At 35.1% G+C, this 121,896-nt stretch overlaps 6 protein-coding genes and 1 long non-coding RNA gene across 8 annotated transcripts; 3 read left to right on the top strand and 4 right to left on the bottom strand.

Moving 5' to 3' along the window:
• Positions 1 to 458: 458 nt before the first annotated feature.
• On the bottom strand, positions 459 to 13,415 carry LOC123656031. The gene is made up of 15 exons (XM_045591753.1): positions 13,412 to 13,415; positions 11,046 to 11,321; positions 10,359 to 10,509; positions 9,600 to 9,766; positions 8,492 to 8,586; positions 8,098 to 8,272; positions 7,610 to 7,820; positions 7,045 to 7,191; positions 5,794 to 5,963; positions 4,694 to 4,791; positions 4,292 to 4,432; positions 4,116 to 4,214; positions 3,299 to 3,407; positions 1,472 to 1,598; positions 459 to 681 (listed from the first exon to the last, which is right to left on the bottom strand). Exons 1-15 carry the CDS (start codon positions 13,413 to 13,415, stop codon positions 549 to 551), a joined length of 2,103 nt encoding a protein of 700 aa, XP_045447709.1. The 3' UTR covers positions 459 to 548.
• Positions 13,416 to 15,022: 1,607 nt separating this feature from the next.
• LOC123655621 lies at positions 15,023 to 18,859 on the top strand. The gene is made up of 2 exons (XR_006743434.1): positions 15,023 to 15,296; positions 18,679 to 18,859. It is a non-coding gene; the product is annotated as an uncharacterized LOC123655621 (long non-coding RNA).
• Positions 18,860 to 29,099: 10,240 nt separating this feature from the next.
• Positions 29,100 to 38,097, bottom strand: LOC123656030 (leucine-rich repeat-containing protein 40-like). Its single transcript, XM_045591752.1, has 11 exons — positions 37,929 to 38,097; positions 37,672 to 37,856; positions 37,122 to 37,325; positions 36,688 to 36,811; positions 36,438 to 36,607; positions 35,599 to 35,741; positions 34,788 to 34,973; positions 33,413 to 33,556; positions 32,953 to 33,141; positions 32,327 to 32,518; positions 29,100 to 29,427 (listed from the first exon to the last, which is right to left on the bottom strand). The coding sequence occupies exons 1-11, from the start codon at positions 38,095 to 38,097 to the stop codon at positions 29,322 to 29,324; spliced, it is 1,812 nt and encodes a 603-aa protein (XP_045447708.1). The 3' UTR covers positions 29,100 to 29,321.
• A 3,967-nt stretch (positions 38,098 to 42,064) lies between these two features.
• On the top strand, positions 42,065 to 43,212 carry LOC123655686 (thyrostimulin beta-5 subunit). Of its 2 annotated transcripts, XM_045591441.1 has the most exons (4): positions 42,087 to 42,300; positions 42,436 to 42,568; positions 42,707 to 42,865; positions 43,016 to 43,212. In XM_045591441.1, the coding sequence occupies exons 2-4, from the start codon at positions 42,536 to 42,538 to the stop codon at positions 43,109 to 43,111; spliced, it is 288 nt and encodes a 95-aa protein (XP_045447397.1). In that variant the 5' UTR covers positions 42,087 to 42,300; positions 42,436 to 42,535; the 3' UTR covers positions 43,112 to 43,212. The 2 variants fall into 2 exon arrangements, with proteins under 2 accessions (XP_045447396.1, XP_045447397.1); XM_045591440.1 differs by having other exon boundaries at positions 42,065 to 42,568.
• Positions 43,213 to 44,890: 1,678 nt separating this feature from the next.
• LOC123656029 lies at positions 44,891 to 51,783 on the top strand. Its single transcript, XM_045591750.1, has 2 exons — positions 44,891 to 45,234; positions 50,656 to 51,783. The coding sequence occupies exons 1-2, from the start codon at positions 44,891 to 44,893 to the stop codon at positions 51,761 to 51,763; spliced, it is 1,452 nt and encodes a 483-aa protein (XP_045447706.1). The 3' UTR covers positions 51,764 to 51,783.
• On the bottom strand, positions 51,778 to 64,407 carry LOC123655741 (formin-2). Its single transcript, XM_045591495.1, has 11 exons — positions 63,567 to 64,407; positions 63,031 to 63,192; positions 57,628 to 57,803; positions 56,328 to 57,440; positions 55,343 to 55,988; positions 54,870 to 55,261; positions 54,557 to 54,766; positions 54,337 to 54,477; positions 53,650 to 53,833; positions 52,752 to 53,088; positions 51,778 to 52,647 (listed from the first exon to the last, which is right to left on the bottom strand). Exons 1-11 carry the CDS (start codon positions 64,405 to 64,407, stop codon positions 52,539 to 52,541), a joined length of 4,311 nt encoding a protein of 1,436 aa, XP_045447451.1. The 3' UTR covers positions 51,778 to 52,538.
• A 6,880-nt stretch (positions 64,408 to 71,287) lies between these two features.
• Positions 71,288 to 91,581, bottom strand: LOC123656028 (hemicentin-1-like). Its single transcript, XM_045591749.1, has 16 exons — positions 91,551 to 91,581; positions 90,022 to 90,208; positions 86,011 to 86,271; positions 85,106 to 85,302; positions 80,095 to 81,249; positions 79,344 to 79,900; positions 77,550 to 77,576; positions 77,297 to 77,491; positions 76,092 to 76,349; positions 75,838 to 76,044; positions 75,584 to 75,790; positions 75,330 to 75,536; positions 75,177 to 75,282; positions 73,457 to 73,840; positions 71,975 to 72,131; positions 71,288 to 71,582 (listed from the first exon to the last, which is right to left on the bottom strand). Exons 1-16 carry the CDS (start codon positions 91,579 to 91,581, stop codon positions 71,288 to 71,290), a joined length of 4,431 nt encoding a protein of 1,476 aa, XP_045447705.1.
• Positions 91,582 to 121,896: the final 30,315 nt, after the last annotated feature.

Below are 121,896 nucleotides of genomic sequence, written 5' to 3'. Positions count from 1 at the left end.
TGATGATATGCGGTTCAATAAATGTGTTTATTGATCATTGACAGAACTTCACATATTTTGCAATTTGATACCTATTCCTTTTTATTTATTGAATTAAAAGATCAGTTTCGACAATATTTTTATTAATATTTAATTAACAATTAGATACATTATGTTTTGAAATGTGATGTCACAAAAATTTGGACCCCTAACCCTTAAAGGTGACGTAATTTATGGATCGCCCCTTACAATACAAACGTAACTTTATTACAAAGTTAGGTTTAACTTTATTTTTAACAACAAGAAGCCTATGGCTCATCTGATGGTAAGCGATTACCGTTGATTATAGACGCCTGCAATACCAGAAGCATCGCAAGCGCGTTACCGACCCTACCCCCGACCCAAGAGCTCTGGTAACCTTACTCACCACAGGAACACAACACTGCTTGAAAGCAGTACTATTTAGCTGTGATCTTCTGTAAGGTCGAGGTACTTCCCCAGTCGGGCTGCTCCAGATTTTGAGCAGGATATTTCCTGCTGTGCCCTACCCCAGTTAAGCCCTTTAATAACTACGATGCGTGTATAATATCTATGTTTTGATCAGGCCAGTGTACGCGTCGATGAGTGGATCCCGTGTCAAAGCCAATATTATCGAATGAATGATAATCTTTCTGCATATTCATCTCCGCTAAATTTCTATATCTGAAAAAAGAAAACTTTCGTTAAATATCGTTGAATAATATTTTATAAATTAATACTTTATTATTTAGAGTAGTAATTAAAAATGTGTGTTTACTCATACGTATTTATCAAAGACAATGATTAGTTTCTTATTATCTGGATCCTATAAAGATATACGAGTATAATAAGATCTATATATAGATATAGATATTTGTAACTATTTGTATGTATTTATAGTAGTATGTATTTATACACATACAAATAGTTACAAATATCTCCCGTCTAGAAAATAGAAGAAATAAATAAAATATCACATTCCAAGATAATTGATCATCCGTAAACATTCTGTTATTATTCAAATTTATAATCCCTACATTTTAATTGAATAAAAGCTATTATGCGACAAATGTGCTGTGTGGCTACGGCACTAAAGAATTTAGCCACCCCCTCTCTTCCCGTGGGTGTCGTAAGAGGCGACTAAGGGATAACAAGTTTCCACAACCACCTTGGAACTTAAGAAGCCGACCGATGGCGGGATAACCATCCAACTGCTGGCTTTGAAATACACAGGCCGAAGACGGGCAGCAGCGTCTTCGGTGCGACAAAGCCAGTACTGCGGTCACCAACCCGCCTGCCCAGCGTGGTGACTATGGGCAAAACACATGAGTTCACGTTATTTGTGGCGTAAACTTGTGGAGGCCTATGTCCAGCAGTGGACTGTATAGGCTGTAATGATGATGCGACAAATAAGGACAATATTTTAGAATATTTTTAACAATTATTAAGTAGCCTTTGTAAGAGATGTAACAACCTCTTGACGAGCACGCAGCAGCCCAGCAGCAGCAGCACCTGCACGGCGAGCCAGGCCAGCAACAGCGCCACCAGCAGCAGCTCGTGCACACACACCATCGCACTGTCGTGCGCGAGTGCGTCTTCCGCTGTACGTACAGAATCAGATTCGAAAATCAAAGTTTAATGACTGCACGCGCACCATCGCGCTGTCGTGCACCGACTCGCCTTACGCTGCGGGTTCAGAACCAGTAACCAGTGGTGTCATACAAGTAAGCGGCACTTCAAAGTAGCTAAAACTTTAATGTCATTAGACTATCATGTTTGGGTAGATAATCGTCGAATTGTTGTTTGTGACTTTTGTTAACTTTGTTCTTAGTTTTCGAAATTCGTGCAATCCGTGTCTATTGAGTGGTCGTGTCATTACCCTGGTGGTGTTACCGAGGTCATGATGATGATGTAATGAAATTTACCATGTCATAATGATAGAGGACGTCAAAAAGCTAAATATAGATTTACATGATCGTCGTGGAGAACTATTGAATTGTGAAGATTAGATGTAAAAAAGAAAAAAGGTTATACGAGTATGTACATCATATAAAGCTGCACTAAACGTTACACTGCACTACACGCTCTCCCTAACGCTTACAGGGTACACCCTTTCAGCAGAGAGTGGGAAGAGCGTATATTTAGTAATAAGGAAATAGGTACCGCGCCAGATATTAATATCTATTTTAATCTACCGGTTTGCGTCGTGAGCGTAGCTGCGTACCGCCTGAAGGGATAACAAAAAAATACAGATTAAAAAAATTTCTCTATAAACTTGTCTGAGTTTGGGTCAGTACGACGAGAACATCAAGATGAAACGTCTGAATAGCATAAAAATCTGACTCCAGTTTTTCTAATAAATGATTTTTTTACTAATCTGATCGATTGCCCTAGATGTTCGACACAATATAAAGGGCGTAAGTCAGTGGCGTAGCGAAGGAGGGACAAGGGAGGGCAAATCGTCCGCAAAACAAAAAATTGCTGGACATATTATATCGTTTTCGAATTGGCTAAAAAAGTAGTATTGTGCCCCGGGCGCGAGTTAAGCTCGTTAAGTCACTGGCTCAAGTATGATTGAAGTATTTCACCACCCATTATGTTATTCTGACGCCCTCGAGTCACTCCTAAAATCCCCGGTATGGGTTCCCTATCATAATCGTACGTTATTGCATAACTTACGCTTTGAATATTTTAGCGTTTAAACGGAGCGTTGTACTGGCCTCTAGTGTCAAAATTATGTTGTTGTCAGTGCAAGTGTAAAAAATTCGTTTCTTTTACTAAAGACACTTTTGTTAACAGTCCTTTCTTCATGGTGTTCATTCGGCTTTTATAGTACCGTCGAAATATTGCTACTACAAAATAACCAGCAACGAACGTGGTAAATATGTCGCCCTACTTATTATTATATTTATTACTTAGAAACAGATTTTTTATACCTAAATTTAAGTATAAAAAATTAGTTTCTAAAGTTTTCAAATTTCATCAATTCATTAACTTGCAATGTTTGAAAGTAATAGTCCTTGTGGGTCTCCCTACCGTGCCTTGGAGAGCACGTTAAGCCGTCGGTCCCGGTTGTTATCACGTACACCTGATAGCGATCGTTACTGATAGTAGGGAATATATCCGCCAACCCGCATTGGAGCAGCGTGGTGGATTAAGCTCTGATCCTTTCCCAACATGGGAAAAGACGCCTATGCCCAGTAGTGGGATGACATAGTAAGATATTACAGGCTGAAGCGTTTGTAAGTAGAAAATCTTTTTTCAAAGTGAATTAGTTTCTTGCAGAGGAGGAGCGACTCACGCGGCGCGGAGCGCAGGTCGGCGCGCACGAGCGTGTCGGCGGGCGGCGCGCGCGCGCCCACGCGCAGCTCCAGCTGCAGCGGCCCGCGCCCCGCCGCGCCCGCCGCCCACTGGCGAACACACGGCTTTTAAGTCTCGCAACACACACGCGAGCAACTTGATGCTTGTGTTTTATATAGGTAGCAGTCGGCTGATGCCAGCTGAACGATTTCTATGTATTTTTTTTTTAATATGCATAGAAATAATAGATATATAAATACAAATATTACGACCAGACTCAGGCGGAAATTGAACCTGTAAGCCGCGGAACAGAAAGCACTACAAACTGCGCCAACGGGTTAGTCACCACTGCCGACGTACAGCATCAAACTTAACATACAAACTAGCTGTGCCCGCGGTGTCCTAAATTAGCCTTCCTAATTAAATGGGCTTTCCAACGCAAAAAGAATGTTTCAATTCGAACCAAAAGTTCCTGTGATTAGCGTGGCATACAAACAAACAAACTCTTTAGCTTTATATTATTAATATAGATACCAAATATTGAAATTACGAAACTAGGTGACTTGTGCGAAACTGCACAAGTCACCTAGTTTACATTACCTGCGTCACATTTATGAAAATATGAGTGAATATTTTGAATGAGTGGAATATTTTTATTACCTCCTCCAGTTAACTCTTACCAATTAACCTCCCTTATGCCTTTTCCACTTTACGGAGCCTTGGCGAAAACATCCGTGTAACTTAGACACTAGTAGTCGTAGAAGTCATTTATACAAATAAATGAATGACTTTTTTTACTATTTTAAATTATAATTTACCTCTTGCCTGCCGGTCTCAGAAACCAGAGCGTCTATCGTGTCCAACGTTTCATTAGTACCTCGTGCATTTCGCAACTGTTCAATTTTACCACAGTTTACCTAAAAAATTATGACTTGAATAAACTGCAGTCAAAAGCAACAATTCAATATCAATAAAATAAATATAAGATACATACCGCTGGACATTTTTCATCGCAAAATTTGACCATGACAGAGAATCGTACCACTTGAGAAGTAGGAAAACGAAACGCTTTGAACTGCGCTGATAGGCGCTGGGTTCCTCCAATATAAGACCTTGTAAATGACGGGAAATCAACCTGAAAGTAAACATAAATGTAATGTAATATAATGAAACGCACAGTTAAAAAACTCATATTAAATATTAATATATTTAGATAATACAATATATAAAAGTTAAAATCCTCTCATTGAAATAATAACAATATTTTTAGATCAAAAGTTTTGGTTAAAGAAGTAAATAAAATAATGTCCTTATAAATAAAACAGGTAATTTTTACTGACAATGTTTTCGTAGTAAAGTATTAGAATTCATAATAATTATAAAAGCTTTATATTACCTGCCCTGTTGGACACCCATTGTTATCTAGTAATAAAACGGAGCTATCGCCAAGTCTCGAAGATGCCACCAAATGATAAGCCTCGATTTCTTTTTCATCTATGGGACGTTAGAGAAGACTATCAATAGTAGTAAGTAATTATTCTCACAAAATTAACTTGTATAGCCACATTCATTCGTTGTGTTTTGGGAAATTTTTAAGTATTAAATAAATAAAGCATTAATTTTTCAATAATTAATCAGTGAGCTGTAAGTTACAGTTCAAGTTTACTAGTCTCATTTAACTTTTTTTCATTTTTATATAAAAAAGAAAAACTTATGCTGTGTGGTTACGACAGTAAAGAATATAGGCACCTCTCTCTTTCCGTGGGTGCCCTAAGAGGTGGTTAAGGGATAACACAGTTCCACTACCACCTTGGAACTTATAAAGCCGACCGATTGCGAGATAACTATCCAACTGCTGGCTTTGAAATACACAGGCCGAAGACGGGCAGCAGCGTCTTCGGTGCGACAAAGCCAGCCCTGCGGTCACCAACCCACTTGCCCAGCGTGGTGACAGGCGCCTGCAACACCAGTAGTATCGCAAGCGCGTTGTCAACCCTACGCCTAATCCGCCTGCCCAAGAGCTCTGGTTACCTTACTCACCACATAAAAACAACACTGCTTGAAATCATTGCTATTTAGCTGTGATCTTCTGTGAGGTCGAAATAATTGTCCAGTCGGGCTGCTCCAGATTTTAATTAGTGATATTTCATATTGTGCCCTGCCTTAGTTAAACGCCTAGCATTTTTATGTACAAAGAAATTTGCTCAACTTTGAGACTCACTCATTTTCAGCGTGAATAGTACTCTTAGTACACTGTGTGAAAATAAAATAATTTGTCTGCAGTCTGTAATGTTACTTAACTCGAAATATCAAAATTCTCTTTTTCAAAACAGTAGTATAAGGCAGAGTTTCCTTGCGGTTGTTCTTTAGCTTTTGGTAAGAATCGAACCAGTAGTTCGAAGCAGCAAAAAGATGTAAGCATTTTCGGCATAAAAAGAATTTATTGCGTATGGGATTTTTAAATTTTAAATATAATAGTTAAGTGAAAGTTTCGACCTGTGGTTTCGATTCGAAGCTCGAGAGGCTCTCCGAGCGCCACGGCGCCGTCGCCCGCGCGCGCTCGCACCGTGGACAGCGCCACGCGCGCGCCCCCGCCGAACACGGCGCTCGCGCCCAGGTGGGCGTCGTCCTCCTCCAGCGACGACTCGCTGGCCAGCGATGGCCGTCTATTGGTTAAAATGCCGGCTTATTAATTATTAAGATATATCAATTTCAAGTAATATCGATTCAGCCTACAACATCGCACAACAGTGCGACAGGGCCAGAGGCCTCTTTCTCCATGTAGGAACTTAATCCATCACGCTGCTCCACTGCGGGTGGGAGGATAGTTAAAATAGTATAAATGTTGATAATAAAGCATAATTATTGTACTTATCATTAGCTGTTACTTGAAGCTATGCTAGCGTAAGTCATATTTCGATCCTTTAATTTAGTAACGTTTAAAAGCACTAAAAGACGACGCGTTGGCGCAGCGTCCATAACGCTGGTTGTTTGCGCAGGTCGCGGGCTCGATCCCCGCACATAACAATAATTAGTACTGGCCATAATTATAGATGTTTGTCGTCATCTGGGCGTTTGTGCTTGTGTAATATATTGTGTATGTGTGTCTTCAAAGACATCCTGGGGATTAAATTAAACCCAAAAGTTTCTTCTTATACTTTATTACAATATTTACAATTATTTTGATGCGAGCTAATGGTATCTTTGACACAACGTTTTAGTGAGAGATAATGTAGGTATGTTTAAATATAAATCTAAAAATAGCACGGTGTTCGTCTCCTGTCAAAGATTTTCATTGTAATATGAAACTTTGAATAGTTACGGGTTTCTGTAAAGAGCTCACTATAGACGGCGCCACGGTTCGCTTAAACCGAAAATTAAAAAATTATCATATCGAAAATTTCGCTCGAGCGGGTGCATCGTTCCATAGCTTAATTGGCTAGAGCGCCGACACGGCAAGTCGGAGACGCGGGTTCGAACCCCGCTGGAGCGGTCAATTTTTGATATGATATTCAAAAATGTTTATAAATCTAAAGTATGCGAATTGAAGCAACCGAAGCGACGAATTACTCGCCGGCGCTGTAAATCGGAACAATGTGTGTTCCCGGAACCCGACATAGGAGATAATCCTTCTGGGGGCCATTGAGTGTGAAGCGTTGTTTATTTATATAAAAGTGCTGTAACTTCCGAACGACCGAGAAAGTGCCAAAAAATTATCGTTTAAGGAAAATTCCGATGATATTTTACCCCGTGTCCTTGACAGCGACGGTGGTGTCGACCTTGGTGTACCCCTTGGCGCCGGCGCCGGGGGAGCAGCCAACACGCACCCAGCGGTCGCCCGCCGTCTGGATGATGGGGTTGCTCTGGATCATCAGCATCACGTATGCCATTGTTCTGTACATATTCAAAAATGTGATTAACGCACATTTACGAAATTTAGACGAATTAATATGAACAAAAATTATTTATAATAGGTTTTACCGAACAAAAGTTTATGAGATACAGTACTTTTTCATTATCAAACTCCACTTTACCTGTCAACTTATGTGAAAGCTGTACCTACTTGAAAGCTAGTGAAAAAAGTCGTAAGTGCAAATACAGCTTTGCAATAATACTGCTGTCTGCTGGTGTTGTTTTCCTGTGGTAAGTAAGGTAGCCCGAGCTCTTGCAGAGGATCGGGGTTCGGTCGGCAACGCGGTGTCAATGCTCCTGGTTTTCCAGGCGTCCATAAGCTACCGTAACCGCTTACGGGTACGGGTGCTTACGGGTATGTGGGCCGTACGCTTGTTTGCTGACCTATAAAAAAACATACCTATTGACAACTCCATTAGGCCCTTTGGTGATGGCATAAGCGAAGTTAACATCGCAGTCTCCGTGCAGCGGTAGTGCGAGGCGCACGGGCGCGGCTCCGAGGGCGCGCGCCCCGCATCGCTCGCCGCGCCCGGGCACGTACACGCGGCCGCGGAATACGCCGCGCGGCCGGTACGTCACTACTAGGTGCGATGCTTCGCACTCTACGCTTACTGAAATAACACGCTACTATGTGAAGGCAATATAGACAAATTCAAAACCCTCTGTTAGGATGTTATTCTTTGAGTATTATATGGTTTATAGCTGTAAGTAAAACAATTATCACAACATTTCTTTAACTTATTATCCAAAATAATATAATAGTGAAATCTGTGAAATTTTTTGTATGTAAATGTAGTAAGCCTTATTAAATAAACATGCGTAAAAATTAAAAGGAATAAGGAACTGCTGCGTTTACTAAAATGCCAGTAACAGTAATAAGTAACTTACTATTGAGACAAGTGACACGGCGGTAGTATGTAGCACCGGAGATACGGCGCAGCAACCAGGAGCCGCTGGTGACGAGGTCCTCGCTGTGCAGGTCGCAGAGACCGCGCGATGACGTCGCGGTCCATGTGAAACCACGACATACAAATCGCTTTTCCCGTTCACAAGCGAATTTACACTAAAAATATAACGCAGTTTTTTTATTTAGTTTATAAAATAAAGCTTGCCTAGCTCATCGGCAGAATTTCCTTGTTAAGTATGTACAAACAAAATTTTATGCTACTTAAATTAGTCTTGTATTCAAAAAAATCCTAGTACCGAATATAACCCTTCTTTTTGTTCTAGAAATAGCTGCTATAGCTATAAACAAATGCCTAACAGTTAAAACATTAAGTACCTCATCTTTCGTATAATTCTTCGCAGTCAAATCTACGTGCTTTATTGTTTGGTTGTAGTATTCTTCATAAGAACATCTGTCAATTTTTTTCGGATCTGAAATAGAAATTGGTATTCTTTTAAATTACTGGTCGTTTTAAATAGTATTAGTAGTTAGTTAAGCACAATATATTGATAAAAAAAAAGCAAAGCAATGCAATGTCTTGATATGCACACTAAAATGTTATAACAAAATGGTGTTAATGTAATTGATAATCTAATTTATCGGTGAATCTAGTAAATAATAAATGAAATCATATGAGATGCAGAAAAATTTCATCAACCATTTTCCTAACAATCAACGACGCGTTGATCACAGCACTGGCTTGTGGCTGTTACGTTGGCGGTTGTGGGTTCGATCACTGCACATGAAAAACATTTGTATTGGCCATACAGATATTTGCCGTGGTCTGGGTGTTTGTGGAGTCCTTGTGGTCTCCCCACCGTGCCTTGGAGAACACGTTAAGCCGTCAGTCCCGGTTGTTATCATGTAGACCTGATAGCGATCGTTACTCATAGTAGGAATTATATATGCGCTGACCCGCATTGGAGCAGCGGTATGAATCTCCTCTGATCCTTCTTCTACATGGGAAGAAAGACATATGCCCAACAGAGGGATATTACAGGCTGAAGCGTTAAAAATCGTATACCTAAAGATCCCATTATGAGCGGGATTGATATTAGTTCATCCCAAAGATAATGACATATGCACAATTATTGTCCCGATTAAAAAATAAGTACCTACGTACGTACGGATAGTACGTAAGGATTGGGGACTAGGATGTAACTCAATGTTCAAGACGAAAGTCTTACCTAAACTTCTTTAGAATATATTTAAAAAATGAAAGCTAATAAAATATTTTATTTTAATATCGCTGAACCCATAGTGTTAAATTTTTTAATAAGTTAATGCCTAATGTAATCATCGCAATAGTAAACAATAAGAATCAAATCCCTAAGAAATAAAAGTTAGAGGAGTTAATTAAAATCCATCCAGAAAAATTTGGTGATGTTATGACAGAACGGCAGATATCCACCATCTTATATAAATAAGAGATTACGGTACTCACAGTCATGTCCACATTGGTTTTCAATGTAGATCGTGTAATAGTTAGACACCCGGTATGACTCGGGTTCGGTAAACTTATTTTCTCCGTTTAGAATACAATTTCCGACCGCCGAATCAGACAAAGTGAACGCATCAGACGCGCTGTCTGGATACACCCACTGTGATGACCTGAAGATAGTATGTTATTATCTTATAATCAAATATTTTTATAAGCCATACATACTTGTTTTAGTATATGTAGGTATACACAATTGTAAGGATGTCACTTTGTGGATTGGACAGTTCGTTTTAACCTAAACACGATGAATCAGGCTGTTAAGATCCTTGTACATTAGTTGAGTTCAGCATAGTCAAAAGAAAATAGTGTAGTTACATCCATTCGTCTCATCAAAAAGTCAATAAGACTATGAAAACACGACCACTTCCTTTTGTAACATTCTATTGTCACATCTTCTGGCCATCGCGCTAGCGATCGCAGGTTCTATAAGGGGCCGTCTATAAAACACGTAGTGGAAAATCCGCTGCAGATTTGAAAGTGATATACCTATTACTTAGCATAATGAACGATCCTTTATAGGCATTTTCCGGGGTATCATAAACATACAAAATTCACAAATACAAATAGGTATACTCTCTCAAAAATAATCTAACCGTTTGTTAACATTTATAAAACGTTCCTCATCATACCATAAGATTATTCGTCATAATTATAACTATGTCGAAATTTAAATTTTAGGTTAAAAATTGCTCATTAAAATACCGGTAAATTTTTTCGTTTGTAGAAAAAATGACGTTATAGCATTCCTGGACGGTTGTATTCGTAATAACTTTTATATATGGTCCATCAGAGTTCAAGTAGTACCCCGGCGTGCTCTCTAAGACCCACCAGCTGTTATTGCAGTTACCTGGTACTGTAAATACGATAATTAAATTTATAACAAAAACACATGACAATAATGAAGGAATGAGTGAGTGAATTCAAGGGAAATACTCTGTAGGTTTTGATTCCCTTGCGAGTGTCGAAAATTTGCAGCATAAACAGCTGTATCTTTTGATTGCGTTAGCTTAGAAGTTTAAGTTTTTCACAGCTCCAAGGGACAGTAGACCTGAATATTTGATACAAAATTTCATCTTGATACCTACACACGTGCCTGAGAAAAAGAGTTAAGACCCAGGTCTTGACAGACAGACGGACAACAAAGTGATCCTATAAGGGTTCCATTTTTTCCTTTTGCGGTATGGAACCCTAAAAAGAAAGTAATTAATCTATTTTACAACAATCAATAATGACAATAAGAATATATGCTAAATATGTAAATTATAAATACAGTGAAATGAGTAAAATTTTAACTATCGCAAATTATTTATTTAATATTTACCCTTTTTTAAAAACATCATATAATACTTACTATGATTTATAAGAGACATAAGACTAAAAGCAGCTTACATTTTATACAAACTTTGTTGAAATAGGCAACTTCGTTATCCGTGCTGAACTGAGTTACACGAGTTTCCGCTATCCCTTGACAGTTGCCCTTCGTGTAAGCAATAATCACCGCAGCACAATCATCGAGTTCTCTACATCGAGCGAGGCAGGCACCAGTCAAAGATTCTTCGTCCCCGCTGGCCGAGTAGACGAACACTGGGGTGATTAGGTCAGGTGTCATCCCCGACCATCTTACAAAGCTCTGCGTTTGAGGCGGTTGACATCGTCGTTCACTATCTGATAACACCGATTTTATTTAAAAAAAAAAAAAAAAAACTAATTAAGTGCATATTTAATGGTGACGTGAATCATAAATAAATATAGAGATAATAATTAGCAATTTTTTGGAGTTTACTCCTTAGCTCTAAACCTACCAAGAGTAGTCAAATGACTCTTTTTTTAAAAGAAAATTAATTTTTAAAGCCACAGTTTTCTTCCAATACGTTACAAATAAAAATAATTATTTTTAAATATTGGGTACTCTCCTAATTACCCGACTGCCAAGGAAGGGTTATGTTTTTCGCGCGTATCTTGTATGTATGTATGTTTGTATGTAATATTCTTTACTACCTCATATTTCCAGAACCACTGAACGGATTTACATAATTGAGGTAGCGTTAGGTTCGTCTTAGCTGCCCAAGTGTTTTTAGATAGGTGACATTACAAAAAAAATCAAACATGGCGGCTGCGCGAAGCCATTGTAGTTTTTGAAAAAAAAATTTTTCTCGAATACTACAATATGGGTATCAAATTGAAGGGTACAATACAAGGATTTTAAAAAGGTATATCATGATTATTATTGCCGTAATACTAATAAAGAAATACAATATTAAAGTTTAAAAAATGTGGACTTTGCTCATTCCCACGCCTATGCCATGCCAAACTCGCCTCCTAGGCGACGATCAACTTCGGGGTGTAGCCTTTCTAATAAAATACAATGGTTAAAAAAAATATACAATTAAAATTACAAATAAAAATTAATAAATGTCACACCAATTTACAATTACATTAATAAAATCAATAACAAATACATAATACCAAATACAAACAAATAATTTTAATAATAATTTCATTATATTAAAACTAATAGTTGTTGACTTAAGCAGTCACCTATTTGCTAAAGGTCAGGCTTACGTTGCTTTAAGCAGAGTGAGATCTTTCTCCGGGCTTGCTATCAGTTCTCTTGACCCTAAAAAATTACTTAATCAACCACATGATGTAAACTGTTTTAATGAATTGAACCGATTACGTAATTTGTCTGACTAAAAAGACATAAATAAAGTAATAATTAAAAAAAAAAAAAAAAAAAAACAAAAAACCCGCCTGCGTGAAGAACAACTAATAGAAAATCAACTGAAAAAGCAGGAACAAGATAAAAATTCAATATGCACACAAAGTCAGCGAAATAAATAGAAACAATATCAAACATTTTGTGCTGTACATTTAAAATATATTAATACGGTAGTCCTTCGAAACTTTATGCAACGTCGTACATAATATGCAGTCGGAGGCATGAAATTGAAGGATAAGTCAAATCATTCTCTCTTTGTCCATGCCTCCGACTGCATATTATGTACGACGTTGCATAAAGTTTCGAAGGACTACCGTATTAATATATTTTAAATGTACAGCACAAAATGTTTGATATTGTTTCTATTTATTTCGCTGACTTTGTGTGCATATTGAATTTTTATCTTGTTCCTGCTTTTTCAGTTGATTTTCTATTAGGTAGTTGTTCTTCACGCAGGCGGGTTTTTTGTTTTTTTTTAATTATTACTTTATTACTATTACGGCTTTACTATTAAACTTGGCTTAGCTACCGTAAGGGATCATTTGACCCCCAATAGAATTTGGGTGTAATCCTTAAAATTTAAATATTTTAGTATGTGACAAGACGAGTTTTATTATTGAAGTTTACTGTGATTGTGTTATTTTATATTTTAGTGGATACATTGCTATTTTATACCTCAATAATTTTTGTTCTGTTTTTCTATTTATAAAGCTATATATTAGCCAAAACAGCTAAACATCAAATTATTTGAAATTATTACAAATATAGAATTATATAAAAAACGAGCGTTCAGAATTATTTAGTGAAGAAGAAATAATTGAAAGTTTATTAAAAACAAATGATTCATGTTGCGTTATAAATGGAAGCAAGTCCTTTGGTGAAGAAAGTGATAACGAGAGCTTTTTGAATAGATCAGAAGAAAAAGACATTTATTCAAATTTGATAGTTAAAAAGAAGAACGATGCATTGAAATTGTAACCGAAGGAAAAAATTGGCAAGTTGTACACACAATCAGGATCTACTTATGGACGGGCACCCATTTTAATTATATATTTAGAGTGATTGCAAGCCTCACAAGATAAACCAAAAGAAATAATATGAAACAGGCTACTGCATTTGAATTTTTGCTAATTCAAGGAAGACGACGTTTCTCGAGTGTCGAGTTTGGAACTAGATGTAATTTTATTCCTTAAGCCTGGGCCACATGTAGCTACTGATGGTTTCCCTAAATAAATTCAGGTGTTGAAAATGTACACTACTGCGCAATCATTTCAGGCTATTGCAGTTTACTGCTGGACATAGGCCTCCACAATTAGAAACCCCGAGTAGAAATTTTTTCGTGTTCCTTAGCAGGACCGGACCGGGCATGCCCGATCTGGACCGGATAAGGTATGTAACGCAGAATATTTGTCTGGACCTGATCAGGATGAGATGAGATTTCCTGATTAAATTACTAATAAGTAGTCTCGCTCATGACAAACATTTGTATTGGCCATACAGGTGTTTGCCGTTGTCTGGGTGTTTGTGCAGTCCTAGTGGGTCTCCCCACCGTGCTTCGGAGAGCACGTTCAACCGTCGGGCCGGGTTGTTATTATGTACACCTGATAGCGATCGTTACTCATACTATGGAATATATCCGTCAACCCGCATTGGAGTAGCGTGGTGGATTAAGCTTCGATCCTTCTCCTACGTGGGGAAAGAAGCCTATGTCCAGTAGTGGGATATTACAGGCTGAAGCGAACCCCTGTTACCAGAAGTAGGTAGATAATAAAAGAAATTAATCAAAATTTGAGATTCGCGTATGCAAAAAAGATGTCACTGAGCGAACTTATCATGCATGGAACACAACAACAAAAATATGTTTAATATTCTTTTTTATAAATGAATGAATATAGTAATACATCAACATAATGAATGAAGTAATGAAGTATGGTACGTTTAGTGTTAAGAAATGAGATAGACGCGGGAGTGAAATCGTGTCTCTTTTAAAAGTAGAATTTGAATAATTGTGTTTACTCGCAAACGAAAAAAAAACGATTTCAATTACATAGGCCATTAATACAACGTAGGTAAACGGAAAAATACAATACGCAAGCGTAAATAGGTGCACATTATCAGGGATAACTCAACAATTACTCATTAGATCTCGATTAAATTTAAATGGGACCACGCATGACACGCACTACCTTTCGACTGAAAAAAGAATCGTGGAAATCCTTCCACCCAGTGAAAAGTTAAGTGATAACCTCCTCCTTTTTTGGAAGACGGTAAAAAATGTTTACTCTGTTTAAAAAAAATTACTAATAGGTATATCTACAACAAATTTTAATTTTAATCAAACAATAAGTAAGTAGATACATTATGAGCAATGAATATTAATATATGCACGAAAATATTTGTAATCATATTTTTAACGTCCATTTTAATATTATAATCGGAAAACTAAGTAAAAAAAAAACAATTAAATTCTGAAATATCACCCTTAATTAACTACCATCAAGTTCATATCACCAAAAATAGGCTATTTTATTCATTTACTTAATGTGCTGAGTTACACTCACACCACCAATAAGTAATTTAATGATGACAAATTCGTAGAAATCGGTTTATCTATTTAAAACTTCCAAGGAAATTTAAAAACGGATCTACATACGAGGCCAGAAACATAAATTACACTCCTTATGATCATCGTGGAAAACGCGAGAGACAAGCCAATAATCATAAATAACAATATATTTTTAAATAAACAGGAAAATCTGCATTTGGATTGATAAAAGTTTTGTTGTATTATTTGATTTGCATTGGGTCACTATACGGTATATAGCAAAGCGAAACCAGTTCGAACGAGATGTGCGCAGTGCCTTGACGAGACTCTTGGTGTCGAGTTGTTCTAATAAAATCGAAAGCTTTATCATCAAATTGTGAGTATTTACCTTACATTAGAAATTTATTAATTCCTGCAGTAAATAAACGCCAGAAACCAAATACATTTTAAAACTACTTTTATTGTTAACGTATTTTGTTATATTGTTTTTTGTCGCTGCTTATTTTGTTTATTTGTAAGTTGTCAATTACTTAGTTGGTGTAAAAGTTACAAAATAGTTATCATCTCTTGTTTTTATACTATACATACTTGTAGAATTTTATTTAGGTATGGTATTTCCGTTTAAACCTAAATTATTTTACGTTATAATCTATTATGTTCGTGGATTGAAATAATAAAAATTTTATCATTAAACAAATCTTACTTTAGAAGCAATTTTCTAGTTTAGTCCATTGTCTGCCATATATCGTAGTTCCGTACATTGTATTCTGTTTTAATTGTTTTAAACATATATTAAATATTTTATAAGTAATATCAGAAGTGACCGATAAACACACACACACACACACACACACACACACACACACACACACACACAACAATTTGGTCTTTAAAAATAAATTAATTACTGGAAACGTAACTAATTTGTAAATGTTACATACAATATCATATAATGTTTGCAATTCAAAGTGTATATAATTATTTGATTGTAAGTACCCAAAACATTAAGTGAATCAAGAATAAAACTTACAAAATTTTCCTTACTTCTTTTACGATTTACTTTCTATTTCATACAAAAAATATTAATTCCAAGACTTTTATGTTATACATAATATATTACTTATTACTGAACTAAATCTATAATACCATATAGGAGAAATTAATAAAAACATTAAATAACTAAACATGTTTTTATAATAGGTCAGGGGAAGACCCCACCCTGACTCTCCCCAGGAGCTCTTATCACAGGGACACAACACTGCTTGGAAGCAGTTATTTAGCTGTGATCTTCTGTAAGGTCGAGGTACTTTCCAATGCGGCTGCTCCAGATTTTGAACAGGAAATTTCCTGCTGTGCCCTACCTCAGTTAAGCCTTTTAATAACTACAATGCGTGTATAATGTCTATTTATTATGTACTAGCGACCCGCTCCAGCTTCGCACGGGTATAAAATATAATTATAGCCAATGTCATTCACTGAAAAAATGACTAAAATCGATCCAGTATTTTTGATTTCTTCATTATTTTCATTCTTCATTGATTTCTTCATTCACGCGTTAACTTTAACTTTGTTTAAAAGCCGGCCGGAACCGCTGCAAACGCTACGTACCGCAATTTTTAAATCTGTAATATCTTCGAAAATGTTCATTTAAATCATATGCTGTAAAGGGCCGTATAGATCTATATTAAATCAACAATGTATTTAAGGTATTTAATTAGATAAAGATTAATGCTGTATTGGTTAAAATCGCTTTGAAAATTAGGCATTATTTGTCGTAAAAAGTAAATGGCAAAAAAATGTTATTGTGGGATATCCATAAGAGATAGACATATACCATAGCAAAGTTTTCTATAGACCTTTTCAATGTGTACAATACTTAGTACATTATTTTGATAAATCTCGTAGGGTTCAGGCTGCGTTTGCAATGTAAGCGAAAAAAATGTAAATATTTATGACATCACATTAGAAACCTCAAAAATAACAGTATTTCTCCACTATTTAATGGATGTTATTATACATATAAACCTTTCCTTTAATCACTCTATCTATTAAAAAAAAACCGCATCAAAATCTGTTGGGTAGTTTTAAAGATTTAAGCATACATAGGGACATAGGGACAGAGAAAGCGACTTTGTTTTGTACTATGTAGTGATGTATAGGGTAACGATTTCATTGAGATAGTTATTTTCAAGTGTTGACTTTACAATTACCTTAACTTTTCCCTTTCCTTACAATACTATATTATTTTAACACTAATGTCTCAAAAAATATTATTTTATTAATTATAAATTATATATTAATGCTGGGCGGCCTAAACGAGTCCTCCTGACGAGTCTGTCTCAGTATATGAACTTGGACAAAACAAAAGTTATGTTTAACAACCAATTATAATACCGAGACCGGTATCGGTCGACGGTACCGTTCTCTAAGTTGTTCAGGATTATGTTGACCTAGGCCATACCATCCAACTAGACCGCAACATCTTCGAGAATGAGGCCGATAGGAGCATTCGGTTGGGCTGGGCGGCGTTTGGCAGGCTTCTTTCGAAGATTTCGCAAAGCTTGAAAACCAAAATTTTCAAGCAATGCGTCCTGCGTGTCTTTACGTACGAAGCCGGGATGTGGACACTGACGAAGAGATTGGATCACAAGTTTAAAGTCGCTCAACGTGCAATGGAACGGACTATGCTTGGGGTTTCTCTCAAAGATAGGATTAGAAATGAGACTATCCACGAGAGAACGAAAGTAAGCGACATAGCCCACAGAATTAGGAAGTCAACCTTCTGTGGCATTGGGCTGGTCACCTGTGTCGCAGGACCGGTGGCCGTTGGAGCAAACGTGTCCTGGAGTGGAGACCGCGTCTTGGCAAACACAGTGTGGGTCATTCTCCGGGCCCGTTGGACCGACGATCTACGTCAGATTGCCGGTGTAGGCTGGATGAGGATTGCAGAAAACCAGATTGTCTGGCGCAAACTTAGGAAAGCCTATCAGCAGTGGACTGCAATAGGCTCAACTGACTGACTGACTGACTAAGTAGTTAAAATTCAATAGAATATAGCCTAATCTTGAATTAGTTATGGATAGTTAATGTTAATAAAAGTTAATATCTTGTAATAAAAGCTTGTTTAGTACATGATTTTACAAGTTTCAAATAATCGTAGAATCCCTAAATATTTGTAGCGTATGAGGAGTGTTGACGACGCGACAGATTGATGCAAACGTTACAGTCACTACCTGTTGCAGTAGCAATCGTAGATTCGATAAATGGCGAATATTTGTATAGGCCATACAGATGTTTTTTGTGGTGGTGTAGAAAAGAGTTGTGTGATGCGCTTTTATTTATAACTAACTGTGTTAACTAGCTGTGCCCGCGACTTCGTCCGCGTGTAATGTTATTTTTCAGTTCGTAGAGTTATAAAATAAATAAATCTATAAAATAAAAGTGTCCTAAGTTATTTCTTATTATATCAGCTATCTGCCAGTAAAAGTCAAGTCAAAATCGGTCCAGTCGTTCCAGAGATTAGCCAGAACAAACAGACAGATAAACAGACAGAGATAAAAATTATAAAAAACGTTATTTTGGTATATGTACCGTGTATACATCCATATGCATTTATAAAAGCGTTTATTTTAATATTACAATCAGACACTCCAATTTTACAATACAATACAATTTTATTTATTTGTATAGATGTATAGATTTAAATGTATTACCCGAAGCGACGTACATAAAATAACATCATTTTACTTTATTTTCAGATGTTTTCTCAGAGTTATCTTCTGTTTGCTGTGCTTATATTGGCATGCCTGCTTTTACTAGTGGACGCCAATGTTATGACTAAAGTTATCGAAGCGACAAAATGCCCTGAAGGCTTTAAGCCCTTGAAAATAGATAATAATGTAATATGTATTAAAAAAAATTAAAATATATTTTCAACGATTTACGTTGTTTAGTCTAAAAATATATTTTTTTAATTTTACTTAGTATAATAATATAAATAGTTTAAAAATATTTGTTATTTTTTTTTTGTTTTCCTATTATGAACGAACTAGATAATAAATAATTGTTTGCTAGCAAACGAAAAATATATAAGCCATCTCCGTGCGCACCAGCGTCTAGCCCTGTAAGGGGTCGAAGTGGTCGCCATGGCCGAAATTCGGTCGGATACATACTAGAAATAACACCAAGGCAAATGTCTAAAAAAGTTCGTTACGCACGGGAATCGAACCTACTAACTCTAGGGCAACAGCCAATTGCTGACAAGTCAACCTCCGCCAACGCGTCGCTTATGTGTCACAAAAAAATTTCGGCCGCTAACCCATTCTTCATATGCCAGAAATGCGGCAATGCTGCGGGAAATGTAAAAATATCACTAATTTATAAAGCTTGGGAAAGGCAGACTCGTCATTTCATAAAAGCTGAAATTTTTTCAGCGCATGCTCCCGACCCCGATAGAAGCAATGTTAAGTTTAATTCACAGTGGCTTTAGCAGATACCGGGTAGCAAAGGAGTTCAAAGTGCAAACTAACTGTTGGACATAGTTTTATTTCTCCATGTACCAGAAGGGTTGAAACTCAGTCCACCACGCTGCTCCACTGCGGATTGGCGGATATACCTATTCCTTACTATGAGTAGGTAACGATCACTATCAGGTGTATGACAGCTTAACGTGCTACACAAGGACAGAACTCCGAACCAGAAAGAATAATTTTTACAAATTCAAATATCCATCCGGGAAACGATCCGAGCTGTGATCGAACGAATCGAACCTATTCTCAATGTTACAAAATGTTTATAAATTCCTGACAACCTTTTTTTCTCTTATCTAATAATTATTTTTCTAATATAGTAATAATAAACGTGCATAATAAACTGGAAGTAAAATTAAATAAGCAATGGAAATTGCAATATAGTTAGCGAAAAAAATGTTAGTTACACTACTATAGAATAACATAGACAACTTCTACAATAGTTAAAAGTTAAACATAATTTGATAAATTTTTAGTAATATCAGACATTAAAACTAAGTATTAAAAGACAATTTTATTAACGTTGATTTGTTATGAATACATCAATAAATATATTTTGAAATAAATATCTAAGTATATAATTTTGTTTTATGAGACGGTCATTAGTATCTACTGAATTGTATTGTTCACGCTGGAGTACCTATATTTATTTCCTTCACTAGTATATTTTATATATATATATATATATTATAATTATTATATCCAATTCTTGTTTTTCACAAATTACAAGTATATATAAAAACAAAACAGAGTTCTCATCAAATTCGTATCGTGACATTATCAGATTAGTTAGCCAGCCTCAACCTAGAACATGACAAAAGAAGCATTGCAATAGAACAATTAGAAGTGCCATCTTGACTGATTTAATTTGCTAACTACGTCGAGTATCGTAGATTTAAAGTTGAATTTTGATTCAATCAAATTTAAAGTACAAAACTACTTTATTGTAAGGAATATAACGTATTAAAATAGGTAAACGATTATAATAAACTGTGATTATAGTCAACTAGCGATACTTTTTTTTTACGTGGGGAAAATCCATCATGGATACCCTCCGGCGCGGGGGCCCCAGAGGGTTATGTCAGAATCCTACTGACTAAAAAGCCACCACGTGGGAGCAGTCGCCCGCCTGGGTGGGGCGAGATGGGGTCGCGCTAGCATTCGCTACCTCGCCCCGGATCTATTAGCGACCCGCCCCAGCTTCGCACGGTTGCAAGAACCATCAGTGTTCCTCTACTATATTATGCATGTATTATACATATAAACCGTCCTCTAGAATCACTCTATTTACTAAAGAAAACAGCATTCAAATCCGTTACGTAGTTTTAAAGATCTAAGCATATAGACAGCGGGAAGCGACTTTGTTTTATACTAAACAAATTGCGTCATCGTTGTCAATCAACTTAGCCGCTAAACTTAGTTTATAGTAAGCATGAAATTGCAGGATAAGTTAAATCATTCTCTCTTTGTACATGTCTCCGACTGCATGTTAGGTATGTAAGTAGGTACCTACGATGTTGCATAAAATTTCAAAAGACTACCATATTGATATTTTTAAATGTACAGTACAGTAGTACAGTATGTTTATATTGTTTCGATTTATTTCGCTGGCTTTGTGTAATTATAAATAAATAAATAGATAAATATCTACACAATACAACACGGTCGTCTGTTCCTAAAGTAAGCAACTTAATGCTTGTGTTATAGGTAACAGCCGACTGGTATATAGCTACATTTTTTTTTCGATAAATATACTTATAAATAATACATATATAAATAATACACATATAAATAATACATAATATAAATAAATATTTTCAATTTTATTTTTTTTTAAATAATACATAATATAAATAAATATTTATATTACACCCAGAGTCGGGGTGGGAATCGAACCCACAACCCTCGGAGCAGAAAGCAGGTACTACAAACTGCACCAACGGGCTAGTCAAAATTATTGAATTTTTATCTTGTTCCAACCTTTTCAGTTGATAATATTGGTTGTTCTTCACGCAGGCGGATTTTTTTATTATTATTTTATTACCTGTGACTTTTTAAACACATGGATATTTCTATATACATACACTAGGACGATTTACTTACTAATTACTGTATTACAGACTAAAAAGACTCAACTAAGAATGGTTTAAGATAATAATAATAATAACCACTTTCAAAAGAAAAATACATATGAATTATACTCGTATGACATGTATGCGTACTATTATAAAAACAATGCGTAGAGAGGACTCATCATTTATAAAGCTATTAAAGGTGGTATAGTTAGGTAATTAGGTTTTTTACTAATGGTTTTAAGAAAACAACGGCGTAGATTAAAAAAAGCAACACAAGGATACAACCATTGTCAATGTATCTATATCTCTGACAAGTTTTCGTAGTACACAAAATATTTTTAATTTATAGGTAAACCTTATGCTATGTGTTAGATTATAATAATGTAGGTATCAATAAAACTTACATGTTGCTAATGTGAATATTGTTACTACCAAGATCAATTCTTTTTGCATAATGATCACACGTCACAAATAACTATTTTCATTAAATATAATAACACATCTTCACACGATCATTAGTTTCTGGATTGTTCGCAAGTTAAGTCACTATTTAATCACATTTAATAAAAAATTTCTTATTGAATAATATATCGCTAATGTTGTCTGCTTTATATATTTCGGACTTCTATCAGCTCTCAACCTTCATACAAACTTAAATACCGGGCTTTTCTATGGAGTTCGAATCAGCTGTGTAAACATTACATACAAAACTGAAGACGACAAATTTATTTTTAGTAAAAATGCTTCACTTGCCACATTTTTGGTTACGAGCTGTCTCGGTGAAGAAGTTTATTTACGTAGGTAGTTATCTTAAGCAAGGTCTTAAATATCGATGAGGACCAAGTACACCTTCCGCGCACTTGCCGTAACTGAAAACAAAATGCAGTCATCAATATGCCGACCCCCGGCCCCACTACGCGACACGACCTTGCAGTTTATTACGGTTTTACAGACAATTCACAATAGAGTGACGAGTCCACGACAAATGATAGTGAAATTGAACGATAATGCGACGATAGTACCTACGCCCAGCGTGTTTCATAACATGCGGGCTCGAGTTATGCGAATATGAACGAGGGGTTGGTAATAGAACTACCATGTCATTATGAATATTACAAAACCATCGATGCAAGTAGTAAAAGGTGGGTAATTTACATAAATTGAGGAGGACCGCGAAAACAGCAGGACGGCAGTTGTGATTGCGTCAAGACTAAATATCCGGCATCTTTTAGGTATAGGGTTTGTAATAATATGCGTTGATATGACAGGAAACAAATAAACACAGTCATATTGGATATCCTTCCTTTTTGAATAAGACTTAGTGTTACGTAAAACATCCTTTAGAGGCATTTTTAATCTATAAATATCGTTTACAAAAAATATACTTTTAGTTATACCTATCTAATGCTATAGGTAATACTTAAGCGATGCTATTAAGCGATAATCATTGACAATTTTATTTTGTTTATTTTATGTATGTATGGTACAAGCGGTCGTCCTGTCTATTATGTTATGACCCATAAAGGCAATCCGTTATGTTAATTCGATTACATTGAAGTATTGTTATGTAAATGTTCGTCCATGGAAGAATGGATACTATTTACGTAAGCAGTCAGACCAAAAAACCTCGTCAAGAGCGAGTATTGCGTGCTCACGCGTACTTGGATCACAAACAAGATTTTCTCACTTTTTGTTATCCGTAACAATATAAGAAAGTACGTTTGTTTTGTGTATAACTGACAAGTAAGTAACTATATACTCTATTGTTTCATGTGAGATCGTAAATATATCTACATCGTTTTATGGTCGCGTGATTAAAAATGGTTTATTATTAAAATGTAAGTCAAGATCTCTCAGATAATACTAATTTCTAAAGTAACTACTAACTCTCAATAAATTTATATAAACAATTTTTTTATATCATATCAAAAATCGACCGTTCCAGCGGGGATCGAACTTGCATCTCCGAATTACCGTGTCGGTGCTTTAGCCAATTAAGCTATGGAACGATGTACCCAATAGACTGAAATTTTTGATATTATGATTTTATATTCGGTCTAAGCGACCGTGGCGCTGTCTATAGTGAGTCCATTACAGCACTTGTAACTATTCAAAGTTTCACATTACAATGAATTCTTTGACAGGAGACGACGCCATGCTATTTTTAATTCGTACGATTTATTTTTGTTTTACCCATGACCGTTCCAGCGGGGATCGAACCTGCATCTCCGACTAACCGTGTCGGTAGCCAATAAACTATGGAACGATGTACCCGCTAGATCGAAATTATTGATATGATGAATTGTTTAGAATTTCCTAATGTGTGGGTAACACAAAAATAAATCGTACGAATTAAATCTATATAAATAAAATGAATCGTTAAGTGTTGCTAAACGCAAAACTAGAAATCGGCTGGACCAATTTTGTCTACTTTTTTATTTGAAATTTTTAATACTCTTTAGAAGGTTCTTCACTTCAGCTTATCGCAGGACATATGCCTCCACAAGTACGCGCCAAACAATATGGCGCGAACTTATGTGTTTTGGCCATAGGCACCACGCTGAGCAGGCGGATTGGTGACTGGAGAGCTGACTTTGTCTCAACGAAGACGCTGCTGCCCATCTTCGGCTTGTATATATATCAAAACCAGCAGGTGTATGTTTATCCCGCCATCGGTCGGCTTTTCAAGTTCCAAGGTGGCAGTGGAACTTTGTTATCTCTCAGTCGCCTCTTACGACACCCAGGGGAAGAGAGGGAGTGGTCATATTCTTTCCTGTCGTAACCACACGGTAAAAGGTTCTTACAAAAGAAAATAGCATGGAAAATTCGAAAATTTCTGAAAACGTAAGGATGATTTAAAATTCACGTGTTTGACAGTTCGGGAAACAAGATGACATCTGTCGAGTCAAAATAAAATTGGAAGTGTCTGTTTGTAATATTAAAATAAACCGCTTTTAATAAATGCACATTGATGTATACGCGGTACATATGTATACCAAAGTAACATTTTTACAATTTTTGTCTGTCTGTCTGTTTGTTCCGGTTAATCTCTGAAACTGATGGATCGATTTTGACGGAACAATAACTTTTTGTTAAATACCACGCAGACGAAGTCGCAGGCGCAGTTAGTCTATAATATGAGTTAATTCGTCTTATACTAGACCGCGACAGATATTTGTAAAGCAGTATAAAATTAGTCTTGGGAGGGAATCGAATCCACACGTTGCTATGAATGAATGCTCGGGTTCTACCTAGCGAACTAGTTTTTTCCACCACATAAATATTTAAAAATAAAACTAAAAATACATTTTTCATTTTTATTGTGCGTTATGAATGTTTAATACAAACGATGCAATCAAAAATGTAAACAAAAAATAACAATGGCAAGTAATAAATATACTTTTAACACACAAAATGGCTAAAGAGCGTGGTTCAGGTACACTAATAAACATTGTAATTCTCAAATACGCTTGTGGATTACGGTAAACTAAGCCTTATCTCAAACTTACTTGCTAAAAAGCTATAAAGTGCATGGCAACAAACTTCATGTTTTGAAGAACAGGATGCTTAGTTTTGAAAGTTTTAGCATACCATTTATGTATTTTGTTGTACAAGTTATACTCATGACCTAAATCCTCGTTTTATTTATATAAGTAAAAATAAATATAAAAAAAAAACATATATATATATATATAATGAGAGGAATGTATTTGTAATGTTTTTCAATTTATTTCGATTTCAGTTACTATAAATAACAGTGTATTTTAAATTTGAACGAACAATTTCTAGTTTCAATTTCAACAACCCAAATAAAATGTATTGGCCGACCAGAAATAACATTAAAATGACTTTTTTGTTTTTAATAAAAGTATATCTTATTACATTTTTTCTTTATACTATATTGAAAAGTGTAAATCAATAGTTGGATGAAATAAACTCTTACTTTGGACGGTTGAATCGAAACATTTTTTACTGGGCATCTTGTATAAATATATATTATCTATAATCATAATACGTATGCACTACATATTAAAAAAAAAAAATTAACAATGTTTATGGCAAGTTCTATTAATATTTTTTTATATTTAAAACAATTGTAGAATATGACATATTTAAACCACTAGTGATGAAAGCAGAATATTTTTGAGAAAATTTGATCAATAAAATTTTCGTTGAAAAGGTAACTTTATACTTTTGAAACATGCTTAACCATTAAACCATATGTAATATTCTTACTTAATTACGTAATATTATTACTTGGTACTTTAATAGTTTTTACAAAGATTACGTCTTATTGTGGTCAACACTCTTGAGAACTTAATTTTATCACTTCCCTATTCGGTACATCACTATTTGTCAGTTAAACCATTATTTTAAGCTGGCATTAGCTCTGACCAATAATTTTGATTTTCGAAATACTCAAAATCTTAAAATCTAAAAGCATGAATTTCTGCAAATATAAGCATTACAAACTGTCAAATATAATTTTATAATAACTACGTATAGTAAGACAAAACCTTTCAAACCATCATTAAAACTAAATTTTAAGCATGATTTTTGTACTTTAAACTCAAAACACTGTTTATATAGCTTTCGTAATAGTAAAAACACAAAATGTGCATTACGCGCTGTTATTTACTTATACTCCATCTTAATAAATTACAAAAAATTTAATAAATTTTTCCAAAAATAATATCAAAGAACTCAATCCGATGTATAAGACCGTAGCATAACTGCTTGTGTATCGACTAACATCATAAAACGTTATAAAAAAAGTAAGTCCATATATACATTTATGCACTTAATAAAATTGTAACCAGTCAATGTCTGTTCATGGGTGATACTAAAGAAAAACGAGCGAGTTCACAAAAACTTTTATTAAATATGTACGGATGTCTGTGTGAGTTCTGGCATCACGCGAAAACTATTATACAAGTCTAATTATCAAGCAAATGTCACATTACGGTCTGTAACAATGGAAAGAGAACTTAATTTTATTATTAAATAGGCGATATTTGGCAATTAGCTAGGTACATATCATTATAATTTATATAAATCGCTTACAACACCTTATAATCATTTGAATTATAGGGTTACAGTGTAAATAACGAATCATATCAATCGTATCTTAATCACAAAAATCATAATTTTATACAATATCAAAAAATATAAGTGCAATAATATATTCAATTTTACAATTATCAACAAAAATAATAACATTTAATAAACGAATAACAGCAACAAAATATCAGCGGTGGTTATCAGGTACCTACAAAAAAAACTTTTGGCTAATCTAGCTTAGACTCAAGCTGGCATGCATTTTATCAAAATGCAAATGACTTTTACAATATACAGTAAACTAAGCTATCTGTAAAATTGAGCCATTTTCATATCAATATTCATCATTTAGAAATTTAGAACAATTACAATGCTATATTTCATAATACTTAACTTTTCGAAACTGTTTTTTTTTTTGTTTCAAAACATACATAGGTATAGTTCGCGTCATGTAAAAAGAACGCTGAAGGAAAATGGAGGGGGTGCGTTTGCGCATGCGTATACTCGCGCACAAAAGTACTATTGTTTTATTTTTTAATTAGGCTTTCACTCGCGGCTTCCTATAATGGTTATTGGTAGATACATTAAAAATAATAAAAATACCGGTGCGAATACTTCGGACTAAATAAGTATAATAATTATCACTTTACAAAATTACATTTTTTTTTTTTCAAACAAAAGCATTAACAAATTTTTTAGTTATTGAAATGTCGTATTCAAAAATATTAATTATCTGTACTCTCGATATTCGTATCTTAATAGTTTTTATGTATTTAAAATGATAAATTGATATATTTTTTTTTAGTTATATAAATAGTAAATGGAGCTTTACTAGTGTCCGTATGCTAATGTATTGTGAAAGTAAGTTATAAATGCGGAAAAAACGTGAATTACGATTGACAGTGGTTTGTTTACCAAATAAGATTGTTTCAAAAAATGGACAGTACGAAAAAGTTTTTCAAGAGTTGGCAGCACTGTAAATCGCCTTTTGCGCATTTTGACAACCAGCGTTCTTTTTACATGACGCGAATTATATATTATAAATAATTTTTCTCACTTCTCTATGTAAAACTATATCGTAATTTAAAACTTTTGTGCGCGATAATAATTTGAGTCGACGTCGAACTGTCAACCGCTGTCAACCAATAGCACACCGGCAAGCATGCGACACGTGATAAACACTCCCGTCCCCCTACCCCTTACCACCAAATAGACCGATAAATCGCTTCTGCGCAGCTTCAAGGCCAGCGTTCTTTTTACATGACGCGAACTATACATTAAATAAATACGGTATATCTGTTACGTCATAAGCTCCACAAAGAAAGCTTATACTCACGATGCAAGTTAATGATATTGTTATATCATAATTGCATAAATGTGATATGATTTTCATAAATTTTTCGATCGAAAAATTATGCAATATATTCTTGACAAATTTTTAATCACGCCTTCACAATACTGATAGTGCATTTGGAGCCTAATATAATTTGTTTTACTATTCTAGTAAAAACTGCTTTTTGTGAGCAATAGTAAATACGAGTTGTATTACAATTACTAACATACAATAAAATGCTATTTTTTTTTTAATAAAAAATTATAGACTTCCCATTGTTCCCTATATTTTATTATTACTTCAAATACAAAGAGAATAAATTTAATGCTAAATACAAATTCTGAGAATAAAAATACTGTTTCAGAAATGTAACGATGAGAAGTATATAACGATGAGAAGTATAGTAGCTGAATTTTATATGTTTAAAGCTAATACATTTCGTAAGCAAAAATGCTTACTTGGCGCGCTTTGTCATAATTATCTGTTAAAACATTTTAATGCGCACCTGAAGACAATTATACATTTTGTAGTAAGAAAATCTTACAGAAGCATCAGAACTAGTCTGCCAGTCTCTGGAAGCATTATTTATAACGATACAATATGTTTAGCTGTAATATTTTGTAGATATGTTCCATTTTCGACAGCTGTATAACTTTAAATTTATATCGACATCGCAATGTCAGTGATAGTAGGCCAAACATGTTCAAATAAATAATATATACATTTTTCTCTTTATTTTAACAGAGTATTTATATGATATATCTACTATGGGCAACACACATAAGTTCACGCATTTTTGGCGCAAACTTGTGGAGGCCTATGTCCAGCAGTGGACTGCAATAGGCTGGAATGATGATGATGATGATGAATGATTATATGATATATATCAATTATATTAAGATAAACTGACGAATCTGAAGTTAACTCAGAAATTTTAAAAACAAACTATAATAGTTCTCTGTAGGATTATTTTTATTATTACGGCAACGGGCCTGCTAATCCTCTGATGTAACTGGCTGCGGGTGTCTATGGTTGCTTACTACTTACCACCAGGTGAGCCAACTGATGAAGTAATAGTTAAAAACTTTATTTAAAATACAAAAGCGGTTTCTGAGACCGACCTTTTTTTAAGGTGACAGCGATGTGTTAAGGAAAATATGGTATATTAATAATTGGTAGAATGATATGTTGACACGTCTATTGTAATAGAAAAAAATCTAGCAACCATGACTTTTACATTAGCGTCATCGATTATTCGAATACATGGCTGTGGCCATTTATGTCTACTGTCCACACCATGGCTTATGAGTAATGATTTTAAATAGTTTTCATGTTTCAATCACTGACATTACGATGTGCACAGCTGCAGCACTGGTATAAAATTTAACTTTTTAAGGATGCTACCGTTAAGATGGCATTCGGTCCCTGAGGTAGGAGAGAATGGAAGCTGTACCTTTAGCGAGTATAGCGTGTCGGGGCTGGCGGAAACAGTTACCCATTAACTCCAAAGATCTGAAAATAAAATTCAAATACAAACCTTTTCTTCGATTACGTTATAATACAAAAAGTATTTAAAAGTAATTTTTAGTCAACATTTAGTCAAAAACTTGTGCACAAGCGCACAGGATGCTGATGCTATCGTATCTGTATTGTACGCTTCAGCCTGTAATATCCCACTACTGGGCATAGGCCTCTTTCCCCATGTAGGAGAAGGATCAGAGCTTAATCCACCACGCTGCTCCAATGCGGGTTGGCGGATATATTCCCTACTATGAGTAACGATCGCTATCAGGTGTACTTGATAACAACCGGGACCGACGGCTTAACGTGCTCTCCGAGGCACGGTGGGGAGACCCACAAGGACCACCTCGTTCACTTACACTCTACACTCTACACGCCACACGTCGTCACATCATCGTCGCATCGTCGAAGGTCGAGCACGGCGAGGCGCACTCCGCTCTATCGTACACTTACACTCTACACTCTACACGCCACACGCGCACTGCGCACTCACCGCAGCTGCGTGAGCGCGCCGAGCGCGGGCGGCACGGCGCGCAGGCTGTTGTTGCGCAGGTCGAGCACGGCGAGGCGCACTCCGCTCTATCGTACACTTACACTCTACACTCTACACGCCACACGCGCACTGCGCACTCACCGCAGCTGCGTGAGCGCGCCGAGCGCGGGCGGCACGGCGCGCAGGCTGTTGTTGCGCAGGTCGAGCACGGCGAGGCGCACTCCGCTCTATCGTACACTTACACTCTACACTCTACACGCCACACGCGCACTGCGCACTCACCGCAGCTGCGTGAGCGCGCCGAGCGCGGGCGGCACGGCGCGCAGGCTGTTGTTGCGCAGGTCGAGCACGGCGAGGCGCACTCCGCTCTATCGTACACTTACACTCTACACTCTACACGCCACACGCGCACTGCGCACTCACCGCAGCTGCGTGAGCGCGCCGAGCGCGGGCGGCACGGCGCGCAGGCTGTTGTTGCGCAGGTCGAGCACGGCGAGGCGCACTCCGCTCTATCGTACACTTACACTCTACACTCTACACGCCACACGCGCACTGCGCACTCACCGCAGCTGCGTGAGCGCGCCGAGCGCGGGCGGCACGGCGCGCAGGCTGTTGTTGCGCAGGTCGAGCACGGCGAGGCGCACTCCGCTCTATCGTACACTTACACTCTACACTCTACACGCCACACGCGCACTGCGCACTCACCGCAGCTGCGTGAGCGCGCCGAGCGCGGGCGGCACGGCGCGCAGGCTGTTGTTGCGCAGGTCGAGCACGGCGAGGCGCACTCCGCTCTATCGTACACTTACACTCTACACTCTACACGCCACACGCGCACTGCGCACTCACCGCAGCTGCGTGAGCGCGCCGAGCGCGGGCGGCACGGCGCGCAGGCTGTTGTTGCGCAGGTCGAGCACGGCGAGGCGCACTCCGCTCTATCGTACACTTACACTCTACACTCTACACGCCACACGCGCACTGCGCACTCACCGCAGCTGCGTGAGCGCGCCGAGCGCGGGCGGCACGGCGCGCAGGCTGTTGTTGCGCAGGTCGAGCACGGCGAGGCGCACTCCGCTCTATCGTACACTTACACTCTACACTCTACACGCCACACGCGCACTGCGCACTCACCGCAGCTGCGTGAGCGCGCCGAGCGCGGGCGGCACGGCGCGCAGGCTGTTGTTGCGCAGGTCGAGCACGGCGAGGCGCACTCCGCTCTATCGTACACTTACACTCTACACTCTACACGCCACACGCGCACTGCGCACTCACCGCAGCTGCGTGAGCGCGCCGAGCGCGGGCGGCACGGCGCGCAGGCTGTTGTTGCGCAGGTCGAGCACGGCGAGGCGCACTCCGCTCTATCGTACACTTACACTCTACACTCTACACGCCACACGCGCACTGCGCACTCACCGCAGCTGCGTGAGCGCGCCGAGCGCGGGCGGCACGGCGCGCAGGCTGTTGTTGCGCAGGTCGAGCACGGCGAGGCGCACTCCGCTCTATCGTACACTTACACTCTACACTCTACACGCCACACGCGCACTGCGCACTCACCGCAGCTGCGTGAGCGCGCCGAGCGCGGGCGGCACGGCGCGCAGGCTGTTGTTGCGCAGGTCGAGCACGGCGAGGCGCACTCCGCTCTATCGTACACTTACACTCTACACTCTACACGCCACACGCGCACTGCGCACTCACCGCAGCTGCGTGAGCGCGCCGAGCGCGGGCGGCACGGCGCGCAGGCTGTTGTTGCGCAGGTCGAGCACGGCGAGGCGCACTCCGCTCTATCGTACACTTACACTCTACACTCTACACGCCACACGCGCACTGCGCACTCACCGCAGCTGCGTGAGCGCGCCGAGCGCGGGCGGCACGGCGCGCAGGCTGTTGTTGCGCAGGTCGAGCACGGCGAGGCGCACTCCGCTCTATCGTACACTTACACTCTACACTCTACACGCCACACGCGCACTGCGCACTCACCGCAGCTGCGTGAGCGCGCCGAGCGCGGGCGGCACGGCGCGCAGGCTGTTGTTGCGCAGGTCGAGCACGGCGAGGCGCACTCCGCTCTATCGTACACTTACACTCTACACTCTACACGCCACACGCGCACTGCGCACTCACCGCAGCTGCGTGAGCGCGCCGAGCGCGGGCGGCACGGCGCGCAGGCTGTTGTTGCGCAGGTCGAGCACGGCGAGGCGCACTCCGCTCTATCGTACACTTACACTCTACACTCTACACGCCACACGCGCACTGCGCACTCACCGCAGCTGCGTGAGCGCGCCGAGCGCGGGCGGCACGGCGCGCAGGCTGTTGTTGCGCAGGTCGAGCACGGCGAGGCGCACTCCGCTCTATCGTACACTTACACTCTACACTCTACACGCCACACGCGCACTGCGCACTCACCGCAGCTGCGTGAGCGCGCCGAGCGCGGGCGGCACGGCGCGCAGGCTGTTGTTGCGCAGGTCGAGCACGGCGAGGCGACGCAGACGCCCGAGCCCGTTTTCTGATGCGTCTATTTCTTCTATTTTGTTTTCCGCCACTAAAAATATTTCTAAGTTCTCCAGTTCGTACACACACACAGGGATTTGTGTAAACCTGGAAAGAATCGAAGTACCAAGTCAAGCAATGCGAGAGCAATAGGATTGTAATTTATAGAGCTTTCTTTTCTGAGAACTATACTTAAACAAAACAAAAATTGTGACTGAGAAATAAACATTGCAAGATTAAATATTACGGTCGAAATTCGACCATAAGTAATTAATATAAAATTAGTGTGTGTAATTTTTTTTAATTATTATATATATTTTATTTGCATAAGTTTAAAAAATAATTAGCATTCTGCACTACTTCTCTATATAAACTATAATAATTATGCGAAATTTCATACTCCTCCATCCGTAAAAAGGGGTACAAAGTTTTTGCTTTATAATTTATATATGAATATAAGGATTTTTATGTAACAGTTTTTGTAAGCAAAAAAGTAGTGTAGTTACAATTAGCATAGACGTAGCAATAAATTTAATACTTACTTATTATTAGAAATGACTAGTTCCCTTAAGTTTTTCAAGGCGCTTATTTCAGCAGGCAAGTCGTTAAGACAATTTTTACCCAAATCTAAATACTGTAAGTGTTTGCAGACACCAATTTCGGGAGGAATGTTTTCGATGTAGTTTGAAGACAGTATCAACTGGGTTAAGTTTTCTTGTACATGATGGAACCTAAAATTACATTAGGTATAACTATTAGGTATAGCTGGACAGCACAAAATATTTACAAATTTAATAATATTGTACTTTTTGCTAGGATTAGGTCTAAGAATCTTGAGGTTTAAATTAATAAGACAAAAACAAAGTATGTACGATTTTTATTTTTGTGTTACCCACAATTAGGAATTCTAAACATTTTTTTGTTAGAAACAATTTTAGTTCTAAACAATTTTTGATATGATATTCAAAAATGTTTAAAAACAAAGTATATCCAAGTCCTCACCCATTTGGAATAGACTTCAGTTTATTCTTAGACACATCAACTATATGAATTTCCGCGTCAGCAGCTGCTATGAAAACATCTTCTGGTACTGTTATGAGTTCTCTTGAAGGCAACAATAACGCTTGGCTTTTTTTCATCGTGTACCTACAGAGTTATAAGTTCTAAATTCAATTACAGTTTTAATTTCAAGTGAACATATCTTGATTAATCACGATAAATAAAAAATATCCCAGTTCCTTTTCACTTAGACTTACACTTACTTACACTTTAGACTTAGAAGATATTATAGTTTTAAAATAATTTTGCAACGAATTAATGATCACAAAAAATTAAAAGGTGTGTTTTTTGCATTAGTATTAAGCCAGGCAAATAAATTCTTACGCATGAAAAACATTTCATAAACAAGGAAATTTTATGAAGATAAACGTTGTCTTTTATAGCATTTAGTTTGGACGCATAATTTAGGAGATAATGTAAAATTAAACATAACGACGCCGCGTCGAGCCGAGTGTGTAAGTCGTGATATTATAAAGTTGAAGAGTTTTATTATTTGTTTGTTTGAATTGAGAATTGTTGTTGAATTAAGATTTTTTTTTGTGTTGGATAGCCCATTTGCCGAGGGAGGCTATTTTTTCCTCAAACTAATACATGTGAAACCGTCAGGCACAGCTAGTTTTTTAACCGACTTCCAAAAAAGGAGGAGGTTCTCAATTCGACTGTATTTTTTTTTTATGTATATTATTTTACATCAGAACTTTTGACCGGGTAGACCGATTTCGACAAATTTTGTTTTAATCGAAAGGTGGTGTGTGCCAATTGGTCTCATTTAAATTTATTTGAGATCTAACAACTACTTTTCGAGTTATATCCAATAATGCGTTTTTACTTGACGCTTTTTTCGTCGACCTACGTTTTATTATACCGCATAACTTTCTACTGGATGTACCGATTTTGATAATTCTTCTTTTGTTGGAAAGGGGATATCCCTAGTTTAGTACCATGATAAGGAAACCAGGATCTGATGATGGGATCCCAGAGAAATCGAGGAAAACTCTTGAAAATCCGCAATAACTTTTTACCGGGTCTACCGATTTTAATCATTTTTAATTTAATCGAAAGCTGATGTTTGTCATGTGGTCACATATAAATTTTATCGAGATCTGATAACTACTTTTTGAGTTATCTTTGATAACGCGTAGTTGCTTGACTATTTTTTCGTCGATCCGCGTTGTATTACTTGACGATGTAATTGAAGTCGGTTTTTTTTTTTCGTTTGCGAGCAAACACAATTATAATAAAAAAAACTAACTTTATTAACTGATCATCCACAATAATTACAAATCGAGCACTTATTAAAATAAAGTGTCAAACTCACTTGTCAGGCCAATTGGCTTCATTGACTCTAGTTTCATTCACAGCTTCCTCAGTCATCCGATCACGTAAATATTTCATCATCCTGTCAGTTCCCCCTCTAATAATGTCCTGTCGCACACACGACAACTTGTTACCCTCCATACTTATACTTTGCAGTTGAGATAGGAGACCTAGGTTTCTTGGTAATCTACAAATTAATTGCCAAATTACTGATAAATAATACTAACTACTAACTTCAATGTAATAATATAGAGGATATTATTACATTGAAGCCTAAGAGATGTTACCTGATCAGGGTGATGATATAAAATTAACGGTTGGGAAACACTTTTAGGAATTACTTTTTAATTTGCTTATAGACGCCTGCGATTTTAGAAGCAGCGCAAACGCGTTGCCGACCATATCACCGATCCTCCCCGGGACCTCAGACTAACTTATTCAGCACAAGAACTCAACACTGCCCGAGAGGAGTGTTATTTAGCTTTGATATTCTGTAAAGTGGATGTACTTCCTCAGTCGGCCTGCTCCAGGTTTTGAGCGAGATATTAATAGAAGGAAGAAGAAAATTCTATTTAATATGAGTTATTGTTTGATTGGTTTAATGGCGTTCAGTTGTGCCAGTGCAGCTGTTCCTTTACATTCTTTGACGTTTTTAGAGACGCGTCCATATATATGCGTATTGACGCATTTAATATGCACATTTTTTTTCTTATCCCAGTCACATAGAACAGTTTATATGTTTGATCTAAGTTAAACCAAAATCTCAAAAATTTTAAAATATATTAATAATAAATATACGTCACATCACTTACTTGTTTAAATTGTTATTTGAAAAATCAAATCTTTTAAGTTTCTGCATAAGTGATATGTTCTCTGGCAATAGTTCTAACTTATTGTCTCTGATGTTAAGCACATTTAAATGTTGCATTTGATCACAGAACTCTTCAGTAATTTCCTAAAATGTATTATATTTTTATACAATGTTGCAATATTATTTGACAAGAACCATCAACAGAATAATAGGTGAGCCCTACTAAAATTTTTAGATGTGACTTGAGCGTGTCTGAATAACATATTGGGGGTAGCCTTGGTGCAAACCTTGTGAAGTACTCCAATTATACTAGAGTAATATACATAATATAAAGTATAGTTGTGTGACTGCACGAAGGGATAGATTTTTTTTACCACCTCGCAAACCACAGCTTAATTTTTTTTCTGTTATCAAAACCACGTAGGGCCCATATACAACTAATATCTGACGCGCCCGAGTACCTATCTTTGTGAGATTGACTAAACACTCTCCCCACCGCTGAAAGAACATACAATACAACCTTTTTTTTACTTTTTAGCATCAAATCTTCACAATCCAATAGGTTTGCGACACTCGAATAAATCCCTATAAATCTATTTGACTTCCACTACCAAAGTGACACATTGAAAAAAATGTGGATTTTTTTTATCTTAGGTGCTAAGTACTAAACCACCTAAAGACAGTAACGACATGCGTCAAGTAAATAATATAAATTTAAGCTCAAAAAAGTATGAACAAAAAAGTTACATAGACTTATTATATTAAGAACAAATTAGTTGTGAAGAAAAAATTTAACAAATTATAATTGCATTTACATAATTTATGGTTTTATTTTATTACCTTGATGAAATTGTTAGCAATATATATTTCTTTCAAAGCTGTACATCCATAGAAGTCTGGAAGCTCCGTAATATCATTGTGGTTAGCATCTAAAATTTCCATTTTCCTTAATTCACCTAATGGAGGCAGTTTCTTCAAACTATTATTGTTTAAGTTCAGCTTTTTCAAATCTTAAATATTAGTGACAAAAGAATAAATAAAGTGATACAAGAAGGTAGAGTACACCTATATATAATTTTATGAAATCTACCTCGAAGATTAACAATGTCAGGTGGTAGCTCTATCAGTTGGTTATGAGACAGGTTGATTTCCACCAAGCGCACCAAGTATCCCATTCCAGGTGGTAATGATGTCAGTTTGTTATGTGATAGGTCCTGAATGTTAAAAACTAATATAAATGATTTTATAAAATAAAATTAATTATAAAAATTACTGCTTAGAAAATATTATATTTATAGTATTATCTTTTTTTTATCCTAATTTTTTTTAAGAAATGAATTACATAATACTTAAATTGTAAATTTTAAATTTAAAAAATGATGGTAATGTTATTTTAAAGTAGTTGTAGTATCTATAGCATAAAAAGGTCATTTATAGTATAATATTTATAAGTCATTTTTTTATAACTAGCATCAAAGTAAGACACTCATTTAGTAAAAAGATGATGGACATAATTTTACTTACCAAAAAAGTTAACATCACTAAATCACCAAAGTCAGGTTCAATTTTTTTAAGCAAATTGTGAGAAATGCTTAACCATCTCAGTTCAGAGAGTTTGTAAAACTCTTTTGGCAATGCTTCAAGTTTATTATGATCTAAGCTCAAATTTGTTAGGTTGTTAAGGTCACCAAACTCTGCTGGAAGCTCAGTCAAAGCATTGTCGTGAAGCTACAATAGTATATAGATTAATAAGCTTATTAAGATAAAAATACAAATGATAATAAATACATTAAAAAAAGAAGCCAAATATATATTGTCCATTCGTATTGTCCATTATATGTTGTCCATTCCTACGGTAAGCAACTTAATGTATATATTATGGGTAATAGCCGAATGTTATAATTCGAATCGACCCTGCAACCCACGGAGCAGAAAGTAGGGCCTCTACAAACTGCACCAATGGTCTAGTCAAAAATGATTAGATGGACATCAAAAACATATTATTGTGCATTATTTAAAAGAATGTCAGAAACTTTAATACTTCATTGGATATAAAAATGTGTTTATAACATACCTTTAACGTAACAAGTTCTGGTAATAATTTAATATCTGGAGATATGCGTCTGATAACATTAGAACTGAGATCCAGCATCTTTAAAGGTTCAGCATTCCACCAATTATTTTGATCACTCCTAGTAAAATCTACCTCTTTTGTTTCATCCAGTACCAACTCATTAATATTCCAGACATTTTCTGGTACTAAAAATAAATTGTGTGGTCAATTTTATTATTTTTATTTGTCGAAAAATTAAATTTATTTATTAAACGAACCTGTACCCAATCCTCGGTTACACAAACTTAGCTGTCCTGTACGCTTAGCAGATTTTATTAAACCGAGAGATAATTCATTTTCATCTGCCTTTTTATCTTGAAGATGAAAAATGGGTTTATTACTAAGCTTCACTCTTGATTTTGTTGGTGTTGTATTTCGACGAGACATTTTAAGAATATAGTAATTTTGTTAAAATGTTAATTCAAATTTTCATTGCAGAAAATATTTTAGACTTTCTATAACCTTTACAAATTTACAAATAGGGACAAAAACTATTAAAGTATTAAACTATATAGATAATGTTGTGAACTTGTGATTATCATTATGTTATTTCTGGACTGTTATGTCACAACCATGTCACAACCAGTCACAACTCACAAACAACAAATGTCATTTGTCAGTCCTGTTCAAAGTAACCACTTGCCAGCTTAAAAATTAAATGGAATAGGCATGGAATAGGCTTTAATTGAATGCAGCTTATGCAGCAATGGCGCCCAACATTAAAAAATACTTCAAACAATGGGATTCTTTAGTTTAATGATAGATTAAGCTATATTGAGCCATCTCATTTCAAAGAAAAACAGTTAATTAAAATGTTAAAACAATTTTGTATTAACATGTCGGTAGACTGTCTTTAAGCTCAGTCACTGTCTTTAAACTCAGTGTCACTTACTTTGAATTACACTTTGGATACAAAATTACAAATATAATTTTTTTTTAATTCCTTACCTTTAAAAAGCACAAAATTTTTAAAAGTATCGTCATCCATTTCCATATTATTCTTTGAATGGGTTTTTGTTGTATTTATTTCATAACAATTCTTTCGGTAAATAACTATAATTTGTACATAAAGTTAATTTTAAAACAATACTAAAACAATCATTAGTGAGCTAAAATTAATGATTTAGTAAGAAAAAAGCTCAAAAACTATTTATGATATATATAACAAATAAAGTGTAAAAAGTTATGTTAAATATGTAGGACTTCATTTTAGTCGTCGTAGGACGTCATTTTAGGTTGTCAATAATCAACGCAGTATTTAAAAAAACAGTATCTGCCAGTATTATATTTACGATCTGTTCCATCTCACTTCTTCTTAAATCTTTCTAAAAAATCATGAAAACTACATTTAAAAATAGATAAATAAGAATAAATAAAATTTTGTCAGATTGCTTCTAAGTTTAATAGGGCTAACTATTAAACCAATTTTTGAAATTCGGTTCCCAGTTTAAGCTACATTATTTTTTAGTTAGTGGAGCTACATTTTATTCCTAAATAATAAGTTTTCAAATAGAAAAAATTACACACTTAAAATCGAGTCAGATAAAATGGCACTACACAGTTTCTTCCATTTACGTTGACGTAATGGTGCTTGATACGTTAATCTATACATATAATAAAATAGTAGGAAAGTCAAAACTGTACATTAAAAATATTTTTAAAAGAATACTTGGGGTGTGATCAACAATCGATCCGAAGCCAAAAATATAGTTTTTAGAATTTTTGTCTGTTTGTCTGTATGTATGTCCGGGATAAACTCAAAAAGTACCGCATGGGTTTCCTTCAAATTTGGCACGAATATTATTAAGAAGTCGGGTCAACATATAGGCTACATATTATCATGCTATCACCTACCGGGAACGAGCAGTGAACCTTTATTTCCTCAACGCATTCTGTAAAAACGTGTAATCTAACGACGCTATAGATGTCCTATAGAAAATTTGATTGCTCATAACCATGACTGTCTTCACGCAAAAAATAAAGCAAATTGTAAATGCCCAACTATAGAGATTACACAAACACAGACATATCTTGGACTTACAATAGATAACAAGTTTAACTGGATTTACCACATTGAACTAGTGTGTGCGAAACTACCGCGATGCTCGGCGACGACGAGTCCTGGAAGGCGATGGTCTCCTTCTGCGAGACAGTAATGTCCCAGAAGGAGAACGACGAGCGGATGAGAGAGGGGGCCGCCGACGAGGCCTCCGTCCGCAGGCGACGAACGGGGGTGTGTAGGAGGCGCTACTTAATGCGTTTCCAGTAACGCCCCTGTGCCCGTGTCGGGCCGGGATGGGAACCCGGTCCTGCTAGACATGGCGTCGTCGGGATTGTTCAGAGGTGAGCCGGACAGTCCCATGGAGGAGAAGTCTGGTCTTTTCGCCGAGGCCAGCCTGTCGCTGGAGGGATCCTGTTGCCTGCAGATCCGGGACCCTCCAATTAAAGCGGCTGAAGGCTCCCGCAGGGGTTTTGGTCGGTAGTGCACCCCCAAGTGCTAAGCCGACATACGGTCTAGGAATGCCTACCCGGGCATTCTGGATATCACCCGTAAATGGGTTACCCTGCGATATCAAAAAAAAAAAAAAAAAAAAAAAAGTGTGTGCGAAACTAAGACAATTTCTTGCAAATATTATAATACTTAAAAATCGTATATCATTCAAATTAAAAATTATGCTTTACCACGCATTAGGAGAATCATATTTATATAATACAGAATTAGTAGTTACGGCCGCACGTATAAAACTTACCTCGATAAAATATATAATCTCCAATTAAGAATATTAAAAACAATAGTGTCACCAAAAATAAAATGTAAATTTTCCAATAACGAATCAGGACACTTTAAGCATTGTAAAATTTTACCAGTACATTCCAAAGTAGATTTTATATTGCTTAAAAAACAATTTTTCAATATATCGTCAAAAAATATTATTGAACATTTTGTATGTACACAGACGATCACTGAGAGACAACTATGTACACAGCGCGCTAACAATATGTATGGTGAGTGTACAACTCCTTATATTGTGCCTCAACTTATTTAACAACCTACCCTTAGATTTATGCAAAAGTATTTCAAATAGAAATATCAAAAATAAATTAAAACAACATTACTTAAATATTTTGAACTACACATTTACTTAAATTGTATTTTATTGTATTGTTGTATTTATTTATAATATTACACATTGTTTTTGTATTGTTTTGTTAAAAGAATTTGAACATTGTCTGTAACTATTATAAATAATGAATGTGTATAATTAGACTAAGATAGCACAGGTTGAAACCTTAGTGGTTTTTTGTTGCTATTTTTTTAATATTTCGTGTATAACTACTTTTATAAACGATAATTTAAAAAAAAAAACACCCGACGAGACAAACACTGAAATAATTCATATATAAATTGTATAAATACACATATATATTATATAATGGCGTGAATCAAACCCGCTACCCGCAGAGCAGAAAGTAGAGCCACTAAAAACTGCGCTTACTAACTGAAAAACTATTCTTCAATAACAGACCCCAAATAATGTGTTTACTTGCAAACAAAGAAAAAAACCGACTTCAATTTTTTTTTATAAAGTTATGTCCACAGGCTTATAATGCCCATGCTTTTGTCATTCCGATTTTTATTTTTGTTAGTGATCGTTTACTTGGTACACTACTGCAGCTTACATTACATTCTTGTCAGATCTCGAATTATATGGTACCACCATAGTTGGTAAGCCACAATATGACTTTTTGTCAGTGGTTATTAGAATTTGGCAAGTGATTTATAATTTAAATTTGCTGTGTGCGTTGCGGCAGTAAATAATATAGCCACTCCCTCTCTTCCCGTGGGTGTCGTAAGAGGCGACTAGGGGATACCATAGTTCCACTACCACCTTGGAACTTAAAAAACCGACCGATGGCGGGATAGCCAACCAACTGCTGGCTTTCAAATGCACGAAAACGGGCAGCAGTGTCTTCGGTGCAACAAAGCCAACCCTGCAGTCACCAATCCGCCTACCCAGCGTGGTGACTATGGGCTACACATGAGTTCGATTATAATAGAATTAAGACCATTGTGCGAAGTATGCCTGAAATAGTATATGACTTGGACACATAGTTTAAGAGTTACGAGGAGATGATCATTGACGTATGTACCACTGGACGGAAACTGTAGTGAAAAGGTTTGAAACCCAGCGAATTGAGAATGGCTTGACTAGTATATAATTTTTAAATTAAAGTTTCCATTTAAAAACACTTTTTGATTATTAAAGATTAATGTATTAATTTAAAAGAATTTGAATTCCAAAATAGTTGAGTACTCATTACCACTGGTTTAGCAAGTAGATTGCGCCAAGCAAGTATCACACTCAAACTATAGATATAATATATACACCCAGCCCTTATTATTCGGGTTATTATATTTAAATTTATTCAAAGATACTTCTTTCTCCTCGCCGAGTCAATTAAAACCAATTGCTTGTGCGACGCTTTGAGATGAACTGACACGTTACTAATTACTTGACGTCTTCTTCAGAGCCTTATAAAAACGTACACATCTGAAAAAGTATTTAAACAGAACTAAGCACGCTCTGAGTAAGTGTACTTTTAGGAAGTTTTGAACTTCCTACTTACATTATTCATTTTCTATAGCAACATGGGAAGAAGTAAAAATAACTACAATTTGGTATTAGTTGGATTAATGCTATCATGTTGGGTTGCAAATTGCAGAAATGCTCTATCGAGTTCTAAATGTAAACTAAGACGATACACCCATAATGCTGTACAGATTGATTTCAATGGGTTACGATGCTGGGATGAAGTCGAAATCATGTCTTGTTGGGGATATTGTTTATCACACGAGGTAAGATTATTTAGTACATCAATTTCTATAACGCAAAATAATATAAAACCTTACAACAAAAATAATGAATATATAATTATTTTTTATGAATATAATGTTTAATTCCTCAATTTATGCACTAATTATCTTAACATGCAGACAGCAGACTGGCAGTTCCCTTATAAAGTATCATATCATCCTGTCTGCTTGCACGGTGACAGGAAACATGCCTCAGTCAAGCTGCGAAACTGCGATCCTGGTGTGGAACCAGGTACCGACGTATACCACTATGTAGAAGCAGCTTACTGCAAATGCCAGGTTTGATAACTTTCGTGTTTATAATATATTATTGTAATATGTTTTAACAAAGTTCAAATAAGAAAAGAAGAAGGGCAAGGGCTAGTTAACTGATTTATAAAAGGGGATATGAGATCGTAAAATGAATGCATAATATTTAATTCTCTTTAGGTATGCTCTTCAGAAGATACGAGCTGCGAATGGCTACCGCCTGACTATTTTCTCCTTGATCAATCTATCAAGGAAGAATTGGAGGACATGGAATAAATTCAATGAAGAATGAACTGAATTCAGATCAAATGTCGCTATAACAGTGTTATGTATTGCAAGTTACAATTTTGTTGGCAAATAAAAGCATATGCACAGTTCTCTGAGTTTCAAGCGTTTCATATATTTTAAATTATTTATTTTCTTAATAAAGTTTATACCATTTGCAGTTACGAATTGCCTATTATGCTTACTTATATATTTGGTTATATAAAAATTTAACGTAATATTTTGAACTTTATTAGTTTGAAGCCAATCTATTGGGAGCTGTCCTTAACATACGTTCGCGAAGATTTTTTTAATATATTATATTCATATAATAAAAAAAGAAAACAAAGTATAATTCCGTCTGTATGTGCTATTTTTAATCATGAAAATATTCACGAGAGGGAGGCAGGCTAATTTTTGTGACGTAATATTTGTTACGGGGTCCCATGAAATTGTGAATAAGCGTGAGATAGAGGGGTTTGTCCAAAAGAATTAAATTTTGCATTACAACAAGTGAGAATAGTAAATCTCTCAGAAGTGACTACTAGTATAATTATGATAATTTTTTTTTTGCCTTTACTCTCCAGTTTTTTAGTAAGTTAAAAGTGAATTTTATTTGTAGCACATACTCGTACTGCGATCACCAACTCGCCTGCTTAGTGTGGTGACTATGGGCAAAACACATGAGTTCACGTTATTTTTGGCGTAAACTTGTGGAGGCCTGTGTCCAGCAGTGGAATATATAGGCTGTAATGATGATGATGATGACATACTCGTAATGTTAATATGTTATATACCTAATATGTTTACAAATAGTAAACCAGATTGTTTGGATAATACAATTTTAGTTAACAATAGTTTGAATTATTATTATTATTATCTTTTTTTTTACGTTATTTGATATTTTCTAAAATACAAAATTTCCTAAATACTTTTATGTACTTAATTAAAAACCAATCAACAAAATTAAAAAAAAAATCAAGAACTAGAAAATATATATAAAATTCAACATTTTTTTTTCAAATTGTGTTGCTTCTTTAATATCCGAAAGAACTTCGTTCCTACCTGGTGTTTTCCAATTACAGCATTAAAGCGCATTATGTGTTATAATGCTCAACGTTGAATGTTTCAACTACAGCAACGCTTCGAGCAATCGAGTACATTCAAAAGTATTGCTTTTGCGTGATGCGTACAACGGTACAATCGATTCCAACTCGGTAGCAGAAAGTTAACAAATGTTTTTTCTTTAAGTTGTCATTGATCGAATTTTTTTATTTATACTAGTTACTCTACTTTTCTTATTTTTTATTTATACTACTATTTATACTCCTATATGCCCGAAGGTTGTGTGGAAGAGATCGCTCTTATAGCGACAAGATCGCCTTTTAACACTCTGCTTTATTATTATTGTGTTGATTGTTGTCGTGTATAATAAAAAGTATTATTATTATTATACTATATCGAAAGTAATGTTGAATTGTCGAAAAATAATTTGTGAGATTCTTCTTATAAACGTGATCTTCGTAAAACTCGAGCATCATGTAAAGATCCTGGTTCACGACAGTAAATATTAGTATACTTCATATTAGAATCAACTATCTACTGTGAAGATTTATAGAGATTTTTTCCCAATTACAATGATGTGCTGCATCCTCAGAAGGTTTTGCAACCCTTTATTTGTGTACAATCGATTGCTCCTAAGATATATATATATATATATATATATATATATATATATATATATATATATATACATATATATTTTTGTGTAAAAAGTAGTAGGTAGTTTATATGTTGGGTGACTTCAGTGCACATCCTAATGAACTGTTTTGTAGACATTTATGGAAATTTTGTGATAATCAGACGTGGACTTGTGTGGACCTTAATCTTATGAAAACTGATGACACGTATACTTTCATTAGTGAGGCCCATGATTGTGTAAGGTGGTTGGATCATTGCATTGTCACGAATGCAGCGTTGTCCACGATAGTTAATGTACAAGTCGAGTATGACGTGCAATGGTCTGATCATTTCCCACTTATAATAGATTGTGACTTGAACCTGGTGCCGTATAGGCACACAACGGTCTCTGCAATGGTATTCAGTGGAGTTGTATGGGGGGAACGTACTGACGAGTAAGTCCGTAGATATAGTAAATTGTGTCATGAGCAACTACGAAAAATTGATATCCCGGGCGAAATGAGTCATTGTTGCGATGGAACTTGTGCTAATGCTGAGCACAAGTTATTAATAAGAAATATGTACATAAGGCTGATTACTATATTATCCGATGCAGCAACAGCCACGTCTAAAGGGGTGAGGGTACGAAGGAGGGGTGGTTATGTTGCGGGTTGGAACAAATGTGTTGCATATTACCACAGGGAGGCCAGGTTGAGGTTTTTGGCCTAGGTGAAAGCGGGAAAACCGAATACGGGTCAGACATATGTTGATCTGAAGGAAATTAGGAAATTGTTTAGGTAGAAGCTGAAGTGGCGCCAAGATAGACAGGTACAGATTAAAATGGATACAGTTGCTTCCCTTCACTCTGCTAGCAATTTCAAACAGTTCTGGAAAGTGACGGGAAATATGAGCCAAAAACCTGGCCTTCCTGTGTGCGTTGATGGTATTAGTGACAAACATATGATTACTAATATGTTTAGTGAACATTTTAGGGTGTTATCGCAGAATAATACAGGTGTGTCTCGATCGTATGGTGCTGGGAGCATTGGCAATCAGATTAGGGTTAGGTTTACAGCGAGGAAGGTTAATCGCGTTATCAATGGTATAAGTGGAGGTGAATCCCCTGGATAAGATGATCTCAATATAGAGCATCTTAGGCACACTGGGGTCTGCCTGCCACACGTCCTATCTCAATTTCATAATCTTTGTCTTTGTCACGGCTACCTACCAGAGGAACTTACTAAAACTATAGTAGTTCCTATTATTAAGAACAGACTGGGGATGTCTAGGATAGAAATAACTACCGTCCCAACTCACTTGCGAACATTAATACTTACTCTGCCCGATAATTCTAGTTAATAAAATAACTCTAGTTAATAATATGAATTGCTTGGTGGGTTTGTAGACAGTATCATAGTATGAATGTCACAGTAACATAAGTAAATATGTATGTAGATTAGCTATCTGGATTCTGAACATTCAAAATATGTGAAAATTATTACGTAGCTAATTATTATTCTGTAACGTTTACTAAAGTTTAATTAAACCAATTTAATATCAAATATTGGTAGCTAAGTATTATTCACTTTTCATTGTTTAATGCAGCCGTATTTAAAAAGTGTAATCAGCGTATTTACAATAATTAAAAAAGAATTGACAATAAAATAATATTTACAAACTAAATTCCTATTACCTCTAAGGTTAAAGTCTCTTGCATGGCGGTGCCTATCGCGCATATACCGTTCAAAATAGTCACCATCACAACCGAAACACAGATCATACCTAAAAATCAGCTGTTCACTAACACGTTCTAACACTTCCGAATTCGTTTTAATTTGATTGAACGCACAAATTATTTTGTTAATAAGCATGTCACGGCTTGAAATTTCGCGACCAATGTACACCATTGTTTTGATGTGTTCCCATAAATAAAAGTTCATTGACCTTGGTGACCTTGAGGGCCATGCACGAGGTCACTCACGTCTAATCCATCGACCGGTAACATAGTTTCATGACTCGGTGTAGGTAAGTTTGGATACCTAGCTGCATATTGCCGACAGGCTTCCGACACATTGTCATCACACCTAGCCAGCATCCTCACCATTTCCGTGTACTCGACATAAGAATACTGGTACGCCATGGTTATAAAATTACTTTAGTACAGATACAATACATCGATCGATAGGAGTGAAATAAATACGAGTGGCACACAAAATCGTATGACGCGGGCGCATCAAATCATGCTGGTGTTTTACAAATAACCCTGTATTTAAGTGTGTGTCTGTGTGTGTGTGTGTGTGTGTGTGTGTGTGTGTGTGCGTGTGTATTTTCTTATAAATATTTTATGTTTTATCATTTCCCTATGTTCATATTTGTTTTTTTTCTCTGTTTCTTCATTAATTATTTTTGTATTCTGCTGTTTTGATTGTATGGACTTTGTCTGTAACGAAATTTTCTATTATTATTAGAAAAACCTTTACATGTATTGATTATTGTATGATTAGTCTGAAGCTACTTGATAACATCATCCAATTTCGTTACAATCTAAGTACACGGCGAATGACTCGGAATGTTAATGAAATTGAAATATCAAAATATATATCATTTTCGCAAATTTTCCAGTGTCGCTTTACCAGCCTTACCTATCTTCTATCCATAGTTCAGCAAATCTCATAAGTAAAATTTTAAGGGCATCCCCTTCAAACTTTGAGATTGCTGGTATGGAAGAAGCTAGAAACGCTTTCTTAATTGCATGCCCAGGTTAAAATTTTCCAGTTTCTCCAAATTCACAGAGGAGCTGGGACGACATAAACTGCAAATTGACTTATGACAATCTTTTAAGCTGTAGTACAGGCTCGGCGCGTGCTAGGCTTTTGGCCGTGGGTACGCACGAGGCCGGCTACTGGCTTTACGCGTATCCTTCAACAAATACAGGAACATTTCTTGAGCCTGACACGCTCCGAATCGCAACCTGTCTACGGCTTGGGGTTCCGGTCTGCGCTCCTCATAAATGTCCCTGTGGCAGTGATGTCGATAAGCTAGGACATCACGGTCTGTCATGCCTAAAAAGTGCAGGCCACTTCTCGAGACATGCCGCACTTAACGATATCATACGCCGGTCCCTTGCCACCGTCAACGTGCCAAGTCTACTTGAGCCGACTGGTATTGCAAGAGACGATGGCAAGAGACCGGACGGTATGAGTTTGATTCCATGGAAGATGGGCCGGGTGCTGGTATGGGATGCAACCTGTTCAGACACGCTAGCCCCTTCCCATCTACATGGAACAAACAACAGAGCTGGTGCGGCTTGTGAAGCGGCTGACAAAACAAAAGCAGACAAATACAGGGGTCTAGGCTCCGGATATGATTTTGTCCCATTCGGTGTCGAGACCCTTGGTCCGTGGGTTCCTAGTGCTATAACACTATTTAAGGAAATAGCAAAAAGGTTAGTCGACGTCACAGGAGACCGAAGAGCTGGCAGCTACTTCGGACAAAGAATTAGTCTAGCTATTCAAAGGGGGAACGCTGCCAGTATCTTCGGAACCTTGCCTAAAGGGACTCCTTTTAATAATATTTTTTAGTTATTATATTATGTATATATAATATACTTAAGGATTTTTTTTTAATTTAATGTAATTTATCTGTTAAATATAGCTAATATCAAATATATTTGATATCGTCCGCAATGGTCCGAAACTTATTTCTTGGGAATAAAAGTCGATATTTAAAGTTCATCTACAAAAAAAGGTTTCAGTAATATATTATATATAGTATAAATGGTTAAAACTCATAAATATGAATTCTTAAAATACGTACTTTTCAAATGATATATAATAGTCGCAATAATCGAAAATTTTCTTTAAATTCAGCATCCGTCCAAGCTTTTACTACATTCGAGATAATTTTCTATTCTTTGCTTTCGTCAACCATGTCGTTGGAATTTCTTGCTCAAAATATGGTGCAGCCCGACTGGGGTAGTACCTCGACTTCAGAAGATCATAGCTAAATAATTCTGCTTTCAAGCAGTATTGTGTTTCTGTTGGTGAGTATGTTGACCAGAGCTTCTTCTGTTGGTCTGCGTTGCCGACCCAATCCCCCCGATTGGGGATTGGGTCGGCAACGCGCTTGCGATGCTTCTGGTGTTGCAGACGTCTATAGACTACGGTAATCTCTTACCATCAGGTGAGCCGTACGCTTGTTTGCCGACCTAGTGATATATATAAGAAAAAAAAAACTGTCATCAAATGTTTTATCAATGGCTCAAATAACTTATCTGTTTCATTATCATATATATTTTCTATAAATATATCACTTGATAATGAATTAATTGACTAATTTAAACTCTGAGTACTCGATAAATCGTCATCATCACTATCATCTGGGAAAGATGATTCAATTAAAAGTACATATTCTTTTAGAACTTATTTAATAAATTACTGAAAACATTAAAAAATGTGAAGGAAATAATCAAAATCAAAATTACTTAAAATGACCTTAAATAGTTTTCGACCAATAATTATTACATATCACTTTAGTTAGTTTTACATATCACTTTAGTTAGTTTAGTTAGTGTTGGTTTGGTGCCCTTGACTAATCCTTCTATTGTTCGCCAACACTTAAAAGTTAGTGGTATTGATATGATCTGAACAAATTACACTATTTTTTGTGGGCGTCCAGGTTAATCTGTTATTACCATTTTTTTCTATGTATCCCTTAAATTTGGATTTTTAGAAAACCTGCCAAATTTTTATATAAAAGATTATGGTGGAAGTTCACATTAAGTAATTCTAGTAAAATGTATTAATACTCATAATACATGTATTATATTTAATTTATTGCAATTTTATTATATAACTATGTTTATTAAAAAAAGCTAGCAATATAATATTTGAAATAAATCAAAATCTCAAAAATGTCCGTCTCCTCTTTTGCCTTTGCCATTTTTATCGATAACCATCTACAAACAAACCGGTAACAACACTATCGCTCGGCGACAGTGACTTCTCGGAAATAGACTCCGATCAGTCGCTCGACTGATCCGCATATTGTATGCGGGCGAGCGGCCTGTGTTGGTAAACAAATCGAGTCAACACGAACGATAATATTTGTAATTTTTAAGTTTAAAAAAGGTTTAAAAGAAGTATACAAGTAATAATGTGATTAAAAAATACTTACGTATGAAAGGTAACGCCATGTTTTAGTAAATTTGACGTGGCAGATCTTTTTTTGCAGCAAAAAACAGAACAATTTGGCATTTTTTGAAGGACGTTGATTCAATCGCGCAACTAGATTTAGTCTAGTGATCAGTGCGGCGGCAACTAGTTTCATTGTTTGCATATGGCCATTTGGCCTTATACCTTGACAGAGGGGAACGCCTGTACATGGCTACTCCCCTCCGTGTTGCTCTTTGGGTATTGTGCACCACTGAGCCGCATTATGTTCTGTAATTGGAAAACTAGGTTTGAGCATTGAGCAATATTTATAATCTGTGTAATTTATTGACACATTGGGACCATAGACCAACTAGAAGTCTAGCATTATGTTTGGGACTTTCGGATTGTGGTTATAATTATTAAATTACTAAGTAGTAAATACTAATATACTTTTATATATATAGATTTGAGGCTTTTTTTGGTAAATAGAGTAAATTAAATTTAAGTGTTTTTTTTTTTAATTTTATTTCAAATATATATAAAAATAAACCAACAATGTTAGAACCATGGAATAATAAGTCACTGTTACCACCGCCTGTAAATACAACGCCAATTAAAAACTTTGGTAAGGTATTTTATTTATGATATTTATGATTCTATATTTAATGAAATGTTAATTTAACTAATCCTTCACTTTTTATTTATAGATGTTAAAAAACTCAGAAACCTTTGTAATGCAGTATTTCATGTTCTATCCAAACAATCTCCTTTACACAAAGAAAGTGCTATATTTTCGAGATTTTTATATAAATTTGATAAAAAATTTAGAAATGACATAGGATATAGACATTTTAAGAAAGTTAATTCAGCCTTACGTAAATATTTAAGCTTGACGTTGATCAAGGACATACAAAATTTTGTGAATGCTTTGCCTGATAACAGTGAACCAGTTGTACATGTTCCTACAAAGCAGATGTTAGAGTATGTTCTTTTAAGAATGATGGCATTTTCAAAACTTATGTTTAGAATTACAACAGGCTCTAAGCAGGCAGCTGTCTTCTATCTGGACAGAATTAAACGAGGTGAAAGCCATTGGATGTGTCTAATGCCATATGCATTGTTGAGCAGAGTGTGGTCGATGTCATTTGTACTGTTGCAACACTCATGCAACTGGTACAATCAACTCTTTCCAATACTAGACCAATTAGAGTACAAAGGTCTGAAATTCTTACCAGAGAATTATGTCTTGCCATCTAACTTAGAAAATTGGATTGACATGAAAAATTTAAATAATGTCGGAAGATTTGAATGGTCCCATAAATTAGATACAAATTTTGCATCATTAATAGATGAAGATGAGGACAAGCTGAGTGAAAATATTCTTAAATTTGTTGACAAAATTAATGATAATAAAAATACTGGAGATTCGGAACAGGAAACACACCTGTTGCTACCAAAAACCAATACATATGTTAACACTATCACTAAGCTACATAATGATGATCAAGGTGAAGCAATTTCAAGAGACAGTTTCAAAAAGTTTATGAAAAATCTACCACCAGTTTTAGTTAATCCATCTGTTGAAACAGTAAGGAAAGAACACAGTATTGAAAACATAAGTGACGGAGATTCTTTAAATCAATTTGTTTCCAATGAAGAAACTTACAGAAATAAATCAAATGAAAAATGTCTTACCAGTCATTTAAGTTTTATGCAGTGGCAAGCATTAAAGAACATTTTGGAAAAACTTGATTGTGCTCTCATGAATAAGAAAAAACTAAAAACAAAGATAAAAAAAATATGGAAAGAAAGGTGTTTGGAATACAAGTAAATAAAAACATTTTATTGAAAAAAAAAGTTTTATTTTACTATATATTATTAATTACAAAACTTAATAATACAAAAGCACCATAAAGTAGGTTATTTATAAACAAGATATAGTTGATATTTTCCCTAGCTGACTTTAAATTATACATCAGGTACTTCATTAGAAAGTTATATAAAACATTTATAACATTATTATTGAAAAACTGTAAAATATTACCATATTCTTATTGCCTTATTTGCCAATTTTAAATAGAAAATCATCTATCACTTTCCATGTTTATTTTTTACCTTAACATATTTTTTGAATAGTACTAATTCTATTTGTGGCATTTATTTTTTGTATATAGAATAAAATTTGTGAAACAAGACATTCACACCATCAATAATCAACTTCTTAAAAAGGCTTGCTCAAGAAGCTTCTGAATTTATTAAGTTTAAACTGATAAAATTGCTATTAATATGATAGCTATTAATATTATTAGGTCTAGGCTAGCAATGTTATTACTTAAATGAGTATTTATTCATTACATTGTAGTCTGAACAAACATTTCTTACAAAAACAAATAATCCCATAATTAAACAACAATGTACTCAACTCAAATTAAGCCAAATAAATAATATTGTTAGTAGAACATACTGCTAGCTTTTGTAAAGCCATACAATATTTTTGTAACATTGGAAAATGCAATGATGTGGCATTAAAATTTTTCTCTTTTATATAAAGCTTACTTTTAAAATATACTAAACATTTTTTTTTTTTATATAAACAACTAATTTTATTATTTTCGAGCACTGGTCAGTTTCTGGAGACGAGACTTAAGACCACCTTCTTTTTTAGGTTGCGTGCTAGCGCGCCTTTCACCTTGAAGCTTTTTAGTTTCTTTTAGCCTGAAATAAAATATATCAATTTATTTTTGATAGTTTGTTCTATTTCAAATATCAAAAGAATAATTTAAGTGGTTGTTGTTTAAGTGAATTCCGTAAAAGCTTACTTTTCTTTAATAGCTAATTGTTCCTCCTTTTTAAAGATATCTTTAAAATCGCTACAAAATGCAGTCCACAGGGAAAAGAACTCTTTCGGTTCACAGTCGTCCACTTTGCCACATTTTGGAGAATATTGATAAAACTTGACTGTCGCTATAAATTTATTTCGGCATTCGCACATATTTTCATTTTCACTCTTGAGCTTTTCTTCAGCTGCGTTAAGGAATGTTGTCATTTTTTCTTTAAAAACTTCAAGTCGCTTTCTATTTTCGGCACATCCATTATCGTCACCTTCTTTTTCAAATTTATACGCTTCTATAACTTTTTCCATTTTATTTCTGCATTCTGTAATAAAAAGTAAAATGTTAGTAGTCACAAATCAAAACCCGTTTATAAACAAGCAACATCCTTTTTTTTGCGTAAATAACGTATTCATTAAATAGTCTATGTAACAATATGAAAATTAAAAAGTTACATATTAAAGTTATTTTATTAATGGTAACCTAATAAGTACTTAGAGAAAAATCAACAATTCTTTCAAATAACAATTCACCAAGTCTTACAGGAGCATATTCTCTTTTTTTTGCTTCATATTCTTATATTGCTGGCTCGGCACTTTATATAACTGCTACACATTTAGTTCACCTGAGAAGCAATCGATCCCTCGGAGCTGAGTATCAAGATTAGAGACACTTGAGTATCAGCATCAGAGGACAATCAGAGCTACATAATACTGGTTTCGAGCAGTGGTAATGAAGGTGACCAGAGCTCCTAGGAGGGATTAGGGGTAGGCTCGGTAACACGCACGAGTTGCTTTTGGTGTAGCAGACGTCTATAAGCTACGGCAATCGATCACCATCAGGTGACGCCGTTCTGTCGACCTAGTTATATAAAGGAGTCACTCGCCATCGAGATTCTTCCGGAGCGCGGCGAGGCTGTCGGCAACGTCGCCGAAGTCGAGCGCGGCGGCGCGGCCCACGTCGCCGGGCTCGGGCACGGGCAGCGCGCACGCGGGCGCCAGCGCGCCGCCGCGCGCGCGCATGTACGTGCGCACGATGAAGTGCAGCAGCGTCACGTGGCACTGCTTCGACTGCGGAGGGGCTTCCGATTTATATGCGTAGCTGCACTCGTAATACACTCTACTTTCGACGGTTTCTGTTTTTTTGTAGGATATTCAGATAAACAAAACTGTATCCGCATTATTTAATATATTGACTTTTAATAAAATAATTTTTAAATGCGGATCTGTACATTTTGAAAACCGTTAAACGAGATAGGCTATATTATATAGGCTTATATAATATTAAATACTTATATAATACTTTACTGGAACCAGTACTGATAAAGTGTGAAAGGCAACTAATAGTCCTTACATTTTCAATAAAAAAAATTCCATAATAATAGTACCAAAGATTTTAAAAGCACTGACGGTTGAGTTGTCATTATAACATAAATTCAGCCTATCGCAGACCACTGTTGGACAAAGGCCTTCACATATTCTTTACTGCCGTAACCACATATTATAACATAAAAAGAAAACATGTATTTATTTTTTAGCTTCCATAGTAATGTGTATAATATATAGTTAGTTACCTTCACGTCTTTTAACTTCGATAGTATTTCTAAACCAAAGCCGTCCGCTTGGCCTCTTTGACCATTTCCACCGTTCATGTAGTTACCGACTGCCAATATTATCGCAAATAGTTGCTTTAGAGATTCGCTGGTCATGAGAAACTAAAATTTTTTTTTATAACATTTAATATCTCCTCAAAAACATATTACAGATTAAACTTAATTTGGAAACACTAATTACCTCACATGTATGTTTTAAATTATCTAATTTGTGCATGATCGTATTAACAGCATCGTCAAACTCCGCCTGGAATGTAAAACATGAGATCCTTTCGGCAAAATTCTGTATTCCGGACAATTCGTATAAAAATGCTTCAGGTTTATCCAATGGTATGTCTGGTTTATTTTTTATATGTTCTTTTATTAGAAACAATTCCTCCTCAGATGCTCTCTGTAGCAGAAAATTATAACCATTAATAAATATCAATATCATATAAAAAGTCAATAATAAACCATTGAGGTTTAATATAGCAATAATGTCACACTGAACATACCAATTCATAAATTTGTTGTAGAGCTTCTAAGCTGACTACCGAGGTGTCAAAGTTGTATATCGCGTTTTCAATTTCAGAAAACTCAACGTGTAAACTTTGCGCTAATATACCAACATTTTGTGACCTCTTGCTATCTAAGATTTTGATCGGTTGTATTTTCGTTTTCACTTCAACTTTCTTCTTCACGGGCACCTTGACTACTTGTCGTGAGAATAGGTCTGTGAATTCATCGATGTTATCCAATTTTGCTTCTTCGATTTCGAGCCACAACGGTTTAAATCCTGACGATTCTGCCTCGCCTTGACAGGTCGGTGGTAAAGGTGCTGCTAGGATCCTCGTCCAATATAAAGGTTTCATAGGTGCCGCTGGCTTGATCGGTGTTTTTCGTAGAGCTGTAAAGTTTGAAACTAAGTTTAAAACATATGTAGATAATTAAAATATAAAAATAATAGGATTATATATTTTCAACGTACTCGCTCTTTGCATATTCCATCCTCCGACGGGAGGAGTTGGAAATGGTAGAGGTCCTGTATTTGATGGTGGCGGCGGTATGCCCGGTGCGGGCGGCGCGGTAGGCGCTAGACCAGACAAGGGAGGGGGTGGTGGTCCCACGCCAGGAAATGGCGGAGGTGGTGGACCCATACCAGGCAATGGCGGAGGGGGTGGACCCATACCGGGCAATGGTGGAGGGGGTGGACCCATACCGGGCAATGGTGGAGGGGGTGGACCCATACCGGGCAATGGTGGAGGGGGCGGACCCGAACCGAGCAATGGTGGAGGGGGCGGACCCATACCAGGCAATGGTGGAGGGGGCGGACCCATACCAGGCAATGGTGGCGGTGGTGGACCCATACCAAGCAATGGTGGCGGTGGTGGACCCATCCCAGGCAGAGGCGGTGGCGGTGGACCCATGCCCGGTAGAGGGGGCGGTGGCGGTGGACATATTCCAGGTGGAGGCGGTGGTGACGGCGTAAATGTTTCATTTTTTGACGTCGACAACTGTTCGTTGTCAGGAAGAGGAGGAGGTGGAGGGCCAGAGTCAAGATTGGAAAGTTGAGGACTGACTTTAGGAGACGTACGTTGGGGGCCATTATCTAACGGAGACGAAGACGTCGCATTCTTTACAGGTAATTGTTGTGGAGATGTTAGTGGTGTCTCTGATATTGATGATAAAGTCGCATTTGTTTTATCGGAAGATGATAACGATTTCGTCTTTAGATGTTCCGCAATATCCATTGTGGATGTTTGTGAACATTCGATTTTTAGAGATGGAGTTTTTTCGAGGTTCGACGAGGCAGAAAAAACGAAAGATAGCGGAGTATTTATTAATGGTGGTGATTGAATTTCTCGTAAATGTTCTATGTTTGTATTAACGTATACAAGGGCTGGCTTATTTTTCTCTGACGTTGTCATTGTTAACGAAGATTGAGATTCCGTTTTATGTATGGTAGTTGTTACAGTGTCGCTTTTATCTAAAATTTGCGAAAGCGTTTCTTCAGTTGTGCCTGGCATAGGGGGTGGAGAAGGAGACATTCCAGGATCAGGAGGTGGTGGGGGAGGTACAGGTTGACACAAATTATTTTCTAATTGTAATAAATGATTTGATAAACACACATCTACTTCATTTCCTATCTTTGAAGTAGACTTTACTTCATTTTCGGGTAACAATGTATTCTTCGGCATTTGTCGCGATGTTTGATCAGCAGACACATTATCAACTTCTGCAGGCAACGTTTTAGTTGATGGCCAAGGAACTTTAGAATTATGTAAATTATTGACTTGATTGTCGTCTTCAATTAAATTGGAAGACATATTTTTATTATTACAAAGATATTCCATAACTAAACTATTGCTTCTAGCTTTACTTTTAGACTCATCCGAGGATTCCTTGTGATTATTTAAAATTTCTGCATCACCTTTTTCACTTTCGCCGTTAACTTTTTCTGTTGTTATTAATCCAACATCATCGTTCCAGTGTTTCTCATTTGATTCCCTAGACTTATTTAACTTACAAAAATTCTCTACTTTTTCAGATCTTAAATCATGTTTTGCTTCTTCATTAATTAATAAATCATTTTTGAAACCTATTCTACTTAAACCTATATTAGAGTCCGTATTTACGTTTGCCCTTAAAAGATTATCATCTTTAGAGGTATTTATCACAGGTTTAGTATTCAGCCTATTATTTTCACTTGCAGTGTTTGTCTGTACCTCTTTATTAACAAGTTTTCTGTCTCTACATGATAAATTTTCAGGTATTGACATAGAAGAATTTTGTATGTTTTTACTACTGTCTCGTAGCTGAGTATTAACCTTATAATTTTCTAATTCGTACTCTAGTTCTTGTAATTTTCTTTTGAGTTCAGAAATCACAAGTTTTGCTTCAACTATGTCATTAATATCTTCATTGGTTTGTTTATTGCATTGACTATCCAAAACAGATATATTAGGGAATTGGTTTAGTTTCCTTTGTGAATTTTCAGGAGGCCAGGAAGACATATCCAGTCTACCTGGAGTTACTGGCTGCGATACTGGCAACTCCATATGTGACCAATAATACATTAAGTTAGGCTGTAATATAAAAGAGGAACCAATTTAAACAAATCATATTTAATAAAAAATGGCAATTCGAAATATTTGAGGTGGATACTGAAATAATGATTTTTTTTAAGTTGGAGACTGACTGAAATATAAAATTAAATTCAAGACAAATTAATCTATATAATTATCATATTTTACAATTTTTTTTTAACTTTACCTTAAAAATGTTCTCTGTAGGTGCATCCTTATCTGATATTTGTCTTAGAACGCCTGCAGCTAGGAGGTGGGTACAATATTGGATACCAAGAGTTTTCAGATCTTGTGAACTTAAAAGGTTCTTGAAATGGCTATCTTCTGATACAGAAGAGAGAAACCAATTGAGAAGCATCTGACCTGCAAGTTGATACATTATTGCATTACATACAGGTTGTCTAAAAAGATGTGAGGCTGCTGTCTCGAATTTTGCGGGCAGCGGGGCGGGCGCAGCGGCGGCGGCGTTGCGGGACCGTGGTGGGCAACGCAAGCCTGTTCTCGAAACAAGCGAGTAGGTCGCGTGGAACTATAGCAACATAGTGTTATGTTCGTGGTTGTGCCGTCGAGATATTTATTTTTAATCGCAAACAAAATGCCTGAACAATGGCGACAATATCTTTTTGATTCAAATTTATTCCTAGCGCTCGATTTATTGTGGACAAAACAAGAATTAAATCCCTACTATAGAGCGACTTTTACATGTAAGATCCTACCACTTCTGCGCCGCCACCGCCGCCGCTTCGCTACCCGCAAGATTCAAGGCCGCTGCCTTAGTATTTGAAACTTAATTTTTATATCCGTTATATTAATTAATGAATTAAAAAAGATGAACTTTAAAACTCGCATTCAACCTGTAACATAATACAGCTGGGCATAGGCCACTTTCTCCATGTAAGAGAAGGAGTGGAGCTTAATCGGCCACACTGCTCCACTGTGAGTATGAGTAAAGATCGCAATCAGGTATTTATTATAACAAATGTGACCGACTTAACATGCGCTCCAAGGCATGGTGGGGAGACCCACAAGAACAGACATCCAAACCAGAAAGAAGAAGAAAAAAATAACCCTAAACTATCTAACTACTAAATTAGACTGTTTATTTGGTTACAAAAAAAAACCCTACCTATCTAATTTCAAAAGGCGGTTCTTAATCTAAAGCCTAGCCTGGAGAAAAAATGTTATGTTGTTTAAGCATTTTTGTACAAAAAAAAGTTGTTACATCAAACTTTATTTATAATAATACAACTGACGATGTATGGAAAACACAACAAATTTTAAAAATACAGCTTTAGAAAAGGCCATAATTTATCGCGAGAAAGTAATGAGAAATTTTAAAATTCTAAGCGATGTGATTTTTCAAATTGGAAATATACAAGGTATATAATTATACGTCAGTATAAACTAAATTCGATAAACTCGTAGCCAAGAAATTAAATATAAAAAACTTACGTTTTTAGTGATAAAAGTATACAATAGGTCTATTCATATAATGTTTAAGACGTTATTTTAACACTAAAAAGGAATTAATCTATAATATAACAACAAATGTTTCTTAATTTTGTTAAAATCATTATTAAAGTTATCTTTTTCAACAAATTTTTATTCTATCAAATCAAATATCAGTTTGACGTTTAGATTTTTGTTTTGATATACTTTTGACAATGATGGTGAGTGACACTGGTGACAATCATGTTGAGTTGCCAGACGGAAAGATAAAAGTTGAAATGGAAACTAAGCTATAATTTTTTTTAATAATCATTATGATATTTAAGTATAACACTGTAACGACTTCCTTAAACTTACTTTCATTTAATATCTGGAAATGTTTACCACTGCTTGTTATAATTATTATCCACAGGTTTCTTCTACTTTGTTTATTAAAAGATAAAATATTTATTACTTTGGTCCTTAAATTTAAGTCCAATTCCATGTACATATATTCACCACACATATTTAGCTTTAACTGTAACCACCAAACAGTTTTCTTATAGATAAAATTTAACTTTTTCACTACACACAGCACTAGAGTATTAGATTTTTTCCATTTTTTTTGGCTTTGACTATTTATTACAACATTGGCTGAGTCAGAGCTAAAGTGAGATATAGCGTCAGTATGTAACCCTAATAAAGTCACAATGTCTTGAACGCGTTTTTTTGCGGGACGATTTTTACTTAATAATTGAACATAATTGAAATTTACGACTGATGTTGTAAAATTCACACGACTAGACGACGACAACTGCATTTTTATTACTCGAATAGATTATAAATTATGCAAACGCGTTGTCACGTATAGCTACGTTCGTCTCTTTATCTTTACTGATGCAAAATTACTTCGTTAAGATAAGAGTACTTAACTATTAAGTCTACTTATTTAGACATTAGGTAATAAAAGATAAGCCCCTTATCAATGTATTCATTCACGTATTTTATTTTACACCTACAAATTATTCACGTGGTGGTGGGTGTCGTAAGAGGCGACTAAGGGATAACAAGGTTCCACAACCACCTTGGAACTTAAGAAGCCGACCGATGGCGGGATAACCATCCAACTGCTGGCTTTGAAATACACAGGCCGAAGACGGGCAGCAGCGTCTTCGGTGCGAAAAAAGCCAGTACTGCGGTCACCAACCCGCCTGCCCAGCGTGGTGACTATGGGCAAAACACATGAGTTCACGTTATTTTTGGCGTAAACTTGTGGAGGCCTATGTCCAGCAGTGGACTGTATAGGCTGTAATGATGATGATGATGATGATTATTCACGAGCTTTTTGTGTTTTAATCGTTGTTCAGTTGTTGGTCACATTATAATTTGATTTACATTTACTTTGTTGTGATAATAAATATGAATAAAAATGGATGTAAGGAAACAACTTACAAAACTAGTAACGGTATTTGATATATATAAAATCAAACAACGCAACGCACGCAACAGACGCAAACCAAATTCTCATGCCGAGTTATGAGAGGCTATGAGATATATGAGAATTTGGTTTCCATTTTTCCATATTTTTATTTGTTTTATGAGACTTTTTCCATTCCATTTGAAGACATGTCAATAAATTATTCATTTTTACTTAATACGATCTTAGATGTGCCCCGGGATTTCACCTATGTCAATTTAAAAAAAAAAGAGGTACTAAAATATTATATAGCCTATAGCCTTCCTCGATAAATGGGCTATCTAACACTGAAAGAATTTCTCAAATCGGACGAAGAGTTCCTGAAATTAGCGCGTTCAAGCAAACAACCAAACTCTTCAGCTTTATTTTATGAGGAAAGATTACAAAACGAAATCGTCGAATTTTTAGGAGTCAATTTGTGCAAACGACATCATGTTCGTTATTTTAGACAAACGTAATGAAATTAGCTGTATGCTTTAGGAGAAAACCAAGAAAATCCTCTCTGAATCAGCGTGTTGGGTTAAGTAACAAACATCTCATCACTTCAGCCTATCGTATCGTCATATGGCTATATTCTTTTCTACCGTAACCACACAGCAGACCATCTTTATCTTAAGTAATAAAAAAAATTTGCTAAATCATTAACTTTTTTTAATATTTAGGTAGGTCAAATTCCGTCAAAATTAACAACATTTTAATTATTTTTATTTCAAGTGGTGTTTTTGTAACAATATTGTTTAAAATGTTAAAAGTTAAACATAAGCCATCGCAAAGATGAAGGCTGGTGTCATAAAATGATATTGTTGATGTTTTTAAACATGGAATAATAATAAAAAAAGAGCGCCAAAGCGAAGAGGGCCTAACGTTTAAAAAATAACAATCATTGAGATAATTAAGTAGGTAATTTTTCTAAATATGAAAATAAAAAATAATACGATAGTGTACTTCTCCGTACAGACGTAGACACTGACGAAGGGACTAGTTCATAAATTAAAAGTCGCTCAACATGCAATGGAACGGGCTATGCTTGGGCTCTCTCTCAAACATGGGATTAGAAGTTACACATGTACCCTAATTTACAAATAAGGTACACATAAACCTTCCTGACGAATCACATTGTTTCTTCTTTTAAGCCTAACCGTTCAGAAAAGACAGGCAGACGCGGCCCTGGACTTTGTTTAATAATATCAATAGATAGACAGATATCGATTATGTCCACATAGAAGACAGATATACCTTTAAATCGTAGGTACGTATTCCTTCTGCTCATTAATTTGTAACGTACAGTTTCGTTTACTTTAAAATAATATATGAAATTTTGAAATTAAATAAATACATAAAAAATAATACAACTGTGCGTCGTCCTATATAAGTAGGTCAGTGTAAAAAATAGAGCTGAATAAGATATCGTGTTAAAAGTGTAGTACTTACTTATAATGGTAGTTGCATGTTGACCACGATCAAGTTTAAGGCTCAATTTAAAAGAGTTTATGATATAGAGAATTATTGAATATATGAATATTGTTTAATTTTTTTTTTATTTTTTATTATTATATTACATCAATACGTATTTCCAAAAATGTTATGAACGGACTCTACCTAGTATCTCTGAAGTTATAATATTTATCTTCTTAACATAATATAGAACAAAATCATCCGCCGCATCTGTCTCTATCGGCTCGTGATAAACTCAAAAAGTAAAAAGTAATTCAGTAGGAACGTGTTTTCATTTTTGGATGACGAGTGGCAGTAGAGTATCTATTTGAATATACCTACATACGAATAATCATACGATTATTTAAGATCTTTTGATCGTATTATAAAACTAGCTGTGCCCCGCGGTTCCGCTCGCGTTATTTGAGGAATCCTCGGTAAATGGGCTATCGAACTTTTTTTTTTTTTTTTTTATGTCACTAGGTCGGCAAACAAGCGTACGGCTCACCTGATGGTAAGCGATTACCGTAGCTTATAGACGCCTGCAACACCAGAAGCATCGCAAACGCGTTACCGACCCAATCCCCAATCCCCCCAGGAGCTCTGGTCACCTTACTCACCAACAGGAACACAACACTGCTTGAAAACAGTATTATTTTGCTGTGATCTTCTGTAAGGTCGAGGTACTACCCCAGTCGGGCTGCTCCATATTTTGAGCAGGAAATTCCTGCTGTGCCCTACCTCAGTTAACTTCAGTTTTTTTTTTATTTGAACCAATATGTCCCTGAAACTAGCGCGATTAAACAAACAACCCTTTCAGCTTCATTATATTAGTATAGAGTTAAATCCGGCAGATATGTTTCTAGTTTATTTAGAAACGATTGTTTCAATGTGAGCAAAACTTAATTTTTATTGCTTCGTAATATAATTATGTTTTAAGTGAATTCCAATAAATTAAATAAGATCGTAATCGAACTGGCACATAAGCGAATAAAGCCGGAATATATCAAAATTATCAACAGGGGTCTTATTGTTAACCATATTTTAGTGGAGAAAGCAGCGAGAAACTGTTTGTTTATTATTCGAGATCTGTTATTTTGTATAAATATAACACAAACATTGTTTTTTATTTTACAAATATAGGTATTTATATAACTCATAATTGCCGCTAGTTAATTGTAAAGAGACCTCTTAGCCATTCTAAGATGTTAATTAGAATTGTTTGTTGATTTAAAATCTAATAATACTGACCTTCAAATTTTTCATAAATTTGGAAATCTAGTTTTTCGGGTACAAATTTCGGTCGTATAACTTTTGTCTCCGTGTGTTTATCGAGGGTGAGTGAGGCAACCTTTCGTAATACATTGGAGTCAGTCATCGGTACGTCGCTTAAACCCGACTGGCTCTGGTCTTCTGAAATTCAAGCAAATTTACACCACATATTTGTAAAAATGTATTGATAATTCACATTTTACAGCAAAGCTTCTATTAAAAACTACTCAGATCTAATCCGAAATTTTATTAAAAAGTTAAACTATTAGATTTTTTTTCTGTGTAAAATTAAATAGTAATATTTTTTTTTTTGCTGCATTTTAAGTGTTCTCTATTTTTGTAATTTACGTAGCTTGAAGCATATAAGTACCACCTCGGTGGTAGGTACCTTGCTATCATATGTTTTCAGTATGGTTTGTAAAAACAGGGATTAGTAGAGATCAAATGAATACTTTAACATATTCTATTCTATAATATATTGAAATAATGTAATCAAATGTGTTTAATGTAATTACCGTTGTCTAATATACTCAGTGAGGAATCAGCTGCTACAGGAGGAAGTTCTACTTTTCTATGCCTAGATATCGTAAATGATGTTTGCCCCGGACTGGCTTTCAACCGATTTTCAAGAAAATCGTGATTACATTCATTATCCTTTTCTAGGGGTTGCTCTGACTTTGATAATATAGCACCCATAGTCTTAGTTATATCGTCTTTGTCACTAATGTCATCGAAGACGTCACTTTTTATTTCTTTTTCCATAATATCAATCGCTGGTAGCGGTGGAGCGGTGTCATCGTGTAACATTTCTGTTACGGACGGACGGGTGTCGGTCGACGCGGGAGTGACACGCGCGGGCGCATCGAGGCCGGACGGCGTGAGAGTGCAGGGCAGCTCCTCGTGCGCGCTGTCACTCTCGGCGGAGTAGTAACACTGGTTGAGCTCCACGGCCAGCGGGGTCAGGGGGTCCGTGAACACTGAGTCGGACGAGGACGGCTCCGCGGGCGACACGACGGCGGCGGGCAACTGGTCGCGGGTCGCTGACCGCTCGCACCTGGTCACCGTTACCTCTGACTGCACACTCGATCTCTCCACTCCCCGCTCGCCCCTACTCGATGTTTTAAACACGCACTCGACCATATCGTTATCGGAGGCCTCGATGGTTTCGTTGTTATCAGATTCAGATGTTTTATCGAAGTCTTTATCGGTGTCTCGTTTATCGATACTCTTTTTGCGGCCATGTTTCTTGTTTTCCTTGTGGGAACTTTTCCTATTCAAGTTTCTTATAAAATGTTTCCCCTTCCCTGGCGACTTTCCGGTTTTCGATTGTTTTTCACCTGCCTGTGTATTACCCATTATGTATGAAATATAAAACTTTAATACTACAAAATGAATATTTCAAAAGTAATAATTGTGCGTAAAATATTCAAGTATTATCATTTTAAATTAGCTAGTCGGAATTTCACAGCCCCACATTTTATCGTATGTTTGAATAACATTTGCAGCTGCGCAATCAGTCGCTGGTTGTAATCAATATTTTAGGGATGTTTTACATTGAGGATAAGAATTCTCCGAGTAGTAAAAATATAAAGAAATGAATATAATAATCATATACATAATATTATCTTTAGTGTATTTTATTTTATCAAATACAAAGTAACATTGGTACACAAGTTTATATTCTTAAGGCATCAACAGTTAGTATTGTGCTCTGTGATCAACAATATGACGGTATATGTTTTACGCTATGTTGTGATTCAAACATCTGCAAATAGATGGCGTTACACATAAAAATTCGCATGTCATTTTACGTTGATAGTCTCAGATATCTTCCACTTGCAAGAATTTGCTTTTCTACAAGCAACTGTTTCAGGTCTGATTAGTCAGAATGTTCAGAAAAGAAGTATTTTAATATACTAATAAACATAATTAATTAATAGATAGTAAAATGTAGCCAATATTAACTACATTATACCTACGTTTGTCTCATGCTATTTGTCTGTACATCATTTTATTCACAAATGCATAATATATTGAAGGCGTGAGCGTGACTGTTAACGATTTTAATTTTTTAATATACCTTTTCACTTATTACCATCTGAGCTTACAATGATTTTGCAAATCTTTATAAGTTAATCATATACTCACATATAAGTTAAATATAATAATCATATCAGTCAGTCAGTCAGAACCATGTCATAACTGACTCTCTTGACTGTCTGACTGAACTGATAAACACTCTTCAATGGCAACATCGCCTTAGGAAAGTTTGCCGGTTAATTGCCGAAATGTATACTTATTCGTCAGTTCAAATTAATAGGGAAGGGAAAAACGAGGGAGGGTGTTGTTTCTTTTGCTAAACTGCGTTTTAATATTTTAATATTTTATTGACCCTGCAAACGTTATTTTGGAATATGTTATTAAACCCTTAATCCCCCCCCCCCCCTCTCCCTATAACTTAGGGGTATGGAAAATAAATGATGGCCGATTCTCAGATTAAAATTTCATAAACATCGGTCCAGCCGTTTCGGAGGATTATAATTAATATTGTGACACGACAATTTTATATATAAGATTTAAATGACATATAAGTCGGTTTCTAAAAATGAATTAAAGACAACGCTTACGTATTGTTTGAAATGTTTATTAATTCGTTATACATCAATATTTACAAATTTATTAATTATTATTTATATATTTTTAAGTAATGAAATTCATAAACTTAAGTCTAAAATTATGGCGCATATTTCGTTTCAAATGTTTGGCGTCTTAAGTACAGTAAAGTTTAAAAATATGACTTTACAAAATATTGTCGATATCAGTACATTTTTAACTTCGAACACTTAATCGTAGTCTTATTTAATAAGATAGCCATAATTATGTCTCAGTGCTTGAAATTTCTGTTATATATATTGCAAACTCTCTTACAATGACATTTAATAATATAATAAAAGATTTTTCTGTGAAGAAATAGAACTTCGACTACACGACTGCCAAGTGTTATGCTTTCCAAATTTATGTGTATATTTAGTGAGATTCATATATCCATCACAAATTCAACGCCATGTCTGTTTAGTCGTGTAACGCTAAAATCCTTACACTATATAAGCGAAGAAAAATCGAGTCAGTCATCATCTAGGCAGTTGTGTCATTTAATTATATATTTGTATTAGCTTAAACTTGTCCAGACAAGTAGTATTAGGTATGTTAAGATAGCATAAAGAGAAAGTATACGAGTTGATAGCGTATAATAACAATATATAAAAGGTTTGCTACATGCGGGCGGGCGGTGAGATCGTTTGTAATATATATTACTAAATTTATAAAACATATTGTTTAAAACTGTGTTGTGCCCATTTGAAGACGGAGTAGACTACAAATTTATACCTAAATATATTTCATTATAATGTAAACAAATAATGAGCCCTATCAAATATCCTAAATTCATTGATTGGTTGTTGGCTTAAACTTTTATATAATATACAATAAAAATACAAATATCTACGACTAAAAAAAAAAAAAATTAACTAGATGAAAAATCTACGTAAAGCTACTAAGAGAACTGCGAAGCACCTTTCTAATCGATTGTGTTATGAATACATAACATTGAAAACGAAACATTTTTTCGTACATAAAAGAGATAGACTTGAAAACTATCAAAGTTTTTCCAAAAATACAAGACTTAGTTTTAACACTATAATATAAGGGAAATATGTACGAATCAATTTCTACAAAAATGGCACTACAGTAAATGTAATTTTATACATTAAAAACGAGAATTGTAAAAATTTCGAGTTTTTCACTAACAAAGATGTTACTAAACTTGTACTGCCTTAACTGTCGCTGTTTCAGTTCCCGCTTATAACAAGACCATGTATACGGCATATTATGGTTTGGGTGGAAGTTTAACGGTAAAAGAAGGATACTTATTAAGGTGAAGCAGTTTTTAAACGACGAAATGAATAATAAGCTAAGTTCGTGGTTTTGTAGTTTTTGAAATAACAATTAATATTTCATTACAGACCAAATAACGATTATAGTAATTAAAATTGATCATCGAATATGATTATGTAATGATGACGTCGACACATAACTCACACTTATTACATTTATCCCATTTTAAAATAAAAAATACATTCATTACACATTACTTAGTCTTAGACTAATGCGTAGACGGATTCTCGCGAACACTTTAGTCTTCCGTCATTACTAAATACATATATAGCAATAGACAGTCTCATAATAAATCTTACTGGCTCTACATATTTTTACAGTCTAAAACACACGAACATAAGAGTATTATCAAAAACCATTGTAATTTCACGATATGACTTGAATAGTTAATTAATTTGATTGACTTTTAACTGTCACCGTAAATAGCTACTTAATTGCTATGACCTAACAACAAATAGTGTTTGTTAAATCGGTACTTGTTATATGACAAAAGGGAATTTTTAATGGGCAGACTTTAATATTTATATTCTTATTTGTCCTACTTTTGTTAAAATAACTACTTGTGAGTCACCATTCGAGTTTGTGATGATGCATCTGAATATATTGGGGACAATCCATAGAATAACTTTAATTTTAAATATATTTGTTAACATTTTTATATTTGGGTACAGGTTTTAGAAAAGTATGTTATAAAGGAATTGTAATTAATAATATCTTAAGTGTATTTACAAGTATTCATAAAAGTGACACAATCCATATACAGGTTTCTAAAGTTTTAAATATTTTATGGATTGTCCCTAAAAACTTTTGTTGATAAACCATGCATACAATATAACATGGTATTATATACACGTAAAAGACTTAAACGTTATGTATATACAGAGCTATGTCACGTTTGTTACCATACTGATAGAAATTAATAAAAATAAAATAATAATACACAGTCATGAGTATAACTATCGTTCTAAGGGATAATAACAATGTAACCGTTTTCTATGTGTTTAATATTTATATAGAATTTTCTTCAGAATTGTTATATATATTTTTTTAAATGAGTATGGTCTCAAACGTCTTATTGATTATAATAAAGTCCATTTTATTTTTGAGTTGCATTGCAACCTATGTTGCTTATAATACATTTCAAGTGTTGTTTTCTTTTTTGTTTATTTGAAACAAATAGCTACACTACAGTTAATCTGATATGCTATTTACCGATAATTATGTCTCTGAAAGATTTTTTCTCCAATATTTAATTACTATATAAACAGATCAAAAATTCTTCACATTCAAATTTCATACAATACGATTTTATTTTCAATTGTTGTAAAAAATATAAAAATATATTCTATTTCGCATCGGTGGTTCTTGTCGTACATTGTCGTCTAAGCGTAAAGCGTACTATATTTTAAAAGCGAAGTTTTTACGTACAGATTGTAAGTAATTTAAAAAACATTTTTTTTTACATTCTATTGAAACAATTAATTCATTACAATTAAATTACTTGCAAAATGGAAGCGTCAAAAGAACTTCACTAAAAAAATTACATGTTTTCAGATGATAGATACATGCGTGATGTGTCTTAAACGCCTTACGACGTTGATTCAAGTGATTAACATGTCGGTCGATCCCATGTAGAGAAATGATATCTGTGCCTTCTGCGATAAGTGATAGAAGTCGAGTTATATGATATTTGTGATTTTAAACATGTGCATTATCAGAAAAAAATAAGGATTTTTTGGTCCAATTCACGTTGTTCTATCAGCTATACTTACGAAAATATTGTTTATTAAGTGATAGAACTGTGTTAAAAAATTCGTGAATATAGATATTAATCAAGTTCTTACTACCGTACTTTATCAGTAATCGATCACTCTACTATTTTTAGTTAGCACATTATTCTTAAATAATATATTTTCAAGAGTGGTGATGAGAAAGTCATTAATAACTATAGACCTATTGCGATCCTTCCGGCTTTGTCAAAAGTACTTGAAAAATTGGCGTGCAATAGACTTACAGCTTATCTTGAACATTTTAATTTAATTTCTCCTGGACAGTACGGTTTCAGAAGGGGAAAGTCCACTTCGGATGCTGTATTAGATTTGACGAACAATATTGTGGAACATCTAAATAATGGAGATAAGGTACTCACGATATTTTTAGACCTTGCAAAGGCTTTTGATACTGTTCCTATCGATCTCCTTTTGGGAAAGCTTGAGAGGATGGGTGTCAGAGGAAATCAATTGAAATTTTTCTGTAGTTACCTTTCGGGGCGATCTCAACAGACTAAAATTGAAAATTATTATAGTGAAGAATTACCAATCACATACGGCGTACCCCAGGGTAGCATATTAGGTCCTACACTATTTCTGGTTTTTATAAATGATCTTTGTAACCTCTACCTACCTCGATGTAGAATTGTTTCCTTCGCTGATGACACTGCTCTTACCTTCTTTGGTAATAATTGGTCTCAACTTCAATCTACTGCTCAAGCTGGCATAAATCTAGTTTCTGAATGGTTATTCTCTCACTATCTGACCCTAAATATCTCTAAAACTTATTTTCTAACTTTCTCAATTCGATCCGCAACTCAGCCTACTACTCCATTGATTATTAAAGTCCACTCTTGCGCAAACAGTTCAAATCTAAGTTGTGACTGCCCAACCATTAATTCCACTAGCAAAATTAAATATCTAGGTGTTTTTTTGGACCAACACTTAAACTTTAAGGAACACGTTGAGTTATTGTGTGGTAGGATTCGTAAAATTTTATTTATCTTTAAACATTTACGATATATAGCCGGTTCTGCTGTTATTCGTCAGGTATATTATGCCTTATGTCAGTCAATCATTTCCTATTGCATTACTTCTTGGGGTGGTGCTGCAAAGACATCTATCAAGGCTCTTGAAGTTGCCCAACGTGCCATTCTGAAGGTGGCTACATGTCGACCTATCACATTTCCCACGGAGACATTATATAGGGATTGCAACGTCCTCAGTGTCAGAAAATTGTTTATTTTGAATGTTATTCTATACCAGCATAAGAGGATTTCCTATGTTCCCATTTCAAGTAGGCGTAAAAATAGAATATGTAATGTAATAAAACCTAAACATAATTTCATCAAAAGATTCTGTTGCTACCTAGGACCTTTTCTTTATAACAAGATCAATTCCGCGATTTCTATTCATGGGTTGACGAGAGTTAAGTGCAAGCAGGCTGTGATTACTTATTTACAAGATAAAAATTACGATGAGACAGAAGAATTATTAAAAATACAATCATAGTTACATATTGTTTTTACGTATTATAAAATATATTTATTTACAAATTATACGAGCTACATATACTTATATTATTTTATTTTAGTACCTACATTATTTAAATTGACAAAGCTGTAGACTTTTGTCTACTTAAACTGATACATGTACTAGCTTAGGCACTTTCGCACACTCACTCATACACACATTTACATACATACACTTACACTCACACATACACTTACACTCACACATACACTAACTAACTCAAATATACTTGATTTCTTATTCAGCATCTTATGCTTTATTACTTTTTAAGATTGTATCTGTTGTAAATATGTCTACCCCTTCATAAAGAACTTGTGCCAAAATTATATTGTAGCATAGGGGAGGTTGGCTGATCATCCTTAACACAGATTATATCTATAATCCATATAGGATGATCAGTCTGAACTCAAAAAAATTTTGTGTATTTAACCTTATGCATAAGTGAACTTTTGTAATTGTTACCATTTGTTTAAAATGTTTATTTTTAAATAAAGCTATTATTATTATTATTATATCCCTTTGAACCTAAACCTTTCGTAACCTGATAAAATTTAGTTACATTTTGGCAATATGTGAGTGATAAAATAATTTAGACTAAAAAATTCTTTATCTTTTGGTTGAGCACATTGCGGTAGGATCTAAATTCGCACAGTTATTACAGTTTACACAAAGGCAAGTTATAAAAAGGGTAAAGTAATTTAACTGGACAAATATTATGAGGATGGTTTCGACTCGTATCACTCGTCACAGGAGGCACAGATATACATTTCACTAGCCATCGAATCGAGATAACGTGGCACTTTCGAACATCGGCTGCGGCCATTGTCAGAAATTTTCGTCTGCGTTACGTATGTACAACGAAACGTCTCTCGTAGAGTGCGAGAACAACGTACGCAGCAACAATGATAAAGGGCAACTCAATAGTAGTTCGTTCCAGAAATTTCGGTGAAGGCGCGCGACTCTCGCTCGCGGCGCCCTCGTCACACGATGATCTCGCGGATGACGCGGCGCGCGCGCGAGTTGGGCGTGGAGTAGCCGGACTCCAGCGACTCGTCGTAGCCCAGCGACAGCTGCGGCGGCTTGTCGTCGGGCAGGCCGCTCACCTCGTGGTACGGCGACTCCAGCGGCTCGGCGCGCTTCTTGGGCTTGTGCACGGACGCGTAGGGGTCGGAGCAGTACTCCTGGCGCGACGGGTTCTGCGAGCGCGCCGCGAACTCGGCGCCGTGCAGCGGGTAGGCGGCGTAGTCGTCCGCGTAGCCCAGCGCCGCCTCGTAGCTGCGGACACAAGGCTCTTAGGATATTTTACTTTAATGCACAAAAATATGTCACAAAAACTCTAAATGGCAGGTCCATTTTTAGTAGGCCGTTTTTATGCAAGACAATGCCCGCCCACATACGGCTTAGATAGTTTTTGCCTATTTTCAAGAAGCACGCAACCCCGACTTTATCCCCATTGAGAAGCATGGGAAAAAATTATCTGTTGGATGCTATCATCCGTTAAATAGCGTTATCCACAACCCGTTAAACAGGTTCTAGTTGTCGCAGACATTAAAAAAGAAATTAGTTATAAGCAAACGTTTTTAAGTGGTTGCACTTATCATCAACGTCACTAATTTGATCATATACGACAGCTGTGCACTCAACTTTGTCTCAATTCATAATCTTACCCGTAGTTGCTCTGTCGATCGATCATCTGGTGCGGAGAGATCCCCGGCGGGTTGTTCGCAGCCGCCATTTTCATTTGCCACAGTGAATCCTGAGAGTTGACGCTGCCACCGTTGTTACTGTTCGCGTAACTGTTTTCTATGTACCCCATATTCACCCCTAAAAAAATTGTTTAAAAATCTATTTGCTTGTCTAAACAAAGATAGTTTTTTTAATGTACATTTAATATTAATCATATGCACATTATACATATGTGACTTTTAATTATTACCGTTTGAGATGTCATTACTCGATAGTCCTTCGTGCGTGCATGAGAAGAAATTTTAAGTAGTTAATGGCGTAAAATTTTTATCATGCACATGTTGAAATGATTTATCTTATATATAAAATTCTTGTGTCACAATCTTAGTTACCATACTCCTCCAAAACGGGTGGACCGATTTTGTGTGTAATTTTGTGTGCATACCGGGTAGATCTGAGAATCGGTCAACATCTATTTTTCATACCCCTAAGTTATAAGGGCGCGGGGGTGGGGGAATTAAGGGGGTTTAATAACATATATCGCAAAACAACGTTTGTGGAGTCACTAGCTGACTAGTATATAAAATGAACAATACATAATATGTGTATATATATTTGGTCCAAGTATTTATGCCCCTGTATAAATATAGTACGTGTTTATTTGTATGGTGGTGGTATAACTGTGTATGTGTATAATGGTGGTGGTTGTATAATTTCTGACTTATTACGTTATGTTTGTTTATTTATTTATTCTTTATTTAGATTTAATAGTTTTTATTTGTAGGCAACTGACATCAGTGACGCACTCGTTCTATGGTTTGTTTGAAAACTGGTGTTAGTTACCATTTTTACTATGGTAATCTGACTAATGTCGAACCGAACCAATTTGGCGCATTCCTAAGGCACACGATACTTCAATAAGTGTAAGAGTATTAAGTGTATGTTGCTTTCTATGGTCGATTTAAACTATTTGTTGTTGTCTCTTCTGTGTGATCAAATAAATGTTTTTTTTTAATCTTTCTTTCTTTCTTTCTTTATGTATAGTACATTGAATTAGCAAATTCAAATATTAATATTGATAAAAACTATCTTTATTTAAGAAACACAAAACCTCAATTGTATTTTGAATATTTTATTTTATAACAAACTTAATGACTTAGTTAATAAGGTAAAAGAATAGCTTTATATACAGCGATTTTTATAAGCAACTAACATAACTTCTCTCAATCACTAGATGGAATCAAGTTACTAAGTGAGGAGTATGAAGATTGTAGTGGAAGTTGTTCTACTATTATCAACATTATTGTAATAATGTGTGTTTTCAACTTTGTTATTTACATACCAAGTTTCATTGGTGTTGGTTGAGTTGTTTTATGTGAAAAGCGAAAAAGATCCGTATCCATATATACATAAATTTTAAGCCTCACAAAACCTTTCACATTTATAAAAATATTTGTACTTACAATCAGTATTAGACATGTTCTGTCCTTGATGTGATTGCGTGTGGGGAGCGATGTGGTAGCCGTAGCCCGCTTGTGTAGCGTACACCGTGTTCTTTGAATCGTCCATAGTAAGAGGAATATCCATAGAATTTTCCAGAGCCTTATTTTCCATTCCAGTACTCGCGTAGTACGGAGGCGGCGCTTGATTTTGAGGCGATCCCATCGGAGATCGCATGGAATCCATTTCGTAGTCCTTCGAAGTTTCTTTCTTATTCTCGTTGCGTTTGCAGTGACAGAATATGAACAGAAGACTTAGGAAAACGAGGAATATCAGACATGATATTACTATGGCGACCAGAGTAGACGTAGTAAGCGTTATTGCTTCTTTTGTATATGCTGTGCCAACTGTGAGGAAAAAAGAAAAATAAAATATTAGACTTACTCGTACTGAGGAGAACAGAGTTATTGAGGTAGGACAAAGCAGGAAATATCTTGCTCGACATTTGGAACGAAGGGTTCCATACCATTGACTAGGTAAAATATTTAGAAAAAATTTTTTGTCTAAATATTTTTTTATTTTAATTTTATTATTTATTATTAAATTAAAAATAGAATTCAGTATTTTGTGAATATTTCAAGTGCCTACCTGTTGCCTTTATTGATTTCAAGCAAAAGGAGCATAAATATCGCGTTTGTTGTATGGGAGCCCCCCCTTAAATATTTATTTTATTTTGTTTTTAGTACGTGTTGTTATAGCGGCAACAGAAATACATAAGTGTTCAAAATTTCAACTGTCTAGCTATCGCGGTATTTGTAATAGGGTCTCGTTTTTAACTTTTGGGTACGGAACTCTAAAAACGAAGTATGATGATGTTGTAAGTATTTTTAAAACTGGTTTTCTACTAACACAATAAAATTTAAATTGAATAAAATGGTTGGTATGTGAATAAAACGAACCGTTTTTAATTGACTTAAAAAAAGAAAGAGGTTTTCAATTCGACTGTATTTGTTTATATACCGATTTTGATAATTCGTTTTTATTTAAAAGCTGATACTTGCCTCGTTTAAAGAGCGAGATCTAATGGGTACATTTTCTGTTAACCTTAATAATGTTATTACTATACTTATCAATGTATATTGAAGTCTGTTTTTTTTTGTTCGATAGCTGTTTGATATTGAATACAACAAACATTCAACTTGTAACATCCCACTGTTGGGTACAGGTCTCTTTCACTCTCCCCTGTAGGTTGGCAGACATGTTTCCAACTATGAGTAACAATCGCTATCAGGTATTATAACAACCGGGAGCGACGACTTAACGTGCTCTCCGAAGCACAGTGGGGAGACCCGCAAGGACGGATATTCAGACCGGAAAGAAATATGTGTACAAATCGACACCAACAATTTATACTACACCAATTCGATTTTTCGATAAGTTTGTTTTTTAATGCGAACTTGATAAAATGTGTTTTTATATGTAATAAAAAAAAAATTGTGAAATTGCAATGAATAAATTAACTATTAAAGATACCAAATTTCAAATAATTTTCTTAATTAATATAAAAGGTATCACGTTTCTCCCTTTTATAAGTCTCTATTATAAAGTTCACTTTTAAGAGTTAGCTTAGTATAAATTGCTGGTGTCGATTAATGTAAATATCCCTCCCGAGCGGGAATCGAACCCGCGAACCGTCGGTGTAGGTGAGTACTCGCCCCGCTGCCGAACGGTCGTCATACTCACTGTCGGCCTCGGCGTAGGGCCCGCACACGGCCAGCTCGCGCGCCAGGCACAGCTTGGCGCGCAGGCGCGGCGCGGCGCGCTCCCCGCCGCGCGCCTCCAGCGCCGACTACTAGGTCGTCATACTCACTGTCGGCCTCGGCGTAGGGCCCGCACACGGCCAGCTCGCGCGCCAGGCACAGCTTGGCGCGCAGGCGCGGCGCGGCGCGCTCCCCGCCGCGCGCCTCCAGCGCCGACTACTAGGTCGTCATACTCACTGTCGGCCTCGGCGTAGGGCCCGCACACGGCCAGCTCGCGCGCCAGGCACAGCTTGGCGCGCAGGCGCGGCGCGGCGCGCTCCCCGCCGCGCGCCTCCAGCGCCGACTACTAGGTCGTCATACTCACTGTCGGCCTCGGCGTAGGGCCCGCACACGGCCAGCTCGCGCGCCAGGCACAGCTTGGCGCGCAGGCGCGGCGCGGCGCGCTCCCCGCCGCGCGCCTCCAGCGCCGACTACTAGGTCGTCATACTCACTGTCGGCCTCGGCGTAGGGCCCGCACACGGCCAGCTCGCGCGCCAGGCACAGCTTGGCGCGCAGGCGCGGCGCGGCGCGCTCCCCGCCGCGCGCCTCCAGCGCCGACTACTAGGTCGTCATACTCACTGTCGGCCTCGGCGTAGGGCCCGCACACGGCCAGCTCGCGCGCCAGGCACAGCTTGGCGCGCAGGCGCGGCGCGGCGCGCTCCCCGCCGCGCGCCTCCAGCGCCGACTACTAGGTCGTCATACTCACTGTCGGCCTCGGCGTAGGGCCCGCACACGGCCAGCTCGCGCGCCAGGCACAGCTTGGCGCGCAGGCGCGGCGCGGCGCGCTCCCCGCCGCGCGCCTCCAGCGCCGACTACTAGGTCGTCATACTCACTGTCGGCCTCGGCGTAGGGCCCGCACACGGCCAGCTCGCGCGCCAGGCACAGCTTGGCGCGCAGGCGCGGCGCGGCGCGCTCCCCGCCGCGCGCCTCCAGCGCCGACTACTAGGTCGTCATACTCACTGTCGGCCTCGGCGTAGGGCCCGCACACGGCCAGCTCGCGCGCCAGGCACAGCTTGGCGCGCAGGCGCGGCGCGGCGCGCTCCCCGCCGCGCGCCTCCAGCGCCGCGCGCTGCCGCCACGGGCCCGGCGCCGGCTCCAGCGCCGCCGTCTCCACCACCTGCGCAGTCGCATGCTTACAGTTCATTGGCTACGACTGTACGATATATTTCATCAATTCATCACATATCGTCTTCGACACTACGCTGTGTCCTATATACCCAAAGGTTGTCTGGAAGAGATCGCTACTCTAGCGATAAGACCGCCTTTGTACACTGTTTTATTTTTATTTTTTTTATTTGTAATATGTTATTGTGTTGATTGTTGTTGTGTACAATAAAGAGTATCTATCTATCTATCTATCGTCGTCCACTACTGGACATAGGCTTCCACAGGTTGCGCCAAAAATAGCGTGAACTCCAATGTGTTGCTCGTAGTCAATTGGCTACGACTGTACGATATATCTCATCAATTCATCTCATCACTACGGCCTATCGTCGTCCACTGCTGGACATAGGCCTCCAAAAGTTGCGCCAAAAATAGCGTGAACTCATGTGTTGCTCGTAGTCACCACGCTGGGCAGGCGTGTTGGTGACGTCATATATTTATAGATTACAATAGCTACTTTACAGAACAGGGAAAATGAAAGAACTTACTCGTGCACCAATTACATCGCTATATATGTAGCTTTCCTTAAGAAATAGACTATCCGACACAAATATAATTTTTCAATTAGGACAACTAGTTCCTAAGATAATATTAGTATAGATAAGTAGGTTATTAAATTTAAAACATTATCGGTAGTAACAATAATTGAACAACGATTTATTGGCGCCACGGTTCGCTTAAACCGAATATAAAAATCATAATATCAAAAATTTCGATCTAGCAGGTACATCGTTCCATAACTTAATTGGCTAGAGCACCGACACGGTCAGTCGGAGACACGGGTTCGAACCCCGCTGGGGCGGTCAATTTTTGATATGATATTCAAAAATGTTTAGAATTATTAATGTGTGGGTAACACAAAAATAAAATCGTAGATATTAATAATTGAACGAGTCATACCTGCCATCCATCCGAGCCTCCTAACTCTTCAATAACGGCCACCAGTGGAAGACAGGTTGCCGCGACGCTGAAACTAATGACCCTCGAACTAGGATCATAATTCACTGTTTCTGGAGGCATTATCTTGTCCACTTTCGTCGCTACCATGATCTCATTTGAATAATTGCTCTGTCCTTTCGTGTTAACAGCTTTAACCTGAAAATCGTTAATGTATTTAATTGAGTGCCAAATATTATGAAGCAGTACTTCCAACTTTGTAATAAAAGCAGAAGTATTTTATCTTTAACTCATAGGTCGCTTCCTGGTAACATAAACAATAAAATGAAGGCTAATATTTCCTTGACTGATAAAAGTTTTTATTTTTTATTTCAGTCGTGTGGTCAAAGATACACTCGTTTTTTGAAGTAAAACTTCTTTACGCGCGCTTGACTTGGGGTATAAGCTGGTATATGCGTGACGCGAGGGTTATGAAAAGTGCGGTCGGGTGAGGCGAACGGAAATTGAGAGAAATAAACAGGGTTACTTGTAAAACACCAGCAACCTCGCAGGACAAGATAGCTTATATTATGTACAACAACATTTGTTCTACGACTTTTGACATAACTCAATACATTAATTTAAAATGATTTTTTAAGTTTTTATTGTACTGTCCTGACATTTGTAAGTCTATGTTTCATTGATTCATTCATTGTCGAAAGGACGACGCGACGCTCGCGCGCACTTGCACTGCTAATAATAATAATAAATAACACTTACTCTGCTCGATAATTCTAGTTAATAAAATAAATCTAGTTAATAATATAAATTGCTTGGTGGGTTTGTAGGCAGTATCACAGTATGTATGTCGCAGTGACTAGGTAAATGTGTATGTACAAAGAGCAACACGGATGTGTATGTAGATTAGCTATCTGAATATTGAAAATCCAAAATATGTGAAAATTATTAACGTAGCTAATTATTATTCTTTAACGTTTACTAAGTTTAATTAAAACAATTTAATATTCAATATTGGTAGCTAGGTATAATTCACTTTTCATTGTGTAATGCAGGCGTATTTAAAAAGTGGAATTAGCATGTTTACAATAATTAAAATATAAAAAATAATTGACAATAAAATAATATTTACAAAATAAATTCCTATTACCTCTACATCGCGTAGATAGCGTTCAAAATAGTCACCATCACAACCAACACACAGACCACACCTAAAAATCAGCTGTTCACTAACACGTACTAACACTTCCGAATTAGTTTTAATTTGATTGAACGCACAAATTATTTTGTCAATGAGCATGTCACCGCTCGTAATTTCGCGATCACACCATTGTTTTAATGTGTCCCCATAAATAAAAGTCCATTGGTGTAATATCCAATCCATCGACCGGTAACATTGTCTCACGGCTCGGTGTAGGTAAGTTCAGATAGCTAGCTGCATATTGCCGACAGGCTTCCGATACATTGTCATCACACCTAGCCAGCATCCTCACCATTTCCGTGTATTCGACATTAGAATAGCGGTACGTCATGGTTATAAAATAACTTTAGTACAGATACAATACATCGATCGATACGAGTAAAAGAAATACGAGTGGCAGACAAAATCATATGACGCGGGCGCATCAAAGTCGCCGCGCCGACTGCTTCGGCTAGCGAAATAGTTCAAGTTCAAGGGCGCTAGCGGCCCTTCCTTCCCCCCTCGCATTCACACCCGCAAGTAGTAACTGTTTACCTAATATTTGGGATGCGCGTAGAGTTTATAACATTCAAACGGAAAATTAAATTAATATTTTTTTTTGTATGAAAATAAAATCTAATAAATTATCAAAAGTCGTAGAACAAATGTTGTTACTTATGATGTTAGCTATCTTGTCCTGCAAGGATGCTGGTGTTTTACAAATAACCCTGTATAAATTAGTGAAGATAGAAATAGAGGAGCTGAAGAATTTTGTTTTTTAATTTAAGAATTTTGGTACTTAGTTATACGAATTATACTTTAAATAAATTGGTGATAGTGAAACCAACATCATTTATATAAAAGTAAACTTACCTTGAAATAATAAGAATTGTATTGCTCGAGATGAGTCACGTTGCAAGGGTTGGACCGTCCGCAGTCGTACTCCTTCCAATCGTATGCGTTACTTTGCGTCGCGACACAGTGGTCACCATTGGCTGGGTTTCTAACTTGTCGGTACCACACGAAATACTTCGTGCTCAACCCTCCATTAAAACCTTCCTCCCATTTTAATGTAACATACGTTGCATCGATTTTCTGACTCGCCAAATTTTTAGGCGGCTCCGGGGCTCCTTTGGGTTGCAGCTGGATTTGCGGACGAATACTTCCAAGTGAATTCTTCACTTTGCAATAATATTCGCCATAATCCCGAGCCTTCACTTTTCTGATTAACAGTACACTTAAGTATGTGTCGTTTTCATCGGTTGTCGTGATGACTTCGTAATGTCCATCAGACGACAGAGGTGCGGGATTAGTGGCGTAAAACCACTGGAACTCGGGTTTTGGATACGCTTGTATTCGACATGACACTTCTGCGTTTTCCATCAAATCGTATGCTACCTTTTTCTGATGTTTAACGGCTATCGGTTCGTCTGTAATTAACGATAAAATAGAAATTTAAAAATTAAATGATATTGTTGATAGCTACATATCACAATAACTTCTTTTTTAAATTTAAAAACGCAAATTTACGATATTTATTTACAAATAATTAAATTATGTAGCTAAGTGATAAATTTTGATAATAAACTATTTTTCATTTAACTTGTATATTTCTTATACTTACGTTCGATTCGTAGGTGCATCGACGACTCGACTTTCTTGACTTCATTTTCAAAGGAACAAGAGTATATGCCCTTGTCCATGGGCAATAAATCGTCACCGTTGGGTCGCGCCCTTCCATGAAACCAGAGCACACTCTGCACATTAAATACTGCGTTTCCACTTCTATTGATCTCAGTTTTAACTTCGAACAAATTAGCATCAGGTCGTATTTCGGAATTGTCTTTATACCACTTCACGTTAGGGAAAGGCTTTCCGATAGCGACACAGGTCAGAGAAAAATTTCTCTCGCCAGATTTTTTAATCATATGCGGCTGCAATTTAGTCTGAAAGCGAGGTGGCTGGTAAACCTCAAGATTGGCAGTAGCAATCTCGCTGTGACCGAGTTCGTTTGTCGCCTGGCAGTGGTACACTCCCTCGCTACCGAGGTGAGCGCTTGGAATCGTGTACTTGTTACCGGTAGCGAGAACATTGGGTGTTACTTTACCAGCCTCTATTTCTCGGAACCACCGGTACTGTGGTGCTGGCCAGCCGGGAGGCTTCGCACTGCACGTTAAAGTAACGCTCGTACCTTCTTGTGCTACGGGGTGTTCAGGGCTTATAAAAGATTGGCCGGGCTTATGTCGAACTAACACTGCCACTGAAGCACTACCCGATCTTTCTAGTTTGTTTCCCGTACTCGTTATTATCACGTTGACAGCGCGACAGACGTATGTACCCGCCATGCTTGCGTCTACTCTTGTAAGTACTAAGGTATTTCCCTTTTGAAGGAAATCAGTCCGATCTTCTAAAGTCCATTCTATTGAAATAGGATCAGGGTTCGATGACACTTCGCATCGGATTTCAACGTTTCCACCTTCTTCTGCTTCGAAGGTTTTATAATTTAAGGTGACGCTCGGCGGGTAGAGAACGTCGAGGTATATTTCGTTCTCGCCGGGATGGCCGAGGCCATTGTCGGCGATGCAGATATATTTACCCGCATCCTGCACTGTCACTCCTTTAATTGAATGGTTAAACGAGTTTGAAACGTATTTTCCGTCTCTTGTCCACCTTACGCCGCTCACTTTAGGTTTCGCGTCGACTTTGCACACCATATTCGCAGTTCCGTCTATTTCGACACGTAAAGGATTTTCCGGACCTACTTCAACGCGTGGGAAATCTGAAAAATAATAAGAGCAAAAACCAGTTATTTCCAAATGTTATACACGCAGACACAAAATAAATTCTTGTTTGTTCATACGAAGCAAACCTTTTTATTATAAGGTCGTGTGGATGATGAACTCAATCCATCCTTAGAATCGAAAATCGTGCTTAATTGACACAAAAACATAATAGGTGAGGAGACGTACGAGATGAAAACACATTACACTTTTTCATTAAATACTAAAATATACTGACATGGTTATTATTTTGAACAATTAAACCATGTACCTACTATATGTAATTTCCATTTAATTCAAACATTTCTATTATTTATTTAGTTTAACGCTAATACAGAAGTATTAAACGAATACACGTATATCAGAGCGCCTTTCAAAGTAGGTGAGTGCATAAAAACGTTTTTGAAAAGACATCCGCTAAAGAGGATAAAGAGCAGATCCAAGTTTGTATTCTACTCGTCATTTGTAATAGCCAACATCACAGAAATGAGACCAATAAGAAATCGCAGAGTGCATACCCCTTATAATTAATATTATAAAGACTTAAAACCTCTTCTCTTTAGTAGCAATAAAAGGTAATAATTTGTTAAGCTTTTCTCTCTTTTCAAGTAGACATGCGCGAATGAATAATTATCTTTTATTATAAGAGTTTTACAATAAGTTAGAATATTTTATTATCAAAAAATTTTTTATTCTGGCAAAATGTCTACAGAAAACTACTTAATAAAACTGCAAAATCGCCGTAAGAACTTTTAAATATCGTTTAACTACTTGTGTATTGTATAATTATGTATTTATTATATATTATTTTTTTTTTATTCTCAATATGTTTAGATTGTACACGCTAATTTTGCGACTGTTTTATAAGTTTCCTGTAGCAGGACTACTGGAAGAGATTCCATCATGGGATAAGTAGTGCCTTTGTACCAGCATTGTTTATAAGAGCTATTTTCTTTTGCTATCCTAGTGTACATAAATTGTAAAATACATAAATAAATAAATACAACTAGGTACAGAGAATAATCTATTCAAAATTTAACGAGCCCTTTGTAATAATAATAAAATATATTTGCGCATTAAAACAGGCTTAAGGCATTCTTGGAAACCGGTTTGAGCTGGACGTAAAGAATGAGAGCTGGTCGTTGGTTATACCTCTCGAATCAAGGCGCGTTCAGGACTAGCTAACCATAAGGATTTAATTACTAGTACATTACAATAATTAAGTTTTAACCATCGTCATTAAAGTCAAACCTCAAGTGTTTAATCTATATAAATAAAAATAAATCTTTTCTTTAGATTTTTCATACTTTGAATACCTAAGGTTATTACGGAACGAAAAGCTTAGAAAACTATATTGAAAATTTAAAAATTTCGTTTTAAAATTCACATGACAGAAAAACTTCAGTCCGTCGAGTCAACTAAAACGAAATTAAAAAAAAAACTAAAGTACCAAGTTTAGATTAAAATATATTACATGTATGTAGATCTCCTAATATATAATTACTTGATACATACATGCAAATGTACTGAAAAACATACAAATGAATAACACTGTCTTAAAAGACGGAACGACGATTGTGTGCCTTGTGTAAAAATACTTAAAGGAAAGAAAGAAGAAAAGTCAAAAGTCGGCTACATTCAACTGAGGAATGTAAACACGTACACTGACAGAGCTTCAAAAGAAAGCGGGCGCAATGGTTTCCTCAAGACGCAGTTTAAAGCTATGTTTACAGTACGTGTCAGATTTAGAACAGGCAGCGGAATCTAGCTGGTCCATGTTTTTCATTTAGGTCATCTTATTACAAATATTACCAACATCTGGCAGTTATTACAGGTTGGGTCAATAGGAAGCGCGGAATTGCGTAAGGTAAATATTTATAACACGTTTTACGGTTTATACTACTTATAATTTTTAAACTTTCTATTTATTTCCTGATCATTTCACTTGTGGCTACGCTCGAAGAGAAAACAGTTTGCAGCAGAGCTCCATACAAGTTTTTCCGGTCTTAAATTGTAATTTGTAACTGAATTATTAAATACCTACAAAACAAAATAATATATTTCATTAAATGACTTGCGAAGGTATAGTTTAAGGCAAGTTGTTTCAAATTATTTTTTTTATAAAAGATCGGGTTTCGCCTTCCAAGGTTCACTCCTTTCCATTTTTAGTCATGAGGAGGATTTAACTTCGGCAGGTGAAACAGTAACTTGAAACGTACTGACAGACCGATACCGTTGTTAAATTTTTCTATCAAAATGAGCAAACCACACATCGCAGTTTATACAAAGGTTGAATAATGTTGATAGGTATAGACTGTACTATTTTTTTATTTATTTAATCACGTACAGAACAGGTTGCAGCCATTAAAATATACAGAAATAGTTCATACATAAACATAATGTCTAGGTTAAAACCCTTAATGTGTACGACACAGCAAAATAAGACACTAAGCAGAAGTGGATGGAGTGGAATATACACATATAAATTGAAACTTAAAAACTAAAATTGTTTAGCCAGTAACACGTATTATAAGTTTGGTTTTAAAAGAAGCGAGAGAACAGTGAAAGATGTCTATATCAATAGAAGTACCGAAAAGCTGGTTGTACTGGCGACACATACAAGATAAAGAATTATAATAAGAGGTGTTATTTCGATAAACGTCAAGAGAGAACACCTTAGGCCTTCTAATAATATAATTAGGTATATTTATTTATTGTATTTAATTTTTATACTCGTATACTAGCTGACACGACAAACGTTTTTTCCCCTGTTGTGAATTGTTAAGTTTAAATGATTGTTACATTTTGTCAAATTTTACAAATCTAGCGCAATTTTTCTAGTTTTCCATTCCATAAAACCTTTTACACAGTATTAGATAATTTAAAAAAAAAAAGTCGAAATGGAGATTCCGAATTTTGCACAACATAATTAGCAATTCTTTTTTATTGATTGTAGATCGATTATACATTAATTGCGAAAACTGAAAAATAAATTACGTTGTAGTCGTATGTGACTCTTATTTCACAAATATATAGAAAGTATAAAACCTTGGAATCCCTGAAGTCCCTTAGATTTTTTAAGAAATCTTTTAATGGAATATTTGTTTTACCTCCAGAATATAGAGCATCACAAAGTAATAAGGAATTTTCGTAACGTCTCGTAGAATTCAAGTTAATAACATATTTAATTTTTAAGTTAATGAGTTTTTAATTAGCCTGTTATAATGACTTAGTTTCAGACTGTCGTATTTAGAAAGACTTGCGTATTATTATGCACGTTATTATTTATTCGTTTCATATAAGTTTTCTGTATTAGAAAGTGAGTTTGTTTGAACGCCCTTATATCGAAATTAAATGCGCATTTTGTATGTGTATATTAAATTTGAACTAGTTTAGTAAAAAAAATAAATAAATGATGTAGTTGAAGACATAAAAACAGATCCTGAGTTAATTACGAAATTTTTACGCAGCGACGTTAGTAAAAACACTAATTGTAAGTTCATTGAACCATGCTAGTACGCTGTGGTTGACATCTTATTCGAGAAAGCTTTAACAACTATTATATTAGTAATCTTAAAAATATATTTAATTTAATGTTTTTTATTGATACTTTAATATTACTTTACAAATATTTATATATTTAAAACTATGTTTTGTTTAGATAAATCAAGTTCTACTAAACAAAATATTAAAAATGAACTGTACGTATTGTCAAGTAACTATCAAAGTTAGTACCGGCTAAGTTTATTAGGTTAGTAATACTAATTTGGTTTTCCTAATTTTTCACAAGACATTTTCTACTGAGCCCTAACCTCAATAAATAGATTTTTTATGATGATAGACTAATATACTCACAGTTGACACTCAGTTCCACAGGAGCCTCTAAATGCAGTGACTCTCGCATGGCTCTGTTCCACACATCACAATGGAAGTTGGCGCCGTCATCTTCACGGCTCGGTTCAAGCGTGAGGACAGCCACGGTGGGCTCATCTCGTGTCTTACCGACTATCATTTCGACGTCCAACGCGTGAGTCGAGTCATCACGATACCACCTGTATGGGTAAGACCCGCATAAACATCACAGATGCGCAAGTTCGTGATAGTGATTTTTTTTATTTCACTTTTCTTAACTGCTACATACTTAAACGCCCTAGTAAAACGAACACACAAACACCAAATCTTTTTATCGAAATTAGATTTACTTGTATCAATTAATATAAAGGATATTTTTATCGCTGAATTCTCATGAGATCAAGATTCAATTATTACCAATTTTATTTCTTTTAGATAATAAATAATGATAATTATAAATCTTTACTCCTGTATCGAGAATCCGAAAACATACATAATACACAAGCACAAACTTTTTCCTGTTCACCATCAGCTAGGGATAAAGTTATTTGTGAATAGTTTTTTCTTTGTCAAAGATTTCATTACGCATATAATTAACAAATCAAGAGTTTGGTTAGTAAAAAAATTGGTAACTTTATATTTAAATGTATCTTGTATGAGTTCTCTCAGCTTATTTATTACGTTCTTATTATAACAGTTATGTGTTAAAATTCTGAATTGTTTCTTTATGTAATGTAAGTAAATGTGCGAATAATTACGGCAAACCTCATTTTCGGCCATTTTCGGTGAGAATTAAGAACAGTTATTTAATTGTTTATTTTTTTTTTGTGTCACAGATTTAAAACGTGTCAAAACAAATTCACAGAAATAAAAAACGAATGAAATAAAAGTATTTAAATGAGACTCACTTTATAACTGGACTAGGGGAGCCCCCGCTACTCGAACACGTGAGGTTGAGCTGCCTGCCCTCTTGCGCTAGGGCCAGCGGTCCCGTGTTCAGTACCGGGGGCTTGGGCTGGCTGAGTACGACGAGGTTGTACCCCTGCGAGTGCATGGTTCGCCCCGACCCTCCCGCTTTCACCCAGCACTCGAACTGCCCGTTATCCCGTTCGTACGTTATGTTCGAAATCATCAAATCGAATTTACCTTCGGTTGGTGCGAATATAATCCTGTGAAAGAAGAACATTTTATTTAATTAGAATTAAATGAAGTTAGATCTGATGTAATAATTAAACTAATAATTAATAAAATAATTTCTTGATAAGGTTTGGGTTTTTTACATTTTAAACGTATTTTTTTATGAAGTATGAAATAAAACCTGTACTTGTCATAGTCATAATAGGTTGAATAGAGCGCAAAGGAAGTAGTCTTCAAAAATTACATCCACTTTGACTAATTTATACATAATTAAACTAGATAGTAGATATTCTTAAAAATACTTAAAAGACAAAATATTTGTTGAAGACAGATATACATCGAGAACACACAAGTGACGTTAAATCATAAAATACGACCAAACTTCACTTTCTAAGTTATGTGTATTGATGCAATAATGAATAATTGAGTAGCAAACGAAAAAAAAAACGTCTTCAATTACATCGACAAGTAATACAAAAATAGGCGAAAAAAGTTAGCAAACGTCAATACGATGAAGTCGTCATTACGATTTTCGAAGGTTCCCCTCGATTTCTCTGGGATGCCATCATCAGATCCCGGTGTCCTTATTATGGTACCAACCTTAGGATATCTCCTTTCCAACAAAAAAATAACCAGCAAAATCGGTTCATAAATGACGAAGTTGTCCTGCGAACACCCATAAAAAAATATACGATCGAATTGTGATACCTCCTTTTTTGAAGTCGGTTAAAAAAGAATTGTGTTATCACTCATCTTTCATTGTTAACGTTTATTGAATTCTAAGAAGTTACCCTTATAAATGAAAATTAAAAAAGAAACTAAACATTTTATGCAGTTTATTTTATGTGTGTAATATGGCTCGATAACTTGCAAAGCAAGTGTTTTTAATAAATATGGGTACAAAGATGTATCTATTAAATTGCGCTGTCCCAGTTTTCGCACATGTTTGAAACAATGGAGACCGTTAAAAGAAAACCTGACTAACAAAACTTAGCGCTTTAAAACTTAATATTTCACAAACGGATCCCTTAACCAAAAAATCCTTGCGGTACACCTGTAATTTTTATCGACCTATCCGATTTAAAAAAAAATAATAATTTATCGTCGTTTACGTACATAATTATAATATTCGAGAAAGGATAATTTTTACTACATTTTTTTTAAACTAAAACTAATCAGCTTTATTATTTACATTAGTACCTACTATGAAAAAACTAAATAGTACACCTTCACTAGAAGTTAGTTACAAAGAACGGCACAATTCAGTACGCTTTTTTCCGCCAAATGCGAGACGTAATTTATAAACAATAGCGAAAGCGACACTGACATAACTACGACAACTCTACCGTAAAATGCGTACAGACATTAAGTAAATCTATCAATATTTTTTCACTTGAAAAACAACTTCAATCTATACAAATAAATAAAATTGAAGTACCTGTTTTTAATATTAAAATGACCGCTTTTTACTAAATGTATATACACTAAATGGATACGTACACGGTACATACCTATACCAAAATAATATTTTTTTTATAATTTTTGCCTGTATGTTTGTTCCGGCTAATCTCTGAAACGGCTGGACTGATTTTGATGGGACTTTCATTGGCAGATAGCTGATATAGTAAGGAGTAACTTCGGCTACTTTTATTTTAGGAATTTATTTAATTTATAACTCTACGAACTAAACAATAACTGTTTTGTTAAATTCCACACGGACGAATACAAATACAAATACTCTTTATTGTACACTATCACAGAAAAAAATTTATACCGAAAAAGAAAATATAGACATGTACAAAAGGCGGTCTTATAAAGAGCTAAAAGAGCGATCTCTTCCAGACAACCTCTACATAATATATACAAATAATACGTAAATATACATACATATACACATTACACGAAGTCGCGGGCACAGCTAGTCTATGTATATATAAATGAAAATGAATCACCAAAATGTACGGAAACACTGTACTTTGGTACAATCTGTTGTATAATTCTTTTTTCTGTTTGTCAGCTTGTGTGTGTACTAAAGAAAGTTTTATAAAATCGATAATTTCGAAAAAAAAAAGGGCGTTACAAAGTATACATACTGGGGCAGTTGGTTTAAGACAAATAATGGTTTCCACTTTGTATAGACTTAAAATATCTATTTGAAAAGAAAACAATGCTCGAATGATTTAGGTGTTATTATTTTGTTATAGCCATCATATTTCTATCATTATGTTCAACTAAAAGCTCCTCGAACTGTCGTAATCGATTTTTTATTCGTAAACATAGGTATGAATTTTTGATTAATCTGTGAAAGATGTATATAATTACTATTATTACATTTTTATAATATTATTTTTCTTATGAAGAATTACCTCAACCAATGTTTTCGTTTGTACATTTTATCTTGGTTAAATATATTTTATATGACGCCGCGTTGGTGCAACGGTTACAGCCATGGATTGTATCTGTTGCCCTGACGGTTGTGGGTTCGATCCCCGCACATGACAAACATTTGTATTGGTCATACAGGTGTTTGCCGTGGTCTGGGTGTTTGTGCAGTCCTTGTGGGGTCTCCCCACCGTGCCTCGGAGAGCACGTTAAGCCATCGGTCCCGGTTGTTATCATGTACACCTGATAGCGATCGTTACTCATAGTAGGGAATATATCCGCCAACCTGTAATATCCCACTACTAGGCATAGGCCTCTTTCCCCATGTAGGAGAAGAATCAGAGCTTAATCCACCACGCTGATCCAATGCGGGTTGGCGAATATATACTATGAGTAACGATGTCTATCAGGTTTGGGTACATGATAACAACCGGGACCGACAGCTTAACGTGCTCTCGGGGAGACCCACAAGGACTAACAACTAGACCGGACATAAATATTTGTATCAACACAAATATCCACTCCACTATAGAATCTAACCCGCGACCGTCGGTATTTAGTCGTAGACAATACGGCACACGACGTGAATTATTTTAGGGTTTCTGCGTTTATTCGATTCAAATACGATCAAAACAACAATGCTACAGCCACACTGAATACATTTTTCTCACTTTATGTACCTAAGCGGTTAAGTTACCATATGTAAGATAAAATAAAATGAATGCATATATTGTTTTATATTAACAATAATAGCAAAAATATTCAGTAGATTTGTAATTTAGAAGTAGATGAAGAAGGACATTTTATCTCCACTAAAAGGGTCTTTAGAAATATCGATCAGTTTTAATTCCTTTACGGAGCAGATTTATATTTGTTTAAAGTATTTGAGTATTTTGCTTTTTGAAATTTACTATCGTGCCTATTATCAGATCAAACAATCAACACCTTTTATGAGACCTAGACACAGGTTGCAGTGATTAAATAGTAATCGACCTAGATCCTAACGCAAGGAATTGAACTGAAAACAATGGCATCTTTCTCTTTATAGGAAAAGGGTCAGGTTTAATCAACCCGACCCTTCTCCTGTAAAGAGAAAGAAGAACGAACACCAATGTTTTGCGGATAATTTTTCTACCATGAGTAATGATGATAGCTATCAGGTGTCTATGGTAACAATAAAGACCGACAGCTTTACTTACTCTCAGGGGCCCAGTGATGAAACAAAAATTTGTACAATGTAAATACCTGCCCTGAGCTGGACTTGAATCCGTGACCGCCGGTATTGCAAGCGCCACTACAGGAGAACGGTTGTTTACACAGAATAGAGGTCGAGTGTAGAGTAGTAGGTACCTACGCACATTTTGGTGAAATATGTAAAAATAAAAAAGAATCCTACTAACTGGTAATTGGTTTCTAGGGGGATGTTATTGAAGGCCACGTTGGTGTGCTGTCCGTTCGAGATCCGCACCCAGCCGTAAGCCTGCGGTTCCCCGGGGACAGAGTCCAGCTCGAACCGACACTGCAGTGTCACATTGTCCCCTTCCCGTGCATCGTGCTGCTCATACTCGCTCCATGCCAGGTGACAAACTGAAAACAAATAAATATATTTAGTACAAGTTCAACTAAGGAAGAGCACAGCAGGAAATATCCTCAACGCATGATTTTAATTCATTAAATATTATTATATACTTAAATAAAAATTAAAAGGTAAATATGTTGCTAAGCGAAAAACTCGTTAACGATTGGATTGTCGGTTTTTTTTAAACTTTTCTAATACTTTATGGAAGGAAAACAAAACAAAATGATAAATTAAGAAAATTGGATAGAAATTTGAAAATTTCAGAAGTCCTAACGATCTATTATCTAAAACGATTAATATCTAAACACCCGCGTTTGACGTTCGCCAAATAGGACGTCTGTCGGGTCGATTTGTATGGAATAACTGTGAGAGTAACTATACCTTACATTTGAATTTTATATATCTATCAAGTCTATGCCTATTTGTCTTAAGTAAAAGGTGAAATTATTATTTAGGCGTTGTATATAGTTAGTTTAATACTAACCTCAGAATCGTTATCTACCAATTAACTTAAAAAAAAAAAAAAACATTTTGAAATAACACTTATATAGCGTTAACGTAAACTTATTTCAGTTCAGCCTATTGCAATCCACTGCTGGACATAGGCCTCCCCAAGTTCGCGCCAGACATCCCGGTTTTCCGCAATCCTCATCCAGCCTACACCGGCAATCTTATTTATAAATAAATTTTCATCGTACTCTTATTAATATCGACTAGCTGTGCCCCTTTATTTCACCAGCGTTTTAAGAATAATGACTTATGCCTTTCTCGGTAAATGGGCTATCCAACACAAAAAGAATTTTTAAATTCATACCAATAACAGTTCCTGAGATTAGCACGTTTAAACAAACAAACAAACTTTTCTGCTTCATAATATCAGTATTGATGTACAGATTTGCTCGTAAAAATTGCTGTCTGCAAACGTTTGCTAATTTCATATCTATCTGAGCAGTGAGCGGTAGGTACTCGCGCGTAAACACGGTTTTTCCTGCGTTGATCCCTATATCGCGGAAATTCCGGGTAGTAGTGGGTAGTAGCCTATATGTTGCTCCACAATCTTCTAGTGTGAAAATCCCATAAAAATCGGTTCAACCGTTCCGAAAATTAGCCCGAACGGACAGACAGAAAAGATTTGTAAAATCGTTTGCTTTTGAGTATCGTGTAAATAACTAAATGCACTTAATGAAACACAATTATTTTGAAATCTTAGACAGACACTTCAATTTTATTTAAATGTATAGATTTATAGCTAAAGAGTAGGTTTTCTGTGAAAAGGCTCACTCACGGCTGAACATTTGTCCGAAACCGCATACTTGTTATGACAATGAATAATAAATACTAATAAAATACCCCATTTTGCATACGAACATTTCCATTCCATGTTTAAGTTTTAATCATAATATGATTTTCTATTTCAATTACCATATTATATGTCCGTAGCATTGTATAAAATGTTCGCAATTTAACGTGTTTCACTTGAATATGTCATATTTGCTTATACAAAACAATAACTATTAACCTATTGATAAATAGCTCTTTCACGTGTTTTAATTTTATAGTTACTGCACTGCACTATTATGAATCACCTTACGTAAAGTTCCAATCAATTTATACAATACGATGAAATCAAATCAACATATATATTTATGTTACTTTTTTATTATTAAAACGTTTTCCAAATTTTAACAATAAACAAAAAACATCTGCTTGTAATTATATAAACTACCAGAGTGGTCAGAAATTATGTACCACTTTTGAAACTAATAATGTAAAATAATAATTGTAAAAATGTTGGCTTTAACTTTTTATAATTTTGATTTTAGAAGGGACAAATAGTATCACAGTTTTATGAATAAATGAATAAGGTACTCGTAATTAAAAAGTGCGGTAACCAAGCAACAACCAGACAGTTTTTAACATTTTCTCAAGAAGCTAATGCAAACTAATGTGGTCTCATTACGTCCTTGAATCAAGAACTACACACAATTCCTCTATTTTAAAACTCTTTGAGAAGAGCTGAAAAAATCACTAGCGTAAAAAACGTCAAAATGTCTTCACGTTACACGTTACAGGTTAAGCTATTTTGTCGATAGAAAAAGTTGACATTTCCGATTAATTAATTATAACTAATGTTATGCGAAGCTATTACGTGGAAAATTTATGCCCTAAAGGTATGTACAATATCTACCCGTAGTATATCCTAAGCCGTTCTCTCCTCTTGCAAGCAAACAAAGCAACCAAATAGTTACGCATTTGCGTAGTTTGTAATAGCATCTACAAACTTCGTTAAGAGCATATATAAAAAAAAACACATTTTACTTTTTACAAGTCATGCGAAACCTAATGTTTGATAACAGGTGAAAGTAGCGCTAAAAAGCTTTAAACGAAGATCACATAAACATAAGTTTATATTTCGCACGTCACAGCGTCAGTCAAAAAAGAGAAATTTCATTCATCACTTTAAATGAATTAAACTATCTTAGCATAAAACACTGTTCCATATACAACATTACTCATATTATGTACAAAAAATAATAATTTTCACTTATTAATTCATTTGAATTTATTCGTGGTTATTTAAACGTACGAAATTTGTGGTAGGCAGATATAAATTTCGTAATAATAATGGCTTAATTCTCGACATACCAACTCGTAGCTCTCGGTTTATGACTTAATTAATTTCGACGTGATGAAACGACACACCAAATGAAATCAATACTGCAAAGTCATTAATATGTACATACTCATGATTATGTATCATCGAGTTTTAGGATATACTAAATAAACCTATTATATTTAACTTTACTAATGTATCATACATCGAAATTGTGAATCATTATACCGAGAATACACATTCGCAAGTTTCTTACCAAACCACGCAATCACTGATTTATACATCAATAGTACCAGCGGAGAAGAAATTCTCATTCGTGATTAGTGTCGTCATTAACCTATTGGGCGAACAGGGCGTATCAGAAAGATCCTATGACTTTCATTGTGAATATGATTTTTATAGGACAGTCTGATATATACATAATTATATCGATAATGTTAAGATGAATCATAGGACTCGGGAACCTATTCGTCTCATGACTGGAAGAACCTTCGTAGTCAGTTATTTTAAAGTTACAATTGCAATGCAATAAGATGTAGTTTGTTAAATTTGAGACCTTTTTATTATTATTTTTTTTTCTGTAAAATTTTCTTTATTTTGATGGGTTTTTTAGTAGCTTAGGTATTACTCCGAAAAGATTATTCATAAATACATAATTTTTACTACTATATATAACACAAAGCATAAACTTTAAAAAATAATAAACGAGAAACATTTCAAAAATAAAAGAATTGATAGTTATTTAAAATGCAGATGAAACGTTAATATAGCATATTTTTACTTTTTCTTCATTTGTACGAGTATTCAGAGAGTATTTTACAGAAACTCTCTGTGTTAAAACATTATTGTGTACGTAGTCAGTTGGTCTGTTGCACATACCGGGACATAGGTCTTAGCATTATCATTCATTGGTTAAATTAATTTTTTTTTTTTTTATTACCTTCTCTCCTAGTTTCAAAATGTTTAGAGATCGGGTTTATACCGTCTACTCGTGGAACTTTTTATAACCTGAGGCTGGCCAGCGAATATCATATTAAAATTCACCTGCCTTTCGAAGGTCGCTGTCTGCATTCGTACGTAATTTACATTTTAATGTTGCATTTAAATTTTTATATATTTTTTTAATATTTGACAATACTTTTTTTATAAATAACTATTTAATACTACTTACAGCACCCCACATTATAAAATCAGTAAATATATCATTATTTTACGACGTATGTAAATAGCTAAGTAGGTACTTAATGTATCATAAATATCAAACATTAGGAGAGGTGACAACATCTTTCACAAGATTTACCACCTGCTCCATTACGTACTCGCTTTCCATGTAACCATTAAAATTTATTTTAATTAGTACCAGAGATATGGAATATTGTTATATCTCATATGCATATAAAATATATTAAAAACAATCATGATTTATCAAGAAATATGGTATGGTGCTGTGTGGCTACGGCACTAAAGAATTTAGCCACCCCCTCTCTTCCCGTGGGTGTCGTAAGAGGCGACTAAGGGATAACAAGGTTCCACAACCACCGTGGAACTTAAGAAGCCGACCGATGGCGGGATAACCATCCAACTGCTCGCTTTGAAATACAAAGGCCGAAGACGGGCAGCAGCGTCTTCGGTGCGACAAAGCCAGTACTGCGGTCACCAACCCGTCTGCCCAGCGTGGTGACTAGGGGCAAAACACATGAGTTCACGTTATTTTTGGCGTAAACTTGTGGAGGCCTATGTCCAGCAGTGGACTGTATAGGCTGTAATGTATGGTATTAAATTTTTTCCCGACTGCAGAAGGGGGTAATGTTTTTCGAGTGTATATGTATGTAAAATAGGTTTCTGTTTTTCACTACAGACAGCTTTAAGAATTTTAACGTCGTTAGATTCGTCTTGATGGCCCGAGTGACACTGGGTACATAAAAAAAATGGCGTATTTTGGACGCCATAATTAAAACAAAATATTGAGTGGAGTATAATACCCCACTAAATATGTTTAAAGGACTTGATTAGCTGATTTCAGATATATATTTATATACCTACATAAATTTATTAAATCTAATGTGACGCTCCCTAGAAATTAAAAAATCATCCATATTTTCTTATGTCTTACGCTGCACCTAACTGTGTAATTTTTGAAGCCATACAAAAAAATCACAAAAAAATTATAACTAAAAAATATATTATATTATAAAAAAAACGTGTGTGAGCGTGAAGAGCGCCAACATCAACGGAAATCTGAATCTGAACTCTTCGCATTGCTTTGCTTATAAACTTAGGTTCCGGAAAGGTGCTTATTTACTAATGATAAGCTAAAACGTTTGTAATAAAAATTAGTTATTAAAAAAACCCGCCTGCGACAAATAGCCACTAAAAAGGAAAAAGAAGGTTAACCTTTTAATGTGAAGTGTATTCAGTGCACCGTGTATTGTATTTCATTCGACACTTTCATAAACTACAGATATTTTAAAGTAACATTCACTGAATACACTTCACAATAAAATGTAAAGCTTGTTTATCCATTTTTACTGATAAAAAACAAAAGTTTTTCAATAATTAATTTTTATAAACAGTTTAAGGCGATGCGACGCAACGGTTACTAGCGCAAGCTCAGCGGTCAATGACACTAGGTCGCGTGCGCAGCCTGCCGTGAAGAAAACCGGCAGACGACTTTGCTTCTACACAACTATTCCCGCGACTTTTGAATTAAAAATGGTGGTGACTTTTATTGAAAAAGGGTTCTCGAATTCGAAAAATTTTTTTGGGTTATTTTTTTAAGCTTGTGCCAAACAAATAAGTCTGTAGCATCTAAATCATATTTTTTATATAAATTTATAAGAGCCTATATTTTAATGAAAGGTTCATAACATATTTAATATACTATCATGAATACTTAATATATAGAAATATTATACGAGTATATAATTATGTAGGTGGCGTAATAACACTCGTACAGTTTTTTTGCCACAACAAACAATTAACTGTACTGAATTTGCACACGCATTTGAATTTACGAACAATAACGGTTTACGCATTGTCTGTCTATTCTATTCTCAATCCACACAAATTGTAAGATGTTTTTAATTATTTACCCGAACAGAGGCGACAAGTCGAAAATTAAGCAACGGAATAGTAGGTCAATGACATCATTAGTGATTAAATACTCCCAACGTATGTATATAATATTTTGTATGTACTTTACTCATGAATATTTCATAAGATGAAACTTGTATTTTAATTAATTGATTAAAATATTGATTTCTTGCTCGTTTATATATTTTAATTTGATCAATCGATATCTAATATTTTTTGCGTTATGAATTCCGTTAATTTAACAGAATTTTTAATATCATCATTTTGTCATTAGAAACTGAGGTTTTATGGGTATTTTTTTGTAACATATAGTAAAAATCATTCCCACAAAAATTTATATCGTCATACAAATTATATATATGCTACGTAACATAGGCTATTACAACCGACTTATACAAGTACCTGTTTTAGGTGGAAATCAAATCTAATACCGTTAGCCCAGCAACTATTTGCAGTGGCCTACTACGCCAAATCGCTGTCGTAGATGCACGTAGTTACGTGTGATTTGTCTTTATAAAAAAGATGTGGAATTTATATTTCCTGAAGTCACTTCTAAGCTAGGTTAAAACGATATTGTATACAACTGTCTATAATGACTATTAAAAATAATATATCAATACATAAATATACACGACTGAAGTAAAACTTCTTTTGCTTCTACTTTTCTTTCTTTTTTTTACAGTAATATACGAAACGTAACTCTCTCTCTCTCTCTCTCTCTGTCTTTTTATCTTCACTAACTTATCTCCCACTCAATTTCCATTCTCCTCGACCAATCACACTTTTCGTAACGCTCTCGTTACGTATTCACCAGCTTACTCCCTAAGTCAAGCGTGCAAGAAAATTTTACTTAAAAAAACGCTAGAGATTGGTGAGACGTAAAGCGGAAATATGAACGTATTAGAAAAGCGTCAGGATGACAAGTGATCAATATGGCCGAAGGAGAACTAAAATATAGAAAGTAGATACTTTTGTATTTTCGATAGATCTTCAGTTCAGATATGATCGGCAACGTTCGGCACGTTAAAAGATCTCTTGGCATCGTCACAGCCAGGCGCCCACTGTTGATACAACGCGCTCGAGTTTCGTAAAACTGAGTAACGTACAGGAGCCTATTTTGACTAGACTTTACGGAAGAAAATCATTAAGAGGAAAGGGTACCGGGTCTTTCTCCATACAAACGTAGTCGACTGTTTTCTCCCTGGATAATGACACTAGATCAAATATTTTTGTGACATAGAACTCTTTGCTGCCATGACCATGCCCCTATGTTTTGATTTTTTTCATATTCTTATTATCATAGGAATTAGGAGACTTCAAAAACTCGAAATATTGCATAATTTTTTGTACATTTTCAGACACTCATTAAAAAAAATATATGCATATTTTCAAAAAAATGAAAACATAGGGGCATAGCCGAAGTCTTCTTTTATTTTCTAAAAAAAAATTTTTTAAAAAATTGCCATGTTTTGAGGAGAAAACAGTCGACTACGAAACACTGTTTTGGTCAAAAATTATATACCTAAAACGGTCTGAGCTGCAGTTGTCCCTTTCTTGCTTTTTGGGGGATAGGTCTGGGGGAGGGAAGGGTCAAAGCAATACGTATATACGCCAGCGAAGTGATGCCTCATAGTCGACAATTATATCGATACACTAGTGATGTTATTTTTAGTCGATATTTTCTAAAATTCGTATTAACAAAATTAAATAATTTCTCTTTTCATAACTACAATAAAACCGTATTTCTATATGCGGTTTTTATTGTAACACTGTGCAAACCTGGGCTAACGAAGGGTTTCGCTAACAAATAACAATGATAATTATGGTAAATAACTGTGTTGTTTGTTTTTGGTATCAAAAGGGCTCAATACAAGGATTTCAAAAAAGTATATTATGATTATTATTACCGTAATACTAATAAAAAATACAATAAGAAAGTTTAAAAAATTAGGACTGCTCTTTCCCATGCCTATGCCAAGCAAGCTGCGAGCCGCGCTTCTTCCTCGCCTCCTAGGCGAAAAACAACTTCGGGGTTTACTCTTTCCAATATATTTTTTTATCAATTTCGGAATACTTTGTAAAAAGCTATGCATGGTCAAACATAAATAAATATAGGTACGTAGCGACTTTAGAACCTCCTCTGTTTTTTTTCATCGGTAAAAAATTGCTTAGTTGTTTTCTTGACATTACTGAGGAGCAGATTATTAAATTTGGTCGAATCTATGTACCTATGCGATTCGTATTTGGACTTCGCAAATAGAATCATATTTCTGAATTGCGTAAAAAACTCAAGTGGCCCCACTAGCGTAGCATTCCTTGGAACCCCGGGAACCTTGGGACCCTGTATCAAAATTAGTGGGGGGGCAGGCAAATGATGGGTAAAGATTTCTCACAAAAAATGCTTGCATTGAATTAAAATAAATGTTTATTGATTATAAGTTATAACTTCCTCCTAGAATAGACAATAGTGAGTGTAGTCTGCTGTAGCTGTTCCTGTTCCATCGAAATCCTTAGGTAATTTTTTATCAGTTTTAGTTTTGAAAAACATCAAGTTAATACCTCCGGAAAATTGGATGCAAGGCTATTGAATTTTATCAGTAATAATTCCATGAGTTCTTTAATGGAATGAATGTTTTGAATTTCGGATTTTAAGCTAATTTAAAGAGCTTGTAGTTCCAAGCTGGAGAGTTATTAGCCTTGACCTGCAGCAATAGATGTGGGGGATCGTTCGCTTCAGCCTGTGAGGCCAATACTATTAGTGAATTCCTATGAATCTTCCGCATCTATATGAGGGATTCACAGGCGCATAACCTGAAGAAGAGATTCAACGCTGCCTCCAGGTCTTACAGGTAGTAAATCGCTAGGGCAAAGTTCAAACACAGCAGAATTGGCGAAAGACTATTGGGCTTTCCAAATGGAACCCATGCCTTTTGTTTCTTACAAAAGCTGTCGAAGGTAACTTTTTTTAGTCTACACTTCCATCATTGCGCGAACCTGAAGGCTCTCTGGCATATTATGCGAAAAAGTAAGCGAAATTCTTTGCACTCTTTTTGCGTCGAATTCAACTCTTGACGATGAGGGAAAAGCACCACCGAGCATTCCACGGTGCGAACACGCGATGCGTAATGTGCACTATGAGCAGTGTCGTTTGTCGTGTTCTGCATTATTTCGATGTCAAGAAGTCTAGTGGTGCTAATTGTATCCACCAGTGGTTTGCAACCAATGTGCGAGTTTCATGCGCAATGTTTCCGCGTACATTCAAAGTGTGGAATGACCTTGCTAAAATTTGGGGGTTTTAAAGCATCTAGTGTCTACATCTTTTCTCTAAAGGCCATGGGCGACGGTAGCCGTTATAAATCAGATGGCTTCGTCTGCTTGTGGCCCCATTCTTATATAAAAAAGATTAATTCATTGTTCATAATGATTAACTGAATCCCGGAATAAACGATACAGAATGTTATCAACAATTGGGCGCACGCTTGACTCGGATAAAAGGGGACTGCTTTTCAGACTTCAGTCATTTCTGAAGTTAAAACTCTATAGGTATGTATGACAGTTTTTTTATTCTTTTTTCCAGAAAGCACAAGACATTTTCATTCATTAAGTGACATTGTGGATAGCATTTTACTAATTTTTGCTTACACACCTTAGGGGCCCTGTAAATAGGGGGCCCCGTATCATTGATACGGCTGATACGGCAGTAGTTACGCCCTGAGTGGCACCCAATTCCCTACTTCGGGAATACGTATATTCTCAACTTACTTTACTCTATTCTTTTTAATCCTGTTGTACCTGCTTATCTAAAACGACGATTTAAGTTTCTTAGTGATTCCAATGAACGCAGTTTTCGTTCTGAGGAAAGCTTACTTCTTGAATTTCCCTCTCACTCCTCTTTCGTTTATACTAAATCTTTCACTGTTCAAGCTTGTCGACTTAGGAATTCTATAGACGTGTAAAATCGGTTTCTATTTTTAACCCACTTCCAAAAAAGGAGGAAGCTCTCAATTTAACTGTATTTTTTATGTATGTTACTTCAGAACTTTTGACTGAGTGGACCGATTTCTACAATTTTTTTTTTAATCGAAAGGTGGTGTGTGTCATTTGGTCTCACTTGAGTTTATTTGAGATCTAACAACAACTTTTCGAGTAATATAAATAATACGTTTTTACTTGACTATTTTCGTCGACCTACGTTGCATTATACCGCATAACTTTTTACTAGGTGTACCGATTTTGATGATTTTTAATTTAATCGAAAGCTGATGTTTATTGTGTAGTCATATTTAAATTTCATCGAGATCTGATAACAAATTTTTGAGTAATCTTTAATAACGCGTATTTACTTGACTATATTTTCGTCTACCTTTGTTGTATTACATGTCGGTGTAATTGAAGTCGGCTTTTTTCCTTTGCGTACAAGTCGAACTCGGTCACACAAAAAAAAAAGAAAAATACAGTCGAATTAAGAACCTCCTCCTTTTTTGGAAGTCGGTTAAAAATCAATCTGATACGTATTATTATTTTCTGTTGGTGTTCAATAAAGTGTATTGTTATGTTATGTCATGTTAATCAACCACTCTTTAAAAAAATTCAATCGATTACGTAATTTGCCTAACTAAAAAAACATAAATAAAATAATAATTGAAAAAGTCGCCTTCATGATTTTTGTAAGTGTACAGTACATAATGTTTGAAATTGGTGTAATTTATTTAGCTATCTTTGTGTAATTATTGAATTTTTATCTTGTTCTAGCTTTTTCAATTGACTTTCTAATAGTTGTTCTTCACGCAGGCGGCTTTTCTTGTTTTTTTTTTTTTTTATTTATAATATTATTTTTAACCATTGTTATATCGCCGCAATTATATGTTAATTAATATATATAACCTATACCCATGTATTAATACCTGCGACAAACATGAGACATTACAAATTATATAGGTACTAAGGCAAACATTTTATACTGTGTATGTACTACATTACATATATATACTATACTTACACTTATACTATGTACTACATGTATACACTATAATTATGTATGTATTTCATTACCCATTCTTACACACACCTCAACCATGTAATTACATACCTAATTCATAAATAAAGTACCTAAGTATTTCGATAATTACCCACAAAAATATAGACATGTATCAAGTCACAAAGAGTATCCAAGTCAAAATAATAAAACATAATAATAAGTAGTTTACGAAATTCAATAATAGTAAGCCGAGTCACAGCAACACGATGCAGAACAAATTCAATAAAACAAGCCAAATTCAGAAAAATAGCACTATGCGCTATATGTACTCGTAGTCAATCACAAACGAAAGATGCGAATACTAAAATATCGTCAACAATTAATAGCTGAATAGCCGGCGCACGCACACTAACAACACGACAGTCCCACATAGAAAAAACGGGGCGGAGATGGCGCGGGGCGCGGTAGCAGCATGCAGCGCGACAGAAACATTTTATTCAAATACCTATTTTTGAAAAGTCTCTTCGGTACCCTTTCCTCTTAATGTCAATAAATCAATTTAAAATTATTATGAAACCGATGATGTCTTTTTGTGAGACCAGTGTAACAGTGCGTCGTTCTTTTAAGGATAGTTGTTCAGACAGTAATTCTCCTTCGGAAGTTATAACGGTGCGTGGTAATCTTGTATGTGTATGTGTTGAAAATAGTAAATTTCGGACATAGACCAGTGATCCAGGTCGGTTCGGGGTTAAAGAAAAACTTAACATTGTGTACGGACGCAGCCTTATACTTTGGATCGGTATAATCCAGCAGCTAGCACAACACATGTACGAAGGTTTGTTATTTTGAGGCTAGTTGTTAAAAGTTTTGTCTTTTATTAAGTTCGTGAGTGAATTCCATTAATGCTATCCGCCACCTCGCTCTGCTGATTTTTTTTAACGATATTCTTAACTAAAGCATATTCATTCATTTCGTAAAGTGTGAATGAATTAAAAACAAGCCTTCCATTGGAGAATACCAAACAGAATACAGTATGTATTCTAAGATGTTGCAATAGGTACATTTTTCCCTTCAAAACATCTAATAAACAAGTTTCCGAAAAATAGATCAGGAAAATATTGATATTTGCGATTTCAAAAGTTTGCATTGGTATTTATTCTAACCATTGTGTACATAAGAGAGTAGTAGTATTTTGTTTTTAGGGAATTCAGCAGATATTTATGACTTCTAATTTCTGTCCGATAATGACCGCTTTCAAATGATTAGAATATATAAACGATTTTCTAGACTCTACATTATTGCTTATTATTATTAGTAAGTCAGATATGTACATTGTACAGAGCCGATTTGTAATTCTATCTTAATTTTTTCGAACTTCCCTCTCATACTAATGCGTCTTTGTTCTTCGTTAACACTCGCTCACACGTGCTGGGGGTCGACAATGAAGAAGCCAGCGACCGTTACGAGTGGTACCACGAGCACGTAGCGCGGCGAGAGCGTGGGAGCATGCGGGAGCCCTCACAATGTCTCCAATTGTAGCTCGCTACTCAGAAAACATTGTTAAGTAGACTGTCAGACATACTTATCGGTGTCTGAAAATGTAGAATGAATTTTCCATATTATTGTTTTCATAAAACCTTCAACCTGTTATAATTATGTATGTACAAGTTCCGACTGCTCGGTTTTACTAAATTATATGTATATCATTATAACAATCTGTAGTTGCAACGGCTTCAAATATTTTAATGAAAAATCGTATGATTTTGTACTCTTGTTAATTTATATATTCTTACTACTTGTAAATTTATTCATCATTGTTAAATGTTCATTGTAGAACTTCATGACTTTAAGACTTCGACCTTCGCTTGTCTCACTCATGTGTCCTGCCAAATCTATTTCGGCATCACATTATTTTTTAATTAAGCATTTTTTTATGCTACGTAAGTACACAGAATGAGTATTTTCTTTGATATATGATTACGAAAATTACTTACGAATATACTACGAATTGATTATGGAAATTATTTAAGAAAAATTGATCTAGTTTAAGTCACAACACATGTAGGTAACTACATACAGTCACCGTCAGTATTAATTTAGTCAATCGTAGTCTAATTGTAAGCAGCGATAAAATCCTATTAAAACCATATTATATATATCATCTTATTTTATTAAATCGGATAAGGGGCGGGAAAGGGTAATCGGAATTTCTTCACATTCATTTGAAGAAATTCCTAATGCTTATGTACAACCAGAACTTACGACTCATTCACTACATTACTCTTACACGCACACACTTACAAAAACACTTAGGTTTACAACAGATCATAAATCTACGGCTTAATTTTAACACATGGTTATTGTCGCCGCAAACAACACTTTTTGACCGTCTTAAGTTTCAACCCTTCACTTAAGTCACGCAAACGATCTCGGGCGGCTCTCATAAAAGACTTCAATATAATAAATAGGTGATTATGGACGTTAAGTGTAAGAGATATTTAAATACGATAGTCTCCTAATATGTTATTGAAAAAACAAATGCAGATGAGTTTAGGCAGAAAGTAGAGTACTATAGTGAATTTAGATAATTAAAGCTTTGAGCATTGGAAGCAAGGTCGTCAAGTCTTTTGTAATTGATAAAATTATATGAGCTAGTTTAGTTACATTATTATTAGAATATCCGTTCAATCCGAATAGCGTTCGATTGTCAATCAGATAAACAGAATTAATTTGATAACTGTTTATTTTGAAATTGTTAAATAAAAATATACGCTAAAGTAAAAATTAGTTATACTAATAGATTCAGAGTACATGACTATAATAGATGTAGAAATATTAATTATTAATTATGACTAGATTTGGCAAGGAGCCCTAAAGTATGTATAATTTTATATTTTCAAGTTCATAGTCATCAAACATTCGTCATTAATTTATTCCGTGAATTAATTGTACCAATTTAATAAAGACATCACTATGCATATAGAAATTCCTACGACTCGAAATACTTATATGCTATTGTGACATCATCTTTTGACTGTCACACAAATAACAAAGAATATAAGCGTTTCAACTCATTATAATAAGTATTATGAAGAAACTCACCTACATACAATATACATTTACGAATGAATGAACTCTGCAAATAAACCAGCATTCTCTTTAGTCAGTCGCATAAAAAGAATAGTTTGCACTTATTATATTTAAAAACACTTAGTAAACTTTATGTTTATACTATTTCGATAACAAGCGTAAATTTTTAAGTGTACATTGGCTAGGATAATCGCATTTCAGCTAACCTGCATTGTTCTAGTTTGTGTTACTTGGCACTTGTACGGTTTTAAAATCGTATCGATCATTTAATTTCCGTAAATAACCGTTCTCATTTGTAATTAAATAAGTGATTTAGTACATACAGGTATACGTATAAATTGATGTATGTTAGAATGAGCACCACTTGAGAGTTGAGCTCAACTCGTTTTAACTGATTTATATTTTATTGATCTCATAATTTCAAAAACTAGGTTAACTGTTTGTATTGAAAGTAAATTTAGAATATTTACAAGTTAATATGTTAGGTAAGTTATAAGTTAGAATTAACGATGACACGACGTTATTAACCGACTTCCAAAAAAGGAGGAGGTTCTCAATTCGACTGTTTTTTTATTTATTTTTTATGTATGTTACATCAGAACTTTTGACCGGGTAGACCGATTTCGACAAATTTCTTTTAATCGAAAGGTGGTGTGTGCCAATTGGTCCCATTTAAATTTATTTGAGATCTAACAACTACTTTTCGAGCTATATCTAATAATGAATTTTTACTTGACGCTTTTTTCGTCGACCTACGTTGTATTATACCACATAACTTTCTACTGGATGTACCGATTTTGATAATTCTTTTTTTGTTGGAAAGGAGATATCCCAAGTTTAGTATCATGATAAGGAAACCAGGATCTGATGATGGGATCCTAGAGAAATCGAGGGAAACTCTTGAAAAACCGCAATAACTTTTTACTGGGTACACCGATTTTGATAATTCTTTTTTTGTTGGTAAGGGAATATCCCTAGTTTGGTACCATGATAAGGAAACCAGGATCTGATGATGGGATCAAAATGGAATGAAAATCCGGAATAACTTTCTACTGGGTGTACCGATTTTAATAATTTTTAATTTAATCCAAAGCTGATGTTTGTCATGTGGTCACATATAAATTTTATTGAGATCTGATAACTACTTTTTGAGTAATCTTTGATAACGCGCAGTTACTTAACTATTTTTTCATCGATCTACGTTGTATTACTCGTCGATGTAATTGAAGTCGGTTTTTTTTCGTTTGCGAGCAAACACAATTATTTTATTTGAAAATATTGATACAAAAGTTTATTGTTCATTTTACAGTTCTGCTGTAACATGTTTTTATTACAATATGAAATGACAGATAGCCAACGCATAAATTAAATTACTGAATATATTTTATAAAATCATAATTATATATACACAATAACAAAACGTGTATGTTTATACAAATATTTTAAAACTTAAAATTCAGTACTTTAATTTCAAAATCGAATTCTAAAGATTTTTCAGTAGCAAAACAAAAGTACTTCCGGTATTAGGTGAATCATTTTATTGTTTTTTCTGTGATTTTAAAATGAATAGAGTTAACGAATTCAAATGATTTTAGAAGATCACAGAGCTGATTACAATCTAAGAAAAAAAAATTGGTGTGCTAAGTTGAATACAATATATCCTTACAATAACAATGAAGCTTTCTTTATTTTAGCATTTATGGCATTATATCAGTTTTTTTTTCATATTAGTGACGCCATCGAATGACGTTCCTAATAATACAGGATACGTATTTTTTTGATTTAAAGAATTCGATTCTCGGATAAGTAAATAATTTCATTAAAAAACCAGCTTCAAGAGTTATTTGAGTATTTTCCATCCACGTCCACTTGTAAGAAATAGAAACGCATTAGCACTTATTGATTCACTCATAATAAACCAGAGTCGAGTTGTTCCTTTTTAAGATATAATTTTATGCTTAGTCATTTTACGAATATTTTTTTCAAAAAAGAAAAATACTAAAGAATTATTTATGATTGAATATAAAAAATATAAAAAATCACATATTCATCAAAAACATATAAAAAATCTCATTAAAATCTCATATAAATGAGCATTTATCAGCATTTGCCAAAATTCATCCCCGAAGTGTAATAAATAACAGTAATAGATTCTAGTACAAATATCACGTAATCGTGATTGTCTAGATACTTAGTAACATTTTTTTTATTTATTTTACGTTACTGTAACTATAGATCACTAGTTAATGTGGAAAATAAAAAGTGTACTTTTTAATAAGTGGCTGAGGTACGGATAATTACTGCGAAATGTTTCATCTTCATATATTTAAGCAAAAATATTTCTGTGACTGTCACTGACTGTGAACGTCACTATTGTGAAGGTGTTGATGTTTTCCAATCGTCATTGCCTCGATTGATCGGAATTGTTATTCGACGCAAAAATGATGTTGGCATTCTTACGACCTTTCCAGATTGATGTGTGATTTGAATAAATACCCAAAATTATTTGACTAGTATTTTGTCTCATAATTACTTTAAACAAAGTAAGTATCGCAGATGAAATTGATATAATAATAAAGTTCTGTGATTATACTTTTTTTTTTAACTTTTTGTGAGACCTGAATCGATTATTTTTCTGGATATTTAAGTAATAGCATAAATTTCTTCTTTGTTCTGCTAATTACAATGACACAGAGTTGCGTACATTACGCAAAACCTTCGTATCCTTTAAATAAACCAATAAATAATTACTTACTGTGTTATCTTTAAGCAAATACCTATTAATCGAAGAGAGAACAAAGATTTCATATTGAAATACGAAATCATTTTTTGACATTGAAGCGTTCGTATAAAAATGGACAGACTTAAATATGATATGCAAAAAATACACAACACTGGAAATAAAAAACTATTTAAATTTTGCTTAACAGCTGTTAAATATAAATTTAACTGCATACTATAATATATATTTTTAAGGTAAATGTATTCAATATGTGTTATTTAAAATGAATTAAATTTATTTAATAAAATATTTTATAATGCATCTTTATTAGGTATATAACTAGCGACCCCGGGTTCGCGCGGGTGCAATGCTGATACTAAATATAAAATAAATATATATTATATACGCAAAAATGTGTTTATTTACATCACATTAGAAAACTCTAAAACTATCAGTGTTCCTCTACTACATTATGCATGTATTAAATATATAAACCGTCCTCTGAAATCACTTTATTTTCTAAAGAAAATCGCAACAAATCCGTTGCGTAGTTTTAAAGATCTAATCATACAGACAGCGGCAAGCGACTTTGTTATACATGCATCTTAGGTAAAATTGCATTCGCTATTATTCAAAATAATAAAAAAGCTTTTTCTTTTTTACCAATTTATTTATTATTACAAAATTAAACATTTAAATATCTTAATATAGGATAAAACAGTATATCAGTATTTGTGCTCGTATAATAACACGAATCATTTCTTAAAGTAGAGAAAAATTAGAACTTTCGAATGAAGAATATTATTATAACTTTGATCCAATGTGTGTACGCATAGCACCGCTCAGTTTACCTGCTACTCCGGTTTGCCTCCCTCCCCCTCGCCTTAATTGTAATCTTCCGTCTTTTTCTTGCAACGGAGCTATCACATATTAACGAAGATCTTATCTCTCTCATACACGTTTACCTACCTTTCAGAGAGCCCTTCGGCCTTAGTATACAGTTTTTTTTTTGTGCTATAAAGGTGTTTATAACTTCACCATAAAATTTTAGATAAGCACCTAATTCTGTTCAATAGATTTTATGACTGGTTTTAGTTCTATGGATAAAACTTTAGATGAACTTTTTTTAACTTTAACATTTGTGTTCGTACCTTTATATTTTTGGTAAATACGTATTAATGAACAATGTGCTGCAATGGACTATTATTATACGAATATTAAATTACCCATAATATATATCTGTGCAAATAGGATACCTTGGAACTGATAACTGATTCTTTAAAAACATTAAGGATGTTTTCATTTTTATTGAAATATAATAGATTATTTAAATTTAGAACATTTTAAACAGATAAAACGAGTGTGCTTTAGACCACACGACTGAAGTAAAACTTACTAAACGTAACTCTCTCTTTTTCTATCTTCACAAACTTATATCTCCTTCTCAACTTCCGCTCGCCTTGCCCGATCACACTTTTCGTAACGACCTCGTCATGCATTCACCAGCTTAATTCCCAGGTCAAGCGTACGTAAAGAAGTTTTACTTCAATAATAAATATGCTTGTAATCTATATGTATATGTCTATGTATGAATGTTTGTCTGTATGCCCTTTATAGAATCGTAAACTATGCATTTGATTATGTAATGATCTTCAGCAGTGTTGTGCATGAGCCCACAAAGGTTTCTGAGTTGGTACGACCAAAAAAAAAGCGTAGCAACGCGCGCAGGCTACAGCTAGTATTTCATAAAGCTTCCAGTTCAACCGGCTCAATACAGAACATTGGAGAATAGTATCAGAGCACTTTTAGATCAATTTAATAATATGCTATGCCATAATCACGTTAAATTAGGATCAATTGTATACTTTCTATTTAATTAATGACGATAGATGAACTATCCGTTTGTGTTAACGGGAACCCGTTACTACGTACTACATAACAATTGATATCACACCTTGCTTCCTTGCATAGAATTAGTCTTTTGAAAATCACTTGTCAAACCTATTTTAGAGTTATTATACATCCTCACTCACATATCTATGTATTGTCTAGGTATTGGTTAAGTAGAAAATGTTATTTGACTATCAAAACACTACATTTAATGACCTTATTGTTAGACTTTGCAAGAACCCCATAATGAATAATTCAAATCTTGAGCCCGTATAAGTTATATTCAATATTAGTGAACTAGTGGTGGAGGGCCAGGTGGAAGGCAAGAGAGCACGCGGTCGAACGCCAAACCGCTGGATAGACGTCAACACAAGGGCTACTGAGTCTACCGTGGTCCAGTGTACTCACGACGCCTCCAACAGCGGGAAATGGAAGCACATCGCCAGGAGAGCTACCCTCGAAAATATTATCAACCCACCAAACACCCCACCTATGTACCTCGTCAGCGCAGCCACGACCACTCTGACTAGAGTGTGCGACTAAGAAGAAGATATATTATAGATAGAAGAAGATATATATTAGTGAAGTAAAGTATGAGTAAAATTTACGAATTGAGTCAGTTCGTCAACTGTTTTAAAAAAGTTTCTGGTTGAATATATACTATTGTATATCTATTCTATAAGATTATCTAGACAAAACGTGTATTAAATAGTATTTTTTATTTTACCTGCTTAAATATTTTTACAAAAAAATACTCTTTGGAAACTCAGGTTACATTTACAGTATTGTTTATTGAATATATTCCAAATAAAAATTATGCACGTGTACAGACGTAGACTTATAATAAAACTGTATTTTCACTAATTTTTGCGCATACAGCAAATTGTAAAAAGTCGTCTTCGTCAAATAGTATGCTGGTGGTGTCTATACCTAGCCAACAGCGATAGTAAATCGGTAGCAGTCGTTAACGTCATAACGCAGTTTAAACTGTGCCTAGAGGTACAAAAAAGTTATAAAATGTAAGAAAGTTTTTAGGCCATACAAAAAATGGTATTTTAAGGCGTTTTTGCTCGTTTTTCTTATCATTCCAATATTACTGTTACATTCTATTATAAATATAGCTGCCTGAAATAAATTGAATATCTCCCTATTTATTTCTGGCAGATACTTTTTGTTTTTATAGACAATATATTTTGTTATTATATATTATACTAACTTTTACCCGCGGTTTCACTCGCATTGATTTTTTTTAAACAAAAACTATCCTATGTTACTTCTAATACCCCCAAGAATACGTGTACAAAGTTTCATGATGATCAGTTAAGTAGTTCTCGCGTGAAAGCGTAACAAACAAACTTACATTAATAATATTAGTAGTTAGTATTTAATATATATATTAAATACACACCTCTTAGGTTAATCGTTAAGGTTATAAATTTATATACATTTTTTCATAACATCTTGTACCTTCTGAAGCTACTCGTAAGAACTCTAAGGTTTCTAAGAATCTAATCAGACCTAGAAACACATCTATTCAACGGTAGTATAAAACAAAAAAATCTATCTTTGAGCAGAAGTCGTCTTCGAAACTGATATATATGCTTATATAGGTATATTCGCTTCTAATATCCCGCTACTGGGCATAGGCCTCTTTCCCCATGTAGGAGAAGCATCAGAGCTTAGTCCACCACGCTGCTCCAATGCGAGTTGACGGATATATTCCCTACTATGAGTAACGATCGCTATCAGGTGTACATGATAACAACCGGGACTGACGACTTAACGTGCTTTCCGAGGCACAGTGGGGAGACCCACAAGGACTGCACAAACACCCAGACCACGGTAAACACCTGTATGGCTAATACAAATGTTTGTCATGTGCGGGGATCGAACCGGCAACCGCAAGCGCAACAGGTACAATCCGTGGCTGTAACCGTTACGCCAACGCGGCGTCTACATATCTAGCTACATATATAGGCGTAGGTATATGCGATATAATTTTTTTTTAAATATCATAACGCTTGTTAAATTAAAACTGAATAAAAATATGAACTGACCACTGTTAAAAATGTGAATTCTTTTATATTTCCTTCATTAAATGAATCAAGTAAAAATTTGTAAAGCGTACTACGATTTTCTGAGTTTAAATAAACACATCTTACTTTTAGATACTTCAACTTATTTATAGTAGGTAAGTAACGCATATTTTTAAGTTGTTTTTTATAATTAGTTTGGGCACTCTCAACCCCGGATGTGCGCGACATCCAAGAAAAATGAGAACGCCACATGTGAGCGCAGTCAAAACCCTCGTACCACAGATGGCGTCAAAACAACACAAAAAATCTCGGAAAGTCCGTATATGTGTTAAACTTATGTAAAGAACTAAAGATAATCCTATAACTAAGTGTTATTCAAAACTTCATAATAATAATAATTTATATAAATAACTTGTTATAATAAAGTGAATTTGTTCTTGTCTCTAGGAATATTCGCGTAACTTAACTCTGCAGTGCACAAGCTGTAAAAATAAATTATTATTCCAATAGAGAAAGTGGTGCCCAGACAGTTCTTATCATACAGTGAACCAACCAAAAAACCAACACTAGTAAAAAAATTAAGTACATCTTAGATATACAATACGATACAAATATACAAATATACTTTATTGTACAACCAGAACTAGAACAGGAATCATCAAATACACCTAGTAAAATGTTATACAACGTAGATCTGACGAAAGTATATTATGTCGTCTAGACTGGTTTCAAAACATCCAGATCTTCTGCCTTTAAATAGTATTAAACGTAAATACATTGTTACTGTACCCACTCTTTTCGAGTTTTCTATATCACTCACTTCAGCCTATCGCAGTCCATTGCTGGACATAGGCCATGGACATAGGCGCCAAAAACGGCGTGAACTTATGTGTGTTGCCCATAGTCACCACGCTGGACAGGCGGGTTGGTGACCGCAGGGCCGGCTATGTCGCACCGAATACGCTGCTGCCCGTCTTCGGCCTGTGTATTTCAAAGCCAACAGTTGGATGGTTATCCCGCCATCGGTCGGCTTTATAAATTCCAAGGTTCAAACACAGTTTTTATACAGTAAGATTTAACTGCTGATGTTATCTTAAATCGATTGTAAAAGCATTAAATTAATTCTTAGTTCCTTTTAAGGACGAAACCAAAGACGTTTGATTTATAAACCTTTAGAATTTATGATATAGTACTTATAGAGAGGATAAACTAGGCAAATATATACTCGCGAAATTGGCATCTTCGAGATGCAGGTGAGATAAATAAGAGTACAACTGAACCGATATAAACAACTGGTTAATAAGGTTAACTTAGTCTTTCCATTTGCGCTGAAAGATAAAAAAGTAAACCAGTTACTTCAAGACAAGTTCCAAGAGCCCGCTGAATTCTTTGAAGTCGAATGACACCAGTACCGGTGTAAGACTGGCAGGAGAGTTCCTTTCATTATATAGTTCATAGCAAAGGCAAAGTGACCATAAATGGCACCCAATGTTATAGAGGTCAAACTTAAGGCGTGTAACACTGCAATCTGCTTTACCGGTAGTGGACAGCTCTATTTAACGGATGACGGTATCCAAGAGATAAAAGTTTTTAATATTATTCTTTTGTACCATCGAGTTCAATTATATTTCTGAAATACATATTTGTAATCGCAAATATTAATCTAAAACGTGTAGTTATTATCTGTAAAGTTTAAATTGAGGAGAAACAGGTCCTTATAACCTCCCGCTGTTAAACTATATACTTACGTAACTTATTTGCAGGATAAATTTTATGTCATTGTTGAATCTGGCTCTTAGTATTTGCAAATGACTTCAAGCCTTTGTTTAAGCGTTAGTCCTATAGAACATAATCATAATATAATTCTAAAAATGTGCGCAAACTAAATATTGAATAAGTATTCCGTAATATAGTTTTTGATAAAAAGATATTTAAATAAAGATACGAATAACTACAAGAAGTACAATAAAAAAAGTTAAGCACTTTTTTCTAATAACTTTCTTTTTATTTAGTATCAAATCATATAATATGTAATAATGTATATCGTTTATATTTTAACAAATAATAGGAGAAATTTAGAAGAATCCTCTTTAATTTATTTCAAAAGTCATAGCGGGGCAGAAGGATGCAAATACATCACTAGCTGCGATAAGTGTCAACACTCAAGTAAACTTGCTATCCGAACGCTTACGACGTCAAAGGTCGTCTTCTAAGAATTCGTAGGCGATCAGGGTAATGCCAATGACAACTACCTAGCTGTTTTCTAGTGATGAAAGTATTATTTAATATCGCCAACAAAATATGACAAATACGTTATTATACGTGTTAGTCATTTAAAAAAATATGTTACAAAATAGTTAACTAAAAAGAAAGAAGTTTAGCAAGAAAGATTTTATCTCAACCGTCACTTAGAAACTGTAGGAATTTACTATTACTGGCACTAAAATTAATTAATCGCTTAAAATTAATAAAAAAAAAAATTGCATACATTTATATATCATTGGGCTATTTTACACATAGACGATAGCCGTGTGTCTTGACTTTGTATGCATTATAATTATCAACATAATTATGAGTTTCAAAAACCGTTGAATTTCGGTACAGTCACAGAACATTCTTTGTCATTAATTGGTAAAATCATTCCATATTAATCGCAGAATTTTGTCATAAACAACATATTTTTTTATAACTCGAGTCATTCTTTCTTTAAACATTTTCCGAGTTTTTATGACTAATATACATATATACAGTATACACGTCGAACATAATAACGGTGAGTGCCGATTATTGTAAAATATTCGTTAAAGATACTTAAAATATTAACAGCAATAAAGTGTTTAATAATTTACTTACAGAAATTTTTTTTAGTTAATGCAAAAATACTTTATATTATGACAAAACGGTATTCGTAACAACTACGTAATATTGTTTCGTTGCGCGAAACGTGATTAACTGTTATTAAGCAATGAAGTTATCTCAGCATCTAAATTTCCATCTCACGCTTTCAATCTTTAAATGTACAGAAGTTAACATCTTAATTTTTACATGAATTTACTTACATTAAATTTGTTTAATTATTGTCGTCATTGTAAGAACAGTAGTATGCTGGACTACGTTTCAAAACATACTTTAGCATTTTTATACTCACAGGTACTTAGTTTTTTACAATTTGCAAGAATAGCTGTATTTCTGCCTGCAATGTTAAAATATTAAAGCTAACCATATAATGTCAATTATTTCCCATGTTGTAGCTATCTATGATAAAATAGAATTAGACAAATTAATACCTACTTTTTTATGGGTCAAGAAATAACGTTAAATTTAAGGTCACGATGTTGCACGAAGTTTCTTTTTTACTCGATATTGATATTTTTATCGACAAATCCGGAATAATGCAAAAATGCGTATATAAAAAGTGTATATTATACGCTATGCTATAAAAGATTATAAAGATTCCACTTTATTTTAATGGCTTCTAGATTGAAATTTAAATACGTTCACGTATTTGCACTATCGCTTTCAAAATTCTCGTTTTTACAATATACATTTAGGTTCTTCATAACCACATTATGTCATAACTTTAATACACGATAATCAGCTAGAGATAAATAAAAGAAAACAAACCATTTTGTGCCAAAATAGAAAAAAAAAACCGGCAAAGTGCGAGTCAGACTCGCACACCGAGGATTCCATACAAAAATTCTTAAAAATATGTTTATTATATGATGTAACTAATAATTTATGCTTTTCGCAATTTTTCCATTATCCGTGCTATATAAGACATTGCTTCGTACCAAATTTCAAGATTCAACTTGATTGATAGTTTTTAGCCATTTAGATTAGCTAGATTTAGCTTTATAGATGCGTTATTGAAATCTATTTACAGCGGAGACAGCTCTGAAGTTGCTTGACTTATTGTGCGAGGATTAAAGAACTTCGCATTTTAGAATACCAAGACATATTATTCCAACAAGGAACGATAAGAAGCCTCGCAGCCGTAACCGAAACTATCGGATATCCGAAATATAAATCTATATAATCGTAACAAAAACGAATATAAAAGTTTCAGATAATTTTGCAGAGATTTATCGCAGAGGAAATTAATATTAACTAACAAATTTTTGCTTTATTTTTACAATTTCCAGGTTAAATAACACTAGCCAGGGAACCTAGGGTCCAGTGAACTAAATCATTGTGGGATTTATCTCTGTTTTACATAGAGTATTTAAAATGTGTATCAGTAACTAATACAATAAATGTTAATTCATTATTAACACTGTAGTAAGTAGTTTACTTACTGCAGTGTACAACCCGCCTGCCCAGCGTCGCGTGGTGACTATGGGCAAAATACATGAGTTCACTCCATTTTTAGCGCGAACTTGTGGAGGCCTATGTCCAGCAGTGGACTGTAATAGGCTGAAATGATGATGATGATGATGATGTGTAAGTAGTTTTGCATTTTCTTTAAAATGGAATATCTGTAATTAAACTAAAGAACAATTCGAAGTAATTTAATATCTGTAACCTTATTTTCATATTCATTAAAATTTGTCACAATATCCGTATCCAAAACTTCAGATTCGTAATATCTGATCCAAGATTTAAGTTGCGATGGTAGTACATTTACTGTCTAAAAAAAACTGACACAAACTTGTAAAAAAACTTACAAATCTTTAACCAAATAGTAATTCGACAGATAGCGTGAAACTCGCGTAAAAAAGTAGAGATGAAGGTTTAACGATTATAAAATAAATGGAACATTACAGAAAAAATTAAAATGTACAATCCAGCTCTTTGGTCCGTCTCACCACGACGTGCTAGTACCACGTGTTCGAAATTTAACGGGTCGTGAGTAAAACGAATCGTTTTTTTGAATAAAGAAACTCGGTTTAATCCGATAAATTAATAAATAATAAATAAATATCTTATAACATTCACACACGGTCGTCTGTTCCTATGGTAAGCAACTCAATGCTTGTGTTTCAGGTAACAGCCGACTGTTATAGCTATTTTTTTTAACCGACTTCCAAAAAAGGGAACGAGGTAAACGCTTGAAAATCCGCAATAACTTTTTACTGGGTGTACCGATTTTCATAATTCTTTTTTTGTTGGAAAGAAGATATCCCTAGTTTAGTATCATGATAAGGAAACCAAGATCTGATAATGGGGTCCCAGAAAAATCGAGGGAACTTCTTGAAAATCCGCAATAACTTTTTACTGGGTGTACCGATTTTAATAATTTTTAATTTAATCGAAAGCTGATGTTTCTCATGTGGTCACATATAAATTTTATTGAGATCTGATAACTACTTTTTGAGTAATCTTTGATAACGCGTAGTTACTTGACTATGTTTTTGTCGATCTACGTTGTATTACTTGTCGATGTAATTGAAGTCGGTTTTTTCTTTCGTTTTGCCTGCAAACACAATTATTCATCAGTCAACTACATATTTTATCTTGAATTGTTGTTTTGGCGTCTAAACACTTATTAGATTAAACTTTTGCCTGGAAGAAATTTCTCTTTATAGTTAAGACCGCCTTTGTAATCATTGTATAGGTAATAACAAACAATACTAATGATGATAAAACTCTTTATTATACACCAAGAATGAGCAATAACAAAAATAAAAGTACAAAAAGGATTGTTTTTTACATCTATTTTGTGTGTACAATAAAATTTATTATTACTACCTTTTTTTTTCTTTTTTCGAAACTAACGAAGTTCTTTTTGTCGACGACAACGAGTTACTGTATCGAAATTTTATACATTGGCACTAAACCAACTCAAGCTAACTGTAAAAGTTAATTGTAAAAGCTAAAGACAAAGCTTGCTAAAGCAATCTTGCGGTTTCACTTGTGTTAACATTTGTGGAATTTCTTCTACATTGTGGAGACGAGCTTTACAGCTCATGTTATTTCCAAATATTATAATATTTGGAAAAATATATATATATATATATATATATATATAATATTAGGAATTTAATTTAAAAATTATAATAGTTGGCTTTCTAAAGTTTAAATAATAATAGAAAGAATTTGGTAGATTCTTAGTTTCTAATACATATAAACAAATAATATTCGGTACTTGATATGTTGCGGTAAATTTAAATTAATAAGTTTAGTATGTAATAACGAGCATGTGGAAGCAACCACAAAAAAAAACTAGCGGAAAATATATTATATTAATACTTGATTACATTTGGACTAATACTTTCCAATTATACTTTTAGTAATAATAGTGTGTACTCATTTATTAATTTAACACTATACAAGCGTATACTTTGCTGAAACAATGTTTCGTGATATATTTTAAATTTTTTATAATATTTAATCTCTACTCTTTTTAACCGACTTCAAAAAAGGAGGAGGTTACTCAATTCGACCGTATATATAAATATATATGTTTTTTTTTAATGTATGTTCGGGGATAACTTCGTCGTTTATGAATCGATTTTGATAATTCTTTTTTTGTTAGAAAGGAGATATCTTAAGTGTGGTACCATGATAAGGAAATCAGAATCTGATGATGGGATTCCAGAGAAATCGAGGGAAACCATCGAAAATCCGCATAACTTTTTAGTGGGTGTACCGATTTTGATGATTTTTTATTTAATCTAAAGTCGATGTTTATCATGTAGTCACATTTAAATTTCATTGAGATCTGACTACAACTTTTGGAGTAATCTTTAATAATGCGTATTTAATTGACTATTTTTTCGTCTACCTACGTTGTATTACTTGTCGATATAATTGAAGTCGGTTTTTTTTTTATTTGCCAGTAAACACAATTATTTATGATTTATTATTCGTTATTCGGTCAAATACTGCGCATTTGTCGGTTGGTTTGTGTATTTATAATAGTCATTTGCCATTGCATCGTTTTAATTGCATATTCAAGTTTTAATTGCGTATTCAAGTTTTAAAGTTATCCGACATTCCGCAGTGAAGCAGCATGGCGGATTGATCTTTCGATCCTAATTCGCCATGGTGATATTATTCTTAATACGTGAGGAGGTTTATCCAGAATTTGAATCTTTATAGCCTTACTGACTATACGTATATCTGCTAAAATATAGAGATAATTACATCATTTTAAATAATCGTTAATTTGTTAATGTACGTGTAAAATTCAAATTATTATAAAAATAAAAACGATACATTATATTTCATAAATCATTTCAATCAAGAATTATTTACGACTTAGGTACTATTACTTACTTAGGACTTAGGTATAGAATGATTGATTGATTCAGCCTATAAAGCCTTTCTTTTTCGCCATTTAGAAGTTTTGGAACTACACTACGGGTTGGTGCATATATTTCCTACTACGAGTAACGATTGCTATCGATTGCTATCAGGTCTGTGATTACAACCGGGAAAGACTGCTTAACGTTCTTTCCGAGGCATGATGAGGCGACCCACAAGGACACACTCGATCGTAAAGGAAAATATTTGTATAAAAACGAATATTTACTCCGACCAGGAACAAAGTTTTGGTCGCCGGTGTTTAGGCGACTCTACGCACCGCCACTCACAGATACAGAGACAGAAACTAGAATAGGATTTAGACAGATAAGTTTATCAGGATTTTAAAAACATTAAAGTATTTCTATATGTATTTCGAATTAAAAACTTAAATGTTATATATAATTCAAAAATAACAGACTCTTATACAAAAAAAATTCCCTATATTCACCCTTAGGAGTAAAAAAAACTACCTACCGGTTGAATACATCGTTGAAAATACCATTCTGGACAAAAATTTACGTGACTTGTTTCAATAGTTTAGGGTTTATGATTATAACTCCAGTCAAAGGCGTACTTTATACATTCATTTCTGAAAATAGTGTAACGTAGTTTGTGTGCGTCTGCCAATCTGTATGTATACCAGCATTCAAATTTTTAAAATCAGTGTTCATTACTTAAAAAACAAACAATTTCTTATAATCAAGTAAACAATTATTTGTTAATATAGAAAGACATCAAATGGACCATTAACTATCGATGACGTGATATAATAGTTCAGACGAAAAAGTCAACATATAAAATTCTCGTGTCGCGGCTTGACCGATTCTCATGAAATTTTGTGTGCATATCGGGTATATCTGAGAATCGAACAACATCTATTTTTCATACCCCTGTTATAAAGAGGGGGGGGGGGGGGGTTAAGAGGGTTAATAAAATATTATGAAATTTTGTGTCCATCTCGGGTAGGTCTAAGAATCGGCCAACATCTATTTTTCATTCCCCTAAGTTATAAGTGGGGGGGGGGAATTGAGAAGGTTAATAAAATATATGGCAAAACATCGTTTGCGGGGTCAGCTAGTTATTTTATAATAACTAAATAACGATAATTAACAATCTTCAGACATCTCTACATGATATATTGTTACTTTAATGTTTACTGATATATGTTAGAATAATTATGTTATGAGCTGTAAGTTGTAAGTTTAACTGAGGTAGGGGCACAGCAGAAAATATCTCGTTCAAAATTTGGACCTGCTCGACTGAACTAGAAAAAATACTAAGAGAAATAAATTGAATTAAGTACCTACACAATATAACAACCAAAATACGAGTAAGGTTTTCGTTTAAAATCAAACATAAAAAGCAAGTAACGATCAGATACAATACAGCTTTGCTTACGCACACAGACAAAACTTGAACACGAACACGTTTCCATGACCATTTGTTGTCTGTTGAAACTTGAAACACGCGGCTGAGGCACGACGCGCGGTTTGAGTCAGAAAGTAAGGCAACTTCGCTCGCTTACCTGTACTAATCAGGAGCAAAGTAAATGGTGAAAGCAACCGGTTTGTCGCCATGTTGACGCTGCAGAAACTTTCTAATCAATTTTTGTCACTGTTCAACAATCCTTAGCGATTGCATCTTGCAACACAACTTTAACAAATATCTTAACTTTAACTTAACATTCACACATCACTCTCCAAAGGAATGTTTCCTTCACTGTAAACTGAACACAGTTATGGCATCACAAATCAGTAGTAGATATGTCTAACGAAACTTTTTGCGATATTAACTTTGTATAACATGTTCACTTTAAATTAATAATATGTATACAAAGAGAATAATAAACTTGGCGCGAGTTTACACAACGCACAAAACTAACAGCGTTCACGAGCAGCGGTTCGCTCAAGGCTGAATAACTAACCGAAATGAATGCAGCCGAGCAGTACCGCCCCCCGCAGCCCTACTGGCCTTGCTGCTAGTAGGAGTGAAAGAGATGCATGATAAAAACGAGAGAAACGTGAATTTCCGTTGCTTGACTGCAAGTATACTTGGAACGCAACGCGTTCTTACTTCACTTTTTAACTTAAACTTGGAAACAGACTTTTCAAATACTTAACCCTTAAATAACTCTAACCAGACTAGTTTAATCATCTGGTTTAGGTTAATTTTACTAAACATACTAACGATAAACATCATAGAAAAAGAATATAGATAGAGAAGAAGATCGACAAATGACATGGTCTTTTTTAATTTAATTTAATAGTTTATACCAATAATGTAGTATGAGTTGTAGTAAGATTGAGTGAGTTGTTTAAAAAAAATACACCTAGTTACCTATGTATTATAGGCCTGTTTCATCAGCTGTGGATAGAGTTTATCCTGTAAATAAATTACGAATAGATTTTACCAGCCTGCTGTTAAGATAGAATAGGTTATTAGGACCTGTCTCCTCAATTAATAAAGTACTTACAATTTTTGGATTTACATTTCGAATACAAATATTTCATTAATATAGTGGAACTCGATAGTAACAAAGGATAATGTTCAAATAAATGTTATCTGTTGGATACCTTCATCCGTCAAATAGTCAATATCTTCAAATAGTAATCCACAACCGGTGAAAGAAGCCGTAAAGAAATTAATAATTTTAATTGAGTAAGATTGGTTTTATTGTTTTAAGTAGATACGTCTCATATTTTTTTGAATCTTTTTTTGATTAGTTATAGGTAAAATTAATATATAGTAGGTAACCATAATACTTACAAATAAGATAAATAATGTTTTCGGTATTTATCTCAATAATACAGTTAAATATTTTGTTGATATTATTAAAAAATTTTCATCTTTGCGGAGACGTTGGATGAGTTAGGCCACATGCTGGCCGGCCTCAACGAGTCCTCCCAGCGTGTCGGTCTCTGTATGAACTTAGACAAGTAGTAATGTGACCTCCTCTATCTTGTTTTCGCCGTTCCAGAGACAGTACAGACAGAAAGACATTCATTTATAAACGTTTTTATTATCATGTAATTAAAAAATAACAAAAAAAAATCTTGAGAAATCAATGTAATTTTTTTACTAAAAAAACTTTTTGCTAATTCATATTTATCTGGGTGGTACATAGCGGTAAAAACATATTCCTGAGTAAATCCCGATTTAACAGGGATTCCGGGATAAAAAGCAACTCCACATATATGATATACTCCACATATTGCTCCACAGCCTCCTCTATCTATCAATGAACGTCGCATAAAAATCGGTTTAGCCGTTCCAAAGGTTAGTCCGGACAGAGAGAAAGACAGACGGACAGACAGAAATGTTGAAATCGTTTTTATGTGTTTTAGTATCGTGTATTTACTTAACTATATGCACTATTTTATTTTATTTTTTATCACGTCATGGTTATTTTGAAATAACAGACAAACACTTCATTTTTATTTTTGTGATATAAAGATGTATAGATACAATATAAACGCAATTTCAAATTGAAATGTTCGCATCGCAAATTCAAATGTAATAAAAAGAGTTTATAAATATTTTTCATAGAACTAAACTTAACTACTTCCAATTCTCTACATATACCAAACTGGCCAAAAATAACAACATAAAGTACATAGATATCTATTACCAAAACAAGGACCAGCGCGTATAATGTATGGGTAATGAAATTATAAGCACCCTTTTGCTAGTTCGTAATTTCAATAAATGCATTATTTCTATCTTTCTTCGGTTGGTTGCGCAATTAAGATGATTGCGTGGGATAGATTATGGCTCTTAAAATACAGTTTCGAACTGAACCCTCTTTTAGTTGTCTCATCCGATGGTCTCCCTCGCGATATTTCGTGTCAAATTGGCCAAACGCTCTTGCACCCTTCAGTAAATAACACATCAAATGTCATAATTCCTTCCGAGGGTAAATTTAAATAATTCTGTAGAGATAAATCAGTATCCTGAATACATGAAAAATACCTATGTATTAATAGAAAATATTCCTTGTCATGAAACACAATTACGAACAAGTC

This window comes from Melitaea cinxia, chromosome 8, assembly GCF_905220565.1.
Source record: "Melitaea cinxia chromosome 8, ilMelCinx1.1, whole genome shotgun sequence".
NCBI lineage: Eukaryota > Metazoa > Arthropoda > Insecta > Lepidoptera > Nymphalidae > Melitaea > Melitaea cinxia.
This window is presented reverse-complemented; position numbering and strand designations above follow the sequence as displayed.

Excerpts from the sequence above, each read along its gene's own strand:
- LOC123656031 (XM_045591753.1), bottom strand. Across the intron at positions 5,964-7,044 it reads GTCGCTGTCAAGGACACGGG|ACGGCCATCGCTGGCCAGCG; the intron begins GTAAAATATCAT and ends TTTAACCAATAG. Across the intron at positions 4,792-5,793 it reads GCTTCGAATCGAAACCACAG|ATGAAAAAGAAATCGAGGCT; the intron begins GTCGAAACTTTC and ends AACGTCCCATAG.
- LOC123656030 (XM_045591752.1), bottom strand. The coding sequence starts at position 38,097 with ATGTCTCGTCGAAATACAACACCAACAAAATCAAGAGTGAAGCTTAGT. Across the intron at positions 34,974-35,598 it reads TCAAATAACAATTTAAACAA|ATTACCAAGAAACCTAGGTC; the intron begins GTAAGTGATGTG and ends ATTAATTTGTAG. Across the intron at positions 33,142-33,412 it reads CTGAAGTCTATTCCAAATGG|GTTCCATCATGTACAAGAAA; the intron begins GTGAGGACTTGG and ends ATGTAATTTTAG.
- LOC123655686 (XM_045591440.1), top strand. The coding sequence starts at position 42,362 with ATGGGAAGAAGTAAAAATAACTACAATTTGGTATTAGTTGGATTAATG. Across the intron at positions 42,569-42,706 it reads GATATTGTTTATCACACGAG|ACAGCAGACTGGCAGTTCCC; the intron begins GTAAGATTATTT and ends CTTAACATGCAG. Across the intron at positions 42,866-43,015 it reads CAGCTTACTGCAAATGCCAG|GTATGCTCTTCAGAAGATAC; the intron begins GTTTGATAACTT and ends AATTCTCTTTAG.
- LOC123656029 (XM_045591750.1), top strand. The coding sequence starts at position 44,891 with ATGTTGGGTGACTTCAGTGCACATCCTAATGAACTGTTTTGTAGACAT. Across the intron at positions 45,235-50,655 it reads TGGGGGGAACGTACTGACGA|AAACCTTTGTAATGCAGTAT; the intron begins GTAAGTCCGTAG and ends TAAAAAACTCAG.
- LOC123655741 (XM_045591495.1), bottom strand. The coding sequence starts at position 64,407 with ATGGGTAATACACAGGCAGGTGAAAAACAATCGAAAACCGGAAAGTCG. Across the intron at positions 55,989-56,327 it reads TTTTAGATAAAAGCGACACT|AATGCGACGTCTTCGTCTCC; the intron begins GTAACAACTACC and ends TTACCTGTAAAG. Across the intron at positions 53,089-53,649 it reads GCTCCGGAAGAATCTCGATG|AATGCAGAAATAAAATGGAA; the intron begins GCGAGTGACTCC and ends TTTTTATTACAG.
- LOC123656028 (XM_045591749.1), bottom strand. The coding sequence starts at position 91,581 with ATGGAATGGAAATGTTCGTATGCAAAATGGG. Across the intron at positions 73,841-75,176 it reads GCCCTACGCCGAGGCCGACA|TTGGCACAGCATATACAAAA; the intron begins GTGAGTATGACG and ends TTTTCCTCACAG. Across the intron at positions 71,583-71,974 it reads GATCGACAGAGCAACTACGG|CTACGAGGCGGCGCTGGGCT; the intron begins GTAAGATTATGA and ends TTGTGTCCGCAG.